The following is a 144179-nucleotide window of genomic DNA, read 5'->3' on the forward strand; positions in this document are numbered from 1 at the left end:
TGTTCTTCAGGACACGTGTAATTTAGTTTATGTACGAACATTTCAGGACACCAATTGTGTTCTTAGAACACTTTCAATTGGGTAGCGAACACTACGAACAGTTGTACTGTTGTTCAGGACACATCATTTTTGTTTATTTACGAACATTTCAGGACACCAATTGTGTTCTTAGGACAGTTTTAAGTTGATAGCGAACATTACGGACAGATATACAGGCAGATTCATGGAATAATTAGCGCGGCGCAAGTGGGCAAAAACGTGCGAATCGCAGTGGAATAGCGAAAATCGCAGTGCAATTGCGAAAATCGCACGAAAAGCAGCGCACGCCGATTCATGGAAGGCCGTGCGCGAGAAAACCAGCGGATGTGCGATAAAAAAGTGCGCGGCGCACGTTGGCGCACAGGCCATCTAACAGCGTGCGCCAGGTCACAGCGAAAATCGCACAGGCCACAGCGAAATTCGCACATAGCGCGGCGCACGCAACAAAAGTAGGCGGAACACGGGCGTAACACTCGGAATGGGGAACAACTTGCCAAAACGTGGGCGTCACGGGGGAAGTACAGGGCACAAGTGCGCCGAACGCCCACACGCTCGCCTACAACACGTATTCATGGAATAGAATAGGGCAAAAAAGCGCACGCTCAAACCAGCGCACAGGCACAAACACGACCGCCACAAGAAAGCAGGCGGTAGCGTCTCTGCGGCTGTAAGAAATGTGCGCCAAAAGGTGCGCCAACAAATAGCACCTATATACTGCCATGATGAATGTCCCATACTGTGGCCCTCCAGGAAAAATGACGTGCAAAGGGGTACCCACAAACACGGACACCCGCTGACAAAAAATACGTGTGCGTGTATACCGGGGTGCGCGGGAAGTCTAACACGCGATTTCAGCAGGGTACGTGCATCACAGGGGTTCGCGTGAAGTTATTCACGCGATCGGGCCTGGGGGAGCAGGCTACGTGTATTTCAGGGGTTCGCGTGAAGTTTCACACGCGATCGGGTCTGGGGGAGCGGGCTACGTGTATTACAGGGGTTCGCGTGAAGTTCCTCACGCGATCGGGCCTGGGGGAGCGTGCTACGTGTATATCAGGGGTTCGCGTGAAGTTTCACACGCGATCGGGCCTGGGGGAGCAGGCTACGTGTATTACAGGGGTTCGCGTGAAGTTCCTCACGCGATCGGGCCTGGGGGAGCGGGCTACGTGTATATCAGGGGTTCGCGTGAAGTTTCACACGCGATCGGGCCTGGGGGAGCGGGCTACGTGTATTACAGGGGTTCGCGTGAAGTTCCTCACGCGATCGGGCCTGGGGGAGCGGGCTACGTGTATATCAGGGGTTCGCGTGAAGTTTCACACGCGATCGGGCCTGGGGGAGCGGGCTACGTGTATTACAGGGGTTCGCGTGAAGTTCCTCACGCGATCGGGCCTGGGGTAGCGGGCTACGTGTATTACAGGGGTTCGCGTGAAGTTCCTCACGCGATCGGGCCTGGGGGAGCGGGCTACGTGTATTCCAGGGGTGCGCGGGAAGTTCCACACGCGAATAGCCTGGGGGCGCGTGTATTCCAGGGGTGCGCGGGAAGTTCCACACGCGAATAGCCTGGGCGCGTGTATTTCAGGGGTGCGCGGGAAGTTCCACACGCGAATAGGCTGGGCGCGTGTATTTCAGGGGTGCGCGGGAAGTTCCACACGCGAATAGCCTGGGGGCGCGTGTATTCCAGGGGTGCGCGGGAAGTTCCACACGCGAATAGCCTGGGCGCGTGTATTTCAGGGGTGCGCGGGAAGTTCCACACGCGAATAGCCTGGGCGCGTGTATTTCAGGGGTGCGCGGGAAGTTCCACACGCGAATAGCCTGGGCGCGTGTATTTCAGGGGTGCGCGGGAAGTTCCACACGCGAATAGCCTGGGCGCGTGTATTTCAGGGGTGCGCGGGAAGTTCCACACGCGAATAGACTGGGGGCGCGTGTATTTCAGGGGTGCGCGGGAAGTTCCACACGCGAATAGCCTGGGCGCGTGTATTTCAGGGGTGCGCGGGAAGTTCCACACGCGAATAGCCTGGGGGCGCGTGTATTTCAGGGGTGCGCGGGAAGTTCCACACGCGAATAGCCTGGGCGCGTGTATATCAGGGGTGCGCGGGAAGTTCCACATGTGATTTGACAGTGTGGGTCCTCCCAGGTGTACCCTGTACACCCTCCACGGCCCCTGCAGGCAGCCCACACCACAGGGGACTACCCTGCATCCCTGGTCATGTCCCGCAGGCAGCCCACCCACCATGGGCATGCCCCCCAGCAAAGGCACATGTCTCCTTGAACTAATGACCACCAACTCATGTCCCCTGGCACCCCCACCCCCCAGCACTGTGGGGCACCTGCCAGCAGGCCCCCACCCATGTCCAACTCATGTCCCCCACCACCCCCACCCCCCAGCACTGTGGGGCACCTGCCAGCAGGCCCCCACCCATGTCCAACTCATGTCTCCCACCACCCCCACCCCCCAGCCACCAGGGTCACCCTCCACCAGGCCCCCACTCATGTCTCCCACCACCCCCACCCCCCAGCCACCAGGGGCACCCTCCACCAGGCCCCCACTCATGTCTCCCACCACCCCCACCCCCCAGCAACCAGGGTCACCCTCCACCAGGCCCCCACTCATGTCTCCCACCACCCCCAGCCACCAGGGGCACCCTCCACCAGGCCCCCACTCATGTCTCCCATCACCCCCACCCCCCAGCCACCAGGGTCACCCTCCACCAGGCCCCCACTCATGTCTCCCACCACCCCCACCCCCCAGCCACCAGGGGCACCCTCCACCAGGCCCCCACTCATGTCACCCACCACCCCCACACCCCAGCAGTGCAGGGGCACCCTCCACCAGGCCCCCACTCATGTCTCCCACCACCCCCACACCCCAGCAGTGCATGGTCACCCTCCACCAGGCCCCCACTCATGTCTCCCACCACCCCCACACCCCAGCAGTGCAGGGTCACCCTCCACCAGGCCCCCACTCATGTCTCCCACCACCCCCACCCCCCAGCCACCAGGGGCACCCTCCACCAGGCCCCCACTCATGTCACCCACCACCCCCACACCCCAGCAGTGCAGGGTCACCCTCCAGCAGGCCCCCACTCATGTCTCCCACCACCCCCACCCCCCAGCCACCAGGGGCACCCTCCACCAGGCCCCCACTCATGTCTCCCACCACCCCCACACCCCAGCAGTGCAGGGTCACCCTCCACCAGGCCCCCACTCATGTCTCCCACCACCCCCACCCCCCAGCCACCAGGGGACCCTCCACCAGGCCCCCACTCATGTCTCCCATCACCCCCACCCCCCAGCCACAAGGGTCACCCTCCACCAGGCCCCCACTCATGTCTCCCACCACCCCCACACCCCAGCAGTGCAGGGTCACCCTCCACCAGGCCCCCACTCATGTCTCCCACCACCCCCACCCCCCAGCCACCAGGGGCACCCTCCACCAGGCCCCCACTCATGTCACCCACCACCCCCACACCCCAGCAGTGCAGGGTCACCCTCCAGCAGGCCCCCACTCATGTCTCCCACCACCCCCACCCCCCAGCCACCAGGGGCACCCTCCACCAGGCCCCCACTCATGTCACCCACCACCCCCACACCCCAGCAGTGCAGGGGCACCCTCCACCAGGCCCCCACTCATGTCTCCCACCACCCCCACACCCCAGCCACCAGGGGCACCCTCCACCAGGCCCCCACTCATGTCGCCCACCACCCCCACACCCCAGCAGTGCAGGGTCACCCTCCACCAGGCCCCCACTCATGTCACCCACCACCCCCACCCCCCAGCCACCAGGGGCACCCTCCACCAGGCCCCCACTCATGTCTCCCACCACCCCCACACCCCAGCAGTGCAGGGTCACCCTCCACCAGGCCCCCACTCATGTCTCCCACCACCCCCACCCCCCCAGCACTGTGGGGCACCTGCCAGCAGGCCCCCACCCATGTCCAATCCATGCCCCCCTGCACCTGGGTCCCAACATTCCCCAATAATGTCCGTAATGCCCATACTCCCCTGCCAAAAGGCCCAACCAACTATCACACCCACCCACATATCAAAGGCAATTACATGTTACAACCCCAATTTAAATAATGCAATTGAACACATGTCTGTCACACACAATGGCTGCAAGTGAATGACAAAACACCCAACATGACATGCCTGAAAGCAATGAGATGATACGACACATTGAAGATTAAAAAAATAACATGTATTGAACAGCAAGTAGAATGGAAATGAAATAAGAAAAAACACAAAGCAAATCAAACAAAACAAGATGAATGTCCAAGAAAATAATCTGAAAAATTAAAATAAGCCAATGAAGAACCATGAAGAAGATCATCCTGGGTCCATGAGCCCAACCAAATTAAACCTAACTATGACTACTAACTAAAAACTGAACTATATACAAAAAAGTGGTGCATTGTCCAATCGCAACCAAAAGAAAAATCAAAAAAACAAAGGAAACCTAACCCTAACTATACAACTATATACAAAGGCAGCGGGCTATTCGGACGGCTCACTGGTTGTTGTCATGGGCCAGGGCATCATCGAACTCCTGGTCAATGGCTTGGAGGCGGGCATGTTCCCTGGCCCCGAGGTCCCGCAGGGATAACGCAGTGTCAAGCTCAAACTCCCTGCGAAGACCCTCGAGGCACTCAGCCCGCCTCAGCGCCCTCCGCATGGAGTCCTCCGCCCTGACCATCGTGAGCCGTTCCTCCTCTGCCCGCTGCCGCTCCGCACCTATCCGCTGGCACAACCGCTCCCACACGGAAGCCACTCCCATTCCAGGGTTCTCCTGCCCTCCGGCCGATGCCTGCACCCCTGATGTTGATGGCCCCGAGCCATGATGCCTCCCACGTTGAGCCTGCTGCTGCCTCCGACGCAACTGCCTGTGCCAGCACGACGGCATCCAGGCTGATGGAAACCACCGACGCCGTCGTGCACGTGCCCTGCCCGATGATGCCGTCACATCCTCCATCTGCTGGGGTCCAGTTGCTCTGGTGTCCACCCCTGCTGGATCTCTGACTCCCGACTGTGGCAGGGATGGGATCCCCACCGAGCTGGCTGCATTGGTCGGGGCAGGTCCACAGGGGGCTCTGGTGGCATCTGGGCTGGAAGACGGCAAGGAGAACGACTGGTGGATAGCCTGCACAGAGGAGGAGAGGGCCGCCACATTGGCCAACACATGCAGGAAACCCCCGAACATGGCCGATCCCAATTGGGCCACGTCGGCACGGTGCACTTCGTGATGACGTGCGTGCTCCTCCCGGGAAGCACGCACGGCATCACGAATCACAGCCGTGCGCATCGCGACCCCAATCAGGACCTTCTCCGCACGGCCAGGGGTTCCCACGTCTGCAGGTGGAGGGGAGTCAGGTGACATGGACATCCCCTCTACCTGCGGACAGGCCTGGGACGGGGCATCCCTGCTGGTGCATGGTGGTGCACTCACAGGGTCAGGGACAGCGACATGCACAGGCCCCTCCACGGTGACCTGTGCTGCCTCCTGCCCCTGGCCCTGGACTGCACCACTTGCACCATCAGGGATGCCCCCACCAGGCCCCATGTGTGCCCCAGTGGCGGCCTCCTCCTCCTCTGTGCAAACCACCAACCTGGATGGCTCCTCACCGTCTCCCACCGTAGCAGGCCCCTGTGGGGGCTCACCCACCCCTTCCGCTGCAGCCGTGGGGGCATCCCCGCCGCCTTGCTCCACAGCGCCGTCTCCGCCCTCTTCTTCACTAGCCGCTGCGTAGAGGGAGACAAAGAACACAAGCATCAGGGCACTGTACAATGGTCCCCTAGACAGGAAGCAATAGCAGATGAGCACCACTGTCAAAGTACACTTCCATCATGTCCCTCCACAACACATGGGTCAGTCCAGGCAAAACACACACAGTAACAGGCATGGTGCATGCCATGGACATTTCCATGCATGTCCAATGGACTCTTGAAACATTCAATGATATGTAACTCACATGCATCATGGCTCATGCCCATCACATGCACACACTTCACCTCAGTCACATCCATCTGGCCCCAAACACACCAAACACAGCGGATACAAGGGTAATTTGGCTGCTTTACTGAATCTGTGCATTGTCACACACATGTGTCATGCATCCATGGCATGCACAAGTCACAGACACGCAGGTCAGGCACACAGACATGGCTACCATATATGTACCTGGCATCAGCACCCATCCCTCAACCCCACCCATGTCCAGGTACAGAGACTGGCATGCTCTCATGTTCAAAATCTGCATAGGGCTCCCCATGCGGCATTTCAACACATGCAACAACCATGTGCATCACACATCACTGGTCGCACATGCATTACCATGATGTCCCTGCACACATACATGCATACATGGCCTATGGCACACATACAGGCAAGTATCATAGAACCAGCACACCGCAACATGCCCTGTCTCACACAGTAATGCATGGACACTTACCGCTCAACTCCAGACGGGCCTCCCTCTCAAGGATCTGGGCGTGGAGCGCTGGGCGTACGCGTTCCAGGACCCTCATCTGGATGGAACTCATGCAGCCCCGGCCCCCCTCCACGAGGCGCCGGGCCTTCACAAGGGTCCTGGACCTCAAGTCCTCCCAGCGCTTCTTGATCTTCAGGACGTCGCGGGTTGCCACCCCCTCCGCGTTGATGGCAACCACACAGTCGGCCCAGATCCTCTGCCGTCCTTCCTTGCTGGCGCGGGACGATCCAAAGAGGGCATCATACTGCCCCAGGACATGCTCCACCAGGACACCAACTTCGGTGACAGTGAAGCTGGTGCCCCTCTGCCCCTCTGGCCTGGGGTTGCCACTGGTGCCAGATGTGGAAGTGCCCGACATGGCAACCCCAGAGGCAGGTGTGGGTGGGCAACTGGGTCCTGGGGCTGGGCTGTGGAGCGATGTAATCCCAGTCGGGAGTCTTCAGTTCCAGCAGGGGTGGACACAGCAACTAGACCCCTGCAGATGGCTGATGTGCAGGCACCAAATGGCAGGGCACGGTGGCAGCAGGCAGGCAGGCAGGCAGGCAGGCAGGCAGCAGCAGATGGCACGTGGGAGGCTGCTCGGGGCACTGGGGGGCAGTAACTCGGCCTTCTGGGCAGGAGCGTGGGCTTCCGTGTGTTTTCGCGTGGCCAGCTTGATACGGAGTGATTTGGCACGTGAAAATCCTGCACGTCAGCGTGAAATCCGAGGAAAGGCCCTTAGCGCGTAAGCGCGTCAGCACGCATACGCGATTCTATTGGACCAGAGTCCCTCAGCGCGTAAGCGCGTCTGTGACGTGACCCGCACGGGTGTTCCCCACTCAGCACGTGATGACGGGGCACACGTGGAGATACTGCACGTCAGAGTGTCATCGCGTGTAATTGGACAAAAGTGCGCGTACACACGATTGGCCTATGTACGTGTATTTAATGGGTGCGCGGGCACTTACACACGCAAGTACGTCAGCGAACCTGTATCCCGTGGTGCGTGTGAATTTCCACACGCTATTGGACTGGGAACTGGATTCCAGGGGTGCGCGGGTCACACGCTGTATCCCGTGGTGCGTGTGAATTTCCACACGCTATTGGACTGGGAACTGGATTCCAGGGGTGCGCGGGTCACACGCTCGCCTAGAAGACTCGCAAAGCATAAATTTGCGGACTTTAACAATAACAAGCTCAGACGGCAGGATGAACATACTGTTCCTAGCAGCAGTGGCAGTGGGCTACCAAAGGAGGAGGAGGAGGATAGTCAGGGCCAGAATATTCACACCCAGAACCAGCCTTTTCGGGATGCCTGATGACCAGGTGTATGGGAGGTACAGGTTTCCACCACACATCATACTGGACCTGGTGAGTGAGTGGGAGGATGACCTCACATCACCCACCCTGTGCTCCCAAGCACTCAGCCCCCTGGAGAAGGTCCTCAATGTACTGCACTTCTTAGCCACTGGATCATTTCAGCGGACAAGTGCCATAGTGGGTGGGGTGTCACAGGCCACCCAGTCACGCTGCCTACACCAGGTCTTGAACATCATCACTGCACGCCCATCAGTCCGCAGGCACATATACCTGCCCAGAACACCTGCAGAAAGGCATGCTGCCGCCCTGGATTTTTACGCTGTGGCACGATTCCCCAAAGTGCTAGGTGCCATCGACTGCACCCATGTGGCTCTACGTCCCCCCAGGGCATCTGAGCACATCTATAGGAACCGCAAGCACTGGCATTCCATCAACGTGCAGGTAGCATGTAATGCCAAGGGAATCATCACCTCAGTATATGCCAACTATCCCGGCTCCACCCACAACAGCTTCATTTACCGAATGTCCACCCTAAGCCGGGACCTAGAAGCTGGGCGGCATGGCGATACATGGCTGCTTGGTGAGTATGTATGCCACTGCACATGCATGCATGTTGGATACTGAGCAAGGTCACAACCCCACCAATGATACCAATCACCACCTCCACAGGGGACAGTGCCTACCCTCTCAGCCCCCACATGATGACGCCAATTTGGAACCCCACCACGCCACCCCAGGTAAGATATAACACAGCCCACATTACAACCAGGGGCATAGTGGAGCGCACATTCGGAGTGCTAAAGTCACGCTTTCGCTCCCTTGACCGTTCTGGCGGGCAGCTGTTATACGCTCCCCCAGTAGTGTGCAGGATCATAGTGGCAGCATGTGTCCTGCACAACGTTGCAACACGCCGGGGCCTGGCCGTGGACATGGTGGTGGCCCCACATCCCCAACCACATGCACAGCCGCTGCGTATGGGAGGGGAAAGGGCACGGGGGAGGCAGCCCGTACACAGCTAGTGGCTAATTACTTCACATAGAAATCACACCCCTGTGGAGTGCACACTGCCCTGGCACATTCCATCTGACAATCAATGATGACTCAACCTGACACTGATCCTGAATGTCTGGAGAATGAACCGGGAATACCATGTCAGCCTGAGATTGTTCACCTGGAAGTGTCACAATGTGTGCATCCCTACCCACACAGACACCACCAATGCAGTTTTGTGAAGTTACACATTGAAGCAGCTAAAATGAATACCCACTTGCAAAATGCAACAAGAGGACAGTGCCATGTCAGCCAACCCAACCCCAGCACCGCCACACGACACACCGTGCCATGTCATGCTAATTGCAGGTAAACAAAGTAATCCCCACAACATGACATCAGTCTCACTATGTACAGTGGCACTATTAGAAACCTGCAACACCTGAAATGCTCACAGCAATGCCGGACCAACAACATACTTGAGCACGTAGTACCATTAACATGACATCACAAATGTTACATATTAGTACTCTCACCACCTGGAAATGCCTGCACTCCCACCACTACCAACTGTGCAGTGTTGTTGCCATGTAGAGTTGTAGGTGCACTGCTGCCAACATGGTCCCCATCTCCAGACTAGAGGTCCTTGTGTGGACATGAGGAAGGGACCTGCAAATTGGGAGGTAGACACAGAAGAAGAGTTACACATCAATGCAACATGCAGTGTACAACACAACAGCAATATGCACTATGAATGTATACACAGTATTGACTACAGACTGGCCACACAGCTCATGGGAGTCCAACGTCACTGTGTAATTCACTGTCACTTGGGCACACCCTTTGCAAGCCCATGGAAACGGGAAGCAGGAGGGGTGTGTGTGACTCAAACCCAAGCATCTGAACCAAATACATTACAAGCCTGCATGTGCCCAGCCACAATGCAGCGTATGCCCACAGGAACCACGGAAGCCAACAGATCGTCCCAAAAAAATTGGGAATAAAAGAAATCAAAATAAAAATAAAAATAAGAAACAATCAAAAATGGCCATTGATGGGCCCGGGGGGGTTGGGGAGGCCACCCAGGAGGTCCGAGGACAGGATGCACACCAGAACCCACCTGCGTGGATCCTGGGAAGATAAAACACCTCCATGGGCTCATGGCCCACACGGCTACCCTATTGTGGGAGTATCACTGCTGTCGCTATTATCACCCTGTGCAGCTGCATCCGGAGGTGGTTGCACTATGGGAGGCAGCCCACGCAAGGCCCTAGTCTGCTCCTCCATGGCTGCAAGCATGCGGGTGTGGTAGGTCTGGTTCTGGAGGATGAGTGTGCGGAGGTCCCCATGCAACAACTCACGGGATGCCCGGACCTCCGCCCTCGTTGCCTGCATCTCAGCTGAGAGCGTACGGGTGAGACGCTCCAGCTGCTGTTCTGTCCTTTGGTGTGTTGAAGCCTCAAGCTCAACAAGAGTCGTCCTGAGGTGAAGGAGCTCCTGCCTCAGGGCTTCCCTGTGGCCCTGGGACTCAATGGAGATGGCCTCCTGCAGAGTCGCCAGTGCCGCCCGCCTGTCCCTGTTGGACCCCAACATGTCCTCCCTGTGTGACTGGCAGATGGAGTCGGTTGCCTGCTCTAGTCGCTCCATCAGCCTTTCTGGGGGGACAATGGAAGTGGCCACCCTATCCATGGCCTGAGCCATCATCTCGGATGATGCAGCCTGTTGGGTTGCCATACCGTAAATGGATTGCTCCCATGCGGTATTGCCGGGTGGCGTACGGCCACCACGTCGGCGGGCACCACACCTGTCTGGGGCAAGGCGAACTGCGCCTTGCTGTGCCGGCACTGCCTGAGGCTGCAGGACTGCATTCCCCCTCTGATCTGCTGGCCCAGGAACAGGATCAGATGTCGCGGAGTGTGACCCTGCATCCGTAACCACCGAAGGCGTAGCTGCCAACACTGACATCCCCATGGAGGGTCCTGACCCTGGTGCAGGTGGGTGAGACAGAACAGAATCCCTCCCTGGAACACTCACCTGCGACGGCACGTAGGTCTCATCCGAATCAACACCTGAGTACAGCTCGGGGGAGGTGCAGCCAGAGACACCCCTTGAGAGCACGACCTGCAGCACTTGTGGGTTCTCCCCCACCACCACACCACGTCCCTCACTGGTGGTTGGTCGGCCCTCGGACCCCTCCTGGGTCTGCACCATCTCCACAACCCCAGCAGTATCAGGTGCGTCTTCCCCTGCAAAGACATGAAAACAAAGAAATGGAAACAGGTATTAGCACCATGGCACACAATGAGGGCTGAGAAGCAAGAGAACCAGTACTTGATTGACACATGTCCCACATGACTAAAACCCTCCCATGCATGCACCCTCACTGCGTATGAAGTGCAGGCAAATGGCACACACTGATGACACCAAGATGGAAGATGAACACATTTTCTGCATGCTGCCTGGCAGTGGCATCACACATTGGCCTGTGATTGCCAGGTGAAACACACATGCCATCACACAGATGGCATGTACCATTGCTATTGAGTGAAGATGGAGAGGAGGGCAACACCTATTCATTCAGTCCAGTTCCCGCATGTAATTGCTTTTCTAATTCTAACAGGTCAGATTTTTCACCTGGAGCTGCCAGTCTGAAATGGTCCAATTGCACAGGGACATGTGTGTACAAATGATATCCAGGTAACAAAGTCACTCCACTTTACCATACCCATGTCAGACATGTGACTAGTGGACAGCGACATGCCTAGTGAAAGTGGTGGAATGCAAACAAACTGACTGAATGAACAGTGAAAAATAAGCAAATATGTTGTGGCAAGGTGACACTTCAAGGGCAACTGGCGTGCAGTTGGGCTAGATGTCTACTGTTGGCAGAAGGGATACTGCTATGGCCAAATGCAGCTGCGCAGGAAGGATTGCATGAAGCACATGGCTGACCCATACGACTCAGGCGCACACACTCTCACCTGGCACACAAACAGAAGCCCTCACACACACACCATGCACATGGATGACACACACATGCATGTGCACTCACCGGACAATGCCTCGTAATCAGCCAGATCTCCCACGCCTTGGATCTGTTCCTCCGTGACGTAGGTCCCAGCGACTGACTCATGTGGAGTGAGTTCCATGTCTACTACTGGAGACCCACCTCCAGTCACTAGAGTTGCGGCATGACTTGAGGCCAGCTTACTCTTTGCCCTGCGCTTTAGGTCATTCCAGCGCTTATAGCAATCATTGGCTGTGCGCCTCACAATTCCAAGGGCACTTACGATGTCCGCAACGGTCTGCCAGTGTGCCTGGCGTTGTGCAGGTGTGGTCTTGGATCCTGCAACAATGACCATCTCGTTGTCATGTCCGGACACATACTCGACAAGTGCATTCAGTTCATCATCCGTGAAACTGGGCTTCCTGGACGGGCCGGACTGTGTAGCCGTGTCTGGGGCATCAGCCTGTGCCGGACGAGCACTCTTCCTCTTCCGCTTGGAAGGTGGTGGTGATCCTGAGTGTCCTGCGCCGCTCTGGACACTAGGGGCAGGAGCCCTGGTGGACTCTGTATCAGGAGTGTGGGATTGCACACTCAGCATGGGAGTTGGTGCAGGCATTGGCTCTAGTGTGATGGTGTCAGGGGGAATGTCAGCAGCATGGACTAGGACCGACACTGTCCTGGCTGGGTGTGTGAGGGCTGGGGTGGATGGAGCCGCAGCTGCCCCTGCAGCCTCTCCGCCCTGCCTCCTTGGTGCAGCAGATGACCTTGCTGCCCCAGATCCACGTGGCATGATGGCATCAACGTGCACCAGCGCACGTGTCGTAGCCCTGCTGACCTGGAAGTCAGCCATGGAGTCAGCCAGGTCTGGTGCCACAATGGGCTGGTCCAACAAGGGCTGAGCATGGATGGTGTCAGCCACATCAGCCTCAATGGGAGGGGGGGAGGGGGGGGATTATGGGTGCCCGTGACTGGTCCTCCACACATGGGGGGACAGGCTCACCCTGCAAGTTACAACCACGTCCCCTACCGGATCCACCACGGCCACCACTTGTGGCTCTTCCACCTTTGCCACCCTTACGGAATCCTCGCCTCCCAGCCATGGCACTGATGTTAATGTGCGTATGGGAGTGGATGTAGACTATTGTCCTGGGCAATTGGGGGTCAAAGGGGTTGGGTACCAGATGGTAATTGTACCCTAGTGCTCTAGCAAGGCTGAATGTAACCCCTGGGGAAAGATGACGGGTCACGCAACGCACAGGAGGCCCAGAAAAGGGAGATGACGTGCACGCAACCCCTCCTAGACCACGTGTGCAGAAAGAAAAACCTGCACTACGCTGTGGCACCCAGAAACACAAGAATGAACGTATGCGTGTCACACGCAGCCTAGACTGACCTCTGAAGGGGTAGGCTACACACGGGGCAAGCACAGATGTTAGATACGTGCGTGACTCACCGTCTGCCTGGTAAACGAGCGTGTAAAAGGAGCACGTTTGGTTGGCAACACCCCCGCCAAAAGAAGATTTGTACGCTGTCTGAGGAGACAGGACAACAGTAGAAGGGAACACTGTTTGAGGGAACAGGCCCAGGTAAACCAGTAAAAGCGAAAGAAGAGAAAAAGCTGTCAGAGGTAACAGGGAATACGAACTTGAAACGCCGTGAAGTAAATCGCGTGTGAAACGACAAGAAGTACAGAATTCACCCACTCGCTCTCCACGAAAAGCACGTACAAGGAAGTGGTGTTCTACGCGTACCTTTTATACAGGCCCACACGTCCAGCGTCACTTACGCGGCGTGTACGCGCTAGGGCCATTTCCACCAATTACACGCTTTGTCACCTCTGCGTGTAGGGACATTTCCTCCAATTACACGCTTTGTCACTTCTGCGTGTAGGGACATTTCCTCCAATTACACGCTTTGTCACTTCTGCGTGTAGGGCCATTTCCACCAATCACACGCGATGAGACTCTGACGTGCAGCTTTCCACGTGTGCTCTGTCATCACGTGCTGTGTGGGAAACACCCGTGTGGGTCACGTCACAGACGCGCTTACGCGCTGAGGGCCTTTGGTCCAATAGAATCGCGTATGCGTGCTGACGCGCTTACGCGCTAAGGGCCTTTCCTCGATTTTCACGCTGACGTGCAGGATTTTCACGTGCCAAATCACTCCGTACCAAGCTGGCCACGCGTAAGCACACGGAAGACCACGCTCCTGCCCAGAAGGCCGAACTACTGCCCCCCAGAGCCCCGAGCACGCTCCCACCTACCATCTGCTGCTGCCTGACTGCCTGCTGCCCACGTGCACTGCCATTTGCTGCCTGCACATCAGCCAGGGGTGCTGTTGCTGTGACCACCCCTGCTGGTACCGAAGACTCCCGACTGGAATTCCATCGCTCCACAGCCCAGCCCCAGGACCCAGTTGCCCACCCACTCCTGCCTCTGGGGTTGTCATGTCGGGGCAAACACCATCTGTGACCACTGACAAGCCCCGGCCAGAGAGGCAGAGGGGCACCAGCTTCAGTGCCACCGAAGTTGGTGTCCTGGTGGAGCAAGTCCTGGGGCAGTATGATGCCCTCTTCGGAAGTTCCCGCGCCGACAAGGAAGGACGGACTCGGATCTGGACTGACATCGTGACTGCCATCAACGCGGAGGGGGTGGCAGTCCGGGACTTACAACATGTCAGGAAGCGCTGGGAGGACTTCAGGTCCAGGACCCTGAACAAGGCCCGGCGCCTCTTGAAGGCAGCGGATGCCAAGGGGCGCCGGGGCCACTTGTCGGAAGAACAGATGGGGGTCCTGGAACGCATATCCCCAGCGCTCCACGTCCAGGTCCTGGAGAAGCAGACCCGTCTGGAGTCGAGCGGTGAGTGTACATGCATCCTGATTGTGAGCAGTGCGTGTGGTGATTATTCGGTATTGTGCAGGTTGCACATCTGTTTGTATGGGGTCGAGTATGGGTGGGGGTGTACATGGCCGTGGGGCTGACACATGCGAGGGCTGTAATGTGTGAGACATGGATGGTGCTTGTGTGTGTAGGCTTGCATGGCAAATGCAGTTGTGCGTGCACACATGTTTGTATGTATGTGTATGTAAGTAGACATGTCTGTGATGTCACGCATGTATGTTGTATTGGGCTGCATGTATGAGCACTGTGTACATGTGCATGTGTGTGTATTTGACAAGGGTGCAACAGTGATGCAACATGGATGCATGTGACTGCGGTATGTGTAAGCCTGATTGGCAGATGTGACATGGATGCCCGTCTGAACAGTGCGACACTTGGCCGAGGTGTACACATGCATGCAAGTGTGGTGGTGTGTGTACATGTGTGGTGCACTTCCTGTGTTGCATGTGATGTCTGGGTCACCTTTGGCTGCTCATGCTGTTGTATGTGTATGGATGGTGGTGGCAGTTGCGATATGGCTGTGGTATGGCTCATGTGTGCGAGTTGCAATGACATGTGTGTTGGGGATTGTGATGACATGTCTGAGGTTTGCCAATGCCACTCATGTGCAACTGTCATGTGTGTATGTGTCCATTGTACAGTGCCCTGATGCCTGTGTTTTGTTTCTCCCTGTCTGCAGCGTCAACTGATGAAGAGGGCGGAGAAGGTGCTGTGGAGCACAGCGGCGGGGATCCGACCGCCAGCCGGAGACGCAAGGCCCGGCTCCCCTCCCGTGTTGTCATCTCGTCGGGGAGTGAGGAGTCCGGTGCCGCGTCCCAGGCCGCAGCTGCCGGGGGGAGGTCCAAGAGGCGGAGGTTGGAGTTGGACTCCTCGGCAGCAGAAGGGGCAGCTGGGACCCCACAGGGCCCAACAGGGGAAGATGGCACGGAGTCATCCAGGTTGGTGGGGGGTCTGGTGGAGGAGGAGGCCCTGCAAGCACCAGAGACGGGGTCTGGAGGTGGGGATCCCACTGGTGCTAGTGGTGCAGTCCAGGACCAGGGACAGGAGGCAGCACAGGCCGCCGCGGAGGTGCCTGTGTGCAATCCTGTCCCCGATCCTGTCCCTGCATCATCTTGCACCAGCAGGGATGCCTACGTCCAGACCCGTTTCCAGGCAGGGGATGAGCTGACGTCAACTGGCCTTCCTCTGCCTGCGGACGTGGCTATCCAGGTCCGGGTTGAGCCTGTCCTGGCTGGTGTGGCGTTGCGTCAACGGGCCATGCGAGGTGACCTGCAGTCTTTTCATGGAGAGACTGCACGTCATCTCGAATGGCTCGTTGACCACGTCAGCCTGCTGGGACAGGTCACCCAGGCCGGATTCCTCCGTCTGATGGGGCTTGCTCCGACCCCCTCCTCAACTGGACCCCCTACGCGCCAGTCGTCCTCTGTGCCATCTTCCCACCCATCAGTCACCTGGGTGCCCTGTGGAGCTGCCTCTGACGGTGCGGCCAGGCTGGTGGAGGAGGCATCCCTGCCACAGTCGGGACTCGGTGGTCCAGCAGGGGTGGCCACATCAACAAGTGCACCCCAGCCGGCGGAGGATGTGCAGGCAGCAGGAGGCAGTGCACGGGCAGAGCAGCAGCAGCAGCAACATGGTGGGAGCCATGAAGGCTCGCGGCTTTCGACATCGGAGGGACAGGCATCGGCCGGAGGGCAGGGGGACCCAGGACAGAGAGTGTCTTCCGTGTGGCAGCGGTTGGGCCACGCCATAGGTGCGGAGCGGCGGCGGGCGGAAGAGGCGCGGCTCACAATGGTCAGGGCGGAGAACTCCATGCGGAGGGCCCTGAGGCGGGCCGAGTGCCTCGAGGCAATCCGCAGGGGGTTGGAGGAGGACACAGCGTCGTCCCTGTGGACCCTCGGGGCCATGGAACTGGACCGCCTCCGGGACATCGAACAGGAGTTCGATGATGCCCTGGCCCGGGACACCACAGAGTGAGCCGCTGGACTTGCCCGCCGCCTTTGTATATAGTTCTTTAGTTTTAGGTTTCCTTTCTTTCGTATTATGATTTGGAGTCGACGGACACTGCTCCACTTTTTGTATATAGTTGATTTTTAGGTAGATTTTTTAGTAGGTTTCCTTTGTTCAGTTGGGCTCATGGACCCTTGTTATTTTTGTACATAGTTCTTTATTGCATGGAGATTTTTTTACATTTGACTTTGGACAAAATTTTTTTCTATTTGGATTTCAAGTTTCATTTTTTCATACGGACATGCAGCTTACTTTTTTCTCATTCACATTGTAGTTAGTTTTCTTTCTTTAGCATTCTTATTTTTTTTCAATACAATTTTGTTTGCATACTTCACTGTGTGGTATCATCTCATTGGTTTCATGCATGTCATGTTGTGTGTTTTCCCATTCAATTGCAACCATTGTGTGTGACGGACATGGCTTCATTAGCTTCATGAACATTGGGGGTGTAACATGTGATTTCCATTTCCATGTGGGTGAATGGGTTACTTGGTAGGGCTTTTTGGCTGTGGAGGCTGACCATTACGCACATGATTGGGGATTGTGAGGACCTGGTGGGGGCTGCCCATGGTGGCAGGGCGGTGGGGGGTGGTGGGAGACATGATTGGGGGCCTGGTGGAGGATGCCCCTGGTGGCTGGGGGGTGGGGGTGGTGGGAGACATGAGTGGGGGCCTGGTGGAGGGTGCCCCTGCACTGCTGGGGGGTGGGGGTGCAGGGGGACATGAGTGGGGGCCTGGTGGAGGGTGACCCTGGATGCTGGGGGGTGGGGGTGGTGGGAGACATGAGTGGGGGCCTGGTGGAGGGTGCCCCTGGTGGCTGGGGGGTGGGGGTGGTGGGAGACACGAGTGGGGGCCTGGTGGAGGGTGCCCATGCACTGCTGGGGGGTGGGGGTGCAGGGGGACATGGGTGGGGGCCTGGTGGAGGCTGCCCCTGGTGGCTGGGGGGTGGGGGTGGTGGGAGACATGAGTGGGGGCCTGGTGGAGGGTGCCCCTGGTGGCTGGGGGGTGGGGTGGTGGGAGACATGAGTGGGGGCCTGGTGGAGGGTGCCCCTGCACTGCTGGGGGGTGGGGGTGCAGGGGACATGAGTGGGGGCCTGGTGGAGGGTGCCCCTGGTGGCTGGGGGGTGGGGGTGGTGGGAGACATGAGTGGGGCCCTGGTGGAGGGTGCCCCTGCACTGCTGGGGGGTGGGGGTGCAGGGGGACATGAGTGGGGGCCTGGTGGAGGGTGACCCTGGATGCTGGGGGGTGGGGGTGGTGGGAGACATGAGTGGGGGCCTGGTGGAGGGTGCCCCTGGTGGCTGGGGGGTGGGGGTGGTGGGAGACATGAGTGGGGGCCTGGTGGAGGGTGCCCCTGGTGGCTGGGGGGTGGGGGTGGTGGGAGACATGAGTGGGGGCCTGGTGGAGGGTGCCCCTGCACTGCTGGGGGGTGGGGGTGCAGGGGACATGAGTGGGGGCCTGGTGGAGGGTGCCCCTGGTGGCTGGGGGGTGGGGGTGGTGGGAGACATGAGTGGGGGCCTGGTGGAGGGTGCCCCTGGTGGCTGGGGGGTGGGGGGTGGTGGGAGACATGAGTGGGGGCCTGGTGGAGGGTGCCCCTGCACTGCTTGGGGGTGGGGTGGTGGGAGACATGAGTGGGGGCCTGGTGGAGGGTGCCCCTGCACTGCTTGGGGGTGGGGTGGTGGGAGACATGTGTGGGGGCCTGGTGGAGGGTGCCCCTGCACTGCTGGGGGGTGGGGGTGCAGGGGGACATGAGTGGGGGCCTGGTGGGGGCTGCCCATGGTGGCTGGGGGGTGGGGGTGGTGGGAGACATTAGTGGGGGCCTGGTGGAGGATGCCCCTGGTGGCTGGGGGGTGGGGGTGGTGGGAGACATGAGTGGGGGCCTGGTGGAGGGTGCCCCTGGTGGCTGGGGGGTGGGGGTGGTGGGAGACATGAGTGGGGGCCTGGTGGAGGGTGCCCATGCACTGCTGGGGGGTGGGGGTGCAGGGGGACATGGGTGGGGGCCTGGTGGAGGCTGCCCCTGGTGGCTGGGGGGTGGGGGTGGTGGGAGACATGAGTGGGGGCCTGGTGGAGGGTGCCCCTGGTGGCTGGGGGGTGGGGGTGGTGGGAGACATGAGTGGGGGCCTGGTGGAGGGTGCCCCTGCACTGCTTGGGGGTGGGGTGGTGGGAGACATGTGTGGGGGCCTGGTGGAGGGTGCCCCTGCACTGCTTGGGGGTGGGGTGGTGGGAGACATGAGTGGGGGCCTGGTGGAGGGTGCCCCTGCACTGCTGGGGGGTGGGGGTGCAGGGGGACATGAGTGGGGGCCTGGTGGCGGCTGCCCATGGTGGCTGGGGGTGGGGGTGGTGGGAGACATTAGTGGGGGCCTGGTGGAGGGTGCCCCTGGTGGCTGGGTGGTGGGGGTGGTGGGAGACATGAGTGGGGGTCTGGTGGAGGGTGCCCCTGGTGGCTGGGGGGTGGGGGTGGTGGGAGACATGAGTGGGGGCCTGGTGGAGGGTGCCCCTGGTGGCTGGGGGGTGGGGGTGGTGGGAGACATGAGTGGGGGTCTGGTGGAGGGTGCCCCTGGTGGCTGGGGGTGGGGGTGGTGGGAGACATGAGTGGGGGCCTGGTGGAGGGTGCCCATGGTGGCTGGGGGGTGGGGGTGGTGGGAGACATGAGTGGGGGCCTGGTGGAGGCTGCCCCTGCACTGCTGGGGGGTGGGGGTGGTGGGAGACATGCATTGTTGATCAGTAGTGCAAGGTGACATGTGGGTTGGCTGGGGGGCATGCCCATGGTGGATGGGCTGCCTGCGGGACATGAGCAGGGGTGCAGGGTAGTCCCCCGTGGTGTGGGCTGCCTGCAGGGGCCGTGGAGGTTGTGGAGCATACACCTGGGAGGACCCACACGGCCAATTCACGTGTAGTACTCCCCAGAACCCCTGAAATACACATACCCTGCAGAAATCGCGTGTGGAACTTCCCGCGCACCCCTGGAATACACGTACCCTGCTTGCACGGGGCCAATCGCGTGTGGAACTTCCCGCGCACCCCTGGAATACACGTACCCTGCTTGCACGGGGCCAATCACGTGAGAGACTTCATGCGAACCCCTGAAATACACGTAGCACGCTCCCTCGGCCCGATCGCGTGAGAAAGTTCACGCGAACCCCTGTAATACACGTAGCCCGCTCCCCCAGGCCCGATCGCGTGAGTAAGTTCACGCGAACCCCTGAAATACACGTAGCCCGCTCCCCCAGGCCCGATCGCGTGAGAAACTTCACGCGAACCCCTGAAATACACGTAGCCCGCTCCCCCAGGCCCGATCGCGTGAGAAAGTTCACGCGAACCCCTGAAATACACGTAGCCCGCTCCCCCAGGCCCGATCGCGTGAGAAACTTCACGCAAACCCCTGAAATACACGTAGCCCGCTCCCCCAGGCCCGATCGCGTGAGAAACTTCACGCAAACCCCTGAAATACACGTAGCCCGCTCCCCCAGGCCCGATCGCGTGAGAAACTTCACGCGAACCCCTGAAATACACGTAGCCCGCTCCCCCAGGCCCGATCGCGTGAGAAACTTCACGCGAACCCCTGTAATACACGTAGCCCGCTCCCCCAGGCCCGATCGCGTGTGGAACTTCCCGCGCACCCCTGAAATACACGTTCCCCGCTTGGCGTTTGCTGTTTGCCAGCCCGGTGAACTGGTCCAGGGTTAGCGCAGCCCTTTGCGATGATTTAGCGATTTTGATGGCTTTTCCTTGCGCGAGGGCGTTCTTCGGGGCGTTACTGGCGCTGCAGCAGGGTCGCTGCGATTCTCTGCGCCACGGCTGGTTTGGGAGCCTAAAATCCATGAATACGCTGTGCGCGGAAATCGGTTTTAGCGCACGTGCCTGGCGCAGTCAATCGCACGCGGACACTCTGCGCCAGCCGCTTGCGACACTTTTCTGCGAAATTCTATGAATTACCCTCATAGTGTTCTTTAGAACACTTTAATTTTTGTTTCTTTACGAACATTTCAGGACAGCACGTGTGTTCTTAGAACAGTTTCAACTTGCTAGCGAACAGTACGAACAGGTGTGGTGTTCTTCAGGACACCTCCATTTTCGTTTATGTACGAACATTTCAGAACACTCGCACTGAACGCGGACACTTTTATTGTTTTTAAAAAAAAAACGGAAACTATTCACAATACAATATAAAAATTAAACTTTATTTAACATATATTAATAATTTATGACAGAGAAGGTGAGGCAGAAACAGAGACAAAAACAGGAGAATTTGGGGTTTCAACATGATTGGTATTAGGTGAGGAAGGGATGGAAATCTTATCAAAACGTTTTGGATTATGGAGAGGGTTTGGGGATAATTGACTGGGATATGGTGAGGAGGGACAAGTACATGTGGGGCAATGGTATGACGTTTTTGTTTTAAAATGATCTTCAACAAAAGTTTTCAAATTATTAAAATTGGTCAACAGTAAATCAATTTTTTCTTTTATGTTGTCAAGCGTGTTTTCCATAACAGCTTCTTCAGAGGTAGTTTCTATTTTGTTATGCTCTGTATTAAAAAAATATATATATGTTAAATGTAGACAAAATAATAATATTTAAATGGTTTATATTATAAAGTGTTTACCATTAGTTTCACTATCTTGTGACATTTCTTCATGTGGGAAATTGTCCTCTAGCCATTCCAGAGTACTAGACATTTCTGTGAGAAAAAAAAGAAAAGATAATATATTTTTTAATCTAATACAGAAAGTTTATAAATATATGAGTAAAATGAAGTACACTTACTATTTCTGGTAAGATAAGTCCTATATATTCAGTGGGTCTGGTCTTGTTCTCAGTTCTGTTGTGTCTGTGAGGTAATTATGTTGGAAGCCAATTTATGTTCTTGTGGTATATTCCATTTCAGAACATATTGTATTTAAATGAATGGTTAGTGTGTTACATATATGGGTTACATTTCTTATGTATTACTATATATAATGTGTTTGTGTGCTGCTTTTTGAATTATTTAATTGTTCTTATATTATGATATAACAATCAAACATACCCCCCCAACCCCCCCACAGTTTTTAGGTAGTGGTACTGTTCTCCGAACATGTCCGCGAACATTAAATAAGTTCGCGGACATCAAGTTCATAAGAAGAGATCTAGTCAGTTCCATATGACATGTATATAAAGTCAAAGTCATTATTGTTAAGTTTTGCTACTAAAAACCTATGAAATTCAGTGAAAAAACTTTGTTAAAGGGACGTTATGGTTAAGTTGCGCTACTAAAAACCTATGAAATTCAGTGAAAAAAACTTTGTTAAAGGGACGTTATGGTTAAGTTGCGCTACTAAAAACCTATGAAATTCAGTGAAAAAAACTTTGTTAAAGGGACGTTATGGTTCCAAGTAAAACCAAAAAACCCTTGAAATTCGGCAGTTATGGTAAGCTAAGCAACCATAACTCGCGCCGCCACCGTGCACTGCTAAGACTAACACCCAGGACATCAAAGATGACATCACAAATGTCATTGATGACATCACTGATGACATCACATGTCTGGCTCACTATTTTATCTTTTGCTGACATATCTAGGCCACATGGTTTTCTTCAGTAACAGTCAGAAACTAAGAATTTTATTTTATTTGTAGACATATCCTTCTAGTAGGTTCTTACAGTAATTCCCTTAGAGTACAGTCACATCATATGAAACATATACATATGGGAAAACACAAGCTTGAAAGACTGCAATCCTTTTTGTGCATAAAGATAATCACTAGACTTATGAGCACTTTCTGATAGTTCTGTTGTTTTTTGTATGGCTGTACTTTCCCTGTATATGGTCATATTTGTATACATTGTACTCACACTACTTTCCTTAGGGTCCAATCACATCAAGTGATACATATACATAGGGTAAATAGCAGCTTTCAAACAGAGCAATCATTTATTTGCATGAAACTAATCAGTTAAGTTATGAATTGTTTCTGCTACTACTTGTGCTTTTTTGCTAACTTCACTTTCCCTGTATATACCCATATTGGTATGTGTTCTTGTGTCTTTGTGTTTTGTCTATAGTAATGCAATTATGTAATACATGGGTTTTATTAGCTACTTATTACATATTTCACAGTACACAAAAATCTGTTAAGAAAACAATTATCATTTCATTATTCAACATATTAACATTACGAATATCATACCTTCATCCTGTACTCTGCACACAATGTTATGTTTCTGTATGAGTAGCTTAGTATACTAGATAGAACCCCATAATAGGATGCTATTTATATCAATGCATCGTTCATTGCACTTATTAGGGTATATTTCTTGCAATGATTCTTGACACTTTTTTCGCAACATAATAAGAATCCCTTCTACACATATTTCATGAGAAGTACATACACATGTGATGTCATCAGTGATGTCATCAATGACATTTGTGATGTCATCTTTGATGTCCTGGGTGTTAGTCTTAGCAGTGCACGGTGGCGGCGCGAGTTATGGTTGCTTAGCTTACCATAACTGCCGAATTTCAAGGGTTTTTCGGTTTTACTTGGAACCATAACGTCCCTTTAACAAAGTTTTTTCACTGAATTTCATAGGTTTTTAGTAGCGCAACTTAACCATAACGTCCCTTTAACAAAGTTTTTTTCACTGAATATATATATATATATATATATATATATATATATATATATATATATATATATATATATATGTTTGTTTTTTTTTCAAGAAAAAATCTTAGTTGCAGGGATGTTAAGGTGAGAGAGAACTTAATGTAACTAAAAACCCTGAAATTCAGCTAAGTCCACCTTAACTCTGCACCCGCTGTTGCGTAGCCTATGACCACAATGATCAAATCACAGATCACATCACTGATGACATCACTAATTACATGTTGTATGAGAACACTGATAGTAAACAAGAGTCAAGTCAGCGGAAACCAAAATATTAATTCACTTCAAGGACATCGTCCTACCGTTAAAGAGATAGAAACAGCACTGCTGGTCATAAGTCAGATCACCATACGTCAATCAACACATGATAAAAGATAACATGTTTATTAAATTTCTTATAAACTTATTTCAAAAAGTTTAAAAAGGGATTAAATAGTCTACAATACAATTAAAGAAATAAAGAAATAAAGTGCATACTGCGGTAAAGTGCTAGTGCCAATTGTGAACCTTGAGGTGATATCAACGGGAAATAAATCGATCGTAATAAATCCCGATGATAAACACAAGGATGACTCGAGGGTATCCCTAGATGAGTGAAGGGGATCACTCGACCGGGGAAACCCACAGTGACCCAGAAATAATTGGAATGTGTAAATAGCAAATGTCTATTAATGACACATTCCACACAATGCAAAGAGTCAAAATCGAATCGATTATAATAATCAGCAAACAAGAGGACCAATAGCTAGAAAAAACTCAATACCATAGTAAAAACACATCTAAAACATATACACATAGTAATACAAGTTAGGGATGCTATGTGTCAACTACTACAATGTCATGCAAAAGGTGGTTAATAATAAAGAAAGCATGGCATTATTCAAAGTTTGTAGTTTCGATGGAAGAAATACATCTTGCGGAACAAAGCAGATGAAATCCATCTTCATCAGGACAAAGCATTCCCATAAACTGGATCTTTTCAGGGTCATTCATCATCATCTTAATGAACGTACTCAAATTAAGGTGAAAACATTCACATATGTTTATAGGACACGACGAGAAGTTGCTCCCTGCAGCTTTTGCTTCCTCTGCGGCAGACTCCACGCACGGGATCGCTGCAGATCAAGGACTTGGGCAAGTTCTCGGCACGGCTCTGCGCCGTATCCTCCTCCCTTCCCTGGGATATCCCGCTCGGCGCCTGCGGCTCCCCGTCCTCCCTTTCCCTTGCTCTCTAGCCGGCGGGACTTCTCACCGCTGCCCCGTGTCACTTCTCCCAGGCTGGCAATCCAGCTGCTGCCTTGTCACCAAAGCTCTGAGCGCCTGTTGCACACAGTCCACCTCTCCGCTCGATGCCTGTTGCTCCCACATTCACCCTGTCCTCCTCTCGCCAGCCCCCAATGCACTGTGCCACACAGGAGCTCGGCGCCCTTCCCCTCCTCTCCCAGAAAAGTCTGGTGATCCTGCATGCAAGCAGCCAGGGAGCACGAGAGGCAGGCTCTGCTGCTCTCTGCTGGGGATGGTCGGGATTGCAAGCTATGAGAACACTGATGACATTCCAAATCACATCACTGATGCTAACACTGCTGACAATACTAATATCATTACAACAATAACTGACCTTAAGCATGGCCTTCAGCCATGGTCGGTGTGCATGGCCAAATATATGTTAACCCTGCTTAGCATCAAAGCAAGAAAAGGGCTTGCCCATTCCTCTAAGTTGTCTTGTAAGTGCAGCTTATTTATTAGGCAACATGGCCTGAGGAGGATGGCCCCTTGCTCACTTTGAAATTAAGCAGAGTCTGTCCTGGTAACTGATGAATGGGAGGCCTGGATGGTATTTGTGATTTTTCACCCCAGACGTCACAATACTTATAAAAATATCTTTTTTAAAAAAATGTAACCGTGGGTACGGAATCTGTACGGAATCTGTAGTCCTTTCTAATTTCGGTTATAGCAGCGAATATCAGCAAAAAAGACTGAAAAAAATGCTTCCCTGCTGTGCCAGGCCATCACCAATTGCCCCCCTCATCTGTGCCAGCTCCTTCCACTCCGCAGACGCCCTTTTCACCTCCCCTGCCACATCCCTTTCACCCCAGAGCACATGCTGCTTCTGTGACACAGATTGCTTTCAGCTGTTTGTGGCTATAGTCGAGGCAAAAGGAAGCTTTGTGTTGCAATCTTGGTCCCTTTCTAGCCTTCCCCCTATCCCTACCTTGATGGAATTTGTATGTTTTGTGACCTGCAAATAACTTTTTACTGCATTTCATTTTCCCATAACCTCAGCTATAGCCTTGAATATCTCTTGCATCGGGAGAAAAACAAAATGGCGGTTGTTTCTGAAAACCATGATCCTTCAATGCACCTTAGAAGATATAGCAATAATATTTGGGGAAGGGAGAACACCCTTCTCCATCAAATTGTGAAATAACCACAGCACAGAATTACACTAAACCATGCATGGCGTGCGAGTCAACTCTTCATCATGCCCAAGTTATTTCAGACCTAGTTCAAATCTGGACAATGGTTTGGGCTGTGCGCCTTTTCAAAAATTGACCTTTTTTGTCTATGCAAAAATGTATGTGAAGTGGGCCGCATTTTTGAAAAAATAAATGTTTGACTTTTGAATAACTTTTAGATTTTTTAACGTATCTTTAAGAAACTTCGCAAGCCTGGGGGGCAGGCACAGACTTTTAATCACTTTGAAAATTTTGTTTACTTATTAACAATAGAATTTTGAAGGGTTCATTTATTTATTCATATTTTTAAAGCACACATCAGCCCAAGGGCATTGTGGCGCTGTTACAGACAACATTGCTGGTTACAGGGGAATGCAGAGTGGATGCATAGCAGTTACATTACAGATTCATCATAAGGTTACATATGTTGAAATTTTTTCAGAACATTAGAAATTACGTATTGTCTGAATAGTAGTAAGTAAAAAGTGGGGGAGTTCAAGAGGCCAATCAAGGAGGAGTGAATGTTAGATGAATAGTGTGGTTTTAAGAGATTTGTGAAAGGTGAGCATAGATGGTTCTGCTCTAAGAGAGTTCGGTAAAGCATTCCAAAGTTTGGGTGCTATGTATGGGAATCCAATGCCGCCGACCTTGGCTCTCTTTATGTAAGTACACAGAGTTGGCTGGCAAGGTGGCTTCTGGTGGGGTGGGCAGAAGTGTTTCTGGAGATAGATTCTGATAGGCAGGATGAGGCGGAGAGGTTGTTTCATTTGTGCGTGAGTATTTTAAAGTTGATCGTTTCCTTAACAGGGAGCCAGTGGGCCTCTCGTCTGAACTGTGAGATGTGGTCTCTTTTTGGCATGTGTAGTGCTGCACGGAGCACGTTATTTTGTATTGTTTGGAGCCTATTGATGTTTTTGGTTGAGGTGCCTGCCAGAAGAGTGTTGCAGTGTTCGAGTCTGGCTCCTATTGTGGCTATGGCAATGGATAAGCAGTTTTGAGTGGTTAGGAATGATTTTATGGCGGTTATAAGTTTGGTGGTGTGCGCGGAGGCGGAGGAGATGGCGTTGACCTGTTTTGTCATAGATACAGTGCAGTCTAGATATACTTCAAGGGTCTTTACCGATTTTGAGACAGGTATGTTGGAGTGTTCGATGTTGAAGTGAGTGTATTTGGTGTGGAGTTTGGAGAGAGTTTCCTTGGGACCCAAGATGATGATCTCGGTTTTATCCCCGTTTAGGCAGAGACCGTTGGTTGCCATCTAGGTTTGGATGGTGGCGTAAATCTGGAGGAGTGTTGCTGCGTCATGGTCGTAATCTCCGGTGAGAGGGAGGAGAACTTGGGTGTCGTTGGCATAGTTTGTGTACGCTATGCCGAGTGCATCCAAGAGATCAAGAGGGGTTTGGTGAGCAGGTTATAGAGGGTGGGAGCTGTACATGACCCTTGGGGAACACCACAGTTGATAGTTGTGGGGGCAGCATGGGCCTGGTATGAGTAGACTTTCATAGCCCTTCCTTCTAGGAAGGAGGTTATCTATGAGGATGCTTTGTCAGAGAAATGGGCTGCAGTGTATAAGTGAGATGTGAGGATTTCATGGTCTACAAGATCAAACGCTGAAGAGAGATCAAGAAGGAGCAGGAGGGCAAGTTTACCAGTGTCCATTATTTTAGTTATTTGGTTTTTGAGATCTACGAGGGCAGTTTCTGTGCCGTGGCCTTTGTGGAAACCAGATGGTCTTTTACCAAGAATGGCATGGGATTCCAGATATTGTTGGATTTGGATATGGGCGGCTTTGTCAAGGATTTTGAGGAGGAAGGGGACAATTGTGATGGGGCGGTAGTTGTTGGGGCAGGTGGGGTTCAGGGTGGTCTTTTTTATGAGTGGACGAACCCATGCTTCTTTTAGGCTTTGTGGTACTATGCCAGAAGAGAAGGATACATTGATAAATGCGGTGATGATGGGAATGAGTGAGCATGCACAGTCTTTAATGATGGTAGGGGGACATATGTCCCCTTTACAAGTGGAAGGTTTGATGTGGGTGAGGATGTCGGCAACTTCCTTTTCTGTGACGTCTCTGAAAACGAAGAGGGGAGTTAGAGGGAAAGATTTCGGTGGGGATGGCAGGTGTGGATGGTCTTGGCTGGACAGTGCATTGCGCTGAGTTTGTATTTTGTCTTTGAGCATTTTAACTTTGTTGATGAGGGCATCCTGGATGCTGGAGCACCATGCTTTATCTTTTGTTATTTCATCTGGGGTGGTAGCTGGGGTGGTGAAGTCTTTGAAGATAGTGAAGATTTCCTTGGTTTTAGATTTGGCATTGATGATTTTGTGGTTGAAGGATTCAGATTTGGCTAAGAATATGGCCTTTCTGTATGTGGATGAAATCATTTTAAATTAGTTTAGAGAAGACTGGTTAGGTGAGGATTGCCAGGTGGCGAGTGCTCAGCGTTTGTTGGTACATAGGGTGGCTAACTCTTCCGTAAACCAGGAGTTGGAATGTAAGGATTTTTTTCTTTTTTGTCTTCCAAGGGCGCTATGGAGTCCATCGCTTGGGTGAGCACTTCAGCATAAATGTTGGCCAGCGAGATGGGGTCTTTATTAAAAGGGGGTTTGAGTTCAGGGATGTTGAGAAGCGGAGCGAGGTTAGCTTTAGTAAGCTTTTTAGAGCTTCTGACTTTGGTAGGAGGTGCATATGATAGTAGCTTACGCGTGGGGAGGGTGGGAATAGTAAATTGGATGAGGTGGTGGTCTGTCCACGGGAGGGCTGAGATGTTAAGGATGGACGAGGAGCAGTTGTGATCTCCTGTACAGTCTATAGATTTGCAGTGGGTGGGGGCATCGATTTTGAGATCGAATCCGATGTTTGTGAGTTCTTTGGCTAGAGAGGCGGCTGCTTTGTCCTTAGGATCGTGTAGGCCAAGATTGAGATCACCTAGTAGGATAGTTTTGGTTGAGCTTTTTAAGTGGTTACCTAAGATTTGGACTAGGTGTTTTTGGTAGTCTGGTGGCGAGCCAGGTGGCCTGTAGGTTATTATGAAATTTATGGTGCAGTTGGGGGAGAGAGAAAGTTTGGCGGTAAGGAGATCAGTGATGTTCTCCCACTGTTGGTCACAGAGTCTAATGGAGAGGGAATCTTTAAAGGTGAGGGCTATGCCTCCACCTTTGAATGGGGTTTTGTGGTCCTGTTTTAGGATAGAGTATCCTTAAGGGAGTGCAAGAGAGAGAGAGGGGCTTCAAGTAGCCAGGTTTCAGAGATGGCTAGTAGGTCGAGATTAAGTGTGGTGATGAGGTCATTGATTTCCAGTGCATGGGCAGGGAGGGATCTGGCCTTGATGAGAGCGCATTTCAGGACAGGGTGGATGGATATGGGGGGGCTAGGGTGGTTGGTGTTGGGGTTTGGGGCAGGTGGTGTGGTGTGATGGTGAGTGACTGGATGAGAGGGGTTGGGATTGGGTTCTGTGCATTGAGTGTGGAAGTTAGGCATCTGGTGGTATGAGATGTGAAGTTGTGAAGATGTTATACGGGTGCCAGAGCTGAGCCTGAAGTTTCTTGTGTCTATAGAATGTGGCTTGCTGCGGAGCGTGGAGAGAATCTTGGTGCGGGCTCTAAGTCTGTAAAGCCTGTGGGTCAGGGAGGGTTGGACGTTGAGCTTGATGGTGTGAGAGTTAGGCTGAGTGTGCTGTGGAGCCTCATAGTGGAGTTGTGGAGTGGAGGCAGAGCTAGATCTGTGAGGGATGTGTGCATGCTACTGATGGCCCAAAGGGTGAGTGTGAAAAGTGTGTGGGATAGGTGAAAGGGGAGTGGCGGTGCTGTCGTGTAGGTTGTAGGAGGATACATCTGTATAGTATAGAAGCAATAGAGTTGTGTGCTAGTGTAGAGCTGACTAAGCTATATTTGTCGTCATAATTAATCTAGCTGGTGGATTGGTTCCAGACGTGCAGTAGAAATAGCTAAGTGTATGAGGTGAGAGGGTCAATGTGACCAGTGGCAATCATGAGGTGACACAGTAAAAGTATGGCAGTGGCAATCAGGTGGCTGCACAGTAAAAGTATGGCAGTGGCAATCAAGGTGGCAACACAGCAAAAGTATGGCAGTGGCAATCAAGGTGGCAACACAGCAAAAGTATGGCAGTGGCAATCAGGTGGCTACACAGTAAAAGTATGGCAGTGTCAATCAAGGTGGCGACACAGCATAAGTATGGCAGTGGCAATCAGGTGGCTACACAGTAAAAGTATGGCATTGTCAATCAAGGTGGCGACACAGCACAAGTATGGCAGTGGCAATCAAGGTGGCGACACAGCACAAGTATGGCAGTGGCAATTTGGTGGCTACACAACAAAAGTATGGCAGTGGCAATCGAGGTGGCGACACAGCAAGTTAGGCTAACTTGAAATAGTGGAAGTTTGGTCCCCACAGTGTGGATTTCTGTGTGGGTTGCAGATGGGAGCCTGAGGCTAGCTTGCATGTGCAGCTCGGTGATGTGTGTTGGCAGTGTACAGTAGCGCTGAATATGTTCTTTGCGAGGCAGCGACTTACCCTCTTATCACCCGGGTTGTGGACAGCTCAGCATGCAGAGGGAACAGGTGTTGGGTGGGCAAGGGAATTGTGGCGATGGCAACTGGAAGGCTGGACAGAGACGGACAGGCAGATGTCCTTTTCTCTGTGGTCCTTTGCTCTGTGGGCCAGCTCACGCCTTGCCAGCATGCAGTTAGCTGGGATAAAGGCTCCAGCAGCCAATCCCTGTGAGCGAATTCTGGTGCGGGGTGTGCCGGTCTCGATTAGGCCGATGGGCAGAGATGGCTAGCTCAGAGCACTATTGTAGCGCTGCTGAGACCACTGCTCCAGCCTGGCTACATACAACCAACTGCGATACCATCTATTGTTGTATATTTAGTTGTAGTTTGTATTATGTACCTGTACTATCACTTGTCACTATAGCTGGTGGTTACACATTGATTTCCAAAGCACTATACTCTTTTAAGCTTTGTATGAATGCAATTTAATTGTTAACTCAGTAACATCAAGGTTTTGTGAACATGAACTACCCTTAATGTACTGAACCCTTTTTACAAAAAATCACAAAAAAAGAACAAATGCATGACTTTGAAATGCATCAACAGCAAAATAAATAAAAAAGAGGTAACTTTCATATCTATTTTTTGTCTGTATCTCTCAAATATAGTGAGTAGTACTTCATCCAGAATGTTTCTGCTAGTTTGTAACATGATATTTTAAACCTAGGCCTACTAAAATTAACAAGTAGACCTCAATACCAAAAGCGTCAGGGCAGACCCCTCTTTGTACCACTTGGACACGGCAGCATACTGTGGTGGAAGGGCTGCAGGGACGGACAGGCAGATGTCCTTTTCTCCGTGGTCCTTCGCTCTGTGGGCTGGCTCACGACTTGCCGGCATGCAGTTGGCTGGGATAAGGGCTCCAGCAGACAATCTCTGTGAGCTAATTCTGGTGGGGGTGTGCAGGTCTCGATTAGGCCGATGGGTGGAGAGCGGCCATTTTGAAATGGCTATTGGCTTCGTGTGTACCAATGGATTCCAGGCAGAGGCTGCATGTAAATAATGCAGTTGAAGGCTCAGCAGGTCGGCAGCGAGATCTAGGTGCAGGCGGTGGGTGCGGGCACAATTGCAGCCCATTCCCTGCAATAACGGCGAATTGAGGGACGCTGTGGTGGGGCACTGGAAATGTGCTCTGAGGGCTTACCTCAAGCACTGTTGTAGCGCTAATGAGACCACTCTTCCAGCAGTGGTGTGGAGCTCCTTCTCACTTGGACACGGCAGCAGACTGTGGTGGAAGGGCTGCAGGGACGGACAGGCAGATGTGTCTCAGACTCGCCGCCCTATAATGTAGATATATAAATGTGTATATATATATATTCAGTGGTTCAAATTAAAACCAAAAAAACCTGAAATTCGCCAGTTATTGTAAGCTAAGCAACCATAACTCGCGCCACCGTGCACTGCTAACATTAACACCCAGGACATCAAAGATGACATCACAAATGTCATTGATGACATCACTGATGACATCACATGTCTGGCTCACCCTTTTTTCCTTTACTGACATATCTAGGCCACATGGTTCTGTTCAGTAACAGTCAAGAATTAAAAATTGAAAGTATACTATATTTGTAGACTTATCCTTCAATTAAGTTCTTACAATAATTCCCTTAGGTTCAAGTCACATCATATGAAACATATACATAGCAGAAGACACAGGCTTGAAAGAAAATAATCCTTTCTGTGCATGAAGATACTCATTAGGATTATCAGCACTTTCTCATACTGTAATTTCCTTGTATATAACCATATTTGTATACATTGTACTCACACTTCTTTCCTAAGAGTCCAGTCACGTCATGTGATACACATACATACAGTAAGTAGCAGCTTTGAAACAGAGCAATCATTTCTCTGCATATACTCATATTTGTATGTGTTGTTGTCTCTTTGTGTTTTGTCTGTAATAATGCAATTATGTATTAAGTGGGTTTTATTAGCTACTTATTACATATTTCACAGTACACAAAACTCTAATAAAAAAACAGATATTCATTTCACTATTCAACATGGCAAGATTATAAATATTGCACCTTCATCATGTATGCTGCACACACTTCTTATGTTTCTACATGAGTAGCTTCGTATACTGGACTGAACTTCAGAATAGAATGCTATTTATATCAATGCATTGCTTAGTGCACTAATTAGCTCATGATTTTTATTCCAATGATCCTTGACACTTTTTGCTCAACATTATAAGAATCCCTTGTACAGAGTTTTCATGAAAAGTAAATGCACATGTGATGTCATCAGTGATGTCATCAATGACATTTGTGATGTCATCTTTGATGTCCTGGGTATTAATGTTAGCAGTGCATGGTGGCGCGAGTTATGGTTGCTTCGTTTACCATAACTTGCGAATTTCAGGGGTTTTTCTGTTTTACTTCGAACCATAACGTCCCTTTAACAACGTTTTTTTTTACTGAATTTCATAGGTTTTTATTAGCGTAACTTGACCATAACCTCCCTTTATCAAATTTTATTTTACTGAATATGCATATTCATAGTGTAAATACGATAGATGTTTACTAGGATTCCCTTATTTTATATACATGTAACATAGAACATACTGAACCTCTAGCTAGTGATTTTGATGTCCGCGGACCGTGCGAATGTCCGCGGAAGGACGCGGACAACACCAATACTACCCAAAAACTCAGGGGTATCTTAAATTGTTATATCATGCCATATGAACACTGTACAAGTTGAAAAACCAACACACACATTATATATAGTAATAAATAAGTATTAGAACGTATATATCTAACACATCAAACAACCATTTAAATACCATATATAGTAAAATGGAATATACCAAAACAAGAAAGGTATGCTTCTAACATAATTACCTCACAGAAACATCACAACTAGGAGCAGCAGCAGATCTACAAAACAGTGAGAAGACAATTTACCACAATCTAGTAAGTAAACTTTTTTGTTTCTTATATATTTCTAAAATGTCTATATTAAATACAATAAAAGTCATATTTTTTTTTTTCCTCACAGAAATGTCAAATACTTTATAATGGCTTGAGGAGAATTTCCCACATGGTGAAATGTCTGAAGATAGTGAAACTAATGGTAGACACTTCTCTATATAACCAAATTAATAAGCATTACTTTCTGTATACTTAACATATATATATATATGTTTTTTTAACAGACCATACAAACAATGAAAACAATACACAACAAGATACTTTAGAACAAACTCTCCAGCGCATGGAAGAAAAAATGAACAAGCTCATGACAAATTTCCACCTTCTGAAAGATTTTGTGAAGGACCATAAAAGGAAAAATTAGATACCATTGTGCAACATGTACCTGTCCCCCCTCTCCATATCCCAGTCAATTATCCTCAAACCCTCACCACAGAAAAACGTTTTGATGAAATTTCCAGCCCTTCATCTCCTCCTATCCATCCTCTTGAAAACCCCAATTCCCCTATGTTTGTGTCCATTTCTGCTACTCCTTCTCTATCATAAATTATATATGTATGTATATAATATAATGAAAAATAAATGTTAGGTGTGTGTTAATTTAGTCCTTTGTGGGATTTTCTTTTTTTTAAAAAGCCAGTTTTGGTGTCCCTTTGTGTTGTTTTTTTTTTAAAGCCAGTTTTGGTGTCTGCGGACAACATAGGTGTCCTGAAATGTTTGTAAATAAACGAAATGGGATGTCCTGAGGACGCTCTACCTGTCCATGCTGTTTGTTGGCAGGTTGAAACTGTCCTAAGAACACACATGGTGTCCTGAAATGTTCGTAAATAAACAAAATGGGGGTGTCCTCAGGACGCTATGCCTGTCCCTATTGTTCGCAGGCGAGTTGAAACTGTTCTCAGAACACACGCGGTGTCCTGAAAAGTTTGTAAATAAACAAAATAGGGGTATCCTGAGGACGCTAGACCTGTCCGTGCTGTTCGTAGGCAGGTTGAAACTGTTCTAAGAACACATCAAGTGTCCCGGGATGTTCGTAAATAAATAAAAAGGGGGTGTCCTCTGGACGCTATGCCTGTCCGTATTGTTCGCAAGCAAGTTGAAACTGTTCTAAGAACACACGCGGTGTCCTGAAATGTTCATAAATAAACAAAATGGGGGTGTTCTGAGGACGCTATGCGGTATCCTGAAATGTTCGTAAATAAACGAAATGGGGGTGTACTGAGGATGCTATGCCTGTCCGTATTATTCGCAAGCGGGTTGAAACTGTTCTAAGAACAAACGCCTGTCCATAACTGTTCGTTTCACTTGTGTCGCACTTTTAATTAGTTTCAGGACCCGAACAGTGTCCATAGAACACCAACGGGCAGGCGCAAAACAGTTTCAGTGCATTTGGTGTCCTGCGGACACCCGTTCCCTTCGCGGACGTGTTCGCGAAGCCATCATGTGACCGCACCACGCTGAGCGTGTGTTCTGACTGCGGACACTGTTCGTACCCCTGAACAATTTAAAACTACCTTTTCGGGCAATCCACAATATTTTTCAATAATAAATCACCATAGCACAAGTCCCAGACAGTAATCCTGACTTTCTACATAGTTTTTGCGACTTTTTGAACCTTTTTTGGTGTTCCATCTGTCCGCAGACAGCGCGCGTTTCCGTGAAGCGCGCACCAGCACCCCTATAAAAGGCCACACCCCAGAGCTCATCCTCATTGTGTTTCTGGCTATCTTACAGAACACAGTGCATTTTTGCTGCCAATTTTCCAGATTTATTTTTGAAACCTGATGGCATCCATGGCTCCACTGCTGCCACCTGGTGCTAAATCTGCCTCAGCACCACCCCCACCCCCTCCACCACCACCACCTCCCCAAGGGCCTGAAGAGGGGAACAGGAGTCAGGATGTAGAGGAGGATGAAGAGGATGATGAGAATGAGGTAGTGGAAGTCCCTACTACCAGCACTCGCCGTGAGTCTTGGGTGTGGTGGTTATTTACCATTCATGGTAACGTACCTAAGGTGCGTGCGAACAAAGTCACCTGGAACCAGTGCAAAATGGTACTGAGTCACGGGAGGCCTGGTTCATACAGCTTTGCTACGACTATTATGAAGCGACACCTAAGGCCGGTCGCGAGGTTGTGACTTGCGAGGAGCGTAGTAGGTTGACTTCCTCTACTACATCCTCTGTTTCTGATTCTGTCACCACAAGGAACACTCCTGTGGGACAGCGTATCCCTCCAATTGCCTCACAGTTACCTTTCAAGGGTCACAGTTGTGTGTATGTACTGCGACACAGTACTCGGCAGCGGGAGAGACTTCGTAGTGCTTTTGAGACTACGATCTCAGAGCACGAGAAGACTTGCCTACTACCTAAGTAAGGCCCACCCTACATCTTCCTCTCTCCACCCGCCCTTTCTTATCCCCGTGGTTGGTGTCCCCCCCTTACCCTCCTTTTCCTTCCTCTCCTAGTGTGTCGTGTGTAAAAAACTAAAATAAATATAAAACAACAAAAATAAAAAATAAAGTTTCACAGTTTCAAAATAGAAGTGGAAAATAAATGGAGCAGGGCCTTGTGTATTTTTAAGAAGTCCGCGGACAGTTCGCGGACATCTAAAATTTTGGGGTTCTGCCCTATCATAACCATTGCACTTTTGTCTGGGAGGAAGTGGTGGCTCTGAAAAGAGCCTTTTGGTGGTGTTTGTTTGTGTTTGAAAAACTTGAAATGGTCAACACCTGCCGCAAAATGGATGGCTGTAATTCCAAAAAAGGTTGCAATGCATTTTGTACATTTCACAGAGAAATCTGATTGCCAGCATAAGTAAGATGGACTCCATCTCTGCGAAAAATGTATGTGCTACGAAACATAATATTTTCATTGTGAAAAGAAGACATGCCAACATCTCTTAGAAAGGCACAAACAGCCTTATTGACATTGCGCCTCACTTTCTCCATTTGTGGACCAAATGAAGAAGAACGGAGCCATATTTGTCTCTGCGCAATCCGAGAAAAAATTACTTGAGAATTTGGAAACATGTCCATGACCTTCCCAAGTCCTTCTTTCATTGCAAATTGCAAAGAAATTCGAGACACATGTCCTAAACTATTCCCTCCACAATGAATTATCATTATGTCTGGATGATGCTCTGTCTCCAAAGTAGCACAGAGAGGTAGCAAGTCCAACCACCTCATTCCACGTACTCCATGCCAGTGCAATTCCACATGTGGGAATCCAAGATCTACAGCTACTCCACAGCTTTCTGCATGCACCTTCAACCAATGTATCCACGAGTCTACCAAAATCCAAACAATCTGTTTTCTGAAACACACAGCCATATCTATCTGTTCTTCTCTCAGGAAAAAGACTATCTGACAAACTCTCTCCTGGCACACCACACCCACTGAACTTTACTGACCAATACCTTGCTCTTCTCATTCTCATTTGCATCCCTCCCCAAAATCCCTGTATGTAACACGCGATGTCCGCGAACTACCGCCATGTCCGTGGACATATCGTAACATGGACAGCCCTTCTACCATTTCCACTTCACTCTCTGTGTCATTCCCTCATTGGATATAGCCAATCAGTCACACACCATCCACCAATCACATCCAAGACCTCTACATCTAACTCCATCATCATAGATCAGCACTTCAAATGTACTGTTAATCACTCTGAGTACAAGTGTCATATCATTGGAAAGCACCTACTACAAGAAATACTGTACAAGTCTCCAAGATTTCTACTTGCAGCTGCATGCATATCCATATGCATGAACACAAACTACAGGTATGCATATTTTCTGTATAGTACATGTACAATTCTTATACATTCATATAAACAGATTAACTGACTTTTAACTTGTATAACGTATAAAATTAACTTACTGTCATTTTTACCATCTGCTATAATCAACTGTCACCTCCAAACCTATCTGCTATTTAATTTATTTTTACACACACATTTGCAAAGCATGTTGAACTGTGGGATGTTTTTACCCATGCATCCAAGCCCTACCACAAAACTGTGCATTACTGGCATTGAAAACATCATGATGGCCAGAACTCCCCAGAAAGTGCACAGGGAAAACATGAAGAATAGGCTGCCACCCATGTTTGCCTATGTTTGTGAGCACAGGAGGGCACTGCCTAAAACCACCATTGGGCTACACACACAGTAGCCTGAAACCATTGGGAATGGCAATGCTGATTGCCAAAAGCAACCCAGAACTGTTGGGAATTCATTTTCTTGATGTCAAAAATTTGCTAAAATCATGGGCACGAAACCACCAAACAAAAAATCAACCCTGGTTGAGTGTTCCACTTTATTCTACTGTAAGGATTCCCATCAAAGCAATGTTAAGCAAGGATCATATACTATCAAGCAAAATCCACTTTTTGAAATGCATTAATTCAAGACAGATCCCAAAAATGGGTGCAGTACCGGTATTTTCCACAAACTGGCGCTAGCGGTCTAAACTCTGACAGTAGAACTGTACTTCAGGAGTTGCCAAAGGATCCTGAGCCAGCTGGAAACTTCAAAGCCTTTTGGTTGATTGAAATTCATAAACACCTGCTGTTCACAGAAGACAGGCTGATTCAATTAACAGTCCAAGAGGCTGGGAAACCTTCTCACCTCAGAACTCCACACAAGAAGCCAGGATATCACATGGCCCTGTTGATTGAGAGGGAGGAGTTCCTCCTCCAGCCTGCAGGACACAACACAATAGACCCTTTCCATTGAATAGGATATGCTGATTTGGGTGTTTACTGTCAACACACTGCTCTGGGAAAGAAGAGACATGTGATCCCTGACTCTCCAAGCTTCTGGGGGCGGACCCAGACACTTTTTGTGAATTGAATTGAAGGCAAATATATGTTTTATAAAAACACTGATAACTAATTCTAACCAGTTGACAGGAATGTACAATTTGGAGATCCTTAAAATGGAAAATGTACCTACAATTTGAGTCTAAACTCAATTCTGTGCGATGCTCTGGGACCGAACCCCACAATTTATTCATGTTGCAGACACTGGGTTTAAGCTAATTTACTGGAATATGTGTGGAAAGGCGGTGTACATTTGTGCCATTTTTGGTAAACGTCCAATATTGGTAAACCAACTAAAAACGAAAATAAGTTGTCATTTTTGAATGCAAGCTCTTAGGAAGATCAGAGTTGAACAAGAATGTACCTCAAGTCATCTGCAATCTGTACATGTAATGTCAACCACTTGTGTATCTGGGAAATGTGTTTAGTTATGAAAATGATTTTCTAAGGTAAAAGCAAAGGGGAGTGTTCTTTCTGTATGCCATAAAGATGACACCTGATGACATAGGATGACTCGCTGCTCCCTTCTCAAATCAGGTCAAAGAGAAATCCTTGACCTATCAAATCATGAGTGGGTTGGGCAAAGAAAGTTAGCACCCACACCCATTTTCAAAAGACATAAAAAGAGCCACTGGAAGCCAGACAGGAACATTCAATTTCCATATCCTTGCGGAGCACGCTGACAGACGACTTCACATCCAGAGATCCGGACTGACTCCAGCAAGACAGAGACCAGAACTTAGAACTCTGACCCTAGAACTTAAAGCAAAGGCCTAACCCACAAGATGAGTTCTCTTCAGCAGGCCTCAAAACCTAACCAAACTATTCACAGCCGGTAGCTGTGCAAAACCCAATCTCTTAGTTTATTATAATCTAATGCAAACTATTTTAACCTATTGAGAACTTCATCCTAGAAATCGTGTCATTCTGTCATTCTAAAGCTGCAAAACTGTCATTTTTCGTTCTGAGCTTTATTTTAATTTCGAGAATCTACCTTCACAAAATTGTCTGTACTCCGTAGCCATTTGTCCTAGGAACGAAATTTAACTTTCATCTTAAAGATAAGATTCTAAGCTTTCCATCGAGCATAACACCATCTTTCTACTCCTTATACTTCCTCCGTAATTGCACTCGACGCACGCAACTAAATTGCAGCGATTAGACATTTTGTTTCATTCAAGCAACGTGTAAAAACATTTGTCTTTTGCTTCCTTCACGGAATTCTGTTTTCAACTTGATATCCATCCCTGAATCATTGATAGGGCTGGCCTGAACTGATTTAAAGTATCTCTCACTCACCCTGAACCTCCTATAGGGAATTAAAAGCAATTTGAGTATATTTTTCACTTCATTGCCACCACATTTAAAAGGATTTTGCCTGTGTTTAAAATCATACCTGTTTTCCTCTAATCTCGCTGGGGGGTACTGGAACTTTGTATTGCATTTGTGTTTATTCCTGAGAATTGTGTGTGTTACTTCCATCTCCTTACATTGCATAGGGGGGAGTGAATTGTCAAAGAAAAAGTGATCACATTATCTTTTGCTGAAATCATATCAAGTTTATTTCTGTACTGCCTTTTATTAATCTTTGCATCTCCTTGAAACCATAAAGCATTCTCTGATATCTTATTCCCCTGTTCCTAGTCATAAGTCACCAGAACTGTGCTATTGTAGGATTACCTATTGCTGATTGCTGCTCATATTCACAAGTGTGATATCAATTGTTAATTTATTATAAAAGTGCGATATATATATATATATATATAGTTTAATTCTCAAATAAACCTTTTAAATTTGCAAAACAAACTTACTTCTTGGCTCAGTGGGGTCAGGGGGATTCTAAGAGAGGGGTGTTATATAAGGGTTGTCATCCATAGTACACGATCTGGACATAAAAATATATAAATAAGGGCTTCCCTTAGGCATCCCAGACTAGGCACTGACTTAGTGGGATTGTTTGATTGGAGTCATTAACAAAGTGGGGGCTCGTCCGGGATATTCTGGATTAGATCTATCACTTGTGCAGATTAATACGGTGTGCCAGCTGACAGGATACATATCCGCTTAGATCACCACGCTGTGTTACGCTGTAAAGCACTCCTCAAAGGAACGCTCTAAGGAAACGGTCGGTTTTGCAAAATAAAATACAAACGTCTGTAAGTCAGGAAGGATATCAATCTCCAGAATGACGACCTTGGTAGATATGAAGATAGCTAGGGAGCACCTCTTACATAAACTGTTTGTGAGAGGTGAATGGTCTGAACAGGACCAAAATGTATGGTTGCAGGCGATCACACAACAGGTCACTACAACTGGATCAGATATGTGGAGAGATCAGGGTAGATTACATGTGGCCCTGAGTGAACTATATTTGGCTCCTAAGGCCAAAGATTAACACAATAAGATTGCCAGGATAGCGGCATATTTGTATCCATATATGGGAGCCATGCAGGACAAATGTGCTGAAGGCCAAGATCTGGCAAATAGGCAACTGATGGCATTAGAGAAGGCCCAATCTGACCTGGTCTCTTCTAAGCAGAGTCTGCAGAGGAGCCAGGAGTCAGAAAATGATAGTAGGCTGTATATTAGTAAAATAAAGGAGGATATGGATATCCTGCAACAGGAAAAGGATGACCAGGATACCAGATTTCTGGCCTTTCAGAAGGAGTACCAAGAAGGTTTGGACTCCCTACTGCAGAGCCAGAAAAAGCTGGAGCAACAACTAGACTTTAACAGGGCATGCACAGAGCAGGTAGCCACCCTGCAAATCCAACTAGAAAGAGAGAAAGAGGAAAGCAATACACTGATTTTGAAAGACCTGGATACCCAGCCAGAGTTTGATCAAGAACACCAGAAAGCTGGTGCCTTTCAAAGGCAGAGGGACGACCTGGCGGCACGGATGCAGGCTCTTAGTCGGGAAAGGGACACCTTAGGCCAGGAAGTCTGCCAATTAAAAGAAAAAATTGAAGGAAATCACCTGGCTCTCCAGGGGCTGGGTGACTTCCAAATAGAGCATATGAACTTGTTAGAGCACACCAGGAGGGTGGAAGATGCTCTGGCAACAAAGGAGCAGGCCAGTAGGGATGGGACTCAGGAGGTAACCCTCCTGCAGCAAAGACTGGCCCAGTATTCCAGGACCAATCAGGAGGCACAGAGAGAGAATGAGGCTCTCTGTCAGCACAATGATAGGCTCCAGCAACAGGTAGCCATGCAGGAGAGACTGATAGAGTCTAGTAAGGCCTTAACTGAGGAACTGAAAGTGCAGGCTCTTGCATTGCAACAGGGAGCAGGGGCTGATAGAGATGAAGTTCGCTGGGAAAGGGAAACACCTGAGCATAACCTCAGGAGCCCTAGTACCAGAGGCCTTCATCTCTCCCAGTCCTTGGACTCTACCACCCCTATGCCCCCTGGCGCACATGAGCACAGGGCCACAGGGAGGGCAGATTACTATCCGGCCAAAAGTATGGGGTTCATTGGCCAGTACCTCCCAGGAATGGATGGGCGGGCATCCAGGTATGGGCACCCAAGCACAGTGCAATTTAGTGGGGAACCCCAGGAAAGTAGACACACTAAGGGCATCCTAAAAACCTCTGCCCAGTTAGGTCAGTGGGGGGGTACCCATCAAATCCTGGCAGCAAGGAGGGACCTGAAGACTCCTCTGAGCGGCCCAGGGCACAGGAGACCAGGTCCCCACATTCTGCCAGTCATTCCCAGGCTTGCAGAATCCGAGAAAACCTGAAAGATCAGACGGGCACCTCTGGGAGCAGTGCCTCTGAGTCAGAGGATGAGTGGACCAGGGTTACCCGAACCAAAAAGGCCAATAAGGCAAAAAGGGCCTTGCTTAAGGACCCCTTAAAGCAGATCAAGGCAATACGGAGTGTCATCACCCCTTATCACAAGAACTCCAAGTATTCTGTTTGGGAACACTTGGAGCTCTTTGAGCAAATGATGGAGACTTTCCATTTGAAGGACAGCAGTAGCTGCATCCAGTACGTCAAATGGACATTCTCCCCAGAATACTCCAGTTTCTTTGCAGGGCTGGAGGACCAAAATCATTCAAGATGGTCCACCTATAGGGCAGCCACCTTGAAACACTTTTCTGTGCATAGAAATCCCCAAGAGGCTCGCAAGGCAGCCTACAATTTGCAATGTGGGGAGGATCAGGCCTCACAAGAATTTGTGCAAGAATTGAAGCGTGCCTTTGCGCAGACAACCAGAAGGGTGCGCACGGACAGCAGAGAATTCATCAACACATTTTTCCATGCTCTCCCCAAATACATAATGACCCAGCTCGTGAGAGATTTTCATGAGAAAAGATCTTTAGACTGGGTCATTGAGCAAGCCACCCGCATCTATGAGGTGCAGAAACCGGTGGAAAAAAAAAATCAGCCAAAAAAAACAAAACCAACAGCACCCCTGCTGCTGCCAAGGTGGCAGAGGTAAAGTTTGCCCCCGTTTTAGATTTGGAGATGGAGGGCCTAAAAACCTGCCTGCACAAAATAATTATAAGCCCAGAAGGCCCTCGGGCCAGTCACAGACAAGGAGCCAAGGAGGTAGTCCCATAAATGGGGTCCCTCACTCCCCTGATTATGTCAGTCCCCGCTACAAGGGAAACCGACCCATCCTGGTTTATGTGTGGACACCTCTAACCCAAGGGGGGGATCCAGCCAAGCGCCTAACCCGGGGAACTTCCCTCCTAACTTCCCCCAGGAGGGCAGAAATTCACCAAATCCTGGGCAGAACTTTTTCCCCAGGTATCCACCCAACTTTCAACCCCAAAACAATCCATCCTTCTTTCCCCAATTCCCTGAACCCAGACAGCCTAATCCGGGAGAGGGGAGGCCAAGGGTGCAGGGGTACCTGAATCTTCCCAACCCAGGGTATTACCAGAGAAGGGATAGCTACCCTTCCCGGGATCAGCCCAGGGGAGAAAACAGGACATGGCACAGGATTTGGGCCGCATGCTGAGGGCTCAACAGAATCCTCAGATGGGCATGCCGGCACAGAATGCCCCAAACTCCGGACCTGGTGCTCCAGAACAATGACGGGGGCAGCACCCGGATAGCCCACCGGTTCCCAGGGAGGAGGCATAAGGGGAAGGGGGGTGTAAGGCCTTGGAGGAAGCTGCATTCCCCACTTGTAAACAGCCCCTGGAAGCCCAGGAACCGGAAACAAAATCCTCTGCCCCTGAAAGTCTGCCTCCCAAGGAGCAGATGGGGGTAGGAGAAACAAAGTACCCAAACAGCCCCACTTTTAGGAGGAGGTACAAATCTTCCAATTTGAGAGAGAGGGATTCCAAGAGGATCCCGGGAAGAGGATCTTCTCATTCAGAGATGGGGGAACTCCTCCCAAGGAAAAATGGGTCCTAAGGGAGTCCAATATAGACTGGGTAGATGTGGGGATTGAGCTGTCGCCGCCCATCATTCTATCCCAGAACAAAACTGCATCAATAGACTGGGTAGAGGTGGGGATCGAGCTGTCGCCGCCCATCATCCTATCCCAGAACTAACAATACCAACATCCCATGGGTCAAACCCATCCTGATGACTGCCTCCAGAAGGGGAAGGGCGGCCCAGAACTGGAACCAGGGGAACTAAAAAACACTCCCATTTCCAGTTGCCAACTTTTTCTTTCAGATTCCCGAGACCCTCCACAGAATTCTGCCCAAATTTCTTCTCTCTCAATGTCCAAAACCAGAAAGTTAGCTCACCAGTTGTCCAAAAATGTGCATTATCTGTGCCCCCTTGAGGAGAAGGAGGGAAAATATTATGCCCCAGTACAAGTACAGGGGAAGGGTACAATTGTGGCACTGGTGGACACTGGATCCCAAGCTACCCTTCTGTCCAGAAGGGCCTTTGATGCACTAAATGTAGGAAGGGGGGAGAATTACCGTATTCCTCTCACCTCTCTTCCTGGACAACTTCAGAACTTTGACGGGAATGAAATTCCTGTCGAGGGGACTGCAGATTTGGACATTAAAATTGGGCGACACAAGGTGAAACACCCGGTCATAGTTGTGACTCCAGAGGGCACCCCTTGTTTACTAGGGAATGACCTCCTGAGAAGGTTGTCACCCCTAATAGATTGCGTAAACAAGGTCCTCTGGACCCAGACTAGCCGACCAATAAAATTAAAACAGAGTGTCAACCATGTTAGTCTAAACGGCACATGCCACATGGTTGAACAAAAATCTGACCAAGTAGAATTTCACTTCCAAAACAACCAAATTCCAGACGTGACAGTAATAGCAGTAGTACAACAGACTGGTGATGGGGGGTCCTCTCTATTTCTGAAAATCAACCTTCCTTCCAGTTTAAGGTGGCATTCCACACTGGAGGGAAACACCATGAAATTCTTTACTAATTCACAATCAGACATTCCCACTCCAATAGTCCAGAAAGATGTGAAATCAGCTCAGAGCCTGGCTGATGTTCAGCACATTGGAGAGCAGTTGTTCATCCCTGTTCAGTTAAATGATGGGAAGGACTCTGTTCTCGCCCGAGTGTGTGTGAACAACGGTAAGAGCTTAATCAGCGAAGCCATGTTCCGCCAACTCCCAAAAGATCCAGCCATTCCCACATTCAAACTGATAGACAAATGGGAAATGGACCTGGAAGCACCCAAACATCTCATGCCAAGCAGGTGTATGCTCAAAATCTCCATTGGCAACAAGAGCATAGTCCATAATTGTTGGGTCGTGCGAGACGTCACTGCCGCCTTTTACTTAGGCAGTGACATTCTCAATCGCTTTGCCATTAGTTTGGATCTAATAACTTCAAAGCTTGGTCCCGATTAGCGGATAATCCCATGGGCTTTGATGATCCAGAAAAAGCATTTAGGTCTGCTCAATTGCTACCTTATGCAGTTGAAATTCAGATTAAAGAGGAAGTCACCATCCCAGAAAGGACCCGACAATTCTCCCTGGAAGCGAAAGTTAAAAGAGGACAAAAATTGAAAAACCCTGATGCTTATATACATCTAAATGCTTCTCTCCAACAGCAAGGGTTTGGGGTAAACCCCACACCATTAGTCAATATAGAGCATGACACCATTCCAATAGAGGTGGATAACAGCGACTTAAAGAGTATCACTCTAGCCGCAGGCACCATTATTGGAATGGCGGTTGATGACCGACATTTCTCCATTGATCTAGGAAATGAAATGTTAGGACCGATCCCCAAGGACTGTTTTGACAGTGACAGTAATGACAATACAACACCAGACAGGATCTTCACCCGGCATGGGGGGAACTTCCTGGTGTACACTTTCTGCCCTTATGATAAGGAGGATGTGACTTGTGACTTCAGAAAGGATGAGGTGATTTTCCAGGTCCATGAGGGCTGCCTTTCTCACCTGAAGTCCCCAGTCCAAATCAGCACTCTGACCAGGGACTTCTCCACCCAGCTGGAGGGGGCCGCGGAGATAGTGAAACCAGAAGTCTTTCCAGGCTTCAGGGAGATGGTGGAAGAGAGAGTCAACCTAGCTGATGCCTGCGTGACTCTGGAACAGAAGCAAAAGTTGAAACAAGTTTTCTTGGATTTCCAAGATCTCTTTGTGGTAGACTCATATGACTGTGGTCGCACCGACATCCACACAACAACAATTCCCACGGACCCTGGCATGCCTCCAGTGTTTATGAAGCAATATCGCTTGCCTCTCGCATCCATGGAGTCCCTTACTGAAATAATTACGAACCTTGAGTCCTGGGGAATAATCCGTCCAGTACACAGCACCTTCAATAATCCGGTGCTGGGAATATTGAAGCAAAACGGCCAGTGGAGACTCTGCGCCAACCTTAGGGAGCTCAACAAACGGGTCCATACTTCCCGATTGCCTCTTCCCTACATTGACCAAGGGCTGGCCCAGATCCAGGGTTCACAGGTATTCACTGCAATAGACCTGACCAATGGATACTGGACTGTGCCTGTCAGTAGGGAGGACTAATATAAACTGGCTTTTACCTTTGGTGGCCAGCAGTACACATGGACCCGGACTCCCTTCGGATACCTCAACTCCGGCAATGAATTCAACATTTTCCTACACAAGGCCATGCCCGACCTGGGTGCGCGGAGTAACCTGGCTTATGTAGATGATGTCCTCATCAAAAGTTCATCTGTGGAGGAACACATAGCGGAGATCCGTTATGTTCTGACACAGTTGAGGGCCGCCGGAGCAAAACTTTCCTTTCAGAAAGCACAGTGGTGTAGAACCCGTGTTAATTTCTTGGGGCATGAGATTACTCCTCAGGGTCTCTCTCCGCAGGAAAAGAAAGTGGAAGCACTTCAGAAACTAAAAGACCCCACAACTCTGCGGGAACTAAGGAGCCTCCTTGGACTGACTAATTACAGCAGAAAGTTCATTGCGGGCTACGCAGAGATCACTAGACCCCTGATTCATCTTTTGAAGGGGGGTCAAGTGGGAATGGGGTCCAGAACAATCCGAGGCAGTAAGACAGCTCAAAAGAAGCCTCTCACAAGCGCCTTGCCTAGCTTACCCTGTCAGAAACAAGGAGTTCTTCCTGGGAACAGGGTTCTCTAATACATGCTTGACAGCAGTATTATACCAAAAGCATGACAAGGTCAATAAAGTAATCTCCTATGCGAGCAAAACTTTATCCTCTGTGGAGGAAAAATTCAACGATTGTGAGAAGGAACTCCTGGCAACGGTGTGGGCACTGAAGAATTACCGCCCGTTCATCCAGGGGGAACACATCATAGTGGAGACTCCACACCAGCCCCTGCAATATCTCCAAAGTGACAGAATCCATCCGGGCTGGAAATGTGAGCAATTCCCGAATTAATTCCTGGATTCTGTCAATGCAAGGCTATCCTGTGGAGGTCAGATATGCCCAAAACAAGAAGAGTCCCCTCGCGCAAGGTCTGGCTGACTTGCATGATTGTGCCAGAGAAAACTGTCTTGAGGACGAAAGTCTAAAAATCAAGGACAACATGGAGGCATACCTTAATTCCCACCACAAAGTCTTTGAAGAAGACAAGTGTGAGGGAATTCCCACTGTCTATTTGGATGGATGCTCTTACCATGTTGACAACAACGGGGAGAAAGAACTGGTGGCCGGCGTAGGGAATGCATGGGTGAAGGAGTTTACAGAACCCTCCGCTGGGTACAAAATTGGTCCCCGAAGTAGTCAGGTGGCAGAGTTGATGGCTGTGCATCAGGCCATCCTCACTGCTGTCCAACATCAACTCCACGAACTGGTCATAATCACAGATTCGAATTATGTACGGAACGGGTTCGTGGAGCACCTTGTTAATTGGAAAACCGGAGGCATGCTATGTGCTAATAACAAACCCTTGAAACATGGGAAGTTAATCCAAAACATTGATGATCTGGTCGCCTCGAATGGGATGACCATCTATAGGAAAAAGATCAAGGGTCATTCCAAAGTAGAGGGACCAGACAAAACTGGAAATGTCTTAGCTGATCAGCTGGCCAAAACCGGGGCCATCCAAGGGAATCTAATAGAGATTGAGTCCCTGTTGGGGGAAATCCAGGTCACTGCTATCACTAAGTACCAGACAAATGCTCACAATGATCTTTCAACTGCACAATGGAGTAAGGAGACCCCAGATGCTGATTTGATTAGGGCTCAGAAGGGGGATCCAATACTTGGTAAGTTTTACCAACACATTGAGGACCCTGAGAACTTTCCCTTGACGGATACCGATTACATTGGGAAAGAGGACCTAAGAGTGTTGATGAAATGTCCAAAAATGTTCCGAATCCAAGACGGTTTGTTGATAAGGAAATCCAAAGCTGGCCATGATCAGTGGGTGGTTCCTACCTCATTTCGAAGCCTGATGTTAAGTCACTCCCATGATGCAGCCACAGCCGGTCATAGGGGGTTTCACACAACACTGGAAATTTTAAGAGAGGTTGCATACTGGCCACACATGGGGCAGGACCTCGACCAATACTTGAAGGGGTGTCTTGTGTGTGCACAATTTCAGCCGACGTCCCTCACACACCGTGCGCCTCTCCAAAAGAGGGCGATGACACTGCCATGGTCAGATTTGCAAATCGACTTCATAGGCCCTGTGATTCGCTCCTCTCAGGGAAATAAGTACATGTTGACGGTCATATGCTTGTTTACCAAGTGGGTGGAATGTCTCCCAGCCCCAAATTGCAAGGCAGAAACTGCAGCTGCCCTGATGATCAATTACATCTTTTCACGTTTTGGACTACCCCAAAGGATTGAGTCTGACAGAGGTAGCCATTTCACCAGTGAAGTGATGACAAAGATGTTGGCGATACTGGGGTCAAAAGGAAGCTACATATTGCTTACCGGCCAGCTTCTTCTGGAGTAGTAGAGAGATACAACCGAACCATTGTGAGCATATTAAAAAAGTTTGTGGCATATTCTGGGCCAAGTTGGGATATCCGATTACCTCTGGTCCTAATGGCCATCAGATCTACCCCTTCATCTGCAACCAAAATGTCACCATTTGAGTTGATGACTGGACGCAAAATGGTGCTTCCCCAGCATTTGCTCTACAGGACCCCAGAGCAGACGTTGATCAATGCCTCCACAACTCATGAGTATGTGGAGAATTTGAGGAAACACCTCCAACATGCTTTTGCCTATGCTCAGCGGAATCTAGAAAGATCAGCTGATAGCATGAAAATGCACTAGATTTGAAAACTACCCGAAAAGAATGTAATGTGGGAGACCGGGTCTATCTATACAATTTCCAAAGGAACCAGGTCAAACAGCGAAAATGTTTGCCTACATGGAAGGGACCCTTTGAAATTATAGGCAAGATCTCCCCAGTTGCATACAAGATCCGCATCCCCAAAGGTAGTCTGGCAGAGGGAGAAGACAAGTGGGTCCATATTAATCAGCTAAAGTGTTGCCATCCCAGGTACACTCTGCAGCAACTGGAGGAGTCCTCTGCAATACCAGAGGGGACCGCTCCAGATTAATTCAGTTCCACCCTAAAATATATACATATATTTTTTTTTATTTACAGATTATACGGTTTACAATTTTGAAACCTTTAATCTAATCATACTCCTGGTTTATATTTCCAGTTTAATTTCAGGTGTCGCCTTGTTAGACCTGTGTTTAATTATACACTTCTAGTTTCTTAAGAATTATGATCATCAGTCTTAGGAGTGCTAATGTCGTTTTCACTTTTTCTCCTTCAACCAAGATCTTCCACCACTCATCCACGTTCTTTGTCAAGCGACTTCTGAGGATATCCCCCAAACACTGTTCCCTGTCTTTCGTTAGGCCGGGGCACTGAAGTATAAGATGTTTCATGGATTCTAACTCTCCATTTCTTTTACATATTCTGCATCCTTCCTGAATACCCAACTTTTTTCTTCTTTGTAATATTTCTCCTGTTGGTAGAATTTTCAGCCTGAATCTCAGAAAGAGGTCTCGCAGGTACCAGTTCGGAAATAAAGTCAGGTAACTTAGAATCTGATTTAATTTTCGTGGCTGGGCATAAAAGTCTTCATAGCCCTTATATTTGCAGTTGTCTTCTTGGGTTTCTATCCAATCTGCCATATATGATTTCTTTTTAGTTTTGTTTGGGTTTATCCACAGGTCCTCTTCCGACTCACAGAGATTCTCTAAGATTCCTCAGCATGTTTTTTGCCATTCTGTTAGGATTATGTCAGTTTGATCTTTTAGGGCTTTTTTCAGCACACTAAATCCTCCGGTGGTATTTTCATCTAGGCATTTTCGGTAGAAGCTTAGCATTTTCCAAACCAGGATTGTCTTCAGTGACGTTAATGCAAGCTCTCTCCTTATTTGCTGTATTGGAACGGATTTAGGCAGCTGTAGCACTCTTCCCCAAAAAGTGCCCTCCAGGATTGACCATATTTGTGCTCGAAGCGGTTTGGGCGATTCCACCCTGTAGGTCAGTATCGGCACCACTTTCATCCTATAAAAGGATGCAAGGGGTAATAGGGTGAATCTGCAAAACCTTTTGCGCAGTATTTTCGCTGGGCAGCTAAGTTAATAACTCTCTTTTTTAGCCCCGCTACTCCATGCGCGTTACTTTTTGAGTTATCTATACAAGCTCCCAAGTATGTAAATGCTTCCACTTCCACGATTTATTTGTTTTTCAGGTACCATCCTGGTTTTTTACCTCTACTTTTGTTACCTCCTGGACCTAACTGCAGGATTCTAGATTTGTCTGGATTGATTACCAAATTATTTGAGTCCACATATGTTTGTAATGTTGTAAGCTGTCTCTAGAGGCCAATTTGGGTTTGGTCCATCAAGACTATATCATCTGCATAAAGTAGTCTCCCTATCGGCGTTCCTGCTATCTTGGGAGGAAAGCAGCGTGTGAACTCAAATGAATCCTCGAGGTCCGATGTAAACAGATTGTACAATTCCGGCGCCAATGGGCACCCTTGTTTCAAGCCTGTTGTTATTTGAATCTCTTCTGTTAACATTCCCACTTTATCCAATCTGACTCTGATACTTGTGTTGGTATACAGGTCTTTGATGTTCTCTACCAATATCTGTGGGCATTCCCAACTTTCCATTTTCTCCCATAGTTTGGCTCTTTTTATCATGTCAAATGCTTTTGACAGATCTACAAAAGCTATGTAGATTGCTTGGGTTTTGTTCCTTTGTGTTCGTACTTTCATAAGGTTAATCAGAAAGATGTTCAACGCTGTACTCCTTCCTTGCACGAAGCCGGACTGCCAAGGATCACGTCGTCCGCTTTGCTGCACCCAGAGTTTTAATGCTTCTAGTAATATGGTTGCAAAGACCTTGCCGGCATCGTCCAATAGTGCTATAGGTCTATAGTTGTCTGCTGATGTTCTCAGACCTTTTTTAAAGATAGGCACTACCACAGCTTTTCGCCAGGAATCTGGAATTTTTTCTGTCGCCAATATGTATTTGAATAGGCAGTGCAGAAATTTTGCCTATTCGCTTATATTGCTTTTTAATATTACGTTTGTCAACCCATCGGGCCCTGGGGCTCTCGAATCTTTCAATTTTTTTAGAATGTTTTCGGTAGCCTCAATACTGATATCAATTGTTCTGTCATTTTTAGTTACCACTGTTTTCCGATTCAGTTTACTATAAGGATCTCCCTGTAATAGTGTATAGTGCCTAACCCATGTTGAAGCACTTATTGGATTCAATTGGCTTGTTGCTTGTGGTTTCTCCACCTCATTGATGATTGACCATATTTCTGCTGTGTTTTTTGTTCTTATTTTTTCCAGCATTCTTTCTGCGTCCTGATTTAACATGTTCTTCTTATGAAGATAAATCCAATTTTTGTATCTTTGTTTTAATTTATGTATCCCTTTACTCGGGTTCTCCAGATTTGTTTTTTTTAGTTGTCTAATATCTTTCCTTAGTGCTTTTTTCTTTTCTCGGATTCTTCATCATACCGATGCAGATGCATCGTTTTTTGATTGTTACTTCCCAGCTTTCTTTCTGAGATAAATGCACTAAAGAGCGGAGTATAGTCAATCCTTAATTGAACTTGTTTTTTTTCAAGCGTCAAAATCATTTGTTTTAACTTATGATTTAGTTCTTTTGTTTTCTCTGGTCTTATCCTTAATCTAATACCTTTTTGGTCAGTTTCCAGGTTTTGTCTGTAAAATCTAGTATTGTTGTTGCTGATGTTTGTGCACGTTAATTTTAACAGGTTATGATCACTTTCTGTGGTTTGTATTACCTCTAAAGTCTGAATATTGTCAGACAGATTGCTTGAAATGCAAATATAATCCAGCAGAATCTCCATCGATTGGGTACCCTTCCAGGTAGGTTTTGCAGGTTGATCACCCTTCACCTTTCCGTTCAGGACGATACAATCTCTGGATTGCATCATGCAATTCCAATTGGTTCCTCTTTTTTCCTTCCTAGTTGCTGTTGTCATGTTCCACTCCGATTGGTTGTCCTTGTTCAGGCATGAGCAGTTTAGGTTTCCAACCAGTATGAATCTGGGATCTGTCAATTTTTCTCTCTGTTCGTCAATTAATTCGGCGATCTCGTCCGGTAGGTTTTCGTGTAGCGTATTTGCTGGATTCCAGTATATGTTGTTCAATACTAGGATTCTGCCTGATTTTGTATCCAGCTGTATTACTACCATCTGAACAAATGAATTTGGGTGTATCTCATCCAACACCTGCCAATTCAAGTCATTTTTAATGGCTACCAATAATCCTGACATTGGTCTCCCTCTTGGGCCTTTCTCTGCTGGATTTAACAAGACCACGTATCCTTCCAGAATAGGTGGTTGTAGTAGCCAGGTTTCCTGTAAACACAGCACTTTGAAGTTCTCTTTTTACAACACCCCATTAGTAAAAAGATGGTTAGAGCCTCTTGTATTCCAGCTTCCAAGTCTCCATGAGCCTATACTTTCTACTATCTCATGTTATTGGGTGTTTATTTTATCGTCAAGCATATTTTTCAACCATTTCCACCTTGCTGCTTCATCTTCCTCTTTTTGTCGGTGCTTTCTGATATTTGCACTTCGAGTGTTCTGGTTGCTCCTTCTCTCTGGTGGTTTTTCTTTTCTAGTAGTCTGTTTCACCGGGTATTTTTTAAATCTCCCTTGTGTTTTTAAAACTTCTTCAGATTCTTGTAAGTCAAAACCCATTGGTCTTAATTGCGGGGCTTCTTCCAATAGTAGTTGTCTGACCAATTTTGATCTCATATATAAAATTACCTTATCCGTACTCTCTTTCTCGACAAATTCCACAATCACTAAGTCATCCGTGGTGATTAGTCTTAGTGCCGGTATGTGGTGGAACAGTCTTGTTATGTTGGTTCTGTTGAGGATTAACCCATCTTCGTAGTAGAGAATACGTTCTAGGATAAATCCAGGGTGCTTGTGGTTATCCCCAGCACTTAGTTTGCGAGCTGGTCTGTGTTTTGGATCTCTTTCCCCCTCCTTTGAGGATTCCCTACCTCTTCCTTCATCTCTTTTAGTTTGCTTGTTACGGTCTCTAGTTTCACTACCTCGCACGGATCTTGACCTCGGGTGCTCCGACTGCCCCACGTTTCTTTCTTGGATTTGTTTTTCGCTCCTCTGAACTCTTTCTCTTTTTTTCGTGCTTTTCCTTGTTTCGTCCTTTTCTGTACCAATGTTAATTGTTCTTCTATTATCTCTCTGTATCTCCTTCCCCGTCTGCGTTGACATTGTTGTTGACGAGTCACTTTCACAATTTTCCAAATTCTCCTCACTCACGGAGTCCTCAGCTCCTATGTCCCCCTCTTCTTGATCTCGTGATCTCAGTTTGTCTTCATCGTCTGATACTGGGTATATAGAGAGATCCAGTAAACCATCTTCTGAACACTCATCGTCTTCCGTGTCAGGGATCTTTTGCTCTTCAATCTTTTGTTGTACTGCAACTTTTTTCTTACTGTTTCTTAATTGATCAATTATACTCGGTTGTTCTTTTGGTATTGTCAGGTTTTTAATAAAGGCCCGACATTTACTACTACTTTGGGTTTTAGCTGATGGTTGATTCTTTTGCTTTTTTGTAGGTCCATTATTCTATTGATACCCCGTTGGTTTGTTATCAACCGTTCCGTTTTCCTTCTGTGTCATTTGGCTATCATGTTTACTATCTCCTGTCTTTGTGTCTTTTGTTTTGAAAAGTTCGCAGACGTTCCTGTTTCCCTTCATTTTCTCCCGACACTTGTCCGTGTTAATCGGATCAACTAGGTTGATTGTAGACCTATTGTCCGGGGGAGCGCCCAATGTCACTGACAAATGATCTTGTCCTTCACTCATGGTTTCTATACAGGAGTATTCTTCGGTCTCAATCACTACTGAATTTGTTATTGCAATTGGGTGGTTTTGTCCGGTATATTTACTTTTTGTTTTTTCTTCCCGGAGACCCTTACTTGGACAATCCGCGATCTCGAGGATTCTTTCTTCAGTCGATCTTGTCCCCTTCTTTATATCTCTATTTGATTTTGATGGAATTGTTGTAGTATTTTTCTCTTGATTTCCTTTCTCATCGGATCCCACTTTGTTTTGTTTTTTTTCTTCCGAAGAAGCCACATATGTGGTCATTGTACCTATATCTTCTCTTGTCAAGTCCTTACCTCTTGCATTTAGCCTGCCTGATTTTCTCTCCTTTAGTATAGGTTCAATTATATCGTGTAATAATTGAGTAACATTAGCAGTGCTGGTGTCCAAGTTGTTTTGGATTGCTGAAATGAAGCCCTCTACGAATATTGTTTTGATGTGAACCATTGCAAGCATTGTAGAGTGGTCTCTTAGTGTTTCCGCAATCTCCTCATATAGTTTCATGAATGGGGCTAGGATTCCTGACAGTGTTGTGACCAGTAAGAAGTTTTCGTCCATTGTTCGAGATGGTTTATTCAGATCTTCCGTTCTCACTTGGTTTGGTGACGACGTTTGCGTCAGTTTATCTTCGGTTGCGACCTTTGCAGTTGTTCTTGTCTCTTTGACAGCATATTCAGGTTCCCTGATCTTTTCTCTTATTTCGTTCTCCATGTTCCTTGACGTCTCCAGTAGGACAGCGTCTGGTATTTCGGCTCCAGTCGTTTCTTTTTTTTGGTTAAGACTGGCCAGGCTCTTACTGCTGAAGCTGAAACGTGATGATACGCCGACGTTTGTTTTATTTAATATTGTTCTTCCGTTTATGATGTTTAAGCTTTCGGGCCCCCCTGTGTTTAGATTAGTTGGTAGTGGTCCTGCCGTAAACAGTTTCCATATAATATCTCTCGGGGTTCCCTTCTTTTGGTTGATTGGATATTTAGCCCTTTTAAAGGTATATCTTTCAGGTAGCTTAGACTGTGATTTTGGGTTGGTTCCCTCACCGTCTTCCGAACATGTTGGCTCGTTCCACAGCCTTTCGTCCTGTGCCACGGAATTGGAGTTTTTCCTTTTCAGGAAGTTTTGTTTGTGACACTCACCTTTACTTGACTGCTCTGTTTTTTCTGTCTGTCTAGATTGGCTTTCATTGTCACTTGCCCTTGTCTCCTTTGGACTCACACAGTATTCAATGGTTGAAACATCTAAGACTGGTAAGTTAGGGGGACTAACCAGGTTTCTCCTTCGAAATCCCACTGTCTTGTCACTGGCTGATTGTAAGGCTTGTTGTGTTGGATGCTTAGAATCCTTAAAATGGTCTCCTGCTTCCTTATCAATGTTATTCATTGGTGATTCTGTGAGTTCTGTGACTTTTTGTAATTTCTCAGTGTTCAGGGAGCCTTGTTCGTGATCTATGTATTTGGCTGTGCTTGCTCCAATGTTCACTTGTATGTTAAAGGGGCACACACTCTGATCCGTTTGATCTATTTGTGGATCGGAACCCGCCGCATGTGACTCTGCCTCCGCAACCCATGAGGGAGTGGAGTAGGTCATCTCTGTACCCCCTTCAGCGCCTTCACCCCCTCTGAGCTGTTCATGTTTCCTTGGGGTCATTTTGTTCAATTGTCACCCGTCAATTAGTCCCGGAGGCGCAGCCACCCAATCTTACCTTCTGTTAGCTCTAAACCTCTTTTGCGACGCTAGAGCCTAATACTCCATGCAAGTGTTATTGTTTTGCCGCTTTTTAGGACTCTGATAATCCTGTGTGTCCCGACAGTGCTGGTCAGGATCAGCGTGATCAAAGGAACTATTTCCCGCAGTCTCACGCCGTTTGGGGTTCAATTCCAACCTCACAACAGTGTAGTGCAACACGTTACCTCCTTGTCGCCTTATCCGATGTGGAGGGTATAGCCTGGTCCGTTACCTGGCTGGCTGCGCCTCCCGCGCCAAACAGTCTCAAAACAGTCGTCACCCTTCACCCCTGACGGGCTTAACGCCGCAAGGGTGATTGTGTCAGGCTTTTGGCAGAGCAGGAGAGTCACGTGTGTTGTCACGTGCCCGTGACTCGGCTCCGCCTCCTCCAGGAAATGGAGCGCACCCGGCAAGAGTCTCTCAGCAGCTCGCAGTGAGGGGAATTCGCCTCCAGCAGTAAAGTTCCTCAATAAAAGTAATCGCCACTCGGACGCTTGTGTCAGGCTTTTGACAGAGCAGGAGAGTCACGTGTGTTGTCACGTGCCCGTGACTCAGCTCCGCCTCCTCCAGGAAATGGAGCGCACCCGGCAAGAGTCTCTCAGCAGCTCGCAGTGCGGGGAATTCGCCTCCAGCAGTAAAGTTCCTCAATAAAAGTAATCGCCACTCGGGCGCTTGTGTCAGGCTTTTGACAGAGCAGGAGAGTCACGTGTGTTGTCACGTGCCCGTGACTCAGCTCCGCCTCCTCCAGGAAATGGAGCGCACCCGGCAAGAGTCTCTCAGCAGCTCGCAGTGCGGGGAATTCGCCTCCAGCAGTAAAGTTCCTCAATAAAAGTAATCGCCACTCGGATGCTTGTGTCAGGCTTTTGACAGAGCAGGAGAGTCACGTGTGTTGTCACGTGCCCGTGACTCGGCTCCGCCTCCTCCAGGAAATGGAGCGCACCCGGCAAGAGTCTCTCAGCAGCTCGCAGTGCGGGGAATTCGCCTCCAGCAGTAAAGTTCCTCAATAAAAGTAATCGCCACTCGGACGCTTGTGTCAGGCTTTTGACAGAGCAGGAGAGTCACGTGTGTTGTCACGTGCCCATGACTCAGCTCCGCCTCCTCCAGGAAATGGAGCGCACCCGACAAGAGTCTCTCAGCAGCTCGCAGTGCGGGGAATTCGCCTCCAGCAGTAAAGTTCCTCAATAAAAGTAATCGCCACTCGGACGCTTGTGTCAGGCTTTTGACAGAGCAGGAGAGTCACGTGTGTTGTCACGTGCCCGTGACTCAGCTCTGCCTCCTCCAGGAAATGGAGCGCACCCGGCAAGAGTCTCTCAGCAGCTCGCAGTGCGGGGAATTCGCCTCCAGCAGTAAAGTTCCTCAATAAAAGTAATCGCCACTCGGACGCTTGTGTCTGGCTTTTGACAGAGCAGGAGAGTCACGTGTGTTGTCACGTGCCCGTGACTTGACTCCGCCTCCTCCAGGAAATGGAGCGTACCAGGCAAGAGTCTCTCAGCAGCTCGCAGTGCGGGGAATTCGCCTCCAGCAGTAAAGTTCCTCAATAAAAGTAATCGCCACTCGGACGCTTGTGTCAGGCTTTTGACAGAGCAGGAGAGTCACGTGTGTTGTCACGTGCCCGTGACTCTGCTCCGCCTCCTCCAGGAAATGGAGCGCACCCGGCAAGAGTCTCTCAGCAGCTCGCAGTGCGGGGAATTCGCCTCCAGCAGTAAAGTTCCTCAATAAAAGTAATCGCCACTCGGACGCTTGTGTCAGGCTTTTGACAGAGCAGGAGAGTCACGTGTGTTGTCACGTGCCCGTGACTCGGCTCCGCCTCCTCCAGGAAATGGAGCGCACCCGGCAAGAGTCTCTCAGCAGCTCGCAGTGCGGGGAATTCGCCTCCAGCAGTAAAGTTCCTCAATGAAAGTAATCGCCACTCGGGCGCTTGTGTCAGGCTTTTGACAGAGCAGGAGAGTCACGTGTGTTGTCACGTGCCCGTGACTCAGCTCCGCCTCCTCCAGGAAATGGAGCGCACCCGGCAAGAGTCTCTCAGCAGCTCGCAGTGCGGGGAATTCGCCTCCAGCAGTAAAGTTCCTCAATAAAAGTAATCGCCACTGGGACGCTTGTGTCAGGCTTTTGACAGAGCAGGAGCGTCACTTGTGTTGTCACGTGCCCGTGACTCGGCTCCGCCTCCTCCAGGAAATGGAGCGCACCCGGCAAGAGTCTCTCAGCAGCTCGCAGTGCAGGGAATTCGCCTCCAGCAGTAAAGTTCCTAAATAAAAGTAATCGCCACTCGGACGCTTGTGTCAGGCTTTTGACAGAGCAGGAGAGTCACGTGTGTTGTCACGTGCCCATGACTCAGCTCCGCCTCCTCCAGGAAATGGAGCGCACCCGGCAAGAGTCTCTCAGCAGCTCGCAGTGCGGGGAATTCGCCTCCAGCAGTAAAGTTCCTCAATAAAAGTAATCGCCACTCGGACGCTTGTGTCAGGCTTTTGACAGAGCAGGAGAGTCATGTGTGTTGTCACGTGCCCGTGACTCGGCTCCGCCTCCTCCAGGAAATGGAGCGCACCCGGCAAGAGTCTCTCAGCAGCTCGCAGTGCGGGGAATTCGCCTCCAGCAGTAAAGTTCCTCAATAAAAGTAATCGCCACTCGGACGCTTGTTTCTGGCTTTTGACAGAGCAGGAGAGTCACGTGTGTTGTCACGTGCCCGTGACTTGGCTCCGCCTCCTCCAGGAAATGGAGCGTACCAGGCAAGAGTCTCTCAGCAGCTCGCAGTGCGGGGAATTCGCCTCCAGCAGTAAAGTTCCTCAATAAAAGTAATCGCCACTCGGACGCTTGTGTCAGGCTTTTGACAGAGCAGGAGAGTCACGTGTATTGTCACGTGCTCCACCTCCTCCAGGAAATGGAGCGCACCCGGCAAGAGTCTCTCAGCAGCTCGCAGTGCTGGGAATTCGCCTCCAGCAGTAAAGTTCCTCAATAAAAGTAATCGCCACTCGGACGCTTGTGTCAGGCTTTTGACAGAGCAGGAGAGTCACGTGTGTTGTCACGTGCCCGTGACTCGGCTCCGCCTCCTCCAGGAAATGGAGCGCACCCGGCAAGAGTCTCTCAGCAGCTCGCAGTGCGGGGAATTCGCCTCCAGCAGTAAAGTTCCTCAATAAAAGTAATCGCCACTCGGGTGCTTGTGTCAGGCTTTTGACAGAGCAGGAGAGTCACGTGTGTTGTCAGGTGCCCGTGACTCGGCTCCGCCTCCTCCAGGAAATGGAGCGCACCCGGCAAGAGTCTCTCAGCAGCTCGCAGTGTGGGGAATTCGCCTCCAGCAGTAAAGTTCCTCAATAAAAGTAATCGCCACTCGGACGCTTGTGTCAGGCTTTTGACAGAGCAGGAGAGTCACGTGTGTTGTCACGTGCCCGTGACTCGGCTCCGCCTCCTCCAGGAAATGGAGCACACCCGGCAAGAGTCTCTCAGCAGCTCGCAGTGCGGGGAATTCGCCTCCAGCAGTAAAGTTCCTCAATAAAAGTAATCGCCACTTGGACGCTTGTGTCAGGCTTTTGACAGAGCAGGAGAGTCACGTGTGTTGTCACGTGCCCATGACTCAGCTCCGCCTCCTCCAGGAAATGGAGCGCACCCGGCAAGAGTCTCTCAGCAGCTCGCAGTGCGGGGAATTCGCCTCCAGCAGTAAAGTTCCTCAATAAAAGTAATCGCCACTCGGACGCTTGTGTCAGGCTTTTGACAGAGCAGGAGAGTCACGTGTGTTGTCACGTGCCCGTGACTCAGCTCCGCCTCCTCCAGGAAATGGAGCGCACCCGGCAAGAGGCTCTCAGCAGCTCGCAGTGCGGGGAATTCGCCTCCAGCAGTAAAGTTCCTCAATAAAAGTAATCGCCACTTGGACGCTTGTGTCTGGCTTTTGACAGAGCAGGAGAGTCACATGTGATGTCACGTGCCCGTGACTTGGCTCCGCCTCCTCCAGGAAATGGAGCGTACCAGGCAAGAGTCTCTCAGCAGCTCGCAGTGCGGGGAATTCGCCTCCAGCAGTAAAGTTCCTCAATAAAAGTAATCGCCACTCGGACGCTTGTGTCAGGCTTTTGACAGAGCAGGAGAGTCACGTGTGTTGTCACGTGCCCGTGACTCGGCTCCGCCTCCTCCAGGAAATGGAGCGCACCCGGCAAGAGTCTCTCAGCAGCTCGCAGTGCGGGGAATTCGCCTCCAGCAGTAAAGTTCTTCAATAAAAGTAATCGCCACTCGGACGCTTGTGTCAGGCTTTTGACAGAGCAGGAGAGTCACGTGTGTTGTCACGTGCACGTGACTCAGCTCCGCCTCCTCCAGGAAATGGAGCGCACCCGGCAAGAGTCTCTCAGCAGCTCGCAGTGCGGGGAATTCGCCTCCAGCAGTAAAGTTCCTCAATAAAAGTAAAATATTCCACATATAGCCTATAAAATTCTATGATTCTTGAATATGTTCTTACCTCCTGATTTAAAAAAATGTATATGTTCATGTTTTTGACTATAAAATGTATATGCCGCCCCACTATATCTATAGTGGGGGAGAAATGTCTACGAATAGGTCTTGCCTCTTTTGCTTTATCATCCTAGGAGAGATGAAACCATGGAGACTGACCAAGGAGAACGATCCGGGGTACCGCCCAATACTCCCATCAGGACCGGCGAGGAGAACCGATCGATCCACCCTGATGGAGGAAAGATGCTGAACTGTGCCATCTAAGAATCGGAAGAAGATGAGGCGATCATCCCAGATCTTGCGAGTTCCATCAGGGAAAGATCAGAATAGCCATCGCAAGAGGGGGGGCTTGTGGGATGTTTTTACCCATGCATCCAAGCCCTACCACAAAACTGTCCATTACTGGCATTGAAAACATCATGATGGCCAGAACTCCCCAGAAAGTGCACAGGGAAAACATGAAGAATAGGCTGCCACCCATTTTTGCCTATGTTTGTGAGCAAAGGAGGGCACTGCCTAAAACCACCATTGGGCTACACAAACAGTAGCCTGAAACCATTGGGAATGGCAATGCTGATTGCCAAAAGCAACCCAGAACTGTTGGGAATTCATTTTCTTGATGTCAAACATTTGCTAAAATCATGGGCACGAAACCACCAAACAAAAATTCAACCCTGGTTGAGTGTTCTACTTTATTCTACTGTAAGGATTCCCATCAAAACAATGTTAAGCAAGGATCATATACTATCAAGCAAAATCCCCTTTTTGAAATGCATTAATTCAAGACAGATCCCAAAAATGGGTGCAGTACGGCATTATCCACAAACCGGCGCTAGCGGTCTAAACTCTGACAGTAGAACTGTACTTCAGGAGTTGCCAAACGATCCTGAGCCAGCTGGAAACTTTTGGTTAATTAAAATTCATAAACACCTGCTGTTCACAGAAGACAGGCTGATTCAATTAACAGTCCAAGAGGCTGGGAAACCTTCTCACCTCAGAACTCCACACAAGAAGCCAGGATATCACATGGCCCTGTTGATTGAGAGGGAGGAGTTCCTCCTCCATCCTGCAGGACACAACACAGTAGACCCTTTCCATTGAATAGGATATGCTGATTTGGGTGTTTACTGTCAACACACTGCTCTGGTAAAGAAGAGACATGTGATCCCTGACTCTCCAAGCTTCTGGGGGCGGACCCAGACACTTTTTGTGAATCGAAATGAAGGCAAATATATGTTTTATAAAAACACTGATAACTAATTGTAACCAGATGACAGGAATGTACAATTTGGAGATCCTTAAAATGGAAAATGTACCTACAATTTGAGTCTAAACTCAATTCCGTGCGATGCTCTGGGACCGAACCCCACAATTTATTCATGTTGCAGACACTGGGTTTAAGCTAGAGACATGGAAATTTACTGGAATATGTGTAGAAAGACAGTGTACATTTGTGCCATTTTTGGTAAACGTCCGATATTGGTAAACCAACTAAAAACGAAAATAAGTTGTCATTTTTGAATGCAAGCTCTTAGGAAGATCAGAGTTGAACAAGAATGTACCTCAAGTCATCTGCAATCTGTACATATAATGTCAACCACTTGTGTATCTGGGAAATGTGTTTAGTTATGAAAATGATTTTCTAAGGTAAAAGCAAAGGGGAGTGTTCTTTCTGTATGCCATAAAGATGACACCTGATGACATGGGATTACTCACTGCTCCCTTCCCAAATCAGGTCAAAGAGAAATCCTTGACCTATCAAATCGTGAGTGGGTTGGGCAAAGAAAGTTAGCATCCACACCCATTTTCAAAAGACATAAAAAGAGCCACTGGAAGCCAGCCAGGAACATTCAATTTCCATTTCCTTGCGGAGCACGCTGACAGATGACTTCACATCCAGAGATCCGGACTGACTCCAGCAAGACAGAGACCAGAATTTAGAACTCTGACTCCAGAACTTAAAGCAAAGGCCTAACCCACAAGCTGAGTTCTCTTCAGCAGGCCTCAAATCCTAACCAAACTATTCACAGCCAGGCGAGCTGTTTGAATTCTTTGCCAAGAACTTTTGCCAGAACCGGTAGCAGACGCAGAAAGCAGTGCTGTATCCAGAGAGACCAGAGGTCCAGAGATCCGTACAGTGCCGAGTGCCAGACCAGACCAGCAGAGCAGAGCTGACCCAGATCGCTGTGTGCAGAACCAGTACCAAGTGGCGAGAGAACGGCAGCCAATCCTGACCCGATCCGTGACGAAGTCGCATTCCTGTCCAAAATATAGTGTGAGTACTCAACCAGAACTGTGCAAAACCCAATCTCTTAGTTTAATATAATCTAATTCAAACTATTTAAACCTATTGAGAACTGCATCCTAGAAATCGTGTCATTCTGTCATTCTAAAGCTGCAAAACTGTCATTTGTCGTTCTGAGCTTTATTTTAATTTCGAGAATCTACCTTCACAAAATCATCCGTACTCCCGAACCGTTTGTCCTAGGAACGAAATTTAACTTTCATCTTAAAGCTAAGATTCTAAGCTTTCCAACGAGCATAAAGTCTTTCTACTCCTTATACTTCCTCCGTAATTGCGCTCGACGCACGCAACTAAATTGCCGCGATTTGACATTTTGCTTCATTCCAGCCACGTGTAAAAACATTTGTCTTTTGCTTCCATCACGGAATTCTGTTTTCAACTTGATAACCATCCCTGAATCATTGATAGGGCTGGCCTGAACTGATTTAAAGTATCTCTCACTCACCCTGAACCTCCTATAGGGAATTAAAAGCAATTTGAGTATATTTTTCACTTCATTGCCACCACATTTAAAAGGATTTTGCCTGTGTTTAAAATCATACCTGTTTTCCTCTAGGCTCGCTGGGGGGAACTGGAACTTTGTATTGCATTTGTGTGTATTCCTGAGAATTGTGTGTGTTACTTCCATCTCCTTACATTGCATAGGGGGGGAGTGAATTGTCAAAGAAAAAGTGATCACATTATCTTTTGCTGAAATCATATCAAGTTTATTTCTGTACTGCCTTTTATTCATCTTTGCATCTCCTTGAAACCATAAAGCATTCTCTGATACCTTATTCCCCTGTTCCTAGTCATAAGTCACCAGCACTGTGCTGTTGTAGGATTACCTATTGCTGATTGCTGCTCATATTCACAGTGTGATATCAATTATTAATTTATTATAAAAGTGTGACATATATATATATTGTTTCATTCTCAAATAAACCTTTTAAATTTGCAAAACAAACTTACTTCTTGGCTCAGTGGGGTCAGGGGGATTCTAAGAGAGGGGTGTTATATAAGGGTTCTCATCCAGAGTACACGAACTGGACATAAACATATATAAATAAGGGCTTCCCTTGGGCATCCCAGACCAGGCACTGACTTAGTGGGATTGCTTGATTGGAGTCATTAACAAAGTGGGGGCTTGTCCGGGATATTCTGGATTAGATCTATCACTTATGCAGATTAATACAGTGTGCCAGCTGACATGATACATATCCGGTTAGATCACCATGCTGTGTTACGCTGTAAAGCACTCCTCAAAGGAACGCTCTAAGGTCCGTTTTGCAAAATAAAATACAAACGTCTGTAAGTCAGGAAGGAAATCAATCTCCAGAATGACGACCTTGGTAGATATGAAGATAGCTAGGGAGCACCTCTTACATAAACTGTTTGTGAGAGGTGAATAGTCTGAACAGGACCAAAATGTATGGTTGCAGGCGAACACACAACAGGTCAGTACAACTGGTCAGATATGTGGAGAGATCAGGGTTCCTTACATGTGGCCCTGAGTGAACTATATATGGCTCCTAAGGCCAAAGATGAACACAATAAGATTGCCAGGATAGCGGCATATTTGTATCTATATATGGGAGCCATGCAGGACAAATGTGCTGAAGGCCAAGATCTGGCAAATAGGCAACTGATGGCATTAGAGAAGGCCCAATCTGACCTGGTCTCTTCTAAGCAGAGTCTGCAGAGGAGCCAGGAGTCAGAAAATGATAGTAGGCTGTATATTAGTAAAATAAAGGAGGATATGGATATCCTGCAACAGGAAAAGGCTGACCAGGATACCAGATTTCTGGCCTTTCAGAAGGAGTACCAAGAAGGTTTGGACTCCCTACTGCAGAGCCAGAAAAAGCTGGAGCAACAACTAGACTTAACAGGGCATGCACAGAGCAGGTAGCCACCCTGCAAATCCGACTAGACAGAGAGAAAGAGGAAAGCAATACACTGATTTTGAAAGACCTGGATACCCAGGCAGAGTTTGATCAAGAACACCAGAAAGCTGGTGCCTTTCAAAGGCAGAGGGACGACCTGGCGGCACAGATGCGGGCTCTTAGTCAGGAAAGGGACACCTTAGGCCAGGAAGTCTGCCAATTAAAAGAAAAAATTGAAGGAAATCACCTGGCTCTCCAGGGGCTGGGTGACTTCCAAAAAGAGCATCAGAACGTGTTGGAGCACACCAGGAGGGTGGAAGATGCTCTGGCAACAAAGGAGCAGGCCAGTAGGGATGGGACTCAGGAGGTAACCCTCCTGCAGCAAAGACTGGCCCAGTATTCCAGGACCAATCAGGTGGCACAGAGAGAGAATGAGGCTCTCTGTCAGCACAATGATAGGCTCCAGCAACAGGTAGCCCTGCAGGAGAGACTGATAGAGTCTAGTAAGGCCTTAATTGAGGAACTGAAAGTGCAGGCTCTTGCATTGCAACAGGGAGCAGGGGCTGATAGAGATGAAGTTCGCTGGGAAACGGAAACACATGAGCATAACCTCAGGAGCCCTAGTACCAGAGGCCTTCATCTCTCCCAGTCCTTGGACTCTGCCACCCCCATGTCCCCTGGCGCACATGAGCACAGGGCCACAGGGAGGGCAGATTACTATCCGGCCAAAAGTATGGGGTTCATAGGCCAGTACCTCCCAGGAATGGATAGGCGGGCATCCGGGTATGGGCACCCGAGCACAGTGCAATTTAGTGGGGAACCCCGGGAAAGTAGACCCACTAAGGGCATCCTAAAAACCTCTGCCCAGTTAGGTCAGTGGGGGGGTACCCATCAAATCCTGGCAGCAAGGAGGGATCTGAAGACTCCTCTGAGCGGCCCAGGACACAGGAGAACAGGCCCCCACATTCTGCCAGTCATTCCCAGGCTCGCAGAATCCGAGAAAACCTGAAAGATCAGATGGGCACCTCTGGGAGCAGTGCCTCTGAGTCAGAGGATGAGTGGACCAGGGTTACCCGAACCAAAAAGGCCAATAAGGCAAAAAGGGCCTTGCTTAAGGACCCCTTAAAGCAGATCAAGGCAATACGGAGTGTCATCACCCCTTATCACAAGAACTCCAAGTATTCTGTTTGGAAACACTTGGAGCTCTTTGAGCAAATGATGGAGACTTTCCATTTGAAGGACAGCAGTAGCTGCATCCAGTACGTCAAATGGACATTCTCCCCAGAATACTCCAGTTTCTTTGCAGGGCTGGAGGACCAAAATCATTCAAGATGGTCCACCTATAGGGAGGCCATCTTGAAACACTTTTCTGTGCATAGAAATCCCCAAGAGGCTCGCAAGGCAGCCTACAATTTGCAATGTGGGGAGGATCAGGCCTCACAAGAATTCGTGCAAGAATTGAAGCGTGCCTTTGCGCAGACCACCAGAAGGGTGCGCACGGACAGCAGAGAATTCATCAACACATTTTTCCATGCTCTCCCCAAATACATAATGACCCAGCTTGTGAAATATTTTCACGAGAAAAGATCTTTAGACTGGGTCATTGAGCAAGCCACCCGCATCTATGAGGTGCAGAAACCGGTGGAAAACAAAAATCAGCCAAAAAAACCAAAACCAACAGCACCCCTGCTGCTGCCAAGGTGGCAGAGGTAAAGTTTGCCCCCGTTTTAGATTTGGAGATGGAGGGCCTAAAAACCTGCCTGCACAAAATAATTATAAGCCCAGAAGGCCCTCGGGCCAGTCACAGACAAGGAGCCAAGGAGGTAGTCCCATAAATGGGGTCCCTCACTCCCCTGATTATGTCAGTCCCCGCTACAAGGGAAACCGACCCATCCTGGGTTATGTGTGGACACCTCCAACCCAAGGGGGGATCCAGCCAAGCACCTAACCCGGGGAACTTCCCTCCTAACTTCCCCCAGGAGGGCAGAAATTCACCAAATCCTGGGCAGAACTTTTTCCCCAGGTATCCACCCAACTTTCAACCCCAAAACAATCCATCCTTCTTTCCCCAATTCCCTGAATCCAGACAGCCTAATCCGGGAGAGGGGAGGCCAAGGGTGCAGGGGTACCCGAATCTTCCCAACCCAGGGTATTACCAGAGAAGGGATAGCTACCCTTCCCGGGATCAGTCCAGGGGAGAAAACAGGACCCCGTATCAGCCTGAGCGGGTTTCACAACTTGAGCGCCAGGTTCAGAACATGGCACAGGGTTTGGGCCGCATGCTGAGGGCTCAACAGAATCCTCAGATGGGCATGCCGGCACAGAATGCCCCAAACTCCGGACCTGGTGCTCCAGAACAATGACGGGGGCAGCACCCCGATAGCCCACCGGTTCCCAGGGAGGAGGCACAAGGGGAAGGGGGGTGTAAGGCCTTGGAGGAAGCGGCATTCCCCACTTGTAAACAGCCCCTGGAAGCCCAGGAACCGGAAACAAAATCCTCTGCCCCAGAAAGTCTGCCTCCCAAGGAGCAGATGGGGGTAGGAGAAACAAAGTACCCAAACAGACCCACTTTGAGGAGGAGGTACAGATCTTCCAATTTGAGGGAGAGGGATTCCAAGAGGATCCCGGGAAGAGGATCTTCTCATTCAGAGATGGGGGAACTCCTCCCAAGGTAAAATGGGTCCCAAGGGAGTCCAATATAGACTGGGTAGATGTGGGGTTTGAGCTGTCGCCGCCCATCATTCTATCCCAGAACAAAACCGCATCAATAGACTGGGTAGAGGTGGGGATCGAGCTGTTGCTGCCGGTCATCCTTTCCCAGAACCAACAATACCAAAATCCCATGGGTCAAACCCATCCTGATGACTGCCTCCAGAAGGGGGAGGGCGGCCCAGAACTGGAACCAGGGGAACCAAAAAACACTCCCATTTCCAGTTGCCAACTTTTTCTTTCAGATTCCCGAGACCCTCCACAGAATTCTGCCCAAATTTCTTCTCTCTCAATGTCCAAAACCAGAAAGTTAGCCCACCAGTTGTCCAAAAATGTGCATTATCTGTGCCCCCTTGAGGAGAAGGAGGGAAGATATTATGCCCCGGTACAAGTACAGGGGAAGGGTACAATTGTGGCACTGGTGGACACTGGATCCCAAGCTACCCTTCTGTCCAGAAGGGCCTTTGATGCACTAAATGTAGGAAGGGGGAAGAATTACCGTATTCCTCTCACCTCTCTTCCTGGACAACTTCAGAACTTTGACGGGAAGGAAATTCCCGTCAGGGGACTGCAGATTTGGACATTAAAATTGGGCCACACAAGGTGAAACACCCGGTAATAGTTGTGACTCCAGAGGGCACCCCTTGTTTACTAGGGAATGACCTCCTAAGAAGGTTGTCACCCCTAATAGATTGCGTAAACAAGGTCCTCTGGACCCAGACTAGCCGACCAATAAAATTAAAACAGAGTGTCAACCATGTTAGTCTAAACGGCACATGCCACATGGTTGAACAAAAATCTGACCAAGTAGAATTTCACTTCAAGAACAACCAAATTCCAGACGTGACAGTAATAGCAGTAGGACAACAGACTGGTGATGGGGGGTCCTCTCTATTTCTGAAAATCAACCTTCCTTCCAGTTAAAGGTGGCATTCCACACTGGAGGGAAACACCATGAAATTCTTTACTAATTCACAATCAGACATTCCCACTCCAATAGTCCAGAAAGATGTGAAATCAGCTCAGAGCCTGGCTGATGTTCAGCAAATTGGAGAGCAGTTGTTCATCGCTGTTCAGTTAAATGATGGGAAGGACTCTGTTCTCGCCCGAGTGTGTGTGAACAACGGTAAGAGCTTCATCAGCGAAGCCATGTTCCGCCAACTCCCAAAAGATCCAGCCATTCCCACATTCAAACTGATAGACAAATGGGAAATGGACCTGGAAGCACCCAAACATCTCGTGCCAAGCAGGTGTATGCTCAAAATCTCCATTGGCAACAAGAGCATAGTCCATAATTGTTGGGTCGTGCGAGACGTCACTGCCGCCTTTTACTTAGGCAGTGACATTCTCAATCGCTTTGCCATTAGTTTGGACCTAATAACTTCAAAGCTTGGTCCCGATTAGCGGATAATCCCATGGGCTTTGATGATCCAGAAAACCATTTAGGTCAGCTCAATTGCTACCTTATGCAGTTGAAATTCAGATTAAAGAGGAAGTCACCATCCCAGAAAGGACCCGACAATTCTCCCTGGAAGCGAAAGTTAAAAGAGGACAAAAATTGAAAAACCCTGATGCTTATATACATCTAAATGATTCTCTCCAACAGCAAGGGTTTGGGGTAAACCCAACACCATTAGTCAATATAGAGCATGACACCATTCCAATAGAGGTGGATAACAGCGACTTAAAGAGTATCACTCTAGCCGCAGGCACCATTATTGGAATGGCGGTTGATGACCGACATTTCTCCATTGATCTAGGAAATGAAATGTTAGGACCGATCCCCAAGGACTGTTTTGACAGTGACAGTGATGACAATACAACACCAGACAGGATCTTCACCCGGCATGGGGGGAACTTCCTGGTGTACACTTCCTGCCCTTATGATAAGGAGGATGTGACTTGTGACTTCAGAAAGGATGAGGTGATTTTCCAGGTCCATGAGGGCTGCCTTTCTCACCTGAAGTCCCCAGTCCAAATCAGCACTCTGACCAGGGACTTCTCCACCCAGCTGGAGGAGGCTGCGGAGATAGTGAAACCAGAAGTCTTTCCAGGCTTCAGGCAGATGGTGGAAGAGAGAGTCAACCTAGCTTATGGATGTGTGACTCTGGAACAGAAGCAAAAGTTGAAACAAGTTTTCTTGGATTTCCAAGATCTCTTTGCGGTAGACTCATATGACTGTGGTCGCACCGACATCCACACAACAACAATTCCCACGGACCCTGGCATGCCTCCAGTGTTTATGAAGCAATATCGCTTGCCTCTCTCATCCATGGAGTCCCTTACTGAAATAATTAAGAACCTTGAGTCCTGGGGAATAATCCGTCCAGTACACAGCACCTTCAATAATCCGGTGCTGGAATATTGAAGCCAAACGGCCAGTGGAGACTCTGAGCCGGCCTTAGGGAGCTCAACAAACGGGTCCATACTTCCCGATGGCCTCTTCCCTACATTGACCAAGTGCTGGCCCAGATCCAGGGTTCACAGGGATTCACTTTAATAGACCTGACCAATGGATACTGGACCGTGCCTGTCAGTAGGGAGGACCAATACAAACTGGCTTTTACCTTTGGGGCCAGCAGTACACATGGACCCGGACTCCCTTCGGATACCTTAACTCCGGCAATGAATTCAACATTTTCCTACACAAGGCCATGCCCGACCTGGGTGTGCGGAGTAACCTGGCTTATGTAGATGATGTCCTCATCAAAAGTTCATCTGTGGAGGAACACATAGCGGAGATCCGTTATGTTCTGACACAGTTGAGGGCCGCCGGAGCAAAACTTTCCTTTCAGAAAGCACAGTGGTGTAGAACCCGTGTTAATTTCTTGGGGCATGAGATTACTCCTCAGGGTCTCTGTCCCCAGGAAAAGAAAGTGGAAGCACTTCAGAAACTAAAAGACCCCACAACTCTGCGGGAACTAAGGAGCCTCCTTGGACTGACTAATTACAGCAGAGATCACTAGACCCCTGATTCATCTTTTGAAGGGGGGTCAAGTGGGAATGGGGTCCAGAACAATCCGAGGCAGTAAGACAGCTCAAAAGAAGCCTCTCACAAGCGCCTTGCCTAGCTTACCCTGTCAGAAACAAGGAGATCTTCCTGGGAACAGGGTTCTCTAATACATGCTTGACGGCAGTATTATACCAAAAGCATGACAAGGTCAATAAAGTAATCTCCTATGTGAGCAAAACTTTATCCTCTGTGGAGGAAAAATTTAGCGATTGTGAGAAGGCACTCCTGGCAACGGTGTGGGCATTGAAGAATTACCGCCCGTTCATCCAGGGGGAACACATCATAGTGGAGACTCCACACAAGCCTCTGCAATATCTCCAAAGTGACAGAATCCGGGCCGGAAATGTGAGCAATTCCCGAATTAATTCCTGGATTCTGTCAATGCAAGGCTATCCTGTGGAGGTCAGATATGGCCAAAACAAGAAGAGTCCCCTCGCGCAAGGTCTGGCTGACCTGCATGATTGTGCCAGAGAGAACTGCCTTGAGGACGAAAGTCTAAAAATCAAGGACAACATGGAGGCATACCTTAATTCCCACCACAAAGTCTTTGAAGAAGACAAGTGTGAGGGAATGCCCACTGTCTATGTGGATGGATGCTCTTACCATGTTGACAACAACGGGGAGAAAGAACTGGTGGCCGGCGTAGGGAATGCATGGGTGAAGGAGTTTCCAGAACCCTCCGCTGGGTACAAAATTGGTCCCCGAAGTAGTCAGGTGGCAGAGTTGATGGCTGTGCATCAGGCCATCCTCACTGTTGTCCAACATCAACTCCACGAACTGGTCATAATCACAGATTCGGATTATGTACGGAACGGGTTCGTGGAGCACCTGGTTAATTTGAAAACCAGAGGCATGTTATGTGCTAATAACAAACCCTTGAAACATGGGAAGTTAATCCAAAACATTGATGATCTGGTCGCCTCGAATGGGATGACCATCTATTGGAAAAAGATCAAGGGTCATTCCAAAGTAGAGGGAACAGACAAAACTGGAAATGACTTAGCTGATCAGCTGGCCAAAACCGGGGCCATCCAAGGAAATCTAATAGAGATTGAGTCCCTGTTGGGGGAAATCCAGGTCACTGCTATCACTAGGTCCCAGACAAATGCTCACAATGATCTTTCAACTACACAATGGATTAAGGAGACCCCAGATGCTGATTTGATTACGGCTCAGAAGGGGGATCCAATACTTGGTAAGTTTTACCAACACATTGAGGACCCTGAGAACTTTCCCCTGACGGATACCGATTACATTGGGAAAGAGGACCTAAGAGTGTTGATGAAATGTCCAAAAATGTTCTGAATCCAAGACGGTTTGTTGATAAGGAAATCCAAAGCTGGCCATGATCAGTGGGTGGTTCCTACCTCATTCCGAAGCCTGATGTTAAGTCACTCCCATGATGCAGCCACAGCCGGTCATAGGGGGTTTCACACAACACTGGAAATCTTAAGAGAGGTTGCACATTGGCCACACATGGGGCAGGACCTCGACCAATACTTGAAGGGGTGTCTTGTGTGTGCACAATTTCAGCCGACGTCCCTCACACACCGTGCGCCTCTCCAAAAGAGGGGGATGACACTGCCATGGTCAGATTTGCAAATCGACTTCATAGGCCCTGTGATTCGCTCCTCTCGGGGAAATAAGTACATGTTGACGGCCACATGCTTGTTTACCAAGTGGGTGGAATGTCTCCCAGCCCCAAATTGCAAGGCAGAAACTGCAGCTGCCCTGATGATCAATTACATCTTTTCACGTTTTGGACTACCCCAAAGGATTGAGTCTGACAGAGGTAGCCATTTCACCAGTGAAGTGATGACAAAGATGTGGGCGATACTGGGGGTCAAAAGGAAGTAACATATTGCTTACCGGCCAGCTTCTTCTGGAGTAGTAGAGAGATACAACCGAACCATTGTGAGCATATTAAAAAAGTTTGTGGCAGATTCTGGGCCAAGTTGGGATATCCGATTACCTCTGGTCCTAATGGCCATCAGATCTACCCCTTCATCTGCAACCAAAATGTCACCATTTGAGTTGATGACTGGACGCAAGATGGTGCTTCCCCAGCATTCGCTCTACAGGACCCAAGAGCAGACATTGATCAATGCCTCCACAACTCATGAGTATGTGGAGAATTTGCGGAAACACCTCCAACATGCTTTTGCCTATGCTCAGCGGAATCTACAAAGATCAGCTGATAGCATGAAAATGCACTATGATTTGAAAACTACCCGAAAAGAATATAATGTGGGAGACCGGGTCTATCTATACAATTTCCAAAGGAACCAGCTCAAACAGCGAAAATGTTGGCCTACATGCAAGGGACCCTTTGAAATTATAGACAAGATCTCCCCAGTTGCATACAAGATCCGCATCCCCAAAGGTAGTCTGGCAGAAGGGGAAGACAAGTGGGTCCATATTAATCAGCTAAAGTGTTGCCATCCCAGGTACACTCTGCAGCAACTGGAGGAGTCCTCTGCAATACTAGAGGGGACCGCTCCAGATTAATTCAGTTCCACCCTAAAATATTCCACATATAGCCTATAAAATTCTATGATTCTTGAATATGTTCTTACCTCCTGATTTAAAAAAATGTATATGTTCATGTTTTTGTCTATAAAATGTATATGCCGCCCCACTATATCTATAGTGGGGGAGAAATGTCTACGAATAGGTCTTGCCGCTTTAGCTTTATCATCCTAGGAGAGATGAAACCATGGAGACTGACCAAGGAGAATGATCTGGGGTACCCCCCAATACTCCCATCAGGACCGCCGAGGAGAACCGATCGATCCACCCTGATGGAGGAAAGATGCTGAACTGTGCCATCTACGAATCGGAAGAAGATGAGGTGATCATCCCAGATCTTGCGAGTTCCATCAGTGAAAGATCAGAATAGCCATCGCAACAGGGGGGGCTTGTGGGATGTTTTTACCCATGCATCCAAGCCCTACCACAAAACTGTGCATTACTGGCATTGAAAACATCATGATGGCCAGAACTCCCCAGAAAGTGCACAGGGGAAACATGAAGAATAGGCTGCCACCCATTTTTGCCTATGTTTGTGAGCACAGGAGGGCACTGCCTGCACTGCACTGCCTAAAATCACTTCGCCCTCCAGCCCAAGGGGGGGATCCAGCCAAGCGCCTAACCCGGGAAACTTCCCTCCTAACTTCCCCCAGGAGGGCAGAAATTCACCAAATCTTGGGCATAAATTTTTCCCCAGGTATCCACCCAACTTTCAACCCCAAAACAATCCATCCTTCTTTCCCCAATTCCCTGAACCCAGACAGCCTAATCCGGGAGAGGGGAGGCCAAGGGTGCAGGGGTACCCGAATCTTCCCAACCCAGGGTATTACCAGAGAAGGGATAGCTACCCTTCCTGGGATCAGCCCAGGGGAGAAAACAGGACCCTGTATCAGCCTGAGCGAGCGGGTTTCACAACTTGAGCACCAGGTTCAGAACATGGCACAGGATTTGGGCCGCATGCTGAGGGCTCAACAGAACCCTCAGATGGGCATGCCGGCACAGAATGCCCCAAACTCCGGACCTGGTGCTCCAGAACAATGACGGGGGCAGCACCCCGATAGCTCACCGGTTCCCAGGGAGGAGGCACAAGGGGAAGGGGGGTGTAAGGCCTTGGAGGAAGCTGCATTCCCCACTTGTAAACAGCCCCTGGAAGCCCAGGAACCGGAAACAAAATCCTCTGCCCCTGAAAGTCTGCCTCCCAAGGAGCAGAGGGGGGTTAGGAGAAACAAGGTACCCAAACAGACCCACTTTGAGGAGGAGGTACAGATCTTCCAATTTGAGGGAGAGGGATTCCAAGAGGATCCTGGGAAGAGGATCTTCTCATTCAGAGATGGGGGAACTCCTCCCAAGGTAAAATGGGTCCCAAGGGAGTCCAATATAGACTGGGTAGATGTGGGGTTTGAGCTGTCGCCGCCCATCATTCTATCCCAGAACAAAACCGCATCAATAGACTGGGTAGAGGTGGGGATCGAGCTGTTGCCGCCGGTCATCCTTTCCCAGAACCAACAATACCAAAATCCCATGGGTCAAACCCATCCTGATGACTGCCTCCAGAAGGGGGAGGGCGGCCCAGAACTGGAACCAGGGGAACCAAAAAACACTCCCATTTCCAGTTGCCAACTTTTTCTTTCAGATTCCCGAGACCCTCCACAGAATTCTGCCCAAATTTCTTCTCTCTCAATGTCCAAAACCAGAAAGTTAGCCCACCAGTTGTCCAAAAATGTGCATTATCTGTGCCCCCTTGAGGAGAAGGAGGGAAGATATTATGCCCTGGTACAAGTACAGGGGAAGGGTACAATTGTGGCACTGGTGGACACTGGATCCCAAGCTACCCTTCTGTCCAGAAGGGTCTTTGATGCACTAAATGTAGGAATGGGGGAGAATTACTGTATTCCTCTCACCTCTCTTCCTGGACAACTTCAGAACTTTGATGGGAAGGAAATTCCTGTCAGGGGACTGCAGATTTGGACATTAAAATTGGGCCACACAAGGTGAAACACCCGATCATAGTTGTGACTCCAGAGGGCACCCCTTGTTTACTAGGAAATGACCTCCTGAGAAGGTTGTCACGCCTAATAGATTGCGTAAACAAGGTCCTCTGGACCCAGACTAGCCGACCAATAAAATTAAAACAGAGTGTCAACCATGTTAGTCTAAACGGCACATGCCACATGGTTGAACAAAAGTCTGACCAAGTAGAATTTCACTTCCAGAACAACCAAATTCCAGACGTGACAGTAATAGCAGTAGGACAACAGACTGGTAATGGGGGGTCCTCTCTATTTCTGAAAAACAACCTTCCTTCCAGTTTAAGGTGGCATTCCACACTGGAGGGAAACACCATGAAATTCTTTACTAATTCACAATCAGACATTCCCACTCCAATAGTCCAGAAAGATGTTAAATCAGCTCAGAGCCTGGCTGATGTTCAGCAAATTGGAGACCAGTTGTTCATCCCTGTTCAGTTAAATGATGGGAAGGACTCTGTTCTCGCCCGAGTGTGTGTGAACAACGGTAAGAGCTTCATCAGCGAAGCCATGTTCCGCCAACTCCCAAAAGATCCAGCCATTCCCACATTCAAACTGATAGACAAATGGGAAATGGACCTGGAAGCACCCAGACATCTCCTGCCAAGCAGGTGTATGCACAAAATCTCCATTGGCAACAAGAGCATGGTCCATAATTGTTGGGTCGTGCGAGACGTCACTGCCGCCTTTTACTTAGGCAGTGACATTCTCAATCGTTTTGCCATTAGTTTGGACCTAATAAACTTCAAAGCTAGGTCCCGATTAGCGGATAATCCCATGGGCTTTGATGATCCAGAAAAAGCATTTAGGTCAGCTCAATTGCTACCTTATGCAGTTGAAATTCAGATTAAAGAGGAAGTCACCATCCCAGAAAGGACCCGACAATTCTCCCTGGAAGCGAAAGTTAAAAGAGGACAAAAATTGAAAAACCCTGATGCTTATATACATCTAAATGCTTCTCTCCAACAGCAAGGGTTTGGGGTAAACCCAACACCATTAGTCAACATAGAGCATGACACCATTCCAATAGAGGTGGATAACAGCGACTTAAAGAGTATCACTCTAGCCGCAGGCACCATTATTGGAATGGCGGTTGATGACCGACATTTCCCCATTGATCTAGGAAATGAAATGTTAGGATCGATCCCCAAGGACTGTTTTGACAGTGACAGTGATGACAATACAACACCAGACAGGATCTTCACCTGGCATGGGGGGAACGTCCTGGTGTACACTTCCTGCCCTTATGATAAGGAGGATGTGACTTGTGACTTCAGAAAGGATGAGGTGATTTTCCAGGTCCATGAGGGCTACCATTCTCACCTGAAGTCCCCAGTCCAAATCAGCACTCTGACCAGGGACTTCTCCACCCAGCTGGAGGAGGCCGCGGAGATAGTGAAACCAGAAGTCTTTCCAGGCTTCAATCAGATGGTGGAAGAGAGAGTCAACCTAGCTGATGGTTGCGTGACTCTGGAACAGAAGCAAAAGTTGAAACAAGTTTTCTTGGATTTCCAAGATCTCTTTGCGGAAGACTCATATGACTGTGGTCTCACCGACATCCACACAACAACAATTCCCAGGGACCCTGGCATGCCTCCAGTGTTTGTGAAGCAATATCGCTTGCCTCTCGCATCCATGGAGTCCCTTACTGAAATAATTAAGAACCTTGAGTCCTGGGGAATAATCCGTCCAGTACACAGCACCTTCAATAATCCGGTGCTGGGAATATTGAATCCAAACGGCCAGTGGAGACTCTGCACCGACCTTAGGGAGCTCAACAAACGGGTCCATACTTCCCGATGGCCTCTTCCCTACATTGACCAAGGGCTGGCCCAGATCCAGGGTTCACAGGTATTCACTGCAATAGACCTGACCAATGGATACTGGACCGTGCCTGTCAGTAGGGAGGACCAATACAAACTGGCTTTTACCTTTGGGGGCCAGCAGTACACATGGACCCGGACTCCCTTCGGATACCTCAACTCTGGCAATGAATTCAACATTTTCCTACACAAGGTCATGCCCGACCTGGGTGCGCGGGGTAACCTGGCTTATGTAGATGATGTCCTCATCAAAAGTTCATCTGTGGAGGAACACATAGCGGAGATCCGTTATGTTCTGACACAGTTGAGGGCTGCCGGAGCAAAACTTTCCTTTCAGAAAGCACAGTGGTGTAGAACCCGTGTTAATTTCTTGGGGCATGAGATTACTCCTCAGGGTCTCTGTCCCCAGGAAATGAAAGTGGAAGCACTTCAGAAACTAAAAGACCCCACAAATCTGTGGGAACTAAGGAGCCTCCTTGGACTGACTAATTACAGCAGAAAGTTCATTGAGGGCTACGCAGAGATCACTAGACCCCTGATTCATCTTTTGAAGGGGGGGGTCAAGTGGGAATGGGGTCCAGAACAATCCGAGGCAGTAAGACAGCTCAAAAGAAGCCTCTCACAAGCCCCTTGCCTAGCTTACCCTGTCAGAAACAAGGAGTTCTTCCTGGGAACAGGGTTCTCTAATACGTGCTTGGCGGCAGTATTATACCAAAAGCATGACAAGGTCAATAAAGTAATCTCCTATGCGAGCAAAACTTTATCCTCTGTGGAGGAAAAATTCAACGATTGTGAGAAGGCACTCCTGGCAATGGTGTGGGCATTGAAGAATTACCGCCCGTTCATCCAGGGGGAACACATCATAGTGGAGACTCCACACCAGCCTCTGCAATATCTCCAAAGTGCAGAATCCGGGCCGGAAATGTGAGCAATTCCCGAATTAATTCCTGGATTCTGTCAATGCAAGGCTATCCTGTGGAGGTCAGATATGGCCAAAACAAGAAGAGTCCCCTCGCGCAAGGTCTGGCTGACTTGCATGATTGTGCCAGAGAAAACTGTCTTGAGGACGAAAGTCTAAAAATCAAGGACAACATGGAGGCATACCTTAATTCCCACCACAAAGTCTTTGAAGAAGACAAGTGTGAGGGAATGCCCACTGTCTATGTGGATGGATGCTCTTACCATGTTGACAACAACGGGGAGAAAGAACTGGTGGCCGGCGTAGGGAATGCATGGGTGAAGGAGTTTCCAGAACCCTCCGCTGGGTACAAAATTGGTCTCCGAAGTAGTCAGGTGGCAGAGTTGATGGCTGTGCATCAGGCCATCCTCACTGCTGTCCAACATCAACTCCACGAACTGGTCATAATCACAGATTCGGATTATGTACGGAACGGGTTCGTGGAGCACCTGGTTAATTGGAAAACCAGAGGCATGTTATGTGCCAATAACAAACCCTTGAAACATGGGAAGTTAATCCAAAACATTGATAATCTGGTCGCCTCGAATGAGATGACCATCTATTGGAAAAAGATCAAGGGTCATTCCAAAGTAGAGGGACCAGACAAAACTGGAAATGACTTAGCTGATCAGCTGGCCAAAACCAGGGCCATCCAAGGGAATCTAATAGAGATTGAGTCCCTGTTGGGGGAAATCCAGGTCACTGCTATCACTAGGTCCCAGACAAATGCTCACAATTATCTTTCAACTGCACAATGGAGTAAGGAGACCCCAGATGCTGATTTGATTACGGCTCAGAAGGGGGATCCAATACTTGGTAAGTTTTACCAACACATTGAGGACCCTGAGAACTTTCCCCTGACGGATACCGATTACAATGGGAAAGAGGACCTAAGAGTGTTGATGAAATGTCCAAAAATGTTCCGAATCCAAGACGGTTTGTTGGTAAGGAAATCCAAAGCTGGCCATGATCAGTGGGTGGTTCCTACCTCATTCCGAAGCCTGATGTTAAGTCACGCCCATGATGCGGCCACAGCCGGTCATAGGGGGTTTCACACAACACTGGAAATCTTAAGATCGGTTGCATACAGGCCACACATGGGGCAGGACCACGACCAATACTTGAAGGGGTGTCTTGTGTGTGCACAATTTCAGCCGATGTCCCTCACACACCGTGCGCCTCTCCAAAAGAGGGAGATGATACTGCCATGGTCAGATTTGAAAATCGACTTCATAGGGCCTGTGATTCGCTTCTCTTGGGGAAATAAGTACATGTTGACGGTCACATGCTTGTTTACCAAGTGGGTGGAATGTCTCCCAGCCCCAAATTGCAAGGCAGAAACTGCAGCTGCCCTGATGATCAATTACATCTTTTCACATTTTGGACTACCCCAAAGGATTGAGTCTGACAGAGGTAGCAATTTCACCAGTGAAGTGATGAAAAAGATGTGGGAGATACTGGGGGTCAAAAGGAAGCTACATATTGCTTACCGGCCAGCTTCTTCTGGAGCAGTAGAGAGATACAACCGAACCATTGTGAGCATATTAAAAAAGTTTGTGGCAGATTCTGGACCAAGTTGGGATATCCGATTACCTCTGGTCCTAATGGCTATCAGATCTACCCCTTCATCTGCAACCAAAATATCACCATTTGAGTTGATGACTGGACGCAAGATGGTGCTTCCCCAGCATTTGCTCTACAGGACCCAAGACCAGACGTTGATCAATGCCTCCACAACTCATGAGTATGTGGAGAATTTGAGGAAACACCTCCAACATGCTTTTGCCTATGCTCAGCGGAATCTAGAAAGATCAGCTGATAGCATGAAAATGCACTATGATTTGAAAACTACCCGAAAAGAATATAATGTGGGAGACCCGGTCTAGCTATACAATTTCCAAAAGAACCAGGCCAAACAGCGAAAAAAATTTCCTACATGGAAGTGACCCCTGAAATTATAGACAAGATCTCCCCAGTTGCATACAAGATCTGCATCCCCAAAGGTAGTCTGGCAGAAGGGGAAGACAAGTGGGTCCATATTAATCAGCTAAAGTGTTGCCATCCCAGGCACACTCTGCAGCAACTGGAGGAGTCCTCTGCAATACCAGAGGGGACTGCTCCAGATTAATTCAGTTCCACCCTAAAATATTCCACATATAGCCTATAAAATTCTATGATTATTGAATATGTTCTTGCCTCCTGATTTAAAAAAATGTATATGTTCATGTTTTTGACTATAAAATGTATATGCCGCCCCACTATATCAATAGTGGGGGAGAAATGTCTATGAATAGGTATTGCCGCTTTTGCTTTATCATCCTAGGAGAGATGAAACCATGGAGACTGACCAAGGAGAACGATCCGGGGTACCGCCCAATACTCCCATCAGGACCGGCGAGGAGAACCGATCGATCCACCCTGATGGAAGAAAGATGCTGAACTGTGCCATCTACTGATCGGAAGAAGATGAGGCGATCATCCCAGATCTTGCGAGTTCCATCAGTGAAAGATCCGAATGGTCATCGCAAGGGGGGGGGCTTGTGGGATGTTTTTACCCATGCATCCAAGCCCTACCACAAAACTGTGCATTACTGCCATTGAAAACATCATGATGGCCAGAACTCCCCGGAAAGTGCACAGGGAAAACGTGAAGAATAGGCTGCCACCCATTTTTGCCTATGTTTGTGAGCACAGGAGGGCACTGCCCAAAATCACCATTGGGCTACACACACAGTAGCCTGAAACCCTTGGGAATGGCAATGCTGATTGCCAAAAGCAACCCAGAACTGTTGGGAATTCATTTTCTTGATGTCAAAAATTTGCTAAAATCATGGGCACAAAACCACCAAAAAAGAATTCAACCCTGGTTGAGTGTTCTACTTTATTCTACTGTAAGGATTCCCATCAAAACAATGTTAAGCAAGGATCATATACTATCAAGCAAAATATGCTTTTTGAAATGCATTAATTCAAGACAGATCCCAAAAATGGGTGCAGTACCGGCATTTTCCACAAACCGGCACTAGCGGTCTAAACTTTGACAAGAGAACTGTACTTCAGGAGTTGCCAAAGGATCCTGAGCCAGCTGGAAACTTCAAAGCCTTTTGGTTAAATTAAAATTCATAAACACCTGCTGTTCACAGAAGACAGGCTGATTCAATTAACAGTCCAAGAGGCTGGGAAACCTTCTCACCTCAGAAATCCACACAAGAAGCCAGGATATCACATGGCCCTGTTGATTGAGAGGGAGGAGTTCCTCCTCCAGCCTGCAAGACACAACACAATAGACCCTTTCCATTGAATAGGATATGCTGATTTGGGTGTTTACTGTCAACACACTGCTCTGGTAAAGAAGAGACATGTGATACCTGACTCTCCAAGCTTCTGGGGGCAGACCCAGACACTTTTTGTGAATTGAATTGAAGGCAAATATATGTTTTATAAAAACACTGATAACTAATTGTAACCAGATGACAGGAATGTACAATTTGGAGATCCTTAAAATGCAAAATGTACCTACAATTTGAGTCTAAACTCAATCCGTGCGATGCTCTGGGACCGAACCCCAAAATTTATTCATGTTGCAGACACTGGGTTTAAGCTAGAGACATGGAAATTTACTGGAATATGTGTAGAAAGGCAGTGTACATTTGTGGCATTTTTGGTAAACGTCTGATATTGGTAAACCAACTAAAAACGAAAATAAATTGTCATTTTTTAATGCAAGCTCTTAGGAAGATCAGAGTTGAACAAGATTGTACCTCAAGTCATCTGCAATCTGTACATGTAATGTCAACCACTTGTGTATCTGGGAAATGTGTTTAGTTATGAAAATGATTTTCTAAGGTAAAAGGAAAGGGGAGTGTTCTTTCTGTATGCCATAAAGATGACACCTGATGACATAGGATGACTCACTGCTCCCTTCTCAAATCAGGTCAAAGAGAAATCCTTGACCTATCAAATCGTGAGTGGGTTGGGCAAAGAAAGTTAGCATCCACACCCATTTTCAAAAGACATAAAAAGAGCCACTGGAAGCCAGACAGGAACATTCAATTTCCATTTCCTTGCGGAGCACACTGACAGATGACTTCACATCCAGAGATCCGGACTGACTCCAGCAAGACAGAGACCAGAACTTAGAACTCTGACTCCAGAACTTAAAGCAAAGGCCTAACCCACAAGCTGAGTTCTCTTCAGCAGGCCTCAAAACCTAACCAAACTATTCACAGCCGGGCGAGCTGTTTGAATTCTTTGCCAAGAACTTTTGCCAGAACCGGTAGCAGACCCAGAAAGCAGTGCTGTATCCAGAGAGACCAGAGGTCCAGAGATCCGTACAGTGCCGAGTGCCAGACCAGACCAGCAGAGCAGAGCTGACCCAGATCGCTGTGCGCAGAACCAGTACCAAGTGGCGAGAGAACCACAGCCAATCCTGACCCGATCCGTGACGAAGTCGCATTCCTGTCCAAAATATAGTGTGAGTACTCAGCCAGAACTGTGCAAAACCCAATCTCTTAGTTTAATATAATCTAATTCAAACTAGTTTAACCTATTGAGAACTGCATCCTAGAAATCGTGTCATTCTGTCATTCTAAAGCTGCAAAACTGTCATTTGTCGTTCTGAGCCTTATTTTAATTTCGAGAATCTACCTTCACAAAACCGTCCGTATCTCCGGAACCGTTTGTCCTAGGAACGAAATTTAACTTTCATCTTTCACGAGCCTACTACTTATACTTACTTCGTAATTGCACTCGACGCACGCAAATAAATTGCCGCAAATTGACATTTTGCTTAATTCCAGCCACGTGTAAAAACATTTGTCTTTTGCTTCCATCACGGAATTCTGTTTTCAACTTGATAACCATCCCTGAATCATTGATAGGGCTGGCCTGAACTGATTTAAAGTATCTCTCACTCACCCTGAACCTCCTATAGGGAATTAAAAGCAATTTGAGTATATTTTTCACTTCATTGCCACCACATTTAAAAGGATTTTGCCTGTGTTTAAAATCATACCTTTTTTCCTCTAAGCTCGCTGGGGGGAACTGGAACTTTGTATTGCATTTGTGTGTGTTCCTGAGAATTGTGTGTGTTACTTCCATCTCCTTACATTGCATAGGGTGGGGAGTGAATTGTCGAAGAAAAAGTGATCACATTATCTTTTGCTGAAATCATATCAAGTTTATTTCTGTACTGCCTTTTATTCATCTTTGCATCTCCTTGAAACCATAAAGCATTCTCTGATACCTTATTCCCCTGTTCCTAGTCATAAGTCACCAGAACTGTGCTATTGTAGGATTACCTATTGCTGATTGCTGCTCATATTCACAAGTGTGATATCAATTATTAATTTATTATAAAAGTATGAAATATATATATTGTTTAATTCTCAAATAAACCTTTTAAATTTGCAAAACAAACTTACTTCTTGGCTCAGTGGGGTCAGGGGGATTCTAAGAGAGGGGTGTTATATAAGGGTTGTCATCAAGAGTACACGAACTGGACATAAAATATATAAATAAGGGCTTCCCTTGGGCATCCCAGACTAGGCACTGACTTAGTGGGATTGCTTTTTTGGAGACATTAACAGAACTTACATATTTAAAATAAAATATAAAGACTGCACATAGTCAAACAAAATTGCATGCACACACTATGTTTAGATATCAAACAAGAATACATGTACAAAAACATAAAAATCAATGTGCAAATTAACATCAGTGCTATAAACACACAAAATTACTAATTTGTTTCCTTTACAATTGCAGTGAAGATCACTCTCCTGAAAAGCAGCAGCAGAATTTGAAGTACAAACAACAACTCAGAAGAAACCTGCTCTTTCCACAAAGAAAACTGAGTTAAATACTGTTAAAGATGGCGTCTCTAGGGCGCAGAGTACCTGGGCTTCCGGTAGTTGTTCGTGGTGAGGTCGCCAGGCTGTCCGACAGGTTACTGTAGATGATGTAACGCGAGAAACCGGTGCAGCCCTCTCCCTGAAGTCAACAGGGTTAGGGATGGACCAGCTCCCAACGCCACAAGTGTGCTCCTTCCTGAGTCTTGTGGCGCCGGAGCAGTCTGCAAGGTTGTATTGCGGACTGTATGCTGTGGTATACTTCAGAGAGGAACTCAAAGGTAGACTGATGAGTGAGGTGAATGTCCACAAAATATATGATGCCAGATTCCAGGAAAAACAAGTGGAAACCCAATAGTAGAGCTGAGTAGAAAGTTTGAAACTGGAAGTGGCTGGGATGCAGGAAGGCAGAAGCTGGCAGGTCGTAGATGTTGAGGCCGAAGGGCAAGGCAGTAGCAGGTCAGGCTGAGGGGTAAGGCTGAAGCAGGCAAGGCTGAAGGGCAAGGCTGTAGCAGGCAAGGCTGAAGGGCAAGGCTGAAGCAGGCAAGGCTGAAGGGCAAGGCTGAAGCAGGCAAGGCTGGAGGGCAAGGCTGAAGGGCAAGGCTGTAGCAGGCAAGGCTGAAGGGCAAGGCTGTAGCAGGAATCAACAGGGGACTGGAGCCGCAGGAGGCTACAGGAGCGAAAACACGATCCGAATAACAAATCGCGTTGAGACGCGGTGAGTTTCGGGATCTCGCTCCTTAAATAGGACCGGCAGCACTCAGGAGGCTTGAAACGCAAGCCGTGCTATCCCCGAGTGCTGCCGTGCCCGAAACGAGGCTTGGGAAGCAAGCTTGTGGGTTCCCAAGCGTCTTGAGGACCGCGCATGCGCGAAGACCGAGACGCGGCCTTCCGCGCATGCGCAAACCTCGGGCTACAGAAACCCCGGAAGCGCCAAGTGCCGTGGATGACCGTGGTCCCCCCAGCCGGTATCGGGGATAACAGCGCCAGGATGGGGCGCGTCGGGACCCATAGGCGCGCCCCCTCCGACAGGTAAGTGAGGTGGTAACAAATACCACCATAATATTTTTACTATTACTCAAACACACTGTGGGGTTCATTCATGCTATTTTTGCACCTAAAAACAGAGATTGTGCACCATTCTGTCCACAAATCCCCATTTGTTAAACAGGGATTTACAGGCAGAATGGTGCACAAATCCCCATTTTTCGATGCACAAATGATATAACTCAGCCTCTAGAATTTTAATATTATAGAACAAACAACTGTTTTAATTCTATACCATGAGATTTACTATTTGTGCTTCTCCTCACCATTAGCTTACTTTCTACTGTCATCTGAACCCCAGTTTAGTAGCACATACATTCAAGAATACCCATCCCAACTAGTTGTAGTAGCCCAATGCACAATCACACACCATCACATACATCTTTATCATCATAATCAGACACTCATGCACACAGCACACATACATTGCAGAACACCCCAACCCATACCTTCTTTATTTTTTTCAACAGACCCTAAAGAATGCCTACCAAAAATCAAGTCCATAGAAAGCAACGCAGAAGTAGAGCAAATGAAAATAGAAGTGTCCAAAATAAGCATCCATCTCTAGCAGAATTTTGTACAAAAAGTTCAAACAAAACAGGTAATACAGTCATTTAGCGAAACAAAACAAGCTTCAAGTACAGAAACTTTGCCTCCTCTATCAAAATGTAAAACGAAACAGAAAACAATTAACAAGAATTTAGCTGACACTATTTCTAAAACTGTTCCTATAAATCTTGATATAGTACCAAGTAAGTATACCAAAAAAAGTATTTTAGCAAAAATGTTCCGCCACAGAGTCCTTCAAAATCTTATAAAAAGAGGAGAGAAATCATGCACAACCCTTAAAACCTACCATGAGAAATTAATCTTAGAAGCTTTGATAGACAGTGCAATCCTTCTCCAAAGAAAGTTATTTATTTTAGTGTTAAACAAAATGAAATCACTAACAAAACTAATGACTAAATTACAAAAAAGACTTCTCAATAAACGAAATGTCAACAAAAATAACTTCTTAAATATCTGTGGAGGTGAGTGGAGTCACACCACAAGCACAGAACCATATTTTAATGAAGAAGCATACAAACAAAAGCAAACAAATACAATTGCCATACATAGCAGTGGATGAGGTTATGAAAATGTTAATAATACCATAATGGAACAAGAAATACTGCTTACAAAAATATCCCAGAAAACTTAGAATTACCTCTCAATTCAACTGTACCAGAACGTCTAGCATACAAATGGCCATGCACGTCAATGTGTAACATTCCCAAAAAATCTTTCAAGTCTTTACGCCAATTCCTCAATCAGTATGTGAAAGGCATAGACAAAATCAAAATTAAACTACTGCAAAATATGGATACCTGTCCACTGCGCAAGCACACAGGACTACAAGGACATTCATTGGCCTGCATTTCAGGACCAACTTGCAAAACCACCTTCCATCCTATGAAAATGATATCAACACATCATTGAAATATAAGAAATCTAGTCTATAAACTTTACTATGCTAAAAGTCCTGCTTTAGCACTAGCCAATTTAAATAACATTCTTCTACATGGTACAGCAAAAGACCTACTTAATCGACTATATCCAGAAAAAATATTTTGGAAGTGAAAGCCACTTACAGAATGCAATAGCTTTACAACAAATTAGCAACAATTCTACGCATGGCAACCTTCTATTACACACATAGAAAAAATACTGAAATTTAAAAGTACATCTGCTGAAGTACCAAACCATGTATGTGTATGTTGGCGCAGAACTTTTTATAAAAATGACCCCAAAAACTGTAGACCTAACAAACAAAATAGAAGACAATGAAGATTCTAAATGGTTTGAATTGGCTCTCTACCTTATAGCAGAAAACAAATACGAAATAACTGACCCCTTAATACTTTGCAGTTACTGCACTATAAAACTTGACAACAACCAAGCTCCTTCACGTGCTATCACAAATAATTTGGAATTATTCCCACTACCAAAACCCCTACATCAACTCAATTTGTATGAGAGCATCTAAAGTCAAACAGTGCACCCCTTTCAAGCAATAATATGCCTTCAACCAAAAACAGCAAAATTACCTCCCTCTGAATTGGTGAAAGACATTCGTGGCAAAGTAGTGTATTTACCATTAGATCTAAAACAAAATGTGCACACTCTGGGAGTGCAAAGTCCAATGGATCAATCTTTAATTATCTTAGTAAATGGTGTAACTACAAAAGACAAAAATATTTGGCAACAACTGGTAGACTTACATAAAGTTACACAAGCCTTGCAATATCTAAAAGACAATAATGAAAACTACAAAGAAATTAATATTGAAAAAAACTTGAAGGAAACCACTGAAATAATTCAAGAGTCACCAGAAACTGGTCAATTTGAGCTTCTAGCTCCTGCTACAGTATCCAATACTTTAGACCATTATACAATTCATCCATTGCACTCTAATGACACCGTAGAAGATGCACTAGAAACGTACCAAATGCAACAAACAAAAGGATCTCCAATCAGCATATGGGAAAAAAGTATAGAAGCATGTGCTTTTCCTCTACTCTTTCCTACTGGCAAAGGAGGAAGGTACGATGATAGACCTATTCAAATAACAGCATCAGAATACCGCTCGTTACGGATGTATTCTGAAGATCCCAGATTTGGACAAAATGTGGAATACATATTCCACCTACTCTTTGAAAGTGAACTAGCAACTCTATGTTACGGAGTTGCACACACATTAAAATCAGGAACCCACTTTCAAAATATGTCAGCTACACAATTATTACAAAAAGTGCAAGAAAAAGATGAGGTTTTACAATCAAGTATAACAAATCTATTAGTAAACATGCGTGGTACTAAAGAGTACTGGTTCCGATGTCATGGAAATGTACGTTGTATGAAAAGGAACCTCAGCCCACCCACTTGGTTTGTTACATTAAGTTGTGCAGACTATGCATGGGAAGATTTACATGATTTCCTACGCATATCAAACAAAAACAAAACAAACATAGATATTCCAACACCTGGAGAACTTTGTTCTGTAGATCCTGTTAATGTTTCAAGATATTTTCATCCTCGCTTCATTGCTATGCTACACTTTATGTGTAATAAAACTGTTCCTCCCCTCGGAGAAGTGCAACACTTCTTTTGGAGAAAAGAATACCAAGCCAGAGGAGCACCACATATCCACATGCTTTTATGGATTAAAGATGCTCCTAAATTTGGTCAAGACAATGATGCCAAATATGTCACTTGTGAAATTCCATCGGAAGCAACAAATAGTGATCTTCATGCACAAATTTTACAATTTCAAAGACACAAATGTGGCAAATATTGTCCTCGCAAATACAAAAACAAAGGGAAATACTACACCAAATGCCGCTTTGGTTTCCCTAGACCAGTTCAAAAACAGGTCAAGTGAACAACTTCATGTCTTCAGTTAGACATAGTGTTAAAGGTAAATCACCTAAAAATACATATTACATAAAAAGAACAGAAGAAGAAAAATATATCAATGATTACAATGCAATCATTGCCCTCTTATGGAATGCAAACATAGAAGTGCAATACATTGCAGAGAATTCCACTGCAGTTGCACGATATGTTACAGCATACTTAACCAAAGCAGAAAAAAACAGAGCTTCAAGACCTCTGGAGTGGCCTGTCATCAGACAAAACACTGTCTCAGAAATTATACAGCTTGGGCATAATAATGCTCTCCCATAGAGAATGTGGCTCCTATGAAGCAGCAGATCGTTTAACCGGTACTGCTTTGTATGGAAAATCTGAAAATATAGTATGGCTAAGTCTTGGTCCTGCTAAATCTAGAAAAAGAGTTCTGAAATCATACGACGAAACAATAGCCAAAAATAATCCTAACAGCCAAGACATGTTGAAAAACAATTTGCTGGACACATACTACCCAAACAGAAGTAGCACTTTGGAAACCTTTTGTGTATACCACATAGCCCAAAACTTCACATACAAAAATAATATAAAACCCGATGAAAAAAAGGTAGATACAGAGTGACAAATTGTGAAGGCAGCTTAGTAAAACTCACCAAACCAAATTTAATTAATCATATCAAATTGTCATTAAAGACTCCTCAACATAAAGAACTATATTACATGTCCCTGCTACAACTCTTTAAACCATGGAGAAAAGAAGAAGAAATACTAGATAACTATGACTCCTACGAAGATGCTTTCAAAGAAAATAAAAGCACTATAACTGATGTAAACTTTACACACTACAAAACAATGTTGCACAATGAACAGCAACACGAAGAAGAACTCCAGGCCCAACTAGATAAGGACACTCCTGACAGCAGTCACGCTTCTGTAACAGGAAGCCAAGAACCACTGGGACAGCCACTAATAGCAAATGAGGCAGAATTAGCTATGACGGAAGTAGAAAACACCATGTGTCAGTATGAAGATAAAGAAGACTTAACTATACTACAATCAAAACTAAACAATGAGCAGCGTAGCATTTTTCAAGAAGTAAAAAAAGAAATTGCACATGGTGTACCACATGAAAATAAAGAATGCACCTGCCAAAATTACAAACCTATACTACTGTACATCAGTGGTGAAGCTGGTTCTGGCAAAACATTCTTAATGAAAATCATCAGCAAATTCCTTCAACATTTGACAAACAACAAACTGTCAGCTGTTGTCACTGCCCCCACAGGCTTAGCTGCCTACAACATAGGCGGTGTCACTGTACACCGATTACTACTCCTGCCAGTAGAGCACCAAAACAAATTAGACTATTACAAACTTTCTACAGAAGCTGCAATGGAACTACGCAGAGCATTAAAACAAATGAAAATGCTACTAATAGATGAAGTGAGCATGGTCTCCAACCTAACGTTGGCTCTGATTCACCTCACATTACAAGAAGTACTCAAAACAAACTACAAAGAGCTCTTTGGAGGAAAACACATTATTGTTTTCGGAGATCTTCTTCAATTGACACCAGTGAAAGGTGAGCCTATTTTTAAAATCTCAGGACACAAACTCTGCCATAAAACTGTTGGCAGCATAGGAAATGTCAACCTTTGGCAACATTTCCAATACAGAGAATTAACAGAAAACATGCGGCAATCTGCAGATCTCACTTATGCCAACATCTTAAAAAGTATTAGAGTTAGTATACTATAGCAAAAAGCACAAGCAATATTGAAAACCCGGCACATTCATGCACTTTATGGCGATAATGCATGTGCTACGAATGTTATGGAACAATTAGCCCACAGAAATGTCAATTGTATGGCCTTAATGCCAACTCTTGCAAGCTGTTTCAAATTCAATGAAACAATGTTAAAAAAAAAGAAATGCAACCAATAATTGAAATTAGCGCCACAGACAAACTAGACGTACATGGTATGACAATACCCATGTGTGAGCAAGCCACAACAAGACTAAATAGTTTAAAAAATTCAATCTCCAACACAGCTGCGTTGGAAAAAATATTTAAATTATCCTTAAATTGTAGAGTAATGCTTAAACGTAACCTTGACGTGGATCAAGGACTAGTTAATGGAGCACTGGGTACAGATGTTGGCTCTCAAACATACTCACGTGACAACAACATTCAGTTGGTCAATATTCTCTTTGACAAGCTTTCAGAAGTGAAAAGGATAGGACGCTCAACAGCTCGATTCCTTCTCTTCAAAGACATGCATGTACGCAGAGAACAATTTTCTCTAACTCTCTCTTGCATACGCAGTCACCATTCATAAATCACAAGGTCTTACCCTAGACAAAGCATTGATAGACATTGGTAACACAGTCTTTAAAGAAGGCATGAGCTACGTAGCACTATCACGCTTACGTACACTTGACGGTATGTTTATAATCAACTTTGATGCAAGTAAAGTAAACGCTGATATTCCTTGCATTTTAGAATACAATAGACTTTGTTAACTATACACCCCCATCTAAAAACATATCCTGTTTCACAAAAAGTAAAACATTGTAAAAGAAAACTAAATCACACTGAAATGCAACAGGATGTCACTGCAAATCCTCCAAAGAGAGTAAAAGAAACTAATACTTCATCAAGTAGCACAAGCAAAAAAGAACCTATTAGGGAAAGTAAACCAGTTACTTCTTCAAAGAAGGAAGACAAACTCCCAAAAAAAGCACTCAGATACAGAACTACCTGGTCCATTTAAACTTTAAAAAATAACTGTTGTAAATTGCTATGCTAATGTAGCAATGAATATTCTATTTCAATTACCACCAATTGTTGACAACATTTACTTACACAGTACAGACCAATTGTGTTTGCAAATGTTAGTACTTCATAGAAACGCAACAAACAATCCTGACAACACGTATAGTGTTCATGGAATAAGACAAGAATTGGACTACTGTGCTGGAATGGTGAAATTCATTATAAACTCACAGGAAGATCCACAAGAATTTCTAATGTACTTACTACAAGTACTGGAAAACAAAAACATACCTATAAATAAAATCTTCCAGATTTCATACATGTGGAAACATACATGCACTCTTTGCAACAATGTGACACAAGAACAAATCCCTAATGAACGCTTCGTGTATGTATCAATACCTAATTGTGAATCCGTTCCATTTCAGCAACTTGTACAAAATGCAAACCATGGTAGATTATGTATTACCTGTAATTTGGATAATCGCTCCACCTTACTAATACAAACACATAGTAAATACGTAATACTAATGCCTCTACGTTACAATGCAGATGGTACCAAAAATAACTGCAAGCTGACTGGACTCACACATTGTCAAGTATCACTTGGTAAGAAAACCTTCACAACAATAGGTATAATGTACCACGCAGGAGCCACAACCAATGCAGGTCACTATACTGCATATATAAAAAAAAATGTGGATGGTTCGAATTTAATGATAGTACCATTACTCTAAAGCAGAGATTGCCAGCAAATCTTACAAAAGCTTATTAAATCTTCTTAAAACCAAAATTTATTTACTAATCTGTACTTAAACATTAACAAAACTTCTATTAAAAAAATATAAATTGTTAGAAAATGCCAACAGTTATCTAACTGCCCCAAGATTCTACAACAACTAAACAGATAAATGAATACCACTAAATTATATAAAAAAATAAACAGTTAGAATACGCCAACTGGTATCTAACTGCCCCAAGATTTTACAATATCCGAACAGATAAATCAATACCACTTCATTATAACAAAAAATAGACAGTTAGAATATGCCAACAGGTATCTAACTGCTCCAAAAATCTGCAACAAGCCAACATATAGAACATTAGCCAGAAACAACAAGTGAACACCAAAAACAAACAAACAAATAGACTGTAGCATAACAAAAAAAAGGTTTTTTTTTTTTAATCAACATGGATTTTTTTTTTCACAGACCCAATGATTTTAGCAACAAACACAGAAACTGAGCAAATTGCACAGTACACTGGTTTGTAATCTACTAAATATGAGGGTAAAAAAAAATGTTGATTATTCAATGTTATAAGTCGTTACAAAATACCAATACTAACATGATCTTTTCTTTTATCACAGAAATTAACCAGGAATATATGTACTCCAGTTACTAAACCAAACAGTAAGTATATTATAATAAGTACAACCATCGCAGCAAATCACACCCATAGTGACTTATAACTTCAGTGCTTATAAATTTGGTTTTAGCCATGCACCCAAGACTCTAGGCCCTGGCCACAACCACCACAGCATATCACACCCACAGTATCTTATAACTTCAGTGCTTATAAATTTGGTCTTGTCCATGCACCCAAGACTCTAGGCCTTGCCCACAACCACCACAGCATATCACACTCATACTGGCATATAACTTCATTGCTTACAAGTTTGTTCTTGGGTCCCAAAGTTATAAGCCACTATGGGTGTGATATGCTGCAGTGGTTGTGGCCAGAGTCAAACATTTTAACTATGCCATATGGGCACTTTTAATGTCCGCGAACATTATGAGTGTTCTTAGAACATTTTCAACTTGCCTGCGAACAGTACGGACAGGTATAGCGTCCTCAGGACACCCCCATTTTGTTTATTTACGAACATTTCAGAACACTGCGTGTGTTCTTAGAACAGTTTCAACTTGCCTGCGAACAATACGGACAGGCATAGCGTCCTCAGGACACACCCATTTTGTTTATTTACGAACATTTCAGGACACCGCGTGTGTTCTTAGAACAATTTCAACTTGCCTACGGACAATACGGACAGCGTCCTCAGGACACCCCCATTTCCTTTATTTACGAACATTTCAGGACACCACGTGTGTTCTTAGAACAGTGTCAACTTGCCTGCGAACAATACGGACAGGCATAGCGTCCACAGGACACACCCATTTCATTTATTTACAAACATTTCAGGACACTGCGTGTGTTCTTAGAACAGTTTCAGCTTGCTTGCGAACAATACGGACAGGTCTAGCGTCCTCAGAACACCCCCATTTTGTTTATTTACGAACATCCAGGCCACTTGATGTGTTCTTAGAACAATTTCAACTTGCCTACGAACAGTACGGACAGGTATAGCGTCCTCAGGACACCCCCCATTTTGTTTATTTATGAACATCCCAGGACACATGTTCTTAGAACAATTTCAACTTCCCTACGAACAATACGGACAGCGTCCTCAGGACACCCCCATTTCGTTTATTTACGAACATTTCAGGACACCGCCTGTATTCTTAGAACAGTTTCAACTTGCCTGCGAACAATACGGACAGTCATAGCGTCCTCAGGACACACCCATTTTGTTTATTTGTGAACATTTCAGGACACCACTTCTGTTCTTAGGACAGTTTCAGCTTGCTTGAGAACAATACGGACAGGTCTACCGTCCTCAGAACACCCCCATTTCATTTATTTACGAACATCCTAGGACACATGATGTGTTCTTAGAACAGTTTCAACTTGCCTACGAACAGTACGAACAGGTATAGCGTCCTCAGGACACCCACATTTAATTTATTTACGAACATTTCAGGACACCCGTGTTGTCCGCGGTCAGAACGAACACAACAGGGGTGCTGCCACCTAAATAAATACAACATTTAACCCATCTCTTACTCCCCCACCCTCCCCAAACAGTCTTACATGCCAACACACTTGACTAAATAGTATGTAGTAAATTATATATAATACACGGCCCACGGTAGTGGGCGTGTAGTTATGGTTAAGTTGCTAATCCCATAGGAAGAGCACTTTTTGGGTGGCTTATAACTTCGCTCTCCCTGGATGAATCCTCACCAAACTTCGCAAAAAAAAAGTATATGGCCTGCTCTGATTTTTTTTTGTTGCAAAGTTTGGTGAGGTTTGGTCCAGGGGGGGCAAAGTTATAGGGGAGGTCCCAAAATTTATTTTTTTCCCATAGGCTGAATGGGGAAAAAACTTTGCTCACGCCTACAGCCCAAACCGCTGGACGGATTTTCACCAAATGTGTGACAGGTGCAGCGGCCTGGTCCCAAAAGTGTGCTTTTGTAAATTTGGTGTAAATCCGTCCAGTAGTTTTTTTTAAAATGACCAAAAAGTAGGTCACAAAAAATGTGTGATATCTATGTCCGCTCCACGGACACACTTCCTTGTTCGTCCGTGGACAGGAAACACTGATTGGCTAATCCGCTTGCATTGTGTCCGCGGACATGCAACGTGTTCGCTGATTGGCTTGAATGAAGCGTGAGGTGCGTCGTATTGTTTTGATGCGCCTGCCATCTTGGATCCGCGGACATCCGCAGACAGTGTGGCGACGAACGGGAAGAAATACAACTTTGGGGAGTGTGTTGGTGTGTAAGAGTGCTTGGGGAAGGTGGGGGAGTAAGAGAAGGGTCAAATGCTCTATTTGTTTAGGTGGCAGGCACCCCTGCTGTGTTTGTGAAGTCTGCGGTCCCCGCGGCTGTCCGCGGACATAAAAAATGCAGTAGCCCATATAGCAGAGTTAAAATGTTTGATTCTATGGATGTGATCTATAGGTGTGATTTGCTGCGTTGTTTGTGGCCAGACCCTAGAGTCTTCTCGGCCATGCACCTAAGACTCTAGGCCCTGGCCACAACCACCGCAGCATATCACACCCATAGATCACACCCATAGAATCAAACATCTATCAAATATCCGTAAATCTACAGTTTGTGTACTGTTTGATTTGTAGAGTTTGTATGTGAAGTTTTGGCTATGTCATGTAATTAAGATTGTAGAGTTAGGTAACAAGCACAGCAGTATAACATATCCATGGAAGTAAACATTTTGGATTGTAGTGTATGGTTAGATGTTTGCTTCAATGGCTGTGTTATGGAGCAGTATTTGTGAGTTGAATTATAATATACTTACTGTTTGATTTTTTGTGATTGGATATATTTTTTTCATGACTCGGGTAACTGGAGCAGATATTCTTTTTTTAATTTCTTTGATAAAAGAAAAGATCATGTTAGTGTAGGTAGTTTATAAAGAATTGTTGCATTGCATAATAGGCATTTCTGCATTATTTCGACCCTCATATTTAGTATTTTACAAACCAGTGTACTGTGCAATTTGCTCAGTTTCTGTGTTTCTTAAATCATTGGGTCTGTGGGGAAAAATCCATGTTGAATTAAAAATACCCTTTTTGTTATGGTGCAGTACATTTCTTTCTTTGTTTTCAGTGTTTATTTGTTGCTTCTGGCTAATGTTCTATCTGTTGGCTTGTTGCAGATTGTTAGATACCTGTTGGCGAATTCTAACTTGTTATAGTTTTTTATTTATATTTTCAAGTTGCTCATCTATCTGTTGGGTTGGTGCAGATTTTTGGGGCCGTTAGATACCTGTTAGCGTATTCTAACTGTTTATAGTTTTCTAATTGAAGTTTTATTAATGTTTATGCACAGATTAGTTATTAAATGTTGGTTTTAACAATATTAAATAAGCGTTTATGAGATTTGCTGGTAATCTCTGCTTTAGAGTGATGGTACTATCATTACATTCGAACGATCCACAATTATTTTTAATATATGCAGTGTAGTGATCTGCATTGGTTGTGGCTCCTGCGTGGTAGATTATACCTATTGTTGTGATGGTTTTCTTACCAAGTCATACTTGACCATGTGTGAATCCAGTCAGCTTGCAATTGTTTTTGGTACCATCTGCATTGTAACTTAAAAGCATTAGTATTATGTATTTGATATGTGTTTGTATTTGTAAGGTAGAGCATTATCTGAATTGCAGGTAGTACATAGTCTGCCATGGTTTGCATTTTGTACAAGTTGCTGAAATGGATCAGATTCACAGTTAGGTATGGATACATACACAAAGCATTCATTAGGGATGTGTTCCTGTGCCACATTGTTGCAGAGAGTGCATGTATGTTTCCACATGTATGAAATTGGGAAGATTTCATTTATAAGTATGTTTTTGTTTTCCGGTACGTTCAGTAAGTACATTAGAAATTCTTGTGGATCTTCCAGTGAGTTTATAGTGAATTTCACCATTCCAGCACAGTAGTCCAATTGTTGTCTTATTCCATGAACACTGTATGTGTTTTCAGGATTGTTGCTTGCATTTCTATGAAGGACTAACATTTTCAAACACAATTGGTCTGTATTGTGTAGGTAAATATTATCAACAATTGGTGGCAATTGTAAAATAATATGTATTGCTACATGTGTGTAGCAATTTACACCAGTTATATTTGAAAATTAGAATGGACCAGATAGTTCTGTGTCCACGTCATTTCTTTGGAGTGTGTGTTGCTTCTTTGAAGAAGTACCTGAGTTACTTTGAGTAGTAGATTCTTCTTTGGTTGTAGTAATTGATGAAGTATTAGCTTCTTTTACTCTCTTTGGAGGATTTGCAGTGAGATCCTGTTGCATTTCTGTTTGAAGTAGTTTTCTTTTACAACGTTTTCCTTTTTGTGGAACAGGATAGGTTTTTAGATGGGGGTGTACAGTGAACGTAGTGTATATTATTCTAAAATGCAAGGAATATCAGCGTTTAATTTACTTGCATCAAAGTTGATTAGAAATAGACCGTTAAGTGTACATAAGCGTGATAGTGCTACGTAGCTCATGCCTTCTTTAAAGACTGTGTTCCCAATATCTATCAATGCTTTATCTAGGGTAAGACCTTGTGATTTTTGAATGGTGACTGCGTATGCTAGAGTTACAGAAAATTGCTGTCAGCGTACATACATGTCTTTGAAAAGAAGGAATCAAGCTGTTGAGTGTCCTATCCTTTTTACTTCTGATAGTTTGTCAAAGAGAATATTGACAAACTGAATGTTGTTGTCATGTGGGTATGTTTGAAAGCCAACAACTGTACCAAGTGCTCCATTAACTAGTCTTTGCTCCACGTCAAGGTTATGTTTAAGCATTACTCTACAGTTTTAAGATCATTTTAATATTTTCTCCAAGCCAGCTGTGTTGGAGATTTCTAAGGTATTTAATGTAACAAACCAAGCGGGTGGGCCAAGGTTTCTTATCATACAACGTACATCTCTGTGACGTCGGAACCAGTACTCTTTAGCACCACGCATGTTTGCTAACAGATTTGTAATGCTTGATTATAATACCTCATCTTTTTCTTGCACTTTTCGTAGTAATTGCATAGCTGACATATTTTGAAAATGGGTACCTGATTTCAATGTGTGTGCAACTCCGTAGCATAGAGTTGCTAGTTCACTTTCAAAGAGTAGGTGGAATATGTATTCCACATTTTGTCTAAATCTGGGATCTTCAGAATACATTCGTAACGAACGGTATTCTGATGCTGATATCTGAGTGGGTCTATCATCGTACAGGAAACGCACGTGCTTCTATACTTTTTTCCCATATGCTGATTGGTGATCCTTTGGTTTGTCACATTTGGTTCTAGTGCATCATCTATGATGTAATGGATGAATTGTATAATGGGCTAAAATATTGGATACTGTAGCAGGATCTAGAAGTTCAAATTCACTGGTTTCTGGTGACTCTTGAATAATTTCAGTCGTTTCCCTCAGGTTTTCTTCAATATTAATTTCTTTGTAGTATTCATTGTTGTCTTTTAGATATTGCAAGGTTTGTCGAACTTTATGTAAGTCTACGAGTTGTTGCCAATTTTTTTTGTCTTTTGTAGGTACACCATTTACTAAAACAATTAAAGATTGCTCTATTGGACGTTGCACTCCTAGAGCGTGTACATTTTCTTCCAGGTCTAATGGTAAATAAACTACTTTGCCATGAATGCCTTTCATTAATTCTGAGGGAGGTAATTTTGCTGTTTTTGGTTGAAGGCATATTATTGCTTTAAATGGATGTGCTGTTTGAATTATGATGCTCTCATATAAATTGAGTTGTTGCAAGGGTTTTGGTAGTGGGAATAATTTATAGGGATAGGGGAAAAGTTATTTGTGATAGCATGTGAAGGAGTTTGGTTGTTGTCAAGTTTTGCAGTACAGTAACTGCAAAGTATTAAGGGGTCATTTATTTTATATTTGTTTTCTGCTATGAGGCAGAGAGCTAATTCAAACCATTTGGAATCTTCATTGTCTTCTATTTTGTATGTTATGTCTACAGTTTTTGTGCTACTTTTGTAAAAAAAAGTTGTGCGGCAACACAGACACACGGTTTGGTACTTCAGCGGATGCACCTTTAGATTTTAGTATTTCTTTTTTGTATGTGTGGAGTAGAAGGTTGCCTTTTGTAGAATTGTTCCTAGTCTGTTGTAAAGCTATTGCATTTTGTAAGTGGCTTTCACTTCCAAAATATTTTCTCTGGATATGCTCTATTTCTTCGAGTAGGTCTTTGGCTGTACCATGTAGAAGATTGTTATTTAAATTGTTTAATGCTAAAGCTGTACTTTTAGCATAGTACAGTTTATGGACTAGATTTTTTATAGTTGAATGATGTGTTGATATCATTTTGATATGATGCAAAGTGCTTTTGAAATTAGGTCCTGAAATGCAGGCTAATGAATGTCCTTGTAGTCCTGTGTGTTTGCGCACTGGACAGGTATCCATGTTTCGTAGTAGTTTCATTTTGAATTTGTCTTTGCCTTTTACTTATTGATTGAGGAACTGGCGTAAGGATTTGAAAGATGTTTTGTCAATGTTACATATTGATATGCACGGCCATTTGTACACTGGACGTTTTGGTTCAGTCTGATGGAGAGATGATACTGAGTTTTCTGGGTATATTTTTGTGAGCAGCGTTTCTTCTTCCATAATGGTATTATTAAGTTTTTCATACCCTCGTCCACTGCTATGTATGACAATTGTGTTTGTTTGCTTTTGTTTGTATGCTTCTTCATTGAAATATGGTTCTGTGCTCGTGGTGTGACTCCATTCACCTCCAATGATATTTTTGTTCACAATCTGTTTATTCAGAAGTCTTTTTTGTAATTTAGTAGTTAGTTTTGTTAGTGGTTTCATTCTGTTTAACACTAAAATAAATAACTTTCTTTTGAGAAGGATTGCACTGTCTATGAGAGCTTATAAGATAAATTTTCTACGGTAGGTTTTAAGGGTTGTGCACGATTTCTCTCCTGTTTTTATAAGATTCTGAAGGACTCTGTGGCGGAATTTTTTTTGTAAAATACTATTTTTGGTATGGTTACTTGCCACTCATCGAGATTTATAGGATCAGGGTTAACAGTAGTGGTAGCTGAATTCTTGTTAATCACTTTCTGTTTCGTTTTACATTTTGAAGGAGGAGGCCAGGTTTTTGTACTGGAAGCTTGTTTTGTTTTCCTTATGAGTCTATTAGATCTTTTGTTTGAACATTTTGTACAAATTCTGCTAGAGATGGATGCTTATTTTGGACACTTTTGTTTTGATTTGCTCTACTTCTGCGTTGCTTTCTACAGACTTGCTTTTTGGTAGGCATTTTTTGGGGTCTGTTGAAAAAAAGAAAGGTATGGGTTGGGCTGTTCTGCAATGTATGTGTGCTGTCTGCATCAGTGTCTGAGTATGATGGTAAGGATGTATGTAGTGGTGTATGATTGTGCATTGGGCAGGTACAACTAGTTGGGAAGGCTATTCTTGTATTTGTGTGTTACTATACTGGGGTTCAGATGACAGTAGAAAGTAAGCTAGTGGTGTGGAGAAGCACTAGTACTAAATCTAATGGTATAGAATTAAATCAGTTCTTTGTTCTGCAATACTAACATTCTAGGGGCTGAGTTATGTAATTTGTGCACCGGAAAACGGGGATGTGTGTGCCATTCTGCCTGCAAATCCTTGTTTAACAAATGGGAATTTGTGGGCAGAATGGTGCACAAATCCCAGTTTTTCCATGCACAAATTCCATGAATCAACCCCACAGTTTGTTTGAGTAACAGTAAGAATATTATGGTAGTATTGTACTTACTACTTTTTGTGTTTGGAATGAGCAGGTTTCCTCTGAGTTGTTTTTTGCACTTCAGGTGCTACTGCTTTTCAGGAGAGTGCTCGTCACTGCAATTGTAAAAGAAAGAAGTTCGTCATTTTGTGTGTTTATAGCACTGATGTTGATTTAGATGTTGATTTTTATGTTTTTGGTTTAGTATTGTTGTTTGATAACTGAACATAGTGTGTGCATGCAGTTTCCTTTGACTATGTGCAGCCTTTATATTTTACTCACAATATGTTAGTTCAACATGCTTTGCAAATGAGCAGAATACTAAGTGTATGAAACTCACTTGGTTTCTTAAGGCTGTGTTATTGCATGTTAGGAGATAGAAGAAATAATGATATACTTATTTTGCCATTTTTATAACCTAAATGGCAGAACCTGTATAGAAAAGCATAGAATGTATACATTTGTGAAGGTGTGGGTAATAAAGCAGAAGGATGTGATGTACAGGCAGTGGTGTTATTTCAGCTGGGAGCTTTTCAATGATAGTGTCTATCTGTGTGAGTGTATAGAGATGCATGAACTTATCCTGGCTGTGTGTAATTTTATAATACACTACTAAGTGTTTTTCTATAATTATACTATTTCTCCCATCTTTTAATTTTATATTTTTTTAGATAGTTGTTTGTGTAAAAAAAGAATTTAGATAGCAGACAGGTTTGAAAGTGACACTTGATTTTAGCAGATGGGAAAAATAATAGTAAGTTCATGTTATAGGTTATACAGGTTAAGTGGCAGTTACTCTGTTTATATGCATTTATAAGAGTTGTAGATGCACTCTGCATAAAATATGCATACCTGTAGTTTGTATTCATGCACCTCGATATTCATGCATCTGCAAGTAGAAATCTTGGGGACATGTACAGTAGTTTTTGTATAGGGGCTTTTCAATGATATGAGACATGTACTCAGAGTGATCACCAGTACATTTGAAGTGCTGAACTCTGATGATGGAGTTGGATGTGATTGGTGGATGGTTGTGTGACTGGTTAGCTGTATCCAATGAGGGAATGGCACAGAGAGTGAAGTGGAAAGGGTAGAAGGACTGTCTAAGAGTTACCATCTCCGTGGACAGGGCGTGCCACATCCAGGGTTTTCCAGCAAATCCAGCATGGAAAGGGGACTGTAGGGATTAGCCAATCAGGTGTTGAGGTTGTGGATTTGTGTTGAAAGAGGCTGTGTGTAGTGAAGATGGCAGAGGTGGAGAAAGTCAGGGTGTTGGTGGTTGGAGATATGTTTGTGTATGGTTTACAGCAGTATGCTCAATGCAGGCATGTGACAAACAATTTTGATGTTAAAGGAGTGGAGGTGGTGTGGAGTACTGTGCCTGATTGCAATGTATGGGGAATTGTACGAGTTTGTGAAGATATGGGCAGGATGAACAGTCCCCGTGTGGTAGTTTTGCACTGTGGTGCTTTCCATTTGGGCTACATCAGTGTCTCTACTTTGTTGGCAGATTTGGAACACTTGGTTCAAGCAGTAATGAACATCCTTCCAAATGTCAAAGTTATTTTTTCTGGATTAGTACCTAGGGCAATATGGGACAATAGTTCTCCTTTTTGTCCTCAGAAAAACATTGCTAGGTGTGCAATCAATCGAGGCATGTGTGCTTTCATGCTTAGAGCTGGTATGTTCTTCTGTAATAATGAGAATATTGATTCCAGTAATGCTGTTTATTTTAAAGAAGATGGCATTTCTTTATCTTTTATGGGAAATGCCATGCTGTTTTGTAATGTAAGGGTTGCTTTGGAGAAGGTTATGTGCATATTTTAGGAGTAAAATAAGAAAAAAAAATAATACTAAATAACAGGTGTCTGTCAAGCGTCTGCAAAAAAACCCGGCTCTTTTCAGAGCCAATCTTAAAGGGGGAAAGGGGCACACTATTTAAATTTAAATTCACCACGCTCAGATTTTCGATATGTCTGCGGACATGGCGGTTGTCCGCGGACAGCGCGTATTACATATGGGAATTTTGGGGTGGAGAGGCATGCAAATGAGAAAGAGTAGAGCAAGGGATTGGTCAATAAAGTTTACTGGGTGTGTTGTGTAAGGAGAGAGTTTGTCACAAAGTCTTTTTCCTGAGAGAAGAACAGATAGCTATGGCTGTGTGTTTTAGAAAACAGATTATCTGGATTTTGGGAGACTCATAGATACATTGGTTGGAGGTGCATGCAGAAAGCTGTGGAGTATCTGCAGACCTTGGATTCCCTCATGTGCAAGTGCACTGGCATGGAGTGCGTGGAATGAAGTGGCTGGACTTGGTAGCTCTCTGTGCTACTTTGGAGACACAGCATCATCCAGACATAATTATAATTCATTGTGGAGGGAACAGTTTAGGACATGTGTCTGGAATTTCTTTGCAATTTGCAATGAAAGAAGGACTTGGGAAGGTCATGGACATGTTTCCAAATTCCCAAGTAATTTTTTCTCGGATTGCACAGAGACAAATGTGGCTGCGTTCTTCTTCATTTTGTCCACAAATGGAGAAAGCGAGGCACAATGTCAATAAGGCTGTTTGTGCCTTTCTAAGAGATGTTGGCATGTCCTCTTTTCACAATGAAAATATTATGTTTCGTAGCACATACATTTTTCGTAGAGATTGAGTCCATCTTACTTTTGCTGGCAATCAGATTTTTCTGAGAAATGTACAAAATGCATTGCAACCTTTTTTGGAATTTCAGCCATCCATTTTGCAGTAGGTGTTGACTATTTGAAGTTTTTCAAACACAAAAAAACACCACCAAAAGGCTCTTTTCAGAGCCACCACTTCCTCCCATAGAAAAGTGAAATGGTTATGATAGGGCAGCACCACAAAATTTTAGATGTCCGCGAAAAATATACAGGGCCCTGCACTATTTATTTTTCACTTCTATTTTTAAACTGTGAAAGGCAGCTCTGAAAAGAGCATTTTTGGGGGGGTTCTGTTGTTTTATATTTGTAGGGTTTTTTTACACACGACACACTAGGAAAGCAGGGGAAGGGAGGGTAAGGAAGGGGCACCAACCACAGGGATAAGAAAGCGCAGGTGGAGAGAGGAAGATGTAGGGTGGGCCTTATTTGGGTAAGTAGCAGACCTTCTCATGCTCCGTGACCGCAGTCTCGAAAGCACTTCGAAGACTCTCCCCACTGCAGAGTACTGTGTCGCAGTACATAAACAATATTGTGACCCTCGAAAGGTAAGGGTCAACAGCATCATGGATGGCCTGTGAGGCAGCTGGAGTGATGCACTGTCCCACAGGAGTGTCTCTTGTGGTGACAGGAGCAGAAACGGAGGATGTTGTAGAGGAACTCAACCTACTACATTTATCACAAGGTACAACCTTGCAAATAGCCCCACCGTGGAACGACCTTAGGTGTCGCTTCATGAATGTCGTACCAAAGCTGTACGAACCAGGCCTCCAACGACTCAGTACCATTTTGCACTGGTTGCAGGTGACCTTGTTTGCACGTGCTTTTGGCACTCCACCATGAATGGTTAACAACTGCCACACCCAAGACTCACGGCGAGTGCTGGTAGTAAGGAGTCCCACTACCTGGTCCTCTTCATCCTCTTCTTCTGACTCATCTACATCCTCATGCCTGTTCCCCTCTGCAGGCCCTGGGGGAGATGGTGGTGGTGGAAGGGATGGGGTGGTGCTGAGGCAGAAGTAGCACCAGCTGGAGCAGTAGCAACCATAGATGTCATCAGGTTTGATGATAGAAAGCAGAAAGAGCAGCAAAAGCTGAAAAAGACAATGCTCTGTCAAGTTGCCAGAAGCACAATGAGGATGAGCTCTGGGGTATGGCCTTTTATAGGGGTGCTGGTGCACACTCCGCGGACAGCTGTGCCATCCGCAGACAGATCAAACATCCCAAAAAGGCTCAAAAAGTTCCAAAAAGTATGTGGAACACCAGGGTCATTGTCTGGGACATGTGCAATGTTGATTTTTTACTGTAAAATACTTTGGATTGTCCAAAAAAGTACTTTTAAAATTTTCGGGTACCCGGACAGTGTCCACAAATCAGGACACACGCTCAGCGTGGGTGCGGTCACATGATGATGTCACGAAAATCTCCACGAATGGGATGGTTGTCCGCAGGACACCAAATGCGCATGAACGGTCGTGCGCATGCGCGCGGGTGTTCTACGGACAGTGTTCGGGTCCTCAAAATAATTAAAAGTGCAACAAACATGAGCCAGACAGTTACAGAGAGGCGCGATGTTCGTAGGACTTATGGGTGTGGTGCGCATGTGTGTAGATGTTCTACGGACAGTACGGACATAGCGTCCTTAGGACACCTCCATTTTGCAAAATTGTGGACATTGCGGGCACCGAGTGTGTTTTAAGAACAGTTCAATCTTGCTTGCAGATAGTTACGGACAGGTATAGTGTCCTTAGGACACCTCCATTTTGGTTAATTGCGGACATTCCGGACACCGAATGTGTTCTAAGAACAGTTCCATCTTGCTTGCGGACAGTACGGACAGGTATAGTGTCCTTAGGACACCTCCATTTTGATTAATTGCGGACATTGCGGACACCGAATGTGTTCTAAAAACAGTTCCATCTTGCTTGCGGACAGTACAGACAGGTATAGTGTCCTTAGGACACCTCCATTTTGATTAATTGAGGACATTCCGGACACCAAGTGTGTTCTAAGAACAGTTGTATTTTGCTTGCCAACAGTACGGACAGGTATAGTGTCCTTAGGACTCCTCCATTTTGGTTAATTGCGGACATCCCGACACCCGCGCTGTCCACGGACACCCTAACTGCCTTTTATTTTAAAATAAGACACAAAGGACTGAATTAAAACACACATAATAATTTATGAAAGAGAGAGAGGAGCAGAAACTGGCACAAATACAGGGGAATTAGGGGTTTGGAGAGAATGGATGGGAGGGGATGAAGGGATGGAAGTCTCATCATAACGTTTTTCTTGGTGGTGAGGGTTTGGGGATAGTTGACTGGGACATGGAGAAGGGGAACAGGTGCATGTGAGACAATGATATTTAATTTTTTCTTTTATGTGGTCCTCCACAAAATTTTCCATAAGCATATCCATTGTTTGTTCCATGTGCTGCAGAGTATTTTGTAATGTCTCTTTTGCAATATTATTTTCAATGTTTGTATGGTCTGTTAAAAATATATATATGTTAGGTACACATAAAGTAATGATTATTAATTTGCTTATATAGAGAAGTGTCTACCATTAGTATCACTGTCTTCACTCATTTCCTCACGTGGAAAATTTTCTTCAAGCAATTCCAAAGTACTGGACATTTCTGTGTATATAAATATATATTACTTTTAGTGTACCTAATACAAAAGGTTTAGAAATATATAAGAAAAATGAAGTTTACTTACTAGTTTCTGGTAAGTTTTGTTGTTACTGTTGTGTAGGTCTTCTGTTGCTTCTTGCTGTGCAGTTTCTGTGAGGTAGTTATGTTGGAGGCATATCTTTTTTGTTTTGGTATATTCCATTTTAGTACATATGCTATTTAAATGGACGGTTGATGTGTTACATATATAGGTTCCACTTCTTGTTTATTATTACATATAATCTGTTTATGTGCTTCTTTTTGAACTTGTCAGTGTTTATATGGCATGATAGAACAATTTAAGATACCCCCTGAGTTTTTGGGTAGTTTGTTTGTTTGTTTGTTTGTTTATTTATTTGTTTGGTAATGAGCACTAAACCCTTAGGTAGACGGGCGCAACAGAAACAAGAAATCTTATGACTTAGTTACAGTACAAGGTAGCAGTACATAGAGTAAGAGATTGCAGTAGGAACAAGATACAAGATACATCAAATACGTAGCAGTGGCCTTGGTAAATCAAGGAGGAATTAACATGAGTATCAGTATATGCACACATACATATACACATATGTATATACTACCTTACAAGTCTGCATCAACGTATATCCATGGTACATACATATATGACAGAGCAGATAACTATGGATGCACGGTTAACCAGAGTACAGTGTGATTTAGCATAAGCAAGGGTCATGTAGGGGCCTGAGAGGTAGAGGTGTAAATCCTCAGTTAGGTGTCATTAGTGTGTAGCCAGTTGAATATTTTATGTCTAAATGTAGGGTAAGGTTGTTCTAGTCTGAGGTCAACTGGTAGTTTGTTCCAGCATTGTGCAGCTTTAACAGGGAAACTGGTTCCTCCCACTGTCGAGCGTTTGAACCTGTGCATCTCCAGCATAAATGAATTGGCAGTTCTCCTGGGACGGGTAGCTGTTCTCCTGGTAATTTTATCCGCTAGGTAAGGAGGTGCTAGGTTGTTCAGGCATTTGGACGTGAGTGATACTGTTTTGAGGAGAATTCTGTCAGTTATTTTCAGCCAGTTAGCCTCTTTCCTGAATTCTGTAATATGCTCTCTGTAAGGGATGTTCAACACTGCCCTCAGGGCGTTATTCTGCAGTCTTTGAATTTTGTCTGTGATATATTTGTTGGCTCCTGAGTACAGGGCATTACAATAATCTAATCTTGACATGATAAGAGCATTAGCTAGTGTAATACAGCTAGCACTCAAGAGGTATGGTCTGGAGGCTCGATGAGTTTGCAAATATAAATTGTATATGAGGCGAGAGAGTTGATTTGCTTTTTGAGAGTGAGAGAGGAGTCCAGATAGAATCCTAAAGTTTTAACTACAGACATCACCTTGATAGGGTTGTTATCAATGTCAAAGGATGTGTAGTTTGGGCTGAGTTTTTGGATGTTGGCTTCAGAACCTAAGATTAGTACTCCGTTTTTTCGTCATTCAGGCAGAGGCCATGGGATGCCATCCATTCCTGAATGAGGGTGTAGATCTTGTTCACCAAGGCTGAGTCCATCTCGAAGTTGTCCGAAAGGGCTATGAGGATCTGTGTGTCATCTGCATAGTTAGTGTAGGTGACACCCAGTCTGTCCAACTTGTCAAACAGAGGCTTGGTGAAGATATTGTACATGGTAGGGGAGACGCAGGAGCCTTGTGGGACCCCACAGGTTATTTTGATGGGGTCGGCAGTGGCTGAAGTAGAGAAGACTCTCATGGTCCTGTTGGCTAAGAAGGATTGGACCCAAGCTATAGCATCTTTGGTGAAGTTGGCGGCCGATTGGAGGTGGTTGCATAAAACTGCATGATCCACCAAGTCGAACGCTGCCGACAAGTCCAGTAGGAGTAGCAAGGCTATTTTTCCGTTATCCTTTAATTCTTCAATTTGTGGTTTAAGGTCTAGTAGCTCTGTTTCAGTGCCATGGAACGGGCCGAAGCCCGATTGTCATGAGCCGAGTAGGTAGTTTGCGTCCAGATAGTCCTGGAATTGTATGTAAGCAGCTCTGTCTAAGATTTTAAGTAGAAATGGCACGGTGGTGATAGGTCTGTAATTGGTGGGGATGGTAGGGTCCAGAGTTTGTTTTTTAAGTAACGGGAGGACCCATGATTCTTTGATGTTGATGTTGTCCGTGTCCGTTCGCGTATATACGCACAGTCCGCGGACATCAAAATCACTAGATGGGGGTTCAGTATGTTCTATGTTACATGTATATTAAGTAAGGGAATCCTAGTAAACATGTATCAAATGTATCAAATTCACACTATGAATATGTATATATTTCAGTCAAAAAAAAACTTTGCAAAAGGGAGGTTATGGTTAAGTTGCACTTTTAAAAACCTATGAAATTCAGTAAAAAAACTTTGTTAAAAGGACGTTATGGTTAAGTTGCGCTACTAAAAACCTATGAAATTCAGTAAAAAACATTGTTAAAGGAACATTTTGGTTCTTAGTCAAACCGAAAAACAACCCTGAAATTCGGTAGTTATGGTAGGCTAAGCAACCATAACTCGCGCCACCAAAGTGCATTGCTAAGACTAACACCCAGGACATCAAAGATGACATCACAAATGTCATCTATGAAAGGTCAGACTCAAAAAATTCTTCTCCATCAATCCCCCGCAGGCCAAAGCATCTGTGCCGCGTCTTGGCCGAACTGATCTTTGCATTTCTGACATTCCTATCTTGACTGATCTGGCCTGTCTCCATAATGAACTTTTTGATCCCTCCACGTTTGACCCGGTTGACTTTGCATTGATCCCAACTGGGATATATGTACTAAATTAAAAAACAAGTCCAGGTTCAATCCTCAATTTGCTGTGGTAGGCTGTATCGAGGCATTTCATGACTTATGTGTCAATGATTTTCGTAAACGTCAGAAGAAACCCTTTAACAACAAACAGAAGCTCACTACTTCACAACGATCTGCCCTCAGCGAATTACAGAACTTGTCCAGAATTGTGATAAAACCTGCTGAGAAGGGTTCGAATATCGTTATCCAAGACAAGGAATGTTATGTGTCTGATGCTAATCGCCAATTACGTGATCGATGTTGTTATTCTAGGCTACTGAAAAATCCATTTGTTGAAATACAGTTGGAGCTCACCTCTTTGTGCATCAAGTGGGCCGAGAATGAGTTGGCCAGGTTCCTTGTTCCTGTTAGCCATACCATTCCTAGTATATATTTTCTGCCCAAGACCCATACGTTTTTGACCCATCCACCAGGCATAACCATTTGTGTTCCCTCCTAGAACATATGGCTCAATTCATTGATGAGACCCTGTTTCCGTTGGTGTCAGCCCTGTCTTCGTATCTACGCGATACCAAGGATTTTTTTAGCCATATTTCTGATATACCTTGAGAGGAGGGATTAATGCTAGCTACCCTTGATGTCGATTATCTTTATACATCTATAGATCATACGACTGGGTTGACAGCCTGCAAGCATTTTTTGGATACCCGCTCTTTGAATTTCTTGGGGCACAGTGGTATGATTTTGGATATGCTTTTGGTCTGTTTAACTAACAATGTTTTTCTTTTTGAGGGTTCCTTTTATTACCAGGTTAGAGGTACTGCGATGGGCAGTACCTTCGCCCCATCATTTGCTAACTTGACTATGGGGTGGTGGGAGTCCACTTTTTTGTCTGAATTACTTTTACTCAGTTTTCCTACACAAGTTATTGGTTGGTGGCGGTACATCGATGATGTCTTTGTAATTTGAAAGGGAAATGAGATTGAGTGGGGTTCCTTTGTGGACAGTATTAACAACAATGCTGTAAATCTGAGATTCACCGAATGTCACAGCTCCACTGAGATCGTATATTTGGATGTCAATGTATGACTCGACAATCTAGGCATTCACACCTCCCTACATAAAAAAACCCACCAATACAGGCCTTCTCTTGCATGCAACTAGTTGTCACCCGCCTTCTTGCAAGAACAGTATCCCTTATGGTGAATTTATTAGCTTTCAGCGCAACTGCACAGATCCATGAGTTTGACCGCTGTTGCAGTTTGGCTGCCATTGATTTTTTACAACAGGGGTATCAAAAAAAGATTATTGAAATGGCCTTTTCTAAAGCATGGGCACTCTCAAGGGAATTGTTACTACATGGACCTACTGGTAGGAAGAAAAATAAGGATCAGGATGACCCTCGCCTCATTGTGACATTCAACAATGCCTCATACGATGTTCGTAAGATCATCACGAAACATTGGCATATCCTTAGGTTGGACAAGGACCTTGGACCATTACTACCTAAATGCCCTACGTTAACTTTTAAACAGGCACCTTCATTAAAGGATAGACTGATTTCCAGTTACTTATCCTCTGTCCAAAAAAATTCCATTATGACCAAGTGGCTACCTGGCTTACCTAAAGGCTTTGCTAAGTGCCAAAAATGTAAAGCCTGTCCTTATGCCACTATCTGTAAATCTTTTATACATCCGATCACGGGCATTGAATTCAGGTTAAAGCATTTTATAAACTATGGCACTCCCTTTGTAGTGTACGTCCTTGCCTGTCCCTGCCGTAAATGGTACGTTGGATCCACCACATGTATACTCAAGCTCCGTATTTTGCAGCATCTCAGGGCTATTAAGAACTCTGACCCTACGTAACCCATGGCTAAACACTTCAGGAAGCAACATGATAGCAATGTCCATTTGCTTAGATTTTTTGCTGTGGCTCACGTGCCGTTCGACCCGAGAGGAGGTGATCGCACTCTGAGATTAAGACAACTGGAAACCAGGATCATTTTGGATTTTGACACTAAATGCCCCAATGGTCACAATGTGGATGAAGAGATGCATACTTTTATGGGAATTTGATTCTTTTGTTTTTTTGTGCTGCCACCACTCTCCTCTCTCTCCATGTTGCTTTGCTTAATCCTGGTCCCCTGCTATTTAATACTGCTTCTCTTGATTTTCATTTAGATTTGTTGCCCTGGCTTGGAATTGCTTTATTTGTTTTAATTGTATAATCTTTGTTAACCAACTTGATTTACTTTCTTGTTGGTCCATTTTGGCTGTCTTGCCTTCCTGATGTTTTAGGGGCATGTGAATTTGCGAGTACACTATGATATCTGTATTTTTGGTTTTATATTGCCTTCCTTATTACTTTTCTGCCCTTGCTCTTCCACAGGTTTTAATTGTGTGCTGGTGTACTTCCTTATTGTGGCTTCCCTATATGTGGGCACTACTGGTTTGTTAGATTCGAGGGTGCGTATGGTTCTTATTTGCACCCGAGCCAGTAGCCACTTAAATTTGAATATGGATACACATATCAGGATGACATTGGTATTGTTTGCACTTGCACTTTATGATGACTATTTGTCTGCCTGTCTATTGCTGCTAAATCGACATGTTTATGATCTAATGCACTTGCACTTTATACTGTAGCCTTGGACTTACGTCTTTATGAAGATCTACATTTTGCACTTTATGGTTGTTCCTTGAAAGAGGCTTTTATTCTAAGGGTTGCATATATTGACTGCCTGTAACTGTCAATAGAGAATCCACATTTGACAGTATTATTCTGTCCCTGCTGTTCTTTTACTGTATGTTGCCATGTTGAGCTAGATATGCATTTGCACTTTATCGTATAGCCATTATGCTGCATTTTTCATGTACTATGTTCACATGTGCGCATAGGAATGCACTTGCACTTTATGCTACAGCTGTGGATTACTAAATTATTTTTACTGATTGAGATCTGTTGACACCTATCTCATTATGCGTCCCTTTTTATTCATTAGTATCATCATTTTACTTGTTTCTTGATGGATTCCAATGTGCTTTTGCATAACACAGTTATTTTTAACCGGTTTCTACAATGGCTATTGCAGGATTCTTTATCTTCATACTGACACATTGTGTTTTCTACTACTGTCATAGCTAATTCTGCCTCATTTGCTATTAGTGGCTGTCCCAGTGGTTCTTGGCTTCCTGTTACAGAAGGTTGACTACTGTCAGGAGTGTCCTTATCTAGTTGGGCCTGGAGTTCTTCTTCACGTTGCTGTTCATTGTGCAACATTGTTTTGTAGTGTGTAAAGTTTACATCGGTTATAGTGCTTTCGTTTGCTTTGAAAGCATCTTCGTAGGAGTCATAGTTATCTAGTATTTCTTCTCTTTTCTCCATGGTTTAAAGAGTTGTAGCAAGGACATGTAATATAGTTCTTTATGTTGAGGAGTCTTTAATGACAATTTGATATGATTAATTAAACTTGGTTTGGTGAGTTTTACTAAGCTGCCTTCACAATTTGTCACTCTGTATCTACCTTTTTTTTCATCAGGTTTTATATTATTTTTGTATGTGAAGTTTTGGGCTATGTGGTATAGACACTAACTGGCCAATTCATGGAATTAATATGCACCGGAAATTCTGGCGCAGAGGTGCCAAAACGTGCGAATCGTAGTGCAAGTGCGAAAATCGCAGGGAAACCAGCGCACATCGATTCATGGAAGTCCGTGCGTGAGAAAAATATTGGATGTGCGCTGAAAAAGTGCGCGGCGCACGCCGGCGCACAGGTCATCCAACGGCGTGCGCCACGGCCACAGCGAAATCGCACATAGCGCGGCACACATAACAAAAGTAGGCGGAACACGGGGCGTAACACTCGGAATGGGGAACAACGCGTGAAAATATGGGCGTCACGGGGGAAGTACAGGAGGCAAGTGCGCGGAACGCCCACACGCTCGCCTACAACTCTTATTCATGGAATCGAATAGGGCAAACCAGCGCACGGGCAAAGAAGCGCACAGGGCCAAACAAGTCCGCCACAAGAAAGCAGGCAGTAGCGTCCCTGCGCTTGAAATAAATGTGCGCCAAAATATGCGCTAACAAAAAGCACCTATATACAGCTATGAAGAATGATCCATACTGTGGCCCTCTAGGACAAATGAGTTTCAAAGGGGTACGCGACAAACACGGACACCCGCTGTGTGAAAAATAGCATGTGCGTGTATTTCGGGGTTCACGGGAAGTTCCACACGCGATTGTCCTTGGTACGTGTATTCCGGGGTGCCCGTGAAGTTTCACACGCGATTTCAGCAGAGTACGTGTATTCCGGGGTTTGCGTGAACTTCCACACGTGACATCAGCAGGGTACGTGTATTACGGGGTTTGAGTGAACTTCCACACGCGATTTCAGCAGGGTATGTGCACTTCGGGTGCGCGGGAAGTTCCACACGCGAATCCAGCAGCCTACGTGTATTTTGGGGGTGCCGGGGAGTACTACACATGAATTGGGCGTGTGGGTCCTCCTAGGTGTTCCCTCTACACCCTCCACGGCCCCTGCAGGTAGCCCACACCACAGGGGACTACCCTGCACCCCTGCACATGTCCCGCAGGCAGCCCATCCACCATGGCCATGCCCCCCAGCCAACCCACATGTCACCTTGCACTACTGCCAACCAACACATGTCTCCCAGCACCCCCACCCCCCAGCAGTCAGGGGCACTCTCCACCAGGCCCCCACTCATGTCTACCAGCATCCCCACCCCCCAGCAGTCAGGGGCACCCTCCACCAGGCCCCCAACATGTCTCCCAGCACCCCCACCCCCCAGCATCCAGGGGCACCCTCCACCAGGCCCCCACACATGTCCAACTCATGTCTGCCTGCACCTCCACCCCCCAGCATCCAGGGGCACCCTCCACCAGGCCCCCACACATGTCCAACTCATGTCTCCCTGCAACCCCACCGACCAGCATCCAGGGGCACCCTCCACCAGGCCCCAAACATGTCTCCCAGCACCCCCACCCCCCAGCATCCAGGACTACCCTGCACCCCTGCACATGTCCCGCAGGCAGCCCATCCACCAAGGCCATGCCCCCCAGCCAACCCACATGTCACCTTGCACTACTGCCCACCAACGCATGTCTCTCATCACCCCCACCCCCCAGCAGTCAGGGGCACCCTCCACCAGGCCCCCACTCATGTCCCCCTGCACCCCCACCCCCCAGCATCCAGGGGCACCTGCCAGCAGGCCCCCACTCATGTCCATCTCATGTCCCCCTGGACCCCCAGCAGTCAGGGGCACCCTCCACCAGGCCCCCACTCATGTCTCCCAGCACCCCCACCCCCCAGCAGTGCAGGGCACCTGCCAGCAGGCCCCCACTCATGTCCAACTCATGTCCCCCTGCACCACCACTCCCGAGCAGTCAAGGGCACCCTCCACCAGGCCCCCACACATGTCCAACTCATGTCTCCCTGCACCCCCACCCCCCAGCATCCAGGGGCACCCTCCACCAGGCCCCAACTCATGTCTCCCAGCACCCCCACCCCCAGCATCCAGGGGCACCCTCCACCAGGCCCCCACTCATGCCCCACTGCACCCCAACCCCCCAGCATCCAGGGGCACCCTCCACCAGGCCCCCACTCATGTCTCCCTGCACCCCCACCCCCCAGCATCCAGGGGCACCTGCCAGCAGGCCCCCACTCATGTCCAACTCATGTCCCCCAGCACCCCCACCCCCCAGCAGTCAGGGGCCCCCTCCACCAGGCCCCCACTCATGTCTCCCAGCACCCCCACCCCTCAGCAGTGCAGGGCACGTGCCAGCAGGCCCCCACTCATGTCCAACTCATGTCCCCCTGCACCCCCACCCCCCAGCAGTCAGGGGCACCCTCCACCAGGCCCCCACTCATGTCCAACTCATGTCCCCCTGCACCCCCACCCCCCAGCATCCAGGGGCACCCTCCACCAGGCCCCCACTCATGTCTCCCAGCACCCCCACCCCCCAGCATCCAGGGGCACCCTCCATCAGGCCCCCACTCATGTCTCCCAACACCCCCACCCCCCAGCAGTGCGATTGGCCTGGGTACGTGTATTTCAGGGGTGCGCGGGTAGTTTTACACTCGATTTCAGCAGGGTACGTGTATTACGGGTTCGCGTGAACTTCCACACGCGATATCAGCAGGGTGCGTGTATTACGGGGTTCGCATGAACTTCCACACGCGACTGGGCCTGGGAGAGTGGGGTACGTGTATTCATGGGGTGGGCGAGAAGATTTTCACGCGACTGGGCCTGGGAGAGCGTTTTACGTGTATTCCTGGGGTGGGCGGGAAGATTTACACGGTCGCCTACAACGCACCAAAAAAGACGGTCCACTCCGGAAACACGTACGCCAGCATGAAGCAGGTGCACGTCGACTCGCAGGAAGCAGGCGTACGTTGACCCGCGCAGCATAAAAGTGTGCGCAAACAACAAACAATCTCAGACGCCAGGATGAATATACCGTTCCTAGCAGGAGTGGCCGTGGGATACCGCAGGAGGAGGAGGAGGATAGTCAGGGCCAGAATATTTACAGAACCAGCCTTTTTGGTATGCCTGATGACCAGGTGTATGGGAGGTAGAGGTTTCCACCTCACATAATACTCGACCTGGTCAGTGATGGGAGGATGACCTCACATCACCCACCCTGTGCTCCCAAGCACTCAGCCCCCTGGAGAAGGTCCTCAATGTACTGCCCTTCTTGGCTACCGGATCATTTCAGCGGACAAGTGCCATAGTGGGGGGGGTGTCACAGGCCACGCAGTCACGGTGCCTACACCAGGTGTTGGCCATCATCACTGCACGCCCATCAATACGCAGGCACATATACCTGCCCAGAACACCTGCAGAAAGGCAGGCTGTCATCCAGGATTTCTACGGGGTGGCACAATTCCCCAAAGTGCTAGGTGCCATTGATTGCACCCATAATAACCCCCCAGGGCATCTGAGCACATCTATAGAAACCGCAAGCACTGGCATTCCATCAACGTCCAGGTAGTATGTGATGCCAACGGAATCATCACCTCAGTATATGCCAACTATCCAGGGTCCACCCATGACAGCTTCATTTACAGGATGTCAACTTTAAACCGGGACATGGAAGCTGGGCGGCATGGCGATGCATGGCTGCTTGGTGAGTAGAAATGCCACAGCACACGCATGCATGTCAGATACAGAGTAATGTCACTACCCCACTAATGATACCCATCACCACCTCCCCAGGGGACAGTGCCTACCCTCTGAGCACCCACATGATGACGCCAATTCGGAACCCCATCACGCCTCCCGAGGTAAGATACAACACAGCCCATATTGCAACCCGGGGCATAGTGGAGCGCACATTCGGAGTGCTCAAGTCATGCTTTCGCTCCCTTGACCGTTCTGGCGGGCAGCTGTTATACGCTCCCCCAGTAGTGTGCAGGATCATAGTGGCAGCATGTGTCCTGCACAATGTTGCAACATGCCGGGGCCTGGCTGTGGACATGGTGGTGCCCCTACATCCCCAATCACATGCACGCCCGCTGCGCATGGGATGTCAAAGGGCACGGGGTGAGGCAGCCCGTACGCAGCTGGTGGCTAATTACTTCACATAGAAATCACACCCCTGTGGAGTGCAACAGCCCTGGCACATACCATCTGACAATCAATGATGACTCAATCTGACAATTATGATGAATGAAGGGACAGTCAACCGTCAGAACCATAGCAGCCTGAGATTGTTCACCTGGAAGTGTCACAATGTGTGCATCCCTACCTACACAAACACCACCAATGCAGTGTCATCAAAAGACACACTTCTATGCAGCAAAAATGAATACCCACTTGCAAAATACAACATGAGAACAGTGCCATGTCACCCAACCCCTCCCCGGAACCGCCACACAACACACCATGGCATGTCATGCTATGTGAGAGCAAACAAAGTAATCCCCACAACATGACACAAGTGTCACAAAGTACATTGTCCCTAATGGAAACTGGCCACACATGAAATGCTCACAGTAATGCAGGACCAACAACACACATTACCAAATATTTAGCAATAATACAAATCACCTACACAACCTCAAATCTACCATAAACATGACAGTACGGATTTAAAAAATTGGTAGTCTCACTACCTGATAATGCCAGCACTTCGACCACTTCCAACTGTACAGTGTTAGCGCCACGCAAAAGTGTAGGTGCACTGCTTACAACATGGACTCCATTTCCAAAGTAGACACCCTTGTGAAGACATGAGGAATGGACCTGCAAATTAGGAGGATGAGATGGATGCAGAGGCACATATCAATACACCATGCAGTGTACAAAACAACAACAATATGCACTAGGAATGTATACACAGTATTCACTACAGCCTGCCCACACATCAAATGGGAGTCCAACGTCACTGTGTAAGTCAATGTCACTTGGGCACACCCTTTGCAAGCCCATGGAAACGGGAAGCAGGAGGGGTGTGTGTCACACAAACCCAAGCATCTAACCCAAATTCAGGACAAGCCTGCATGTGCCCAGCCACAATACAGCGTATGCCCACGGGAGCCACACAAGGCAACACACTGTAAAAAAAATCAAAAATCAAAAATCAAAAATCAAAAATCAAAAATCAAAAATGGCCATGTATGGGCCAGGGAGGTGGGGGAGGCCAGCCAGGAGGTCTGAGGACAGGGTGCACACCAAAACCCACCTGTGTGGATTTTGGGAAAAAAAACAACTCCATGGGCTCATGGCCTGCACGGCTACCCTATTGTGAGAGAATCGCTGCTGTCGCTCTTCTAACCCTCTGCAGCTGCATCAGGACGTGGTGGTACTATGGGAGGCAGCCCACGCAAAGCCCTAGTCTGGTCCTCCATGGCAGCAAGCATGCGGGTGTGGAAGGTCTGGTTCTGGAGGATAATCGTGCGGAGGTCCCCATGCAACAACTCACGGGATGCCCGGACCTCCTCCCTAGTTGCCTGCATCTCAGCTGAGAGCGTACGTGTGTGCCGCTCCAGCTGCTGTTCTGTCCTCGTGTCAGCTGAAGCCTCAAGCTCAACAAGAGTCACCCATAGCTGACGGAGTTCCACCCTCAGGGCTTCCCTGTGGCCCTGGGACTCAATAGAAATGGCTTCACGCAGAGTCTGCAGTGCCGCCCGTCTGTCCCTGTTGGACGCCAACATGTTCTCCCTGTGTGACTGGCAAATGGAGTCTGTTGCCTGCTGTAGTTGTTCCATCAGCCTTTCTTGGGGGACAATGGAAGTGGCCACCCTATCCATGGCCTGAGCCATCATCTCAGATGATGCTGCCTGTTGGTTTGCCATACCGTATATGGATTGCTCCCAGGCGGTATTGCCAGGTGGCGTACGGCCACCGCGTCGGCGGGCACCACACCTGTCTGGGGCAAGGCGAACTGCGCCTTGCTCTGCCGGCACTGCCTGAGGCTGCAGGACTGCATTCCCCCTCTGATCTGCTGGCCGAGGAACAGGATCAGATGTTGCGGAGTGTGACCCTGCATCCGTAACCACCAAAGGCAGACCTACCAACACTGACATCCCCATTGAGGGTTCTACCCCTGGTGCAGGTGGGTTGGACAGTACAGAATCCCACCCAGAAACACTTACCTGCGACGCCACATCGGTCTCATCATCCGAATCGACACCTAAATAGAGCTCGGGGGAGGTGCACCCAGAGACACCCCTCCAGAGAATGGTCTGCAGCAAGTGTGGGTTCTCACCCACCACCACACCATGTCCCTCACTGGTGCCCGGTCGGGCCTGAGACCCCTCCTGGGTCTGCACCATCTCCACAACCCCAGCAGTATCAAGTGCGTCATCCCCTGCAAAGACATGAAAGAAAAGAAATGGGAATAGGCATTAGCACCATGGCACACAATTAGGGCTGAGAAGCAACAGAATCAGTACTTCATTGACACATGTCCCACATGACTATAACCCTCCCATGCATGCACCGTCACTGCGTATGAAGGGGAGGCAAATGGCACACATTGATGACACCAAGATGGAAGACCAACACATTTGCTGCATGCTGGCTAGCAGTGCCATCACACATTGGCCTGTGATTGGCATGTCCAATACACATACATGACACATGCCATCACACAGATGGCATGTACCATAGCCATGTCACACATGTGACAATAGGACTGAGAAATGCCTAGTGAAAGTGGTGGAATGCAAACAATCAGCCTGAATGAACACAGAATAATACGCAACAATGTTGTGGCAAGATGACACTTCAAGGGCAACTGGCGTGAGGTTGGGCTAAATGTCTACTGTTGCCAGAAGGGATACTGCAATACCCTAATCCTGGTGCACAGAATGTATTGGATGAAGCACATGGGTGACCCAAACCACTCAGGCACACACACCCTCACCTGGCACTCAATCAGAAGCCCTCACACACACACAATGCACATGGATGACACACACATGCATGTGCACTCACCGGACAATGCCTTGTAATCTGGCAGGTCTCCCACGCCTTGGATCTGTCCCTCCGTGACATAGGTCCCAGCAACATACTCATGTGGAGTGAGTTCAATGTCCTCTGCTGGAGACCCACCTCCAGTCACTAGAGTAGCGGCATTACTTATGACCAGCTTTTTCTTTGCCCTGCGCTTCAGGTCATTCCAGCGCTTGTAGCAATCATTAGCTGTGCTCCTCATGAATCCAAGGGCACTTATGATGTCCACGATGGTCTGCCAGTGTGCCAGACGTTGTGCAGGTGTGGTCTTGCATCTTGCAGTAATCACCATTTCGCTGTCATGTGCGGACACATACTCCACAAGTGCATCAAGTTCGGCCTGATTGAAGCTGGGCTTCCTTGGCGGGCCGGACTGTGTAGCCGTGTCTGGGGCATCAGCCTGTACTGGACGAGCACTCTTCCTCTTCCGCTTGGAAGGTGGTGGGGATCCTGAGTGTCCTATGCCTCTCTGGACACTAGGGGCAGGAGCCCCGGTGGCCTGTGGACTAGGAGTGTGGGAATGAACACTCACCATGGGACTTGGTGCAGGCATTAGCTGAAGTGTGATGTAGTCAGGGGGAACGTCAGCAGGATGGACTGGGACCGACACTGTCCTGGCTGGGAGACTCAGAGCTGGGGTGGATGGAGCCGCAGCTCCCCCTGCAGCCTCCCCACCCTGCCTACTCGGGGCAGCAGATGACATAGCTGCCCCTGATCCACGTGGCCTGGTGACACCAACGTGCACCGCCACACGTGGCCTAGACCTGCTGACCTGGAAGTCAGCCATGGAGTCACCCTGTGCCAGGTCTGGTGCCACAATGGGCTGGTCCAACAAGGGCTGAGCAGGGATGGTGTCAGCCACGTTACCCTCAACCAGGGGGGGGGGCAAGGGTGTCCCAGACTGGTCACCCACACATGGGGGGCTAGGGGCACCCTGCAAGTCCCGGCCACATCCCCTACCGTTTCCACCATGCCCACCTCTTGAGGCTCGGCCACCTTTGCCACCCTTACCGCGTGCTCGCCTCCCAACCATGGCACTGATGTTGTTGTGCGTATGGGAGTTGCAGTAAACTATTGTCCTGGGCAATTGGGGGTCAAAGGGGTAGGCTACTAGATGGAATTCGTACCCTAGTGCTCTAGCAAGGCTGTATGTGACCCCTGGGGGAAGATGACGGGTCACGCAATGCACAGGCACCCCAAAAAAGGGAGATAATGTGCACGCAACCCCTCCTAGACCACGTGCGTGGAAAAATAAACCTGCACTACGCTGTGGCACCCAGAAACACAAAAATGAACGTATGCATGTCACACGCAGCCTAGAATGACCTCTGAAGGGGTACGCGACACACGGGGCAAGCACAGATGTTAAATACGTGTGCGACTCACCGTCTGCCTGGAAAAATAGTGTGAAAAAGACGCGCGTGTGCGCGTTGGCAACACCCCCGCCAAAAGAAGAATTGTATGCTGTCTGAGGAGACAGGACAACAGAAGAAGTGAACGCTGTTTGAGGAAACAGGCCCAGGAAAAAGACAAAAAGAGAAAAAGCTGTCAGAGGTAAAAGGGAGTACAAACTTGGAACGCCGTGAAGTAAATCGCGTGTGAACCGACAGATTTCACCCACTCGCTCTCCACGAAAAGCACGTACAAGGAAATGGCGTTCTACACGTACCTTTTAAACATGCCCACACGTCCAGCGTCACTTCCGCGTGTACACGCTAAGGCCCTATCCTCCAATTACACGAGCTGACACTCTGACGTGCAGTCATTGGACGTGTAACATGCACCCATGTACAGGGAAACGCCCGCGCACACATGTCTCAGACGCGCATATGCGCTGAGGCCCTTTCCACCAATTACACGCTATGACACTCTGACGTGCTTATTTTTTCTACACGCTATGGAAAACACACGTGCGCGTAATGTCATAGATGCGCTTACACGCTAAGGGCCTTTGGTCCAATGGAATCGCATATGCGTGCTGACGCGCTTACGCGCTAAGGGCCTTTCCTTGAATTACAGAAGTTTCACGTGGCAAATCACTCTGTATCAAGCTGGCCACGCGTAAGCACACGGAAGACCACGCTCCTGCCCAAAAGGCCGAATTATTGCCCCCCAGAGCCCCGAGCAGCCTCCCACGAGCCATCTGATGCTGCCTGCCTGCCTGCCTGCCTGCTGCCACCGTGCCCTGCCATTTGGTGCCTGCACATCAGCCATCTGCAGGGGTCCAGTTGCTGTGTCCACCCCTGCTGGAACAGAAGACTCCCGACTGGGATACCATTGCTCCACAGCCCAGCCCCAGGACCCAGTTGCCCACCTACGCCTGCCTCGGGGGTCGCCATGTCGGGGCAAACACCATCCGAGACCACTGGCGACCCCCAGCCAGAGGGGCAGAGGGCCACCAGCTTCAGTCAGAAGGAAGTTGGTGTCCTGGTGGAGCTTTTCCTGGGCATTATGATGCCCTCTTCGGATCATCACGCACCGACAAGGAAGGACGGGACAGGATCTGGGACGACTTTGTGGTTGCCATCAACGCGGAGGGGGTGGCAACCTGCAAAATCAAGCAAGTCAAGAAGCGCTGGGAGGACTTGAGGTCCAGGACCCTCATAAAGGCCCGGCGCCTCGTGGAGGGGGGCCGGGGCAGCATGAGTACCATCCAGCTGAGGGTCCTGGAACGCGTACGTCCAGCGCTCCATGCCCAGATCCTTGAGAGGCAGACCCGTCTGGAGTCGAGTGGTAAGTGGCCAAGCATTGCTGTGTGAGACAGGGCATGTTGCAGTGTGCTGGTTGTCTGATACTTGCCCGTATGTGTGACATAGGCCATGTATGCGTGTGTGTGTGTGCAGGGACATCATGGTCATGCATGTGAGACCAGTAATGTGTGAAGCACACGGTTGGTGTATGTGTTTAAATGCAACATGGGGAGCCCTATGCGGAATGGACACAAGAGAGCATGCCAGTCTCTGTTCCTGTACATGGGTGGGGGTGAGGGATGGGTGCTGATGCCATGTACATGTATGGTGTCCATGTCTGTGTGTCTGACCTGCGTGTCTGTGACTTGTGAATGCCATGGATGCATGACACATGTCTGTGACAATGTTCAGAATCACTGATGCAGCCTAGTTATCCTTGCATCCACTGTGTCTGGGGTGTACGAGTCCAGATGGATGAAAGTATGGTGAAGTGTGTGCATGTGATAGGCATGACCCATGATGCATGTGAGTTCAAAAACAACATTGTATATTTCAAGAGTCCCTTGGACATGTTTGCTAATGTCCATAGCATGTGCCATGCCTGTTACTGCATGTGTTTTGCCTGCACTGACCCATGTGTTGTGGAGGGACATGATGGAAGTGATCTTTGACAGTGCCACTCATCTGCTATTGCTTCCTGTTTAGGGGAGCATTGTACAGTACCCTGATGCTTGTGTTCTATGTCTCCCTCTACACAGCGCAAAGTGAAGAAGAGGGCGGAGACGGCGCTGTGGAGCAAAGCGGCGGGGATGCCCCCATGGCTGCAGCGGAAGGGGTGGGTGAGCCCCCACAGGGGCTTGCAACGGCGGAAGACGGGGTGGAGCCATCCAGGTTGGTGGTTTCCACAGAGGAGGAGGAGGCCGCTGCTGAGCCGCACCTGGGGCCTGGTGGGGGCATCCGTGCTGGTGCAAGTGGTGCAGTCCAGGGGCAGGAGGCAGCATAGGTCGCCGGGGAGGTGCCTGTGCATGTCACTGTCCCTGACACTGTGACTGCACCACCATGCACCAGCAGGGATGCCCCATCCCAGGCCCGTCCGCAGGTAGGGGGGATGTCCATGTCATCTGACTCCCCTCCACCTGCGGACGAGGGGACCCCTGGCCATATGGAGAAGGTCCTGATTGGTGTTGCGTTGCGCACGGGTGTCATTCGTGATGAGGTGCGTGCTTCCCGGGGGGAGCACGCACGTCATCACGAAGAGCACCGTGTCAACGTGGCCCAGTTGGGAGCGGCCGTGGTCGGGGGTTTCGTACATGTGTCGGGCACTCTGGCGACCCTCTCCTCCTCTGTGGAGGCTATGCGTCAGTCGTTCTCCATGCCGTCTTCCGGCCCAGATGCCACCAGGGCCCCCTGTTGACCTGCCCCGACCAACGCAGCCAACTCGGTGGGGATCCCATCCCTGGCACAGTCAGGAGTCGGAGGTCCAGCAGGGGTGGACACACCAGCAACTGGACCCCAGCAGATGGAGAATGTGACGGCATCATCAGGCAGGGCACGTTCACGACGACGTCGGTGGATTCCATCAGCCTGGATGCCGTCGTGCTGGCACAGGCAGTTGCGTCGGAGGCAGCGGCAGGCTCGACGTGGGAGGCATCATGGCTCGGGGCCATCAACATCAGGGGGGCAGGCATCGACCGGAGGGCAGGAGAACCCTGGAATGGGAGTGTCTTCCGTGTGGGAGCGGTTGGGCCAGCAGATAGGTGCGGAGCGGCAGCGGGCAGAGGAGGAACGGCTCACAATGGTCAGGGCGGAGAACTCCATGCGGAGGGCGCTGAGGCGGGCTGAGTGCCTCGAGGGTATTCGCAGGGAGTTGGAGCTGGACACTGCATTATCCCTGCGAGACGTAGGGGCCAGGGAACATGCCCGCCTCCAAGCCATTGAACAGGAGTTCGATGATGCCCTGGCCCATGACAACAACCAGTGAGCCGTCGGGCTAGCCCGCTGCCCTTGTAAATAGTTATGTAGTTAGTGTTAGGTTTCCTTTGCTTTTTTATTTTTTTTGGACCTTTTGGACAATGGACCACATTTTTGTATATAGTTTTTTTATTAGGTAATATTATTAGATAGGCTTCATTTCTTCAGTTGGGATCCTGGACCCTGGATTGTTTATCTGTATATAGTTTACTGTTGGATTTTAGTTTTTTTTTTGGGATTTACCCATGGAGCAATGGTTTTCGGTTTTGTTTTTCCCTTGGATTTACTTTTTGGAACTGTGACTTGGACACCTTTCCTTTGGATTATGATTTGTGGTTTTTCATTATTTTACGGACATGCTGCTTTTGGTTTTTAATTCCCATTGTCGTTTGTTTATTTTTAATTCCATTTATGTTGCTTTTAATACATTTGTTTCATCAAACTTCAATGTTTAGTATCATCTCATTGGTTTCATGCATATCATGATATGGGTTTTGACATTCACTTACACCCATTGTGTGTATGTGAGGGACATGTGTTCATTTACATACTTGCCATTGGGGTTGTATCATGTAATTGGCATTTCTAAGTGGGTGGATGCAATACTTGGGTGGGTGTTTGGCATGTGGAGGCTGCCCATAAGGGCCAGGGATCTAGATTGTGATGACGTGTTGGCTGGGGGACATGAGTGGGGGCCTGTTGGCAGGTGCCCCTGGATGCTGGGGGGTGGGGTGCAGGGGGGCATGAGTGGGGGCCTGGTGGAGGGTGCCCCTGACTGCTGGGGGGTGGGGGTGCAGGGGGACATGAGTGGGGGCCTGGTGGAGGGTGCCCCTGGATGCTGGGGGGTGGGGGTCCAGGGGGACATGAGTGGGGGCCTGGTGGAGTTTTCCCCTGGATGCTGGAGGGTGGGGTGCTGGGAGACATGAGTGGGGGCCTGGTGGAGGGTGCCCCTGGATGCTGGGGGGTGGGGGTGCTGGGAGACATGTGTGGGGGCCTGGTGGAGGGTGCCCCTGGATGCTGGGGGGTGGGGGTGCAGGGGGACATGAGTGGGGGCCTGGTGGAGGGTGCCCCTGACTGCTGGGGGGTGGGGGTGCAGGCAGACATGAGTTGGACATGTGTGGGGTCCTGCTGGAGTGTGCCCCTGGATGCTGGGGGGTGGGGGTGCTGGGGGACATGAGTGGGGGCCTGGTGGAGGGTGCCCCTGACTGCTGGGTGGTGGGGGTGCAGGGGGACATGAGTTGGACATGAGTGGGGGCCTGCTGGCAGGTGCCCCTGGATGCTGGGGGGTGGGGGCGCAGGGGGACATGAGTGGGGGCCTGGTGGAGGGTGCCCCTGGATGCTGGGGGGTGGGGGTGCTGGGAGACATGTTTGGGGCCTGGTGGAGGGTGCCCCTGGATGCTGGGGGGTGGGGGTGCAGGGAGACATGAGTTGGACATGTGTGGGGGCCTGGTGGAGGGTGCACCTGGATGCTGGGGGGTGGGGGTGCAGGCAGACATGAGTTGGACATGTGTGGGGGCCTGCTGGAGTGTGCCCCTGGATGCTGGGGGGTGGGGGTGCTGGGGGACATGTGTGGGGGCCTGGTGGAGGGTGCCCCTGACTGCTGGGGGGTGGGGTGCTGGGAGACATGAGTGGGGGCCTGGTGGAGGGTGCCCCTGACTGCTGGGGGGTGGGGGTGCTGGGAGACATGCGTTGGTGGGCAGTAGTGCAAGGTGACATGTGGGTTGGCTGGGGGGCATGGCCATGGTGGATGGGCTGCCTGCGGGACATGTGCAGGGGTGCAGGGTAGTCCCCTGTGGTGTGGGCTGCCTGCAGGGGCTGTGGAGGGTGTAGAGGGAACACCTGGGAGGACCCACACGGCCAATTCACGTGTAGTACTCCCCGGCACCCCCGAAATACACGTAGGCTGCTGGATTTGCATGTGGAACTTTCCGCGCACCCGAAGTGCACGTACCCTGCCGAAATCGCGTGTGGAACTTCCCGCGCACCCGAAGTGCACATACCCTGCTGAAATTGCATGTGGAACTTCACGCGCACCACGAAATACATGTACCCTGCTGATATCGTGTGTGGAAGTTCACGCGAACCCCGTAATACACGTACCCAGCTGAAATCGCGTGAGAAACTTCCCACGCACCCCTGAAATATACGTACCCAGGCCAATCGCGTGTGAAACTTCACGCGAACCCCAGTTATACACGTACACCGCTCCCCCAGGCCCGATCGCGTGTAAAACTTCCCGCGCACCCCAGTAATACACGTACCCTGCTGAAATTGCGTGTTAAACTTCCCGCGCACCCCAGTAATACACGTACTCTGCTGAGATTGCGTGTGAAACTTCCCGCGCACCCCAGTAATACACGTACCCTGCTGAAATCGCGTTTGAAACTTCCCGCGCACCCCAGTAATACACGTACCCTGCTGAAATCGCATGTGAAACTTCCCGCGCACCTCAGTAATACATGTACCCTGCTAAAATCGCATGTGAAACTTCCCACGCACCCCAGTAATACAGGTACCCTGCTGAAATTGCGTGTGAAACTTCCCGCGCACCCTTGAAATACACGTACCAAGGACAATCGCGTGTGAAAACACCCACACACCCCTGAAATACACATACCCAGGCCAGTCGCGTGTGAAAACACACACGCACCCCTGAAATACACGTACCCAGGCCAATCGCATGTAGAACTTCCCGCGCACCCCTGAAATACACGTACCCAGCCCAATCGCGTGTAAAACTTCCCACGCACCCCTGAAATACATGTACCCAGGCCAATCACGTGTGAAACTTCACGCGAACCCCAGTTATACACGTACCCGCTCGCACAGGCCCTTTCGCGTGTGGAAGTTACCACGAAACCTGTAATACACGTTCCCTGCTCGGCGTTTGCTGTTTGGCAGTCCGGTAAACTGGTTTTGGATTGTCGCAGACCTTTGCGCTGGATTGGTGATTTTGATGCCTTTTCCTTGCGCAAGGGCATTCTTGGGGACGTAACTGGCGCTGCTGCAGGGTCGCTGCGCCACTCTGCGCCACGGCTGGTTTTGGAGGCTAAAATCCATGAATACGCTGTGCGCTGAAATGGATTTTATCGCACCCTGCACCACTTTTGTGCGAATTTCCATGAATTACCCTGATAGTTTCCAAAGTGGTACTTCTGTTTGTGTAGTATGTGTCCAGCAAATTGTTTTTCAAAATGTCTTGGCTGTTGGGTCATTTTTGGCTATTGTTTCTATGTCGTCGTATGATTTCCGAACTCTTTTTCTAGATTTAGCAGGACCAAGACTTAGCCATACTATATTTTCAGATTGTCCATACAAAGAAGTACCGGTTAAACGATCTGTTGCTTTATAGGAGCCACATTCTCTATGGGAGAGCATTTTTATGCCCAAGCTGTACAATTTCTGAGACAGTGTTTTGTCTGATGACAGGTCATTCCAGAAGTCTTGAAGCTCTGTTTTTCTGCTTTGATTAAGTATGCTGTAACATATCGTGCAACTGCAGTGGAATTTTCTGCAATATACTGCACATCTATGTTTGCATTCCATAAGAGGGCAATGATTGCATTGTAATCATTGATATATATTGCTTCTTCTGTTCTTTTATGTAATATGTATTTTTAGGTGATTTACCTTTAACACTATTTCTAACTGAAGACATGAAGTTGTTCACTTGACCTGTTTTTGTAACCGGTCTAGGGAAACCAAAGCAGCATTTGGTGTAGTATTTCCCTTTGTTTTTGTATTTGCGATGACAATATTTGCCACATTTGTGTCTTTGAAATTGTAAAATTTGTGCATGAAGATCACTATTTGTTGCTTCTCTTGGAATTTCACAAGTGACATATTTTTCGATAAACTGTAACCCAGTGGCATCATTGTCTTGACCAAATTAAGGAGCATCTTTAATCCATAAAAGCATGTGGATATGTGGTTGTCCTCTGGCTTGGTATTCTCTTCTCCAAAAGAAGTGTTGCACTTCTCCGAGGGGAGGAACAGTTTTATTACAAATAAAGTGTAGCATAGCAATGAAGCGATGATGAAAATATCTTGAAACATTAAGAGGATCTAGAGAACAAAGTTCTCCAGGTGTTAGTATATCTTTGTTTGTTTTGTTTTTGTTTGATATGCGTAGGAAATCATGTAAATCTTCCCATGCATATTCTGAACAACTTAATGTAACAAACCAAGTGGGTGGGCCAAGGTTTCTTATCATGCAAAGTACATCTCCATGACATCGGAACCAGTACTCTTTAGTACCACGCATGCTTGCTAATAGATTTGTAATACTTGATTGTAAAACCTCATCTTTTACTTGCACTTTTTGTAATAATTGCATAGCTGACATATTTTGAAAGTGGGTTCCTGATTTTAATGTGTGTGCAACTCCGTAACATAGAGTTGCTAGTTCACTTTCAAAGAGTAGGTGGAATATGTATTCCACATTTTGTCTAAATCTGGGATCTTCAGAATACATCCGTAACGAGCGGTATTCTGATGCTGTTATTTGAATGGGACTATCATCGTACCTTCCTCCTTTGCCAGTAGGAAAGAGTAGAGGAAAAGCATGTGCTTCTATACTTTTTTCCCGTATGCTGATTGGTGATCCTTTCGTTTGTCGCATTTGGTACGTTTCTAGTGCATCTTCTATGGTGTCATTAGAGTGCAATAGATGAATTGTATAATGGTCTAAAATGTTGGATACTGTAGCAGGATCTAGAAGCTCAAATTGACCAGTTTCTGGTGACTCTTGAATTATTTCAGTGGTTTCCCTCAGATTTTCTTCAATATTCATTTCTTTGTAGTATTCATTATTGTCTTTTAGTTATTGCAAGGCTTGTCTAACTTTATGTAAGTCTACGAGTTGTTGCCAATTTTTTTTGTCTTTTGTAGGTACACCATTTACTAAAACAATGAAAGATTGCTCTATTGGACTTTGCACTCCTAGAGTGTGTACATTTTCTTTCAGGTCTAATGGTAAATAAACTACTTTGCCATGAATGCCTTTCATTAATTCTGAGGGAGGTAATTTTGCTGTTTTTGGTTGAAGGGAAATTATTGCTTTAAATGGATGCGCTGTTTGAATTATGATGCTCTCATATAAATTGAGTTGTTGCAAGGGTTTTGGTAGTGGGAATAAGTTATTTGTGATAGCACGTGAAGGAGTTTGGTTGTTGTCAAGTTTTGCAGTGCAGTAACTGCAAAGTATTAAGGGTCATTTATTTCGTATTTGTTTTCTGCTATGAGGCAGAGAGCTAATTCAAACCATTTGGAATCTTCATTGTCTTCTATTTTGTATGTTATTGTGAGGTGGTCAAAGAGGCAACAGAATCAAGGGAGGATCCTATTCTAGTAATGAGACCCAGCCAACAAAAGGTTTACACAGCAAATCAAAAGAAAACTACATGTCCCAGAAACCACCACGAGAAACGAAACCAAGGAGGGGGCAGAGATAGAATTAAAAAGGGAAAACGGCATAGGTTCAACCCAATCAACCCAATCATACAGCATGGAAATAGGTGTACCAGAGATTGGCACTGGTATAATGCAGTCAGCCCGCATGTAGATCGGTGGCCCCAGAGACATACAGGGGGAGACCAGAGAGGAATGGAAAGGTGATTGTGACTGGGCGTACTAGAAGGCTCGGTGAGAGGCACAGGGGAGATCCCTATCAGAGGCGGACTCGCTGAGGAGAAGCGCCAGCCGTCAACCATTAAAGGATAGTTCCGGGACTTTTTTTTTATTGTCCCTACGGGTCGGCCATGTGTTTTTAAGCATAACTCGGTAGATCGTAGAAAACTTTCCTATGGACCTTACCCGACTTTTCGTCCATTAACGCACTCGAAATCAGCCGCCATTTTCTGATAATCCTATCATTTCCCCCCATCACCCTGGCTCACCTGCTTTTGCGGCACTAAATCAAATCCCCCGCCCCTGAGCCTGACATCAGCAGACGCGTACCGCCCATTTCCCAACGCCAAAGCACGTTTCGTGTCAACAATCGCTGCGCCTCAGCTAATGAAGTGTCGCCATGGAAATGGCAGGACACCTCTTTCCTCAATAAGTATAAACACACCGTTTCACAACACACAGCAGCAGATTTTCGATTCCATTACTCTCTCTGTGTTACTTTGAGTATTCTGTGACTCGTTTCTGTGCTCTGGTCAGCTACCTTCGCCGCTTCTAGGCCTTGTGAACACCTGTACCATCTCTGTAAATTATTTTGCTTTCTTTACCACACAATGGCTACAATAATGCCGTATATATACGAGCCCGAGTACACCGAGCAAGAACTACTGGAAAGGCAAGCACGCGAAAACGATGGGGATTCGGACGGCAGTTGGGAGGACCAGTCAACGGATGAAGAGCCTGGACCATGTCGCATGGACGGCGTCTCCACCTGGTGCACGTGCAATCGGTGCGAGCTAATGCCAACTGAGGAGGAGAACTGCTGCTGCCGTGAAAATTCCGGGTGCTTGGCCTACATTTCGGAAGGCGAGCCAAGTCCGCAATGCATCACCGAGCTGCCAGAGTTCAGGGAAGCCTGCCTCTCACGGACCGTGTTGAGGATGATGATGGTGCTTATGCACGAACTTCGCGGCACTGTTCGTCCTCGTAATCCGAGTAACGAGTAAGTATACTCTGGTTGTGATGTCAGTGATGCCACTACTATGTCATGGTCGTCTCCCACATATAAAATTACATCTACATATCATTCGAATGCATGTAAATTGGTTCCATATTGTGCATTTTCTAGATAGAATTTTTTTCAAAGCAGAATGACATTTTTTACCTGAATCGACAGTGATAAGAAAGTTTTGTCATTTTAATACAGTTTGCATCTTTCATTTTCACAGGTGGTACAGGCTGGTGGCCTATCGTTGCTTCACTTGGTGGCTTCACGGGAGGCTCGGACACCGCGTTCGGAGAGTAATACCTGCCTGTGCGGTACTTGCCATTAGACAACATTTCCCCAGCGACAGTGGACAATACCGCGGATTTTCCCTGGATGTGCTGCAACCGGAACTTTACAATGTGTAATGTTTATTATTTATGTTCAATTGAAATTAAGATCTAAAATAAAACCCAACATATATTTTAACAATGGTTGTTTTGATTTTTTAAATGAATCTAGTGTGTCTCCATTGAATAGTCTTCCTGTGCCTTGTCTTGTCACACCACATGTCTCCGGCCAGCATCCTCCCTCACGCTGGCCGCCCACCTTCAATCCACATAACCGTTGAACCCATATGCAGCAGACATACATATGTTATTTTGCGGGTTGGCATCAAGCTTCCCGGCCTTGCCTCATCCCCCAAAAATACTTACCATACCACTTTGTTCAAGCGTTGGCAATAAAAGGAAGGCCGTTGGATTTTATTGATACAAACCAAGTTTATAAGTAAATAATCAATATGGTTGATCATAATAAATCATCCTTTTGGGCACCGGGTACAGAGATGACCCCCTCTGGCCCGTGCCGCCTTGCCACCACAGGCCAGCCTGCTGCTGACTAACTGCCTAGGCATCCAGGGTCTCCAGGGTGAACTGCACCCATATATTCTCCTGGGAGGGTGAGGTATTTATAAACTCACCCCCCTGCCTTCCATGTACTAGATCCTGCAGCCTGCCTCTTACATGCAGTTAGATGGCCTCTCCTTGGTGAGGCCCTGCGGCAAACGAGTCTTGTCTGCACGACCACCGCCCTAATCCACCCTCCCCGCCCTATCAAAGGCAGTTCGCACCGGGGTACTTGTGCTGCCAAGTGGAGCTGTCAGGGAGCGATAAAGGCCAAGAGGTGCCAAAGACCATGTACACTTCAAAGTGGTCTATAGAGCATGGGTTGTTGTTCCCATGTCTACCTTCAGACCCCGTGTCTCCTGCCAAGCATCCCCCCTCACGCTGGACGGCCCCCTGCAATCCACATAAGTGTGTCTCCATTCACGAGTCTTCCTGTGTCTTGTCTGCACGACCACCGCCCCAATCCACCCCCCGCCCTATCAAAGGCAGTTCGCACCGGGGTACTTGTGCTGCCAAGTGGAGCTGTCAGGGAGCGATAAAGGCCAAGAGGTGCCAAAGACCATGTACACTTCAAAGTGGTCTATAGAGCATGGGTTGTTGTTCCCATGTCTACCTCCAGACCCCGTGTCTCCTGCCAAGCATCCCCCCTCACGCTGGACGGCCCCCTGCAATCCACATAAGTGTGTCTCCATTCACGAGTCTTCCTTTGTCTTGTCTGCACGACCACCGCCCCAATCCACCCCCCGCCCTATCAAAGGCAGTTCGCACCGGGGTACTTGTGCTGCCAAGTGAAGCTGTCAGGGAGCGATAAAGGCCAAGAGGTGCCAAAGACCATGTACACTTCAAAGTGGTCTATAGAGCATGGGTTGTTGTTCCCATGTCTACCTCCAGACCCCGTGTCTCCTGCCAAGCATCCCCCCTCACGCTGGGCGGCCCCCTGCAAACCGCATAATGCCACGACATATACACGTCATTCATTCACAAACACACCCCTGTTTCGAATTATTTATAACCCACTTCATATTTCTAATGTGAACTTCTTTGCGCTTTGCTAGTCAACCCGTGATGGTGCTGGTTATCTGCTCTTCGTCTCTTTGAACTTCCGTGACCACTTCGAGGAAACTCGTCAGTTTGCAACCTGTGAAGTGCTCCCTGTTCTACGACAAGAAACTACTCTGATCCCTGCATCTAACTGTTTGTTCGTCAAGGTAAGGCCATGTACCATAATCATTTTGCGTCCAATTTCTTTTCGTTCAAGACAGTACATGCAAGTAACTAGTCACATGTTCTGAGTTTAGTCAAATTATTTTTCTATTTTTTTAAAGTTATTCAAATACTTATCCGCATGTGAATAACGTGCATAGTTCCAAGAACCAAAACGAACCTTGCATTGAACCTTTTATGTGTCATTTAATTTTTTAACACATTGGTATTCATAGAGAATTGTTGATCTTTACTTTTCAGAACTTTCCACAATGCCTGCCTGTTCGATTGGCGGTTGCCCTTCGAAGACCCATAATAAATCTGAAGGTACTATAATGCATGTTTTCCCTAAGACAATAGATCAGATAAGAGAATGGGTCCGATATTGCGGATATCCACCGTCTGAGCTTGAAAGTAGAGTCCTAGAAGTCTTTGCGGACAAGAGGGGTGATCGATACCACATCTGCAGCAGGCACTTTACCTCTGACATGTACTCCACATCATTGCTAATAAAGAAGAACACACCGCGAGCGAGGCGAAAATTGCTCTCAACCGCTATTCCCACTCTATTCGTCCACATCCCCCCACTGGTGAGTCAAGTTTACGTATTTATCTCTCGGCCTTGCAGTAGTGTGTAGCATTAGCTAACAATAATTTCCCCATTTATGTATCCACTCAATATGAAGGCGGAAGATTCTCCATCCGTGTCGTTATTGCAGTCATCAGCCACTTCAAGCGCCTATCGGGTAATCTTACTTGGCTATTCTGCCACTGACTTGTTTTAGGCATGTAAATCAATAGTTTTAATTTATCGTGTAATTATTTTACCTAATGGTACACCCTTGTACTCGTCCTCTAGTCTTTGTTTTCAGTTATAATTATTGTTATCCAAAATAATGCAAGTACTGTCTCTCAGGGAGATGCTGAGGAGTCCAACGTATTGACGACTACCGTTGATGTCACTCAGATGCTCGAGGTACGTTTCCGGACAGTTCCATCGATGGAGATCATCAGATCTTGCATTCTTGTAGCGTGATTGTTACACACAATGTTTCTTTCGTTTTTAGCCATTGATATGTCCTTCTGTCGTCACCCTCCTATGTGTCTTCTTTTTTCAATATTGTATTCATTACTAATGAAAGTCCTATGTTTCAGGGAGTCGATGGAGCATTAGTCCAAGAAGAAGGGGGAGCATGCAGTTACGGGTCGGCGCAACAGCTTGCAGAAGTGTGCACCGCAGTTACATCGTCCCTTGATGTTCTTATGCATTTCGAGGTATGGATACTGACAGTTCGATCAAGCGAAATCATATGACGTGATTACATCCGCTATACTTCCTTCTTTATTAACGCAAGTACTATGTTTCAGGGAGATGACGGAGCTTCTTCTACAAGAACATCACCCCTAGTAGTTGATGCAGATCTCTGGGTGGTGACACTTCTAACGATCGAGCAAATCGAATCATATTTAGATATCCATTATTTATTTTAGACAACTGATCATTTGTGCAGGTCTATTTAGATGAGCCGTTGACGCCTGCACAAAGTTTATGTTCTTTTTAACAAAATAGAAAACCATACTAATGCAATTACTGTGCTTCAGGGAGTTACTGAAGCATCATCTTCAATAATATCATCAATGGAAGTCTATGAGGAGCCCGAGGTATGGATCTTGACAGTTCCATCTAACTAGATCAACTATGCGTGAATAATTGTCGTTTGAATGTTCTACACAAAGCGTTCATTCGTGTTTTGCTATTGAGATGTACGTGGGTATTGGTCCCCAAGTACATTTTGTGTTTTCGATATTATTATACATACTAATGAAAGTTCTATGTTTCAGGGAGTCGATGGAGCGTCAGTGCGTGATGGATGTGCTTATCATGAAAATATAGTCGTTGCAGCGCAAGAGGAAGTGGAGACATGCACACACGAGTCGGAGCAACAGCGTCCTGATGTTGAAGTTCGAGGCAAGAAAGTTTCAAAGAAAAGAAAGCAAAAGAAGGTTAGTGTCCTGGTCACTATATTATGTTGTTTTTCACTGTTAATAGTTCAATACTGTAAGTTGTGTTTAAACTGAACATCCCTTTTCCATCTGTCCTCTAGTTGCGAGTGGGTGTACGAACTAGATCTACACAGACAGTGAAGCGAACGAGAGATGTTGCTTGTCAAACCTTTTGGCAGGGACTTGAGACTGGAGATGCATCGTGCCAATGGGAAGAATATGAAGTGATTGACAACGGAGCTATACCACCACCAGCCATTGATAGTGAATGTCCTCCTGGTAGTTCGGATGCAGTCGGAGATCAATTCACAGAATCCACACCCGCAAAAACTAAGACCGCGAGAAAGTTGAAGAAATTGTTTTATTCACCCATCGCCGGAGAAGGAACAGATGTTGCAATGGAAGAGAATGAAGTGGACGACAATGAAACACCATCAATATCACTGAACATAGCGGAAGACGATATCAGAGATTCTACCTTTCATGTGAGTGACATGTCCTCAACGTTACAGGCCGAACCAGCTGGGATGCAGAGTGACAGTATAAGGAAAGAGGCCAAATTCATTGTATTCAATAGTTGTTTGATTGATATTATTATTCGGATGAAATGTGGGCATTCGGTTGGTGGGGAAGTATGTGGGGAGCCATTGATTAATGTGACTCGTGCAATTCGAGGCACTAACCTTAAAATACATGCCACCTGTACAAAATATCATCCTTTCTCATGGTCTGCACAACCCATGCTGGGGCAACTGCCAGCAGGCAATCTACTTTGTGCAGCGGCTGCACTTTTTAGTGGTTCAAGTTTTAAAAAGTTAGAGTCTTTCTTTCAGTTTGTGGGAATCCATTTCATTGCGAAAACTCAGTTCTACAAATACCAAACTGATTATCTATTTCCAGCCATTAGCGAAGCTTGGAGAATGGAAAAAATGTCTATTGATAGTACATTCGCGGGCAAACGGTTCAGGCTAGCCGGTGATGGACAGTGCGACAGCCCAGGATTTTCAGCCAAGTACTGCACCTACCACTTTCAGGACATGGAAAGTAAGAAAATTGTGAGTTCGGTGGTCGTGCAGGTGTCACAAAGTACATCCTCAGTGGCCATGGAGAAAGTTGGCTTTGTAACATCATTGCAAGAACTACAATCGCAGGGAATGGTGATCGACCTGATAGCCACGGACAGACACGTTTCAATTGCCAAGACAATGAGAGAAGAGTACAAAAATATAAATCACCAATTTGACGTTTGGCATCTTGCAAAAACAATCAATAAAAAAATGTCGGGTGCAGGTAAAAAAAAAGATATGCAAGGTATTTCACAGTGGTCCAAGTCAATCAGCAACCATCTTTGGTGGAGCTCAAAAACATGTGGAGGGTCGTTGGAAATTCTACTGGAAAAATGGCAGTCAGTAATGCTACACTGTACCAACGTTCACCGTTGGAACACAAACCAACATTTCCACAATTGTGAACATGGCCATTTGTCCACAGAGGAGGCACGGAAGAAGAAGTGGTTGATTCCTTCATCACCCACTCACAAAGCCATTGAAAAGATTGTATTTGATAAAACTATAACAAGAGATTTGAGGGGACTCACGGAATTCTGCCACACAGGAGATTTGGAGGTGTTCCACAATATGTGCCTAAAGTACAGGCCAAAATGATTGCATTTTGGCATGGAGGGCATGATAAATCGGACTCTTCTAGCGGTCTTGGCACATAACCATAATGTTGGCCGTCAACAAAGTAGGACGACCGGAACTTTAGGGACGCTTCGCTACAATAAGGCCTTCACTAAAAGAAGTAAACAATGGATTATCAAACCAGTGTTTGAGGATATGCAATATGACTTTATTGAGAGACTTATTGTTGATGTCCTAGATAGGCACATACATGGAGTTGTGAACGAACCTGTGCAGGGGACAACTGCATTGCCACCCAACATTGCCTCTGTTCCATGTCCACCTAAAGAAGAGCTCATTGAGAAATACACATCACGGTTTAAATGATTGTAATTTGATTGTCTGTTCTCTCGAGTCTCCTCATGTCGCAGGCCCATTGAATATGTGTATCTATGTAATGTGTAAATAAAAGTGATTGCTCAGTGTACATGCAATGTGTCTCTCCACCGTTGCCCCTCCCTTCACCATGCAGTTGTGCGAACCACCCGGGTGTCACCTGTGACTTTGCTCTGGAGTCTCCTCATGTTGCAGGCCCATTGAATATGTGTAACTATGTATTGTGTAAATAAAAGTGATTGATCAATGTACATGCAATGTGTCTATCCAACCTTGTTCATTTGCGCATTAAATTAAACCAAACAGTAATATAAATCATTTTTCAAAAAATATAGAATGTCTCCGTATTAATGGTTCTATGGGGCTGCAAATGCACGCAGACAAAATGCAAAGATGGAGTGTAAATTTCAAGTCCTGTGAGATGGCCTTACACTGAATGTAGCTAACTAGGAATGTGTGCTCGTTCAAAGTGAAGGCAGCTGCTTTGATTTTTTGCTCGGGTGCCGGAATGGCCCACGACTCAGTATAAGGTTCTATTGTTATTTGACCTTGACAGGCCGGGACCATCCCAAAAGACTTCTTTTTGGGGGTGTGAGGCAATAACGTAAGAAACGATAATGAATATAATTTCAGAAACGAAAGCCATTTAATGTTCGTTCATTAGAAGAAATAACGTCGGCATAGAAGGAGTGGTATTTCGGGGCTGCCCTACACACAGACACAATGGAAAATGCAAATATAATGTAAGTAACTCTTTAGATGAGTTTATACCGCAATTTAATTACTATACAGTAGCTTTAAAGACGGGTTAAGTTGTACTTGTTCGTTCTATGTGGCATATTGTTTTGTACCGCGCACTATCTTGAGGAGAACCATCTCCTTTTACGGAAGCACCTCAAAACCTTCCTCTTTGCTTCTGCTTTCTCTCTCCCTCTCCCCTGCTACAACTGGTCCACTGTCTGCGACCTCGGTCCTGGGCCCTTCCACTCTCCACCTGCACTGCCTCCCTGTCAACCCCTGCACTGGGGGACTGTCTCAGTATCCTACAGCCCCCCCTTGACGTATAATACCCAGTTGCACTGTCCTAGCTATGAAATAATTTCCCGACCTAATATATAAAATGAATAATTTTAATAAAGATCTGATGGTGAGACTAATTTCATTTTTTATGTTTTTAAAACAGGTACATCCTTCATTATTGTATGTGTCACGAGTACCAGACACCGGCGGATGGCTTTTTTAACCGCCAGTTGCTTCTCCGCGTGAACAACGTTACCACCCTGACCATTTTATGGGACGATCGCCAAGTACAAGTATGCCCTTACGCGGTACTAACGGCTAGATGCAACATACAGACCGTTGTGGTGGCCTACTGCCTCGTTGTTGGAACAACCATGTGATTATCAGTGCGACCGAAGAGCTTATTTTATCGTAAACCAACACCCTGTGTACTGCACACGAACATCGCTTGCCTCAAGACGAACTATTTTGGATCGAGAGCAAATAAAAATGCAAATCGCTGAATATTCTCAAAACATTTGATGTCAAATAAATGTACTTTGCCAAATGTACAATCTTGCCGTTTGCTTTTAAACCACAGTTTCATATTCCGAATTGTGGCGCTGTATTGTGAGATGATCTAAGACCTTGTGTACAGCAAAGGAACATCGCGTGCCTCAAAACAAACTTTTTGGAACGTGAGCAAATAAAAATGCAAATCGCTGAATATTCTCAAAACATTTCATGTCAAATAAATGTACTTTACCAAATTTACAATCTTGCGGTTTAATTTAAAAGTACAGTTTCATATTCCCAATTGTGGCGCGCTGTGTTGTGTGAGCTCATCTGTGTTGATTTCCGGGTTCTGTGTGGAGTCGCGTAGAAGACGCCTGGGCGCGTTTGCCTACGCAGCTCAGTCACGTCACGGATAGAGGCGGGGAATATGAATGTTTTGATAAAGTCTGTTTCAGGGGCGGGGGATTTGATTTAGTGCCGCAAAAGCAGGTGAGCCAGGGCGATGGGGGGAAATGATAGGATTATCAGAAAATGGTGGCTGATTTCGAGTGCGTTAATGGACGAAAAGTCGGGTAAGGTCCATAGGAACGTTTTCTACGATCTACCGAGTTATGCTTAAAAACACATGGCCGAACCGTAGGGACAATAAAAAAAAAGTCCCGGAACTATCCTTTAATCAAGGACTGTGCCTTCCATGTGGATTTTTGTCTTTTTTGTTTTCTTAACCCAGTGAACAGAGGGTGAGTCAGTCCGTGGAGAAACAGAATTAAGTTGACCTTATTTTCCCTTTTAAAGATGCGAGAAGCCAAGTGGAGCTTCTTTTGAACTCTGGACTGCATTAACCCTTTCACGGAAACCAAACCTCATGAAATTAATACTGTTTGATGTGCACAAGGAGAGCTGTTGTTTAAGTTAACACCGCAATAAATCTTAAAATTGCTAAACCTACATCCGACTACAGCCTACTATTATACAGTGGCGGCAGGGGTGGGATTCAAGAGAACGCCCAAGCATAAGACATGGAAGCTGTGGTAAAGGCACTCGCAGAAGGGCAACAGCAGCTGCAGCAACTTTTACAAGTGCAAAGTCACCAGGCGCAGGCGGACAGACAAGCCCTCCAACAGGCCATACAAGTGCTGCCCAAGAGCAAGGACGGGAAGCTTTAAGAATACTGGGAGAAGCAGTGGCCACGAACCGGACGCATCCAGTGATACCGCCTACGGTATTACAAAAATACCAAGTAGGAGAAGACCCCAGTTTTTTCTGCGTAAATTTTGAGAGAATAGCTAGAGCAGCCCAATGGCCACAGGACAGATGGGCTTTCTATCTGGCTCCCTTGCTCACAGGGGTAATGCAGGGGGCATACCAAGCGGCTAACCCACAGGAGACACTCCTTATACCGAGATTAAAAAAACTGTTTTGGAAAGACTCGGCATGGATGAAGAGTCCTACAGGCTCAAGTTTCGAGAAACCCGATTGAAACCAGGTGAAAGTCCAAGACAATTGTTCTACAGAGTACAAGATTTGGTGGAAAAATGGCTGCAAACAGGCACAGCCACAATAGGACAGATTAAGGATAAAGTAATGATGGAACAGTTCATTGATGCCTTACCAGGACCAATTCAGAGGTGGGTGAGGCAACATCACCATCTATCACTGGCCGAGGCAATAGACGTGGCAACAGCATATCAGAAGGCAGGGAGCACCCGACCTTTCCCGGCCACCCAATTGAGACCAAGTGTGGAAGCTTCCCAAGTACGTATCGGAACCTATAAAGGACCAGGAACCGAACCCAGGAACAAGGCCGAAACCCGACCCACTAATGGGGCTGGCTTAAGCAAAGGACAGGCACCCAGTGTTTTGAGTGTGGAGAGTGGGGGCATATTGCGCGATTCTGTTCCAAAAAACCAAAAATTGAAGCAATGGAAATCGGATCCATACAAGCGCAGGAATACCGAAGGAAACGACTGCCTTACGTGATAGAGGTCACAGTCGATGGACATCCCCGTCAAGCAATGATGGACAGCGGAAGCCGACAGACGGCCATACAGCCCCATGTGAGCGAGCAAGATAGCGAACAGGTGAGAACCATTGACATAAAGTGCGTGCATGGGGATGTAAAAAGGTATCCATCTAAAGACATTGTGTTGAGAATACAGGGGCAGGAGATGACAATCAAAGCCGCCGTTATTCCTATCTTGCCCACTCCGGTGCTAATAGGAACAGATCTACCTGAATTCGATAGATGGTTGAGAGAAGCCCCGTTTTCAAAAACAGAACTATTGGGGGCATGTAATCGGGAAAAATTATCTAAGGCCCAGAAAAGGAGAAACCGAGTGAATCAGGAAGCGTATAAAGACATTTCCATTATAGACTGGAAGGTGGGGGACCATATGCCTTCATTTCGAACAGAAACAGGGCTGGATGAAACATTAAAAAGGGCCAGGGAACAAGCTCTAGACACTAGTGGGGTCCAACCTCCTACTCCCTACTTTAAAGAGAAACAGGGGTTAATCTATCGAGTAACCCAAGGATCTGATAACATAATGAAGGAGCAATTGTTGGTTCCCCAGTCCTACAGGAAAGGGCTGATTCAGCTGGCACATGACCACACCACAGGGGGACATCTAGCTGAGAACAAGACCATAAAAAGGGTGTTGCAAAATTTCTATTGACCCGGAGTTTACGCTGAGATAACCAAATATTGCCAAGAGTGTGATATATGTCAGAAAACAAGCCCCCATATTCCAGCACGAGCACCTTTACAAAGAATGCCATTGATCAAAGAGCCATTTCAGAGGATAGGGCTAGACATTGTGGGTCCAATGGAGCCTACCAGCCGAGGATACCGGTTCATACTAGTGGTAGTGGACTACGCCACTAGATATCCAGAAGCATTTCCATTAAAAGGAATGTCTGCCAAACAAGTATGTGATGTACTTTTACCCTATTTCGCTAGAGTGGGGATTCCCCAGGAGATTGTAACAGACCAAGGACGTAATTTTATGTGAAACGTTATGAAAGAAGTATGCAAGACCCTTGGCATCAACCATTTAAGGACCTCGGTGTACCATCCACAGACTGATGGGCTGGTGGAAAGATATAACAAAACCATCAAACAAATGATAAGAAGAGCAACCAGCCCCACTGGTCTGGGGTGGGAGAAAGTACTGCCATGGGTATTGATGGTTTTACGTGATACACCTCAATCCTCAACAGGGTATTCCCCATTTGAATTATTATTTGGGAGACAGCCAAAATCTATCTTGGGATTACTAAAGGACACTTGGGAACAGCAGGAAGAAACAACCCTAACGGAATATGTGAATGAACTAAGGGATCACCTGGGAAAACTCAGAGACTATGCTCAGGAAAACCTGGGGCGAGCTCAAGAAACGCAAGAGAAGTATTACGACAAAGGAAGCAGACCTAGGACGCTTAAAATAGGAGACAAAGTGCTGGTGTTATTACCCACTCACACGAACAAAATGCTCGCCCAATGGAAAGGCCCATATAGTATAACAAAGGTGTTGGGTCCAGTTAATTATGAGGTGGAGCAACCAGACAGACAAAACAAACATCAGAACTATCACATTAATTTACTCAAGTTGTGGAAAGAAAGAGACTCAGCAATATTGTGTACGTCTCTAGTAGAGATGTCGGTCCCGGAACAAATGGTTACACATTCGGCTGGTAACCTACGAGATGTGGGCTTGGGGGAACAATTAAGCGACACCCAAAGAATTGAATTATTTGACACCCTGGGCCCTGTAGCAAAGACATTCTCGAGTCTACCTGGAAGGACTCATATGGCTACTCACTCAATCCCAACCGAGGCAGGCAAGATTCTACGCCTCCGACCCTATAGAATCCCTGAAGCAAAAAGAGGGGAAATAGCACAAGAAATAGAGAGCATGCTGAAACTAGGTACCATTATTCCCTCCAAGAGCGCATGGTGTTCACCGGTGGTACTAGTACCCAAACCAGATGGTACCACCCGATTCTGTATGGACTTTAGGCAACTAAACGCCATTTCCAGATATGACGCCTACCCTATGCCCCGAATAGATGACCTAATAGAGAAACTGGGGGCTGCATCCAGTTTTTGAGTACATTGGACCTAACCAAAGGATATTGGCAGATACCGCTCAACCCAGCGGATCAGGAGAAAACAGCCTTTGCAACACCTCAAAGTCTATTTCAGTTTACGGTGTTACCATTTGGGTTGCACGGGGCTCCTGCCACTTTTCAGGCCTTAATGGATAAGGTACTAAAACCTCATGAACTATACACAGCTGCATATTTGGATGACATAGTGATTTTTAGTAAAACCTGGAAGGAACATTTAGATCATCTAATCAAAGTAATTACGTCCTTACAAGAGGCAGGACTGCATATCAACCCCAAGAAAACCAAACTGGCAGCCAAAACTACCAAGTATCTGGGTTATTCTGTAGGAGGTGGAGTGATCACACCGTTGGTGGACAAAATACAGGCTTTGAAATAATTACGAATACCGGAAACCCGAAAAGAGATCCGAGCCTTTCTAGGGTTCGTAGGGTATTATAGAAGATTCATACCGCATTTTTCTACCATAGCAGCACCATTGACAGACGCCTTAAAAACCAACCGGCCACTTCAAATCAAGCCAGAAGCTGTGCAAGCTTTTCACCACTTAATTCAACTAATATCAACCCAACCGGTTCTACACTGCCCAGATTTCTCAAAAGCCTTCTATTTACAGGCTGATGCATCAGGATGTGGTCTAGGTGCCGTGCTTTCCCAAGGATCAGAACAAGACCTCTGCCCAATAGCCTTCATCAGTAGAAAACTCCTCCCACACGAGATACCATACTCCACCTTAGAAAAAGAATGTTTAGCGATAAAATGGGCCGTTGAATCTCTTCGTTATTATTTACTAGGTCGAAAGTTTACCATCTTTACAGATCATGCCCCTCTTCGATGGCTAGCCACCCAGAAAGACTCAAACCATAGGGTACTTAGGTGGTTTTTAACCCTTCAACCCTATCATTTTGTTACAGTACATAAACCCGGAAAATATCAGCTAGTAGCTGATTACTTGTCCAGGGCCTTGAACATGCCCGAACGGCCTCGTTCCCGGGGGGGGGAGTATGTGAGGTGGTCAAAGAGGCAACAGAATCAAGGGAGGATCCAATTCTAGTAATGAGACCCAGCCAACAAAAGGTTTACACAGCAAATCAAAAGAAAACTACATGTCCCAGAAACCACCACGAGAAACGAAACCAAGGAGGGGGCAGAGACAGAATTAAAAAGGGAAAACGGCATAGGTTCAACCCAATCATACAGCATGGAAATAGGTGTACCAGAGATTGGCACTGGTATAATGCAGTCAGCCCGCATGTAGATCGGTGGCCCCAGAGACATACAGGGTTGGGTCAAACAGTGCATGAAACTGGGTGGACTGAGGAAAGAAAACGCCCTGCAGGTGTGGGGAATGGGAGGGAAAACTGGCTGGAGACTGAAGGGAGGGGAGGAGCAGAGAGGGGCTTAAATGCAGCAACAGAGAGCTCACCAGGTGTTTCTGATTACAGCTGCAAGCCGAGCCGGAGACCAGAGAGGAATGGAAAGGTGATTGTGACTGGGCGTACTAGAAGGCTCAGTGAGAGGCACAGGGGAGATCCCTATCAGAGGCGGACGGATTTTTGTCTTTTTGTTTTCTTAACCCAGTGAACAGAGGGTGAGTCAGTCCGTGGAGAAACAGAATTAAGTTGACCTTATTTACCCTTTTAAAGATGCGAGAAGCCAAGTGGAGCTTCTTTTGAACTCTGGACTGCATTAACCCTTTCACGGAAACCAAACCTCATGAAACTAATACTGTTTGATGTGCACAAGGAGAGCTGTTGTTTAAGTTAACACCGCAATAAATCTTAAAATTGCTAAACCTACATCCGGCTACAGCCTGCAACATTGTAAGCTTCGAATTATCTTCTGCCTGCGCCCTATTGCCCCTGGGTAAGGTGCGCCATACAAATAAATAAACAAACAAACAAACAAACAAACAGCCTACTATTTTACAGTTTTTGTGCTACTTTTATAAAAAAAAGTTGTGCGGCAACACACACACGGTTTGGTACTTCAGCGGATGCACTTTTAGATTTTAGTATTTCTTTTTTGTATGTGTGGAGTAGAAGTTTGCCTTTTGTAGAATTGTTCCTAGTCTGTTGTAAAGCTATTGCATTTTGTAAGTGGCTTTCACTTCCAAAATATTTTTTCTGGATATAGTTGATTTCTTCGAGTAGGTCTTTGGCTGTACCATGTAGAAGAATGTTATTTAAATTTGCTAGTGCTAAAGCAGGACTTTTAGCATAGTACAGTTTATAGACTAAATTTCTTATAGTTGAATGATGTGTTGATATCATTTTGATATGATGGAAGGTGGTTTTGCAAATAGGTCCTGAAATGCAGGCTAATGAATGTTGTTGTAGTACTGTGCATTTACGCACTGCACAGGTATCCATATTTTGCAGTAGTTTCATTTTGTCTTTGCCTTTCACATACTGATTGAGGAATTGGCATAAAGACTTGAAAGATTTTTTGGGAATGTTACACATTGACGTGCATGGCCATTTGTATACTGGATGTTATGGTACAGTCGAATGGAGAGGTAATTCTTAGTTTTCTGGGGATATTTTTGTATGCAGTATTTCTAGTTCCATTATGGTATTATTAACTTTTTCATAACCTCGTCCACTGCTATGTTTGGCAATTGTACTTGTTTGCTTTTGTTTGTATGCTTCTTCATTAAAATATGGTTCTGTGCTTGTGGGGTGACTCGATTCACCTCCACAGATATTTAAGAAGTTATTTTTGTTGACATTTCGTTTATTGAGAAGTCTTTTTTGTAATTTAGTCATTAGTTTTGTTTAGTGGTTTCATTTTGTTTAACAACAAAATAAATAACTTTCTTTTGAGAAGGATTGCACTGTCTATCAAAGCTTCTAAGATTAATTTTTTATGGTAGGTTTTAAGGGTTGTGCATGATTTCTCTCCTGTTTTTATAAGATTTTGAAGGATTTTGTGGCGGAATATTTTTGCTAAAATACTTTTTTTGGTATGCTTACTTGGCACTATATCAAGATTTATAGGAGCAGTTTTAGCAGTAGTGGTAGCTGAATTCTTGTTAATTGTT

This window comes from Ambystoma mexicanum, chromosome 5p (assembly GCF_040938575.1).
Source record: "Ambystoma mexicanum isolate Mex_15411 chromosome 5p, UKY_AmexF1_1, whole genome shotgun sequence".
NCBI classification, from domain to species: Eukaryota; Metazoa; Chordata; class Amphibia; order Caudata; family Ambystomatidae; genus Ambystoma; species Ambystoma mexicanum.